Source organism: Cyclopterus lumpus, chromosome 3 (genome assembly GCF_009769545.1).
Source record: "Cyclopterus lumpus isolate fCycLum1 chromosome 3, fCycLum1.pri, whole genome shotgun sequence".
NCBI classification, from domain to species: domain Eukaryota; kingdom Metazoa; phylum Chordata; class Actinopteri; order Perciformes; family Cyclopteridae; genus Cyclopterus; species Cyclopterus lumpus.
Window position 1 is genome coordinate 19,158,303 of NC_046968.1, and position 121,896 is coordinate 19,280,198.

A 121,896-nucleotide genomic window follows, 5' to 3' on the forward strand; every position below is an offset into this window, starting at 1 on the left:
TAGAGCATCTGACAAAATACTGAAACCCCCTTTTTGCTGTCTGTTAGTATTCAACAATGTATGTTGAATAGCTACCACATCTGCCGTATCATGGGCAAGAAACAATTCTTGTAGGAATACAGGATCTTCAAATGGTGACTCTGGGTTGTGTCACATGTGTTAAGATGCAGAGTGCAACTTTAAAGACATAAGATACTATTGAATATGAAGGCTTTCCCAAACGTAGTTTATCAGGAACAAAAGCTTCGACATTAGTGCAAATTGTCAAGTACGACTGAACAGCAGCAAGATCAGATGTGTCGATACGTGTCAGTGGATATAAATAAGCAGGTGGTTTCGCTGTGTATAACTTTACATCTGAGAAAACAGGATCAATGATTGAATGCAGCCATCATTGCGGTCAGACAAGAGGATCATATGATCTGCCAAATGCAAAGAGGTCGCTGACAAAGTACATTTCCTTATTTGTAATTCTGGCTGACATTGAACCGTCACTGTGCACTCAGCAGGCCGACTGCTGACTATAGAGGCGCTTAATGTTGATCTTAATGAATGTCGAAACGCTTAAAAAGGATGAATTACTCTGCCTCTGATCTCGGATCACACGCAAGTAATAGCTATTTACAAACAAATGAATGTTACGTAACTTCGCGCCGCTGCGGCAAAGACTCTCATCACACGGCGGCTCCGCGCGGAACGCGCAACTCAACACAGTTACAGACCATAATTACACGAGTGTGTTCACATTGAAGTGCCCGAGCAGAGCGCGGTCGTTGCAGCGAAACCAGCGTTCGCATTATGGGCTGCTAACGGGGTTAGCTCACAAGCTAACGGGTTCGTCTTTTTTTTCCACTGACAGCTAGCTAACCAGGCTAACGGAGCCCGTTTTCAAAAAGGTGTGACTTCAATGTTCAGCAATAAAAACGAAATGTAAAAGCGAATGAATGCTCACGTTATTGTTTACCGGCGATAGCATGCACACACTATCAAGATGTGTAATGATGTTTAAGAGAATAAACTTACCAGATGACGACCGGTTTGTTCGGAGTAAAAAGCGAACGATCGATTGAAAGCTAAAGAATGCAACAAAAATTAACCAGGAACTACGCTCCCTGATGACGTCACACAACTTCCGCCGTAAAGTGTGACGGTTTCCGTGCTTACCCACGTTTTCACGTTTCTCATCGGAGATAGAACTACTCGCTGGTAAAAAGTAGCTTTTTAATATTCAGAATGAGGCCACTAACCGACGAAGAGACGAAAACTATGTTTGAGAAGCTTTCGAAATAGTAAGTGGACTCGGGGGACATTTGTGTTTGCCTATTACGACTTCAATCATAGACAAATATGGTAGCATCCTTGTTAGCCTGCGTGTGTGAGCCTTGTCTTTTCTCCCACAACAGTATCGGTGATAACATCAAACTACTCGTGGACCGACCCGATGGTTCTTACTGTTTCAGGCTGCACAACGACCGTGTGTACTACATGAGGTAATCCAGGATACAATGTGTTGTGGAAACTATAAGTCATGCTTCTCAATCATTCAGAAATTCATATCTCCTCGTTGTCTTTTCACAGTGAGAAAATTCTAAAGTTGGCCACACACATTTCCCGCGACAAGCTCGTGTCGGTGGGAACATGTTTTGGAAAGTTCACAAAGACCATTAAATTCCGCCTGCACATCACAGCTCTGGATTTCCTGGCGCCCTATGCAAAGGTGGGTATGGGTGCTGCATGTGTTGTGTATGGGTGCTGCATGTGTTGGGTATGGGTTGTGTATGGGTGCTGCATGTGTTGGGTATGTGTTGTGTATGGGTGCTGCATGTGTTGTGTATGGGTGCTGCATGTGTTGGGTATGGGTTGTGTATGGGTGCTGCATGTGTTGGGTATGGGTTGTGTATGGGTGCTGCATGTGTTGTGTATGGGTGCTGCATGTGTTGGGTATGGGTTGTGTATGGGTGCTGCATGTGTTGGGTATGGGTTGTGTATGGGTGTTGCATGTGTTGTGTATGGGTGCTGCATGTGTTGGGTATGGGTTGTGTATGGGTGCTGCATGTGTTGGGTATGGGTTGTGTATGGGTTCTGCATGTGTCTTTGCTGCCCTCATTTGCATCGCCTCACCGCCAACAAGGTGATGGATGAACATGTGTTGAAGTCCCGGGTCCTTTTCAGTCGAGCCTCATTTAGCATTGCTGTCAAATGAAGTCTGAAGAGTTTATAGACAGAGCAGTGTACTCTGGAGTGACATATTATAATTGACACAAGGAGGCCGCTTTTATGGCCATAATGAAGATTGTTTTGCTTCTAGGGTATTTAACTATCATAAGTTAACTTTCATTTTTGCTTTCTGTATGCTAGTCTTTGCTTTTATGTTGGCATCCCTGCATTGCAATACAAGTTGTAATTTTTTTTAAAAACATTCTACAGCCCTACTTCAGTTTGGTGTATCTTTGTCTGGAGGACCCACCTTTATAAAGATTTGTTAATTTACTGGGATATAGCTGATGTTTATGCATACAATGTGTCCCGTTCTACTCTTGCTGTATTATAATTTAAACATGTGATCTCATGCAACTAAGAGTACCTTTTCAGTTAAGCTTGCTGGTGTGTCTTTCAGTTCAAAGTGTGGGTGAAATCTGGAGCAGAGCAGTCGTTCCTCTACGGGAACCATGTGCTGAAAGCTGGGCTTGGGAGAATCACTGAGAACACGATGCAGTACCAGGGAGTTGTGGTCTACTCCATGACGGATGTGCCCCTGGTAAGTTTGGGGGAAATGGTCTTGTATTGGCATTCTGTCAAGTCATTTACTTTCTTTCTTTTCTTGTGTTAGAATGTAGTTCATTAAGATGAGCACACACGTAATCAAATTGCATATTTATTCATATTTGAAAATTGTTAGTTAGCTGCCTGGGGATTTTAAAGATCTGTCTTTAGGGTGGTTGTCCAATAAGGGTCAACTTTGAAGGCCCGGGGGCCACTCATGCTGACAATACACATGGGAACACTGCTCACACAAGAGCATATGCTGCACAACAATGCTTCTTTCAGAATACCATATTTGCTAGAATAGTCAATAGATCATATGACAAATGGATGATTAGCTTTTGTCAACCAGTCATGTGTTTCATTTCTCAGGGTTTTGGAGTGGCAGCCAAGTCTACCTTGGAGTGTCGGCAAGTGGACCCCATGTCCATCGTTGTGTTCCACCAGGCTGACGTAGGAGAGTTCATTAGGAATGAAGACACATTAACATAAAGATGCACCAACAGCTGGATTGTAAAATTCTCCTTTCTCAATTTCAAACTCTGCAACATTCACTAAAATTCTCAATCCGGAACAGCTGTTTTCTTATCAGAAGGGTTGGATCTGTCCTCGTAGCAGATGTTACAACAGTCCCATAATTTCAATGCTGGGGACAAACAAACCAACTCCTTGGGGATACCGCTAATCTGCCATCTACAGGATTCCTTAGTCAAGCCTCCGAATAAAAATTAAGTGGAGTGCCTTTTCTGTAGTTTTCTGTTGTAAATGTCATCTTTTAAAATAAATCCATAATATCTTTGTATTTATTTGTCTTGGCAAGCTTACTACTGGTATAAAGCTGCAGTGAAAATGCACAAAAGTTTTTTTATTTTTAATAAAGACTACTCGTGTTACAAATTAAGCACCTGACAACTTATTGAACTAGGTGTCATGAACTTAAATGTACAATACCTTGAAGCATGAACTGAAATGAACAACTCGCACCTGTAAGAATAATACATTCTCTTTTAGGTACCGAGAATAATGTTGTCCATCTGGCCACTTGAACTTATCCTGAACTACTCAAATTATGTTTAACTTCTTCATTGTTCTCCATCGGTCCTTAAGATTGACGTTTGTTCGGTCGTTGAAGGAGTAATATGACTTGATCTTTGTCCAGTTGCCCTCCCCAAATTTTTTGACCCCTTCTTTCAACTTCATTGTCTCACACTCACTCCACTTCTGCAACACAAAAGGAACATGCGGTTACTCAGCTTTGTTTGAGTTATTGCATGTTAATGCACCTAACCAAACTATTGTTTGTGGCATTTCATCAACTGCTGGAACAATCAAATCTTAAAGCTGCAGCACGGCAGAAAATCAATTCTGAATGCAAAATCAACCAAATCAAAGTTATACTTATACAATGTTTTCTGAATGATCGTCTAATCTTGTATATGTAGCCAGAACATATAAATGCACCACAACAAATATGTTGCTAATTTTTGACTTATGAACTTAAAAACAAGTTATGCTTACCCTCTTCCTGTGGCCTGAATTTGAAATGGTGCTTTCATTGGCCAATTCTTTGGGGATAAGAAAGATATTACCACATGAACAAGATTGTTCACAACTATAAAAAGAAAAGAAAAGAAGGTATAAGTAGAAAACAGAAATATTACCGTTATTCTTTCTGGAGCCGAAATTGGACTCCTCATCGCTCCATGTATCCTTACTCTCCTTTGCGGTATTGAACAACTCTTTCCTGTGAACAAGAGCAGAAACTATTTGCAGGCACTGAGTCATGATGCTAATTGATAAACAGCTGTAACAAACAAATAACTGCCATTGTGCTGCATCACACAATGACATCAACTACAGTTGACGAAATGAAATGTTAAATAAGATTTTTTGGAGGAAAATATCATTTATAATGAATTGACCGATGTGTAAAATAGATGGATTAATAGATACAAAATGGTCATGAGTGGCAGCCCTAGGCCAAAATGCATGCAGAATTATCTTTTGGTAAAGGTTTAAAATACTTAGTTTCATGTTGTGGTTGATCTGCTGGTTTAATGTTTACTAACCATTTGCTGTGGGAAGGACCTTCGTCTTGAGCAGCGTCCTTGTTGGGGGTGGAGCTTGTTTGAGGGACAGGCCGTTCAGGTGAGCTGTCCAATGAGGAATCTGTGATACAGACGGCTTCTGGAACCCTGCATAAATACACGTTTACCAAATGTTGTCATGATGTCATTGAATCATGAACCAACATGGTGACATAACATCAAAGTTGTATTTGGACTTGCTTGCTGGCCAGTTGTTTTCGATGTTTCCGCACTGGGGTTTTGCAGAGAGCCAGGGACTCCTGTGGCTCTTCCTCACTGTCTGATGCAGGCTGTGCTGACTTAGTGGAGTTACTGCATGATGACAGTTGAGACTCAGACAAGTATTTTCAAGGAAAGGAGATCTGTTTTGACCAAAATCATGCTTTTGTCTGTCAAATTCAATAACCATGTTTACAACTGTAAATATCATAGCACAATGTGTACTTTTAAAGACGCAAAGATCATTTAATTTCCTGCTGGATCCCAGAAATTGGAATTAAATGTGAATCACAAAAATAGTGTTGCTTTAAGGTTCCTAGTGCAAATTGACTATACAGTGAGTTTAAACAACCAATGTCTACTTGATAGCCTTAGATCCCAGTGTAAATTGTAGGCTGTCTTTAACCATAAACTTTGAGGTAGACAACCTCTCATCCAGTTCAGAGCCGTTCACTAACATAGCTCAAGATTACAACATAGTAATAACCCATAAATCAGCCCCATGTAAGGTGATATTGTGCATTTGGACTTACCTGCAGAGTAACCTGTTCTGGTGTTTTCCCACAGGAATGTCCCTGCCGGCCACAGAGCCGTGGTGGTCCTCCTCACTGTCTGTCGACGACTCTGCCAAACTTGTTGAGGCTCTGCATTACAAAACAAGCAGTTTTAGTGCCGTACACAAGCTGAGCAATACAGAACAACTAGAAGCTACAAAGCCAGGTGTAACACATATATGTGGAGATGCACTTTGTATCATCAGAACCTGCTTTACATTGGAATGTATTTTGTATCATCAGAACCTGCTTTACATTGGAATGTATTTTTTGGGAAAATACTGAAAATTAAATTTCATGTTACAGTCAGAGGTGACCCGATACTGATGACTTAATCCCTATTTTCAAACATTTGTGATAAGTCTCTGTATAGTTCAATGATTTTGCTTTTCCTTTAACAAACTGACCTCACTAAAGAATTAAATAAAAAATGAATTCCTTTAATGGAATGGTTATTTATTTCAGACCTAGTAGTATTTGAATGAGTGCTCTGTATAACATGGAGTTGTGCTGTTACACCCTGCATACTCGTCGCATGCCCAGACAGGCCTCCACCCTGAGGTGATAGTTACTCTACTGCCTGCCTGACAGCATCTTGAGAAACCACTAGGGTGAAAGCCATCATCTCCACTAATAGTGAGGCTGGACAGGAACCGGCCTGTGTGATGAAGATGGCACAGCCTTTGACCGTGAAAACCCGTGCGTAACTTATTAACGTGCCCGTTAAATTACCATTTATTAAAATGTGTGAAATTAAAGACCACCGACCAAATCACTTGACTCCGTGGCATTCTGTGACCACCTTGTAAAAAGTGACTTCTAAAAACAGCCCAAAAGTATGTTGCTTAAAAAAATATTTACCTGCTGCAAATTTTGATGGCTCGTCTGGGGATCTTCCGCACGGGTATGGAAATCTCGTTATCGGCTCCCAGGCTCTGCGAGTCTTTATCGAGTATAGCCGGTGACTGTGGGGGCTCTTCTGTTCCGACATCAGCCTCCTTTTCCTGTGAAGCTGCTGTGCACTGCGAGCTCCCCTGGCTGTCCGGCTCGACCACCAGTCGTGCCACAGTGTTCAGGTGCCGGTTACGCAGCCCTGAGGGTGTCTTTGAGAGCCAACCTGACTCTGTTTGAGGAACAGCATCCGTTTGTGGTGTTTGGTCTGCTGGGGAAGCCTCCATGGGGCTTCCTGAGTCTCTCTGAAATAGCCCATCCTGCTCCGAGTCCATGCTGCCCTTCCTGGGAGCAGGTGAGAGGCGCCGTGAAAGGTTTTCTTTTCTTGCCTGCTCCTCTTCCTCCACTTCTTCCTCCAGCTGAGCAAATGTTCTTTCACCTGCACCTGCACCTGCAGCCAAAGCCTTGTGGGCCATCTCCAGCCGGGACCTCTGGATTATTGTATGTTTACTGGCAGATAAGACAGACACAAGAGTGTTGAAAGGGGTACAAGAAGGTACAAAAACATGATGAGTCAGATGATGCATTGTTCATCTATTATGCCGTCCAATGACGAGAGCGGGAGTGTATCATATGATGTTAAGTGACTTCACAGAGATGTATTATAGAAGTTGGGGGGGCCTACCATGGTACGAACTGGATGGTGTGTATTTGTTGACGAGGGAGGGGGACAGATTCGTCTTGCTCATCAGGTCCAGAGGCATTGACGTCTTGCGCCGCAAGTCTTTTATCAATAAGCGATGTTGCAGCCTGTTACACAAACCAAAACGAGTATACAGACGTTTACCAACATCAGCAAATCAACAGTGTTGCATCGGTGGATTGGCTGGACAAATGTGAAGGTCATTACAAGTCAGGCTTTCTTATTGGACTTGTGAACATGTTTCCAAAGTCTGAGGAGCACTAATGATTGGTTAACGATTGAATATGCTTCTAAAATGTTTATTTAATTTGTGATGTTAACTTTGAAGGGTCTTTGAAGCTTTGATGGGCTATACAATCTCAAACTCAAGTTGTTTATATTCCATCAACATCTCAACTGAAGAAAGCTTCAATACAATGATCTTATATCTTGTCCCTAAAACATTGCAACATACCGTGTGGAGAAAGGGAACAGTGAACGGGCAGAGACTCTGGCAAAAGGCCAACATCTCTTCCTTGAACTGTTGAAAGTCGATTTGCTCGATGACTTTGTGCACATTACTCTTCTTCTTGATGAGACCCAAGAATATAGCTTTCTACAGAGAACAGACATCAAGTAATGTCACACACATTAATTAAACCTACACAAATTAGTCAAAAGCATGAATATTTCCTCAAAATGTAGACATGCAAGTCAAATTAAAAACAATTCAATGTAAATTAAAACATTTTAATGTGTGATAAAAAATGAAATCCAGAAAACTTCAAAAAACTTCTAATAATAATAATACTGTGCATCTCAAGATAAGCCTGGTTTTATTTTACATTTTAGTTGTTGATATATTATATTACTATAAAAGAATAACCAAAAACAAACAAGCTGTCAAGTGTTCTGTAGATGTTTGCATTTATTGATTGAGGATGCCATTTGAAAAAGAAAAGCTGTTACTTCTTCTGCTTTAGCAGATTATACTTCTATACGTGCAAGTCTCCACACTTTAATGCACAAACATTATCAGAGGGAAGATCAGGTAGTTGTTTCTACAGGCTGCTAAAGACTAAACTGAAGAAAAATATACAGTGTGATACTTGATTCTGTGGAGATGTGTAACATTAACTAATCAAGTACACAGTTATTTGACTGGGACATTTTACAAAATCTAACAAGCTGCATATGCTTTATTGTCTTTGTGTGATATTGATGAGGCTGACCCAGCATCTATATTCCCTCAATTTACTTTGCAAGATACAACTGAAGGAGAGGGCTGCTGGGAGAGGGATGACTACAGAAGGGAGATTGAGCCACAATCAGGTTTGAAGGAGACTTGAATGGAGACAGTGAGCAAAAGAGGTTTGACGAGGAGGCTGCTGGCCACTCATCCCCTAGCTGCTCTGATGTCTTCCCTCTTTAACTCCCCCTCATATGGTCAGTGTGTTACACACCGACCATCACGGCTAAGGAGGTGAGGAAAAAAGGAAAGCAGACTGTACACAGACCGCCCAGCCAGCCCTGCGACTCTCGGTTCTCAAGAGATTAACTACTCAGCTGAGTGTAGTCGTTCAGCAGGATCACAAGGTAAATAGAAGAAATATGCGCTTTGATTACAAAGTAATCTGTTTCCCTTATCATAATCCATTTTATTAGCCAGGTGTAAGTAGACACACCTGGAATTTTACTCCAGTTATTTTTGTTCTTGTTGTACTGACAACGATAAAAACTACGACAACAAAGCTGAACAAGAGTAAATGTGAACATTTTGCTAGCTATACATACATATATATATATATATATATATATATATATATATATATATACATATATATATATATATATATATATATATATATATATATATATATATATATATATCTGTTTAACTTATTTATTAATCATTTGATTTAATTAATTGTAATATTGTCACATGGATGACATGAACATGGCTTTTCAATAACAATGTACTTATAATGCAAATAACGACCATATGAATGCAGTAACCAAAAGAGATTTTACTCAATGAAAAAATTTAGTTAGCGTAAACATGCGTAAACTCACCTTGCCAACCATTGATTTGGGAAAGTGTTTTTTCAGCACCTCTTTTGCTTTGTCAAATAGATTGTTCTTAATGAACAACGCCACAATCTATGGACAGAAAAAATTAAATAATGTGTTATGCCAAATACGATGAAAATTGAAGTTTGTCAAGTTGATTCCTTTATGCCAGACGGGGGTATGATACACAAAACAAGCACATTTAAGCTGTATCTTTTGATCGAATAAGTATTATTTAAATTCACTTACCGTCTCTTTTAATGAAGTGCATACTTTCTCGAAATCCTGCTGTGGCATTGACATACTGCATTCCTGCATTATATTTTCCAGGACCATTAAGGCTGATTCCAAAGGAGTAAGTGACTCATCAGGCTCAAAGGATAGGTCTGCAGGCAAAGACAAAGCAATATTCACAATATGCTAGATTTGGATAAATAATGAACGACTGATTTCGGGAAAAGCATTGAATCTTTTAATAAGAGACTATTCAATAAAAGGTGGTGAATCAAGTGGCCAAACATTTAGCTTGAAATCTCAGAATCAGAATAATTTATTGGCCAAGTATGTTGCACATAAAAGGAAAAAAATATATTAAATTATATATGTATGTGTGTGTGTGTATATATATATATATATATATATATATATATATATATATATATACACACACACATACACACACACACACATATACATACACACATATACACACACATATAGTTAAATATGGTAAACAACAAACATAACAGTACTTTAAAACAAGTATTTATTATAAAATAAAAGTGGCAAAAGTATTTTAATAAGAAAAGAAAAAAAGCGAGGGGTCCCGGGCTTTGTTGATGAACCCGATTGCAGCTGGAAAGAAACTGTTCTTGTGGCAGAGGGAAGGGACTCGAACAGCTTGTGTCCAGGGTGAGAGCGGTCGGCTACAATCTCACTCGCCCACTTCAGGGTCTTGGAGGCAAACAAGTCGTGGAGGGAAGGCAGATTGCAGCCAATCACTCTCTCAGCAGAGCGAATGATGCAGTTTGCCCTTGTCCTCGGCAGTGGCTGCAGCGTACCAGACGCTGATGGAGGAGCAGAGGATGGACTCAATGATGGAGGTGTAGAAGTACAGCATCATTGTCTTTGGCAGGTTGAACTCCTTCAGCTGCCTCATGAAGAGCATCCTCTGCTGAGCCTTCTTGGTGATGTAGTTGATGTTCAGCTCTCAGTTGAGGTCAATGGGTTATGGTGGAGCCCAGCAAGCTAGCTAAGATAGGGGAAGCGTTCTTCTAGAAATCCACAACCATCTCCACGGTCTTTAGAGCGTTGAGCTCCAAGTTGTTTTGTCTGCACCAGGTCACCAGATGTTCAATTTCCCACCTATAGGTGGACTCACCCCCACCAGAGATGAGTCCAATGAGGGTGGTGTCATCGGCAAACTTCAGGAGCTTGACGGACTGGTGACTGGAGGTGTAGCTGTTGGTGTACAGGGAGAAGCAGAGGGGAGAGAAGGCAGCATTGGGGGGGGACCAGTGCTGATGGTCCGAGAGGCTGAGACATGTTTCCACAGCTTCACAAGATGCTTCCTGGCAGACAGAAAGTCTGTGATCCACTTGCAGGTGTAGGTTCCTGGTGAGTCCAGATGCTGAAGTGGAGGGCCATGTTGACTGCATCGTCTAAAGACCTGTTGGCTCTGGAGGCGAACTGTAGGGGGTCCAAGAGTGGGACGGTGAGGGGTTTGAGGTCGGACAGGACAAGGCACTTTAAAGACTTCATGACCACAGAGGTCAGGGCGACGGACCTTGAGTCATTAAGTCCTGTGCTCCTTTGTTTTTTGGGGAAGGGGATTATGGTGTAGGCCTTGAAGCAGGCTTGAACGTGGCATGTCTCCAGAGAGGTGTTGAAGATGTCCGGGAACACTGGAGACAGCTGGTTAGCACAATTGTTCAAGATGGAGCGAGAGAGAGAGAGAGAGAGAGAGAGAATGGGTCGGCTGCTTTGCGGGGGTTCTGACATTGTTCTGTGGAACAATGCAGTGCTGTTGAGTTGTTCAACACTGATATCTCCTATTTGTTGACACATGGTGTTTTTTTGTACTTTGTGTGAAATAACTCAAAATGGGTCAAGAATATCTCTACCGTTTTATTTTGAACTGGCAAAGTATCAGGCAGGGTCACACAGAAACCCAGATGAGATGCTACTAAAAAGGGAAAAAAACAAGCAATACACATTAATGCCAAAGTTAGTGAAGTGATGAATGCATTACTGTTGATCTCACCAAAATGTTCACCGTCATTTATCCGGGAGAGAAACTGCAATACTCTAATCTTTGTTTGCAAGACATCAGTGGACTCCAGAGGACGGACCAAGACACCTAGAGCAAGACCAGGAATTAGCTTGCCATTCCCCAAAAACATACATTCACATGTATTATCACAAAGTCTAATTAGTACAGGAAAAACACCCGTAGTAAGTATTTGTTGTTCTAGCTTGGCGACTTCTTCGCATCAGTGTGGTGCGCTAAGCGAAACTGCGCACATCACAAACAAACTGTAGGCTTTATCGGAAGTGTTTTCAAAACACGTATCGTGTGGGTTAACCGTCGACACAGATATAACGTTAACTCTTAGTGGCACGTTAACGCCTGACGTTATCCCAGGAGCTCGACTACGTCACGCAGTGGACGAGACGCTGATACTTCAGTTAGTAGAATACTGTCGGTGACGAGCGACACGGCTCAAACCTGGCTGGCAAAACATTTAATGACGCAGTAAATACAAAAACACGTCACGGTAACGACGAATACAATAAGTTAAGAGAGCTAAAGAAACTCCTTGTCTGGTAGGGAGCGAGCAAACGGTGAGAAGGCTCGTTACTTACTGTGAAGTAAATCTCTAACGTCACAGAATTCTGCGTATTTTTGGTTTTTAAACAATTCCAACGCCAGAAATGAATAGTAGTCAACTATCCATCGGTTGACAGAAGCTTCCACTTCTGCGTTGTAGCTGAATACGGCTTCCATTGCCGCCATATTTACACCAACAACGGAAGCTGGAGGGAGTCAACCGTAATGATTTATCGGCGAAGCCGCGCATTGGGGCTTCCGGGGGATTTATTCCCGGAGTATGTTCTTTCAGGCAGCGTTTCGTCTTGTGTGATATGGCGCCACAACAAGCGTCGGTAGGTTAATAGTTCTAATGCGTTTAATGTGAATATACTCGCATGACTTTGTTGTTAGTGTCCAAACTAAAATCAAGACTAGTTAGGATCTCACAATCCAACGGAATGAGACGAGACCCGATGAAGGTTTTGAAAAAGAGAGCTTCCTGAGAGTTGTTGTACAGGGAATACAACAAATGCATTGCTGACTTATTTCCTTTCTGAAATATTATACTGCCACCTACTGGACAGAAGAAACTGTCTCCAAAGTTTTGGCTGTGCATTTTCCATTTGCGATGACCTTAAAATAATTTGCTAGAATTTCACATATTTGGCAAGTTTTTAGTTTTAGTACTTAAAAAAAAGTTTATTTACCACTGCTAACTCTGCATGCCTTCATATTGTTGTAATAATCCCATTCACAAATTGATGTTTTCATTTCAATGTTTCAGTGTTACTTTTGTTTATGTAGCCAAGTACTGTGACATCAATTGATCTTAATTCAAGGAAAGGCCTAACTGAGGAACTCACCAAACTGCCACCCATCATAACTTTTTTTTGTACTTCTCCGACATGGTATGTCGGTTATCCGGAAACAAAACCCATGAGTAGAGAAAGGTAACTATGTGTGATGGATAATCAATCAGCATTCATACCTTTCATTTAATCAAGTTTATTATGCAAAAGAATGACACTAAGGATATAAGACATAAGATTATGACACATTATATTAAAAAAAACTAGAATAAAACATTCAATGTATATATTGTTAATGGTAACCTTTATACTTTGTTTATAAAGCTGAAATACTTTTGTTCTTGAGGACAAATTATCTCAGGAGAGAAGGAAACAAAAGATTTCTCAACTGTTCATAGCCATAGTAATGGTAATTATGTGATTAAACATCCATCCTGTTAAGAATCATTACTAAAACAAAATGTTTAACATTTTCTGTGCAAATCCCCTAGTATGAGAAAAAGAAAAACCCTTTTGACAGAAAAGTGTTGTCTCCGTTAACACAATGTTGCACAGTGTCAACCAATCCTCTCCCCATTTTGATTGTATTTTAAATGTCACACAGCAGAAGGTGGAGAAAATACAATTATCGGTAAAATCCTTTTGAAAATCATCATTCATTGATTCTATTGCTGAGCATGAACGTACAACGACATCCCCTGTGACAGAATCCCAATTTAAGACATTATGATTACGGCATCCGAGTTAGGTCATGAAACAGGACCATCCTATTGGGGAATACTTGTATACGTCAACCAAGCTTACCCAAATTAAACCAATCAACATCCAATATTTATACAAAGTCATCACAGAGATATTTGTCAATCCATAAATAGCGCTGGCATTCTGCTCTGTCCTACAAATACCACTAAACAGTGTCTTAGTCACTATTACTTCAAGTCCCATTTCAGACATTAGCGTTTTCTCTCAAGTATCTTTTTGTGTTTATTAAACTAGTCCTCATTGGCTAAGGATGTAATTTTGCCACCAATACCTGTAACTATATCTAATAATAGCCGTTGCTTGATTAGCAACATATTTTTACATCGGCAAGACTAAACGGAATGACTTTTTCTATTGCTTTCTGATAAGTCTTACTCAGTCTGTCTTCCATATGATTTCTATGGATATGCTGCGTGTTTGGCTGAGCTCTTCTCCCTTTCCTTTTGCACCTCATTAATCAAACAACAGTGTATTGAGCATGTTAGCATACGGGACTTGCTGAATGAACCATGCTGAATATAGAGAAAGTATGACATGAATAGGAAAGTGATAGTCTCCCAATCTGAAAAATGTTGCTGAGGTGATGCAGTCCTGCAGAATAAAAGGAGAAATGAGAGGCCAGCATTAATAAAAAAAACCTGATATTAGGTAGCTTTCAGTGCTGTGTCCCTCAGTCCCAAAACAGATACATTTTACATTCCAATGACAGCATGTTTCTTAAAACATTAAAGCCATAGAGCATCAGCTATCATCATATAGTGTAAACAGTGGAGTTCCTTCTCCTGACAACCACAGATGAGAACAAATAGCAGTATATTGTCTAACGCGCCATACAGATGAGAAGATAGTTTTGAAAATACCAGCCAATAATTGACTTTGAATCTTGAAGTCACATTTATCCAGTCCAAACAGTCACATTAATTATGCCGAGTAAAAGTAGGAGTGTCACAGAATAAAAACATAAATATGGCAATAATGACAACATCTTTCTAAATCAATTCACTTGACTGAAGGGATTTAGAGGCATGGATAAGTGTTGACCAACACTGGAAAAGTATCTGCTACCGTTCTGCCACTAGATGTTACAGGCCTGACATTTCTGAAGGGAAGTAGTAAAGGCCTCGCAAGCATCTGCTGTGCTCCCCGAGACTTTGTTCAGTATTAAAGCTTGTATAATGAGCCCGGCACCTCGGTCTCTCTCAGCAAAGGAGCCCCTTCTTGAATTCTACAGGCGGACTGCACAATGGAGCTCGGCTCTATAGAGCAGAGTGAGCTCCAAAGGAGCCAAAGGAGGTTGTGCATGCAAAGCTACCACGTCTGAAACTTGGCTGTGTCTAGCTTAAATGCTATGAAGTCTTTTGCAAGAGCCCTACCATACACACAAGTAGAGTTCAGTTTTCCATACAGAGAAAAACTGTGCATGAGTAAAACTAGTCAAACGTCATAACATTCTGTCTTTTTTTTAAGCCAAAGTTGTTCAACCTGAATCAGTTTTTAATGAAAACGCAGAGAGGCATATCAGTGGTCTAGGAAGGGTGTGTGTGTGTGTGTGTGAGAGGGGGGGGGGGGGGGGCAGTCAATGATCATTTGTAGAGAATGAGACACGGAGCAGCATGTAGGATGGTGGAATAGCAACGTTTTGGACACATATGTACAACTTACACAAAACTGTTTTTGTTTATCTGAATGAAGATTCTGTATAACAGTTGTCATCTCCAGTGAGACATTATGGTCAACTATTAAAGAATGTTCACTGCGATGAAAAGTAAAGAAGCTTCAGCAGTTATTTTTAAAAAGGACCATTTATTTCTACTGGCCTGAGTAAACTAAAGAATAAACAATTCCAGCCAAATGAAGGAAATCATGACAAACAGATAAGAAACACCACTCGGTCCTCTTGAATAAGAATGAGGCTTGTGTTCACAGTAGCCTGTTCATTCATTTGAAGATAATGAAAGCCTCATTTCCTGGATGAGATGCTGACTGATTGAGCTGTTATACATGCAAATCAAGGCAGAACTGTGCTGCATATCCAGGCGTTCTCTCAAGTGCCACGTAAGTAGTGTATGTCCTCGACTGTGGTTCCTTTGTTTGGGTCCAACGGAACAAGTTTCAAGCATTTCCCCCATTTATATCCTCTCGTCTGGTCCAGTGATGATAAAAGATATGTTGCTGATTGAAACACGATTCTTGCATCTTATGTGCACAGCGAAGAGAACAAACTGCTGGAGTTGTGTTCTTAGAGATTGAGTATAGTTCAAACAGCCCCTTGGATGTCTCACAAGGAATAAAAGACTCACTTGAGTTACATACTGCATGCTTCACCTAAAACCACACAAACAAATCAAAACACCTGCTCATGTTAGAAACAATATTCCAGTTGGTCAGAATACTTGTGTAGACCCAAGGACTTGGGTCTACATCAGCATGTGAGAATACAAACTGTCAGCGGTGGTTGACTGGGGTCCCACTGGAGCAGCCTGTCCCCCCGTCACCCACACTTGAAGCACAGCCTCAGCGAGCAGACGTCCAACCTTGCGCCGTCCGAGGAGGATACACAAGAAATCTTGTTTTAGAGATGGTCAAGTGTTGGTGAGCTGCAGCACTCCGCCCTGATCTCAGATAGAGAACTCTGACCCGCCACGCCGACCATGGGTCAACAGCAACAGGCGCCGCAGACGCAGGCCTGTGAATGGATTGCACCACAGCAGGGAGGGCGAACCCCCAAATACAGCTCTCATTCCATCCCATCTCATGCGTCGCTCCCATGTGGGCTTCTCATTTTTAAGACGTTCAATCTCCTGCAAGACATTGAAACCCCTCTGTAAATAAAAGATTCCTCATTAAGTTACTTTGGCTCATTAGCCAAAGTAACTTAATGCTAGAAACACAATTACATTAGAATTGGGACAAACTGGAGAAAAGACCATAGGGTATCATATTGCTACTTCCAGGAATTAAATAAAACTAATAACACATGATATGTACTTGAAGAGCCAAACACATTTAGAGGAATAAAGCTTCTGGGGGGAAGTGGATACTGACCGTCTCGTCATTGCAGATGGAGTGGATCTGCGTACCAAACATTACAGCTGTGAAAGTGAGGAAGAGGATGGCTTCGAGACAGAGGAAGATCAGCAGCAGTACAGACACTCCTGGAGAGAAGGCACTGCACTCTTGTCACAGATGGAGAGGAAGAAAGAGTTTTTACTATTTTGCACGGAACAAATTAAATAGACTAAATTACCAATGTATATATCAATATACGACTAGATGTGCACACAGGAAGTCGAATATATCCTCCCAAAACGGTTACCTGAATCAAACAAGCTGGAAAACAAAATCTATACCCCAAAAAAGTATCATATTGTAGTAGGCAGTAGAAGCTGTTGTACGAAGAATGAAATAATATCTTCATTTTCTGGGTCAATCCTGCAGAGGCCCACAAGGGAGCAGGACCAGATCAATGGCAGCTCTGCAATGATTGTGCTGCACAACTCCAATGACTTGTGCAGTGAGGATCAGCTGTTCTCTAACATGATAACTATATCTTTCCCTTTTCTGTCTCTCTTCACATCTCTAAGCGGTCTCTTGTAGAAATAGCTGTATTTCTGACTCATCTGACATTCTCCGTTTGTCTTTTTTTCATGGTTGACTCTCCAACAGAGAGGCCTTACCGTTCCACTGGACTTTAATACAGGTGAAGAAGTGCATCCCACTGAGGCCCAGGGCATGGGCAGAAATCAAAGATATGTACATCTGCAGAAAGGGGTGAGGAGAGAGATAATGAGAAAAGGTGACAGAGAAGTCAACCAGGAGAGGCTTTAAATCAGACACTGTTATTGTAGGCTAGTTTATTTCACATTTGTAATAAAACTCTAACATATTTTGACCTGCAAAAACAAAACGATGTGTTTGTTTGCTCTAGTTTTTATTCTTCTTTTACTACCAACCTCTATCTGTGGCCGTCTGTAAAGAGCACAAAATAAACATTTCATCTCACACGTGTCCGTGTACTTCTCAGCCATATATGTGACAGCTTTCTGTTTCTGTCATCAAAAACATTCCAGTCAGCAAGATAGAGCAATAAAACAGTGCTGATGTTGTACAAGTGTACATTTCATGTAGACGTCTGTCTGTTGTGCACAACATCACTGAGAACCTCATTAAGAAATACAATTTGCAACAAGGTGTAGGAATGTACCCTGTAGTCATGTTAATGTAAAAAGAAATATGTGGAGTCAAGACGAAAGCTATTTAGTATAATGAACATTAAGTAATTCAAAGTAATGACTGTAAATGGTGTATTTCCTATCCTTACCACAGTCCTTGTTCAAATTAAACATACTACACCCATGAGTACTTTTGTATACTTACAGTGAAAAGTACAAAGAATCTCTGATTCTTTTCTCCAACGCAGTTATTGACCCAAGGACAGTGGTGATCCATCTTCCGGATACATCTTTTACAAATACTGCAGCGAGGAAAAAGAAGACGTTGATCTCTGACTCTGTTAATGTCACCAACTCTACTGCTGCTGTTTACACAACATGTGCATATACAGATGTTTTCAAAAGCACAACTAGAATGCTATAAGGCGGGGTAAAGGAGCATGTCACAATCTAATTTGGTGATAAATTGGCTACGACAATTAGACTGACCTGCAGTGGTGTGCCCTCTCAGGCTTGATGCTGCAGCACTTTGGGCACTTGTAGATGACCTCACCAGGCTTCAGCTGTAAGCTCTCCATGTACTCCTTGGTTGCGTTACCCTTAGGAACCGCACCCTGGGAGGGGGGGGAGAGACAAGCAAGTCAGTGTCTGAATAAATGCATTATGCCATTTTATGTGAACATATGAAACATGCTTCATATAAAAACATATGATTAAGAGAATCTATGTAACTAAGTCAATTGAACTTGAGCAGGAGTTCAATTCAAATTTAAAAAGTACATATTGTGAAGTCCCCAAAACAAAAACTCCAAAAACATTCACAGTTGTTCAGATTTGTGAAATGTAAACATTAAGACCCTGACTTTTATTATCTCTGACAGGATTAAGCCTGGGGAGAGGTTATGAGTTTGGTCATGTGTATGACTGTGTCTGTCTGTACACCCGTGACTAAGTGAGTGTGCACCTCTTTGTCTGTCCACGGCAAAACTCTACGGCATCATATTTTGTTATGGCTGTATGCTCGAGAACCGCTCATGGTTGCGGTGACTGACAATGTCTCGAAACACCTTTTATTACGTCTGTTGCAGACACACACCTGGCGAAGATGTTGTAGTTCGCACTTTGTTTTGTAGATACACAAGCTTTTTCTTACTCACCGACTACGTTTTCTCTTCCTCTACTGCACTTTTAAACTCTGCTTTCCTCCTTTTACCCTTCCTCCTTTCCTACATTATGCATCCTCAACCTTACCCACTCTTATTTTACTTAACAGCCTTACCGGGTCAGTCGTCATGGTGCGCAGATGTGAGGCCAATGCAAGTACAGCCAGGGAGTTGAAGGTGGCCCCGTTCACCAGCGAGTACCAGAAGTTCTTGCTGGGCAGCAGCATGACAAAGTTCACCACAAATTCAGCATACAGCACCAGGAACCAGGTTATGCCTGCACACACCATCCCACAGCTGTCTTGAATGAACCACATGGTGCGGTTCCCCGCCGTGTGGCCAGCGTGGGGACTTCCAACCATCACCCCGGCTGCCAAGCTTCCCGTCTCGACATCTGCACCTGCCGACAGCAGCGGGTGGTGCTGCTCCATATCGCGCAGTCGGTGGTTTGAAGACTGCATCCTGCCCTAGGGATAGGGGAAACATTTGAAGCAAGATTAAAGGGATCCTGTCTCGGTCTTCTCATGATACAAAAAGGACAAGACATATACAGTATTTTATATAGTAGTTATTTCATAAATATATAACTTTTGTAATGCATGTAAAATACACAAATGAGAAGTAGCATTTTTGTTTGAAACATGAGGGGGATTGAGAGTGAGAGATGTGGTAGGAAAACCAAGGATACAAGGATGGACACTTATCACAATAGCTAATAAAAACGTTAAAAGAATACTATATAGGACTTTTTTTAAACATAACTACACTGATATACAAACTGCACAAGTAGGAAATAGCATGTATCGACTGAAGGGATTTTAAACCAATGATTCTCAAATTGGAGTCTGTGGCAATCTGTCAGGGGGTCCGAGAAAGAATTTGCTATTGATGATAAAATTGTGCTGTATCCTTGGGTAGTGCATATTTCTACAGATGGGGACAGCAATAGACAGGCCTACCGTGTACATTTCTCCCACCCACATTAGCTTTGGGCCAATAAAAACTTAGATTGATTATGGGACACAGCAATAACTTAATCTTAAAATTTGAAGCACTCAGCACTAAACATCTGGATTTATTAGGACTATGCCAGTATTGCTACTTTTCATTTTCTGAAAACTTTTAAGATTACTAACTTGAAAAGCATTCAATGATGTCAAGTTGAATCCAATTTTTATTTGACAGTATATAAAAGTGGTATTAACATGATTCAAATATAGATGTTTCTGTCACTATGAAACAGGTCTGAAGTATTTAGGTTTGTTTTTAACCCCTGTAAGGTAAGAAAAAAGTTTGAGAACCCCTGCTCTATACAGTGCGAAGAGCAGACTAAATCATGAAACATTACCAGTCATTCATTAAATAAACAATTCAAAGAGGCATTGGGAGTCTGTTGGAAAAATAAATAAAGACAAAGCTATGTCTTAGTAACTGAATCTGTGTAATCATTTCAATATATTTGTGACCTCGCAGACAATGCATCCCTTCAAGGGATAACCTGTATATTATTCAACTCTGCTCCTTCTTGCAAGAATAAATGACCTGATTATTGATTTCACACTCGGCGTCAAGTATAATTTCTCTAACAGAGTCCTTTCCGAGAAAGCCCACAGGCCAACTTTGGGGATATTTGGTTAGCACAAGAGAAATCACCAGGAAACATCATCTTTTTTTGCCATGTTTAATTTAAACTGGCCGGGAGCTGTACAGACCTCTTGCTCACCATCCTTAAACCACACCACAAGCAGGGCAAAGTAAATGTATGAGCAAGGGTGATTCAACCTTGGACTCAATCTTCAAACTCAGGGTCCTTTGAGCCATGCAGCCGTTATCACAACCGACCTGAGTCATTGGAGTTTCTTCCTCTGTATTTATGCCAAGGTCACAAGAGAACGTCCATGACTCACTCGTGAGACAATGTCCGCAGCTCTAAGATAAATCAATGGCTGACCTGATCCCTTTTAGGAAACTGATCCTGCAGCTGAGGAACATGTGATGAAAATAATCTATAGACTCAGAAACTCCTGCTGGCAGACTTCATTGTGACTCACTGACACTATGTATATCAATTAAACAAGGCAGTACAAAAAAATACTAAACATACTTCTCTGTGATTAGATTATTCTGGTGTAAAAAGAAAACTCACATTATAATTTACTTTCTGATTAGCCAGGTCAAACACATGCATCTCTCTCTGCCCAAACTATTGCAGAGAATACTGCACAAGTGAAATGGACAGTCAAATTCTGGTGGCTACTGATACCAATGTAGTAGATAAGAGTGTATTTAACTCTATACTATCAAATAATAAAATATAAATAGAGACTGTATTGATATAGCCATGAGATACCGCTCTCACTTTGAAGTCTGTCATTGTCTAATACAGGAAAGGCATTATGTGCTGCTGACTGTCAAAGGACAGTCAGCAGCACATGTAGAGTATCTCCATTCCTGAAATGTCAGTGACACAGTTTCAAAAACATTGCCGAAATATGTGATATGTAGCCACAGAATTGCTTGAAGGTGTTAGAGGCGCCTTTTGCATTAGTTGATGCATTGTTCTGGTGGACTCTGATGTAATGCTTTAAAGCAAACAACTGCTTCCTTTTGCTTAGCATTTTAATCAAATGAGACATTTCCAGCAAGATGGGTGGTGCAGATCTACGGCGTCCTTCCAATATCCACCCTGCTGTTTGTTCCTGCCTGCATCTAAATACTTTTCATATCAGTGGGTGTCATCTAAATTGCTTGTAAAATGGAAATGCCAACGGAGATGAGATGTGTTTGGCCTGCAGAGCTGTAACCCCAAACCCACAAAGATGTCCTCCTGACAGACAGAAAAACCGAGGTCCAGCTAGGAGTCCAGTTCAGGCCATACAGTTATTGAGAGAAAGAATAATTGGTGGGTCTGCTGCTCTTGACTATCAAAATGATACAGAGTAAGACGGGTAAGTTGTAAGAGGCTGGTTAAGCTTGTAATCCTAAAGCAGCACTTAAATTGGATTGTTGTCGTCACTGGTGACATAACAATTGAACTTCTCTATGAAAATAGAATTGATAGTGACTTTAAATCTGGGCTAGTGTACCGACTTTAAAATGGCTTACCCAAGGCTAAGCTACACAAACCTTTCATTCAAATTTCAAGATTTGACGATACATACAAATTAAATATTGTAACTCTGCACAGTTTCTAAAACTGTAAAAGAATGGTCTGTGGTATGTCCCATGTTAATTTTCATTTTATTTGTATATTAAAGCTTCTGGACACTCATAGTACACCCACATGTATATCACCGGTTAGGATGGTAAATGGACCTGTACTTGTAAAGCGCTTTTCTAGTCTTCCGACCACTTAAAGCGCTTTAACACTACATGACAGGGGCTAAGGTTCCACCTGCACATCAGCAGTAACTATAACATTCACACTCCGTAGGCACAGCTACAGGAGTCATTTTGGGGTTAGGTGTCTTGCCCAAGGATACATCGACATGGACTAGCGGAACTGGGAATCGAACCACCGATGCTCGAACCACAAATCCTCGGATTGAAAGACGACTCAACACTCACCACTGAGTGAGTCGCCCATAATGGGACAACTTACATTGTTACCACTCTTATTAGTAGAGTTTGGTGACACCACTTAAATCACAACATTACTCCATCTAATTTCCACCTGACTAGAGGTCTATAGTCAGAGTACCTGAAACCACCGTAAATCACAGCCCTCCTGAAAGAATGAACATAATGGATTAATAGCTCAGGACTATATAGACACATAATATGTTTTGATTCATTAATAACAGCAAAATTATAATAACTCAAAAATATTTGAACACTATGGTGTTTTTTTAATTTAAGTTTTCTGCTATGATGTTATTAATTAATTAAAACGCATTATGTGTGTAAATCTTCTAATAAACAGTAGCAGGTTCGTACTCCATTGTAAATAATGACAAGACCAAGGAAGTCTCATGCTGATTGTCATCAAGTAAACCGAATGTGAACCACAGAGTGAACTAAATAAACTGCAGACAAAGTGTCAATTATTGAATGCTGAATGATGCAAGCACAACTTAACTGACTTAAATTTCTTTTACATTTTTCCAAAAAGATCAAAGCTGGACAGGAAGCTGCTGTAAATCAGTCTCAGTTGATAGCGCTATTTCACAGAACAAAAATACCGAGGCTAACCTTAAGTGCGTCACCCAGTAAAAAAGACAAGCTGCATCAGGATCTGAGCGTCAGCCCAGAAAATGGTAGAGATCGATTCATCTGGCTCATATGTTTGCTTTGCAGGATTCAAAAAAAGTTAACATCTTCCTAAAGAAGGCAGAAAACACTCTTGACCAGTTTAAAGGCGTATAGATTTTTCTGTGGTCAAGGAAAGGGAGGATCCTATAAAAGCACAACAGCTGGTTGTCCATCTGTCGGCCCTTCCCACTGGTCATAGTCTCTCCCCGTCTCCTTAGCTCTCTTCTCTCTGACATACACAACCAACAGTAACCTCTGTGTCATCCTGCTGCAGAGGCATCACACACACTGAGTCATAGCAAGGGCTGGCATCGGCTGTCAAAGACAATTTAATGAAACAATAGCCAAAAATATTCCTCAAATTTTCGATTTGCTAAGTGAGTTTGTGTTTCACCGTCGCATTTCCAAATTGCCTTAAGAGCCAACCTGATATCAATGCTGCTGAAAACCGTGAAAACTTAAAAATACCTTTATACCACCTCTGGGTAAGAAAATGAATAAATCACAAAAAGTATTATAGCTAGTAATATTACATACACAACCAATAGTTGACCTGTTGTCTCAATGGCCTTCACTGTAAACAAACATCCAACCTACAATATCAACAACCAAATAAAAAGCATATCAAGTACCACATGGTCCAGCTGAAAACTCAATACAATACTGTCGCACTGTGATCTTTAAAGGTGATTGAGAGTACCTTGAGACTAAAATTCATATCATTATCATTTTAAATGTACAGTAATCTATTAGCATTCAGTGTTACGGGTTTGTGTTTTAACAACAAAAGTCAAAAGTTCAGTAAGGTTGCTAATGACTTATCAAGCAGTTCAGTCATTGTTTGCTACATACTAAGTAATAAAACTGAGTCAACCTACCTAATACGTTTTTTCCTCACAATAACATGCTGTGGTGTGTACCTCCTGGACCAGCATTCAGGATGAAGTACATGTGAAGGCTGCCACGGAGTCCGACACCTGAAAAGGACACACACATATCACATTCAAAACATATTAACAAACACACCACTGCCAGTTCATTAGTTCTTTATACACCGAGCTCAACCCTAATTGAGTCTACTAAAATTGAAGGTTATGTTTTGTTTTTGTTAAAAACAAGACTAAACATTAAAAACACCTTTCAATAAAATACTTTACAGTTCATCAGGACCGCAAAACTACAGCATCCATCATGACCATACAGTTGAATAAAAGTTTAAACAAAAAACATGATATTCTCGATGAAGGAAGGAGTTATCATAGGGCTGTTCAATGCTTGCTTCCTCCCCAACTAAATGAGTCTCTGTGGTGTTCAGGATTTTGCAAGTGTTCCCTTTTAACATCCAGGAAACATTCTCTTTTAACAGCCAGGAAACACACCCATCAGTAGGGCTATTCACAGCAATGTGGTGACGTTGCAATTATTTTCTGCTTGTAGTCTGTTGACTGATCATGAATCCAGTGTTGTGGCCACCTCAAAGTATAACTCCGACATGCAAACATTTTGTTTTTCTAACAACCACAATAGTTATTGTACTGAGATGTCAGTGACATTTTTACATAAATGTAATAGCGTGAGTGGATAACGTCTATGATTAGTTTAAAGACCTCGAGTCCCGGCCAGATAATACTTGATTTAATCAGACAAACCACCAACAGACCAACGTTAGTTAGAGAGGTGTGACTTTAGAGAGTCCTTCTTCAGATCTCTGCAGCAACGATAACTGAAAAGGTCGTGACTGAAACTCAACACACACGCACACGCATACACGATGGCGCGCGCGCACGCGCGCACACACACAAACACACGTATAGCGTGCTAGCTTCAGGACTGGATGGTAAATCTCGCTTGCTAACTAGCCACTAACAGAAGCTAACACAGCTAGCATGCTATATGCGAGCGACGAGGGCAAAAGCAGAGCCCCCCGCGTGACAGCTGAATGACATACCTTAATATTTCTAATTTCTTTTGTTGGGAGAGCCGTCTTAATACATGTTGAAGCCTTGTTTGGGCTAAACTCCAGTTATGTGCAGCCGTACCCTCAGCAGCAGTAACACATCGCTCTCACAACGAGCTGACAGTTACCAGTAACGACGGAGCTTCCGGGGTTCGCCTCGGGTTTCTCCGTTCCCGTTCGTGAATGTCCGGGATTATAGTTGTTAGTAAAATAGCGTCACCTCATGGATTGTGACAAAGTTGCAACTACAAAACTGAGTGTCAGTTCTCCTCTCGCTGGTGCAATTAGCTAAATACAATAACATTACAGACGCTCCTAGTATACTTGTATGACTTTTGACTGCAATAATTATACCTGCGTCTTGGTGTTCTCGTATTGTTTGGTGTATTTGTTTTTGTATGGCCTCACTCTCTGAAGAAATAAAGTTTAATATACTGCATTTTAAAGGTCTAGGTATCATGATTGTGATAACTTATACTTCGTAAAAGGTGCAGCTGTTATTTGCATGTATGCATGCCCCAAGTCTTCCCCTCTCCATGGGACGAGTTGGCCGGGTTTAGGAGTTCTTCAAAGTGCTCTTTCCACCGGCCATGTCCCCGGTCCGGGTCAGCAGCGCCCCACCCCCGCTGAGAACAGCCCGGGGTAGGCTCGTCGGGTGGTTTGCCAGAACCTCCTTGATGCCAACTGAAAGTCCTTCTCCATGGCCTCCTCGAACTCCTCCTGTCGAGTTTTAGCATCCGCGACCACTGCAGCTGCAGCCCTTCTGGTCTGCCGGTACCTGTCACCTGCTTCAGGAGACCCCTGAGACAACCAAGCCCAAAGGCTTCTGTAACATGTTCTTGTCCCAATCCCCAGGTTTCCCCCTCCCAGCACCAAGGAATGAGCACACTCAGGGTAACATTTAGCAATATTCTTTATTCTCTCTGGCTGTGTCTCTGCTCTCCGGTCCTTGCCTCCATCTCTATCGCACCTAATATAGGGGAGAGACACACAACCCCTGATCCCATGCAGCTGAGGCCAATTAGGCCTCTTCCCAGCACATGTTCCCTGAGCCACTCCCCCACTCCCCTCTGCAGCTGATCTTAACCACACCCCAACCACCAGCCTCCTTCTTCAGCTTGATGGCTTCCTTCACCCCCGGTGGTCCACCACTGGCTTGTCGGGTTTCCGGCCACATTAGGCACCGACGACCTTCCGACCACAGCTCCTAGCGGCCACGGCCACACTTGTTGTCAAATTCAGCAAATATATAGCATAAAGAGAAAAGCAGTGACTTGCAACTTGCATTAAGGTGCCGTAATTGTCTTTACATTTTTCAATGTGTTACTTAAGTACCTCAGTATATTTTGGCCCCACCATTCCAATAAGCCATTGATTCAAATAAATGTCCATGATCAAACGCTGACAAGTTTAATTGTGTGAACCTGCACAGTGAACTGAATTGCTGTCGCTGCTAAGGTTGCATGGATACTTTTCAAATGAATCAAATGATCAGGATGAGCAGGTATAGAAAATCGATGAATATTGTACAGTTCTTTTGATTGTCTGATCTGAACCCAGTCTCCCTAAAAAGACCGACCTCACTGAATCCTCTTGACATTTCTACAGTGACCACAACCATGAACTTCAGCAATACCTGTACATAAGTAATTCAGCAAAGCGGAAAACTGTATTTGTTCTGCTAAGGCTAAAACCAGGCATGTTACACTTCTCGTCCAGTCAGTGATGTCACAGCAGGTATTTTGTAATTGACAGCTGAGGGTCAGCTATAGGGAAAGGGACCCACTTGTATCAGCATGTCCCCAGCAGGGAGCAGCATGACTTCCCACCTATATAGTCTTTACTGTCACATGTCTTTCCCAAGAGTGGATTATAAAGCCAAGACAAAGCAGCTTGGCCCTTCTCTGCCCTGTGTGTGCAGCTGCACAGTGAAAGCTCAGGGCTTCTGCCCTCTCCTGTTCTGGTTCAGAGCCAATATCAGCTGTCTATTTTAGAGGGAGGGGGAGAAAAAAATACCCAGCAATCCTCTAAAGCAGCTTAAAGGCTGAATGAGGGGACTGAAGCCGTTTCCATTTCCAGAACTGCTTCTCTCACTCTCTCCATTATGGCTAGATGAGCATCTGACTGAGTGCTAAAAAGAGAAGTCACAACGACTGCATGTAAACTGTCTTCTGCATCCTCCTGAAGGCCCTCCCCACCTGATATACATTCCCTAAAACATCTCCTTCTTGGATGTACCAGAACATGCATTAGGGAGAACAGCATTTGAGACCAAGAGGGGTATTTTATTTTAACTCTTGATGTAATCAGAAGTCTTGTATCCAATTAAATAATGAATGCTAAGTGCTCATGTAACAAACTAAATCTCTCGCCGGGGGCCTTGGATTCCCACGTGCATTATTGTTTTTGGTGCAGTACCCCCTCACCCCACCCCTCTGTTGGCATGCTGGCTTTTGGAGTGAAATCAAGTGAAGCAAAGTGGAGTGGAGAGCAGAGTGGTTTGGAGCAAGTCTGACTGTAGCTGGTCCGTGGGTTAGGGTGTGTGTTGCTGCAGGAGTAAAGAGGGGAAAGAAGAAATTGGGCTTACATCAGAGGGGATGAGAGAGACAAATACATTTTTAAAAGGTGATTATAACAGAAATATGTCTGCCAGTGGTCTAGTAACAAAGCCACAGCTGACAGATTAATATGTTATGGGTGTTCAAAGAATCTGTTAGCACAGCCTCACATATGATTGCCTCAGCAAACCAATTCATGTTGATAGGATGTAGTATAATCTACTTTTGGCATCAGATTTATTTAGGATAGTCACAAAGAGACCCTAAATGAGTTTATTTGTACTTTATAAAAATGGTTCAACATTTATGTGTAGTGCAATGTTAAGGAGCAATACACACAGTGAAGAGACTGTAAAATGACGAACTGTAGAAAAGCAGTACTTCCAAATGTTAGCATATATCACTTCAAATTTGGTTATCTTTGTACAGAGCCAGTGTGCTGTTTCTGGTCTTCATGCTAAGGCTGAGCTTAACTACCCAGTTGATGGACGTCGCAGATTTGGAAGATTCATTGATCTTCTTGAACTCTCAGCAAGAAACCAAATAAGTGTATTTCTGAAAGTGTGACTAACGCTACACAATTGCACTTGCACATTTTCCCCTCCCAAATACCAATTGTGTTTCATGCTATAAGACAACGGTACCAGGACTGAGCTCCAATGAGACATGTCAGAGTGTGGAGGCCTGCTGGGATATACAATGTGAGGCAAATGTCTAGTTAAAAATAAAAAGAGAAAGCAGAAAAGTCTTCATAAATTCTGAAAAAAAAAGAAACACCTCAAGAGGAATTTCCTTGGTGCTTGTGAATTAAACACCGCTACCTAACATCATTTTATCTGTGGTAAAAAAGAGAGCAAGAGATGGGAGAAGAAGAGAAAAGGGCACAGCTTGAGTTGGATGCAATGTACAGTACGATCCTCTGTAATCTTCTTCTCTTTGTTTTTAAATGCATTACAGCATATAGTATCGACTAATTAATTCTGCTCATTCATATTCCACACAGCAGATTACGTTGGGGTGACGGCACACTGCCATCTGTCTATGCTGGAAATATCCCGCAAAAATGTATGCATGCAAAATCTCCTGTAGGAAGACAAACATGAACAGGAAGTGGCAGACGGACAGTAAATCAGAGCAGAAGTTTCAAAGTCTTGACTGACGTTGGGAGTGTTTTCCACAGTGACATGAGGAATGACAAAGACATGCAGTGATGGAATGGCCTCTAACCTGCACAGGCTTATCTCTGCTGCACCAACCTCGCCCCGCCCACACAAATCCGACCTAGAAGCCTTTTAGAGGGGATTTTCTGAGGCTTCTGGGGCAATCTGTTGGCTTTTCTAAACCCACAAGAGTGAAACGGACATGCCCAAGAACCTTTGCTCTCCAGGCCACCAGCTTTCCTTGTATGCTTGGTGCGCACACACAGTAGCAAAGTACAATGGTGTACAGTGAGCTTTACAAATGAGACACAAACAACAGCCCAAGCTGGTTAAAGGTCAATAATGTACCTTTATATTATCTATAGAAAGCTCTTACAATGTTTTTTGTCGGAGTTGAATGTTGTTTGAGAGTCTGGTGAGGACATCTTTTGAATCCGATGGTTGTTTTCTCTTTTCCCTGGACTGTCCTATTTTCTGCAGAAAGGGACTTGTGCATTAGATGACATGGAGGCTTTGGTGAGAGGACAAACAAGTACCTCCTTCACAGTCGCCAGAGGATGGCAAGCGGCCAACTGTATTTGTTGTGATACGTTTTTATTAGAGTGACAAGCAACAGAAAGTGGCTGAAGTGTTAAGAGGCTGATTCAAACCTGCATGCATGTTAGCCTGACATTATACAACAAACATATCACATTCGCCAAAGTTTACCTTGATGTGATAGGATTAGAGCTAAGCCTTGACTGAGCAGATGCTGTGCATCCTTTTGGCTCATCTCAGTTTAGCATGGAAAGTACTTTATGCTGGAGCACTTATAACGCTGGTCAAGGAAATAGGCTCAATTTAAAAACATGACGACTCATTGGCCGGCCCATGCTACCTCTCAAACAGAAGGAGAATGTATCATTTGAAGGAAAACTTTGACATTTCGGAAAATACACTTATTCGTTTTCTGGCGGAGAGTTTAATAAGAAGATTAATACCGCCCTCGTGTCATATACGATTTCTGTTATATTTTCTAGACAGATTGGTGGTATCAATGGTCTCATCGAATTCTTCCATAAAACCAGCCTGCTCCTTACACACACACACACACACACACAGACATACGCATGCATGCGCGTGCGCTCACACAGTGAGAGTGCTGCATCACATCATCACATTTGCCAAGATCAATACAAAGTTTATATGAGGGCTTTTAAGGTAACCGTAGCTTTTTGTGAGATATGAGATATGAGCCTTATTGTGTGTGTGTGTGTCACGGTTGAGTGGAGGTCCTCTCTGGACCTTTGTGGAGTTGAGGCGTGACTCACGGTTCACCCCGCTGCTGCATGCTGCGCCGTGTAAGAGACCACATAGTGGATGAGGTCCATCAATAATTCAACAAAGATAGACTTCCTCTTTCTCGGGTTCTCACTCGCCCCCTCTCTCCCACTCTCTCCCGTCGAAGCTCTGCCTCTGTTTTCTAACTGACTGCATCTTCCTCATACTTACACAAAAAAAGCTCAATTTCTGGGCTCCCTCATCCGCCTGGATCCCAAACCACTTAAAACAGGGAGCAACGTGCTTCCAAATCTAAACCTGAGGCTCAAGATATCATTTTAGCTTTTAAGGGATTTCTTTTCTTCGCCAGTAACAACACATCAAATTATCTTTGCATGATCAGATGCGTCAGATTAGGGCTACACAGAGTTCTAATCCTATTCCGGACACTTCATCTCAGATGTGGGCAGGGCTAAGTAATATGTCATAACTTGGAGGAGTCAAAAGCTCTTTCACAGGATTTTAGATGATATTTTGACCACACAGGAGCTCAGTGGTTAGTGGTTACTACTGCTTTACAGCAAGAAGGGGCAATACTTCACGGACTGAGTTCTCTGTGAGGAGTTTCTGGATCTTCCCTGAGTTCATGTGGGTTTACTTTGGGGGCTACAGTTTTTTCCTCCACACCACTAGACACATTTAGACAAATCAAATAAACCTTTTATGAAATACCAAAACGGATACAATCGTGTTCAAACATTTAGTAGAAGCAGGACATTTTGGTGACTGCGCTAGTCAAAGGTTAGTGTGGGTCTTCTATAGAAAGCCTACTTGAATGTTGGAGGAAAGGGAAGTCAGTGCAGGAGCTTTTTACTGGGATTATCAAGACAGCTGACATAGGTTATTCAAGAGTTTTCTAATGTGTTTGTTCGGAGCATTATTGGGGAAAACATCTTTATGTCTGTCCCCTTTTGACCATTATCTCACACAACGTGTAGTAAGTGCAAGCAGGCTCTATTTTTTGCCTAAACCATTGATTACATATGATGGAAATGCGATGAGAGACAGACGACAGCCTCCATTAAAAGATACATTTGAGGGCATTATACATGTAATCCCAGGACCTTTAGGAACCTGCTAATCTGGATTATAGCGTTTGTAGATCATTTTATAGCATCGTTTGAAAACCGCCCTATACAAAGTTGTTTTCTCTCCTTTGGTTTCGTTTTCATCTTAACCTCTTGAAACTGGGGGTGTTTTTGCTCACCTTTCATTTTAATTGAAGGCTTGACATGTCTCAGCCAAGTATGCCATATATTTTTCAGGAAAGTTCACTGTCATTTTTCATGTGAGAGGCATATATATGAAACTATGTGCTGCTCTGTGTCTGGGGCTCTTATGTAAACAAAAACACACGTTGTCCTGAAGTAAACACTACTTGGCAATGCAACACAAATCAAGGGTTTTAGCTCCCGCTATGAACACAAACACATTTAGCCCCCTTTTCAAATATTATAGCAGTGAAAGTCAAACATCAGTCATGAATGCTGCTTTGTCACCCAATGTGACCATGACAATAATTAATAAAACACATTTTTCAGCATTCATTTGTCTTTTCATGATTCAGTGTAAAGCATTCATCTGTGTAAAAACATTAACACCTGGAGCTCCTCACTATCCTGTTACTCCTCCGTGTAACAGAAAACCACAGAAAGCCTCTGCACAGGAAATCACATTGAGTTTTCCATGATGTGTTAATTCTGAGAGCAATCAGACCCCAGCACATGTGACTCATCCTAACACTTGAATCTAACAGGCCAGTTTATCAGCAATCTTATTATAGGTAAGCAGGCAGACAGACGCCACAGCCAATTTTACAACATAATCCTGCAATTCTTACTCGATGCTGGCTGTTCCAAGTAAAGGTGATCAATTGGACATGAAGAACAAATATAAATGTCCTTGTTTGTAGTTGTCAAAAGGCCACAGGTCATGTCTGTCTTTGGACTTTAAATGTGTTTCTGCATTTGTTAACTCAGAATTAGAATAATTTGCTGATGTTTTGTGAGCTGAGAGAATGAAATTCCAGGAGACTGTACGTTCTTTGTAAAATAATTTTAATGAGGAACTACTTATCATCCAAAGATCATCAGTGCATTTCTTTTTCTTGTTTAAACCCATCTTCACCACATTTTCACATTGTACAATTACTCCAACTGCTACTCATGAATCTTTATTTTGACAGCTAAATTGTAATTCTAAATGCAACATGAGAGACCTTGTGAAGGACTGTTGACAACTTGCAGCAATTGAATAGTTTGAGGAAAGGTTACTGGAGAAAGATTGCCAATTTTGAACCACGCTTACAAGAGGTGAGAGGTTGCCATGGAAACATATTCAAAGGAAAGAAGATCCATTAGCCAAGATCTTAACAAAACATGTTTTATTTGTCAGAAATAACAGAAAATGTATCAAACATTACAGTTCAGAGTAAAATAAATTGAGAGCCAAGGCACATATTGCAAGGTTGAAGAAATAGGGAGTTATAGATGGTCATGCATAAGTAATAATGCATTACATTTAAAGGAAAGGACGTGTCTTTTCAATGAGATATTCAAATAAAGTAGATGAATAAATCCAATGCCACGATAAAGCAAACAATTAGCCTCTCCCTCAGTTCCTTGGGCATCCCCTGTGCTTAAATCCATTAGCTTCACACAATCAATGCATCATTAGGCTTCATCCGCCTCAATAATGCAAAAAGAGCTTCACGGTCTTATCTGCCTCTCACCTCTCAACACAGCAGGAGCCAAGAAGGCAAACAACACATCATCCAACCAACACTGCATGTGCACAACAAGCCGCATCCTTCTGGCCCGACACTGTGCAGGTCTGTGTCTAATTGACTGTGAGGCATGCAGACCAGTAGAGAATAATGCTTATGGGTTGGCACTCATACACACACCTCACACAGTTACTACCCATTATCATTTATGTACATTTAATCTTGACTAAGCAACATATTTGCTCTTTCTGTAATGTTTTTAAATGCAAAGATAAATATTAAAAGGCTGAATATAGTGTCGGTATCCAGCCATTGTTTTTCTCTTGTCTCCGGAAATAAAGCTACACAACACACACATGGATCCTGATGACAACTGGCAGGTAGGTAGTGGCAGATAGGTTAGGACTTTGTGATTTGACATCCCAGCTGATAGACATCGAAGCTCTTCCCACGTTAAGGGCAGAACAGCCAATGAGGGGACGCATTTCAAAGAGATGTCTGTGCCATCAAACCAATGGGAGCGCAGCTGCTTTGTTTCCCTGCCTGCATGGTTCTGGTTCGTGCCCACATGTGATCTCAGAAGGCGCTTACTGGTATTTAAATCGTCATTTGGGTGCGGAAGCGGACAGCTCCCCACACAGATCAACAACCCGAAACACAATGTGTGGCACCCCGGTATGGACGCTTTGAAGCATTTCCCCTCCTTAACTCAGTGAAGGTCTCCATCTCCCCAGCCGCGCATTAACGGACTTTATGTTGAGCGGCTGACGAGACAGGCTACGTGTTCTCTCCACAAACAGCAGGAAAGCGGATGCTGGGACACCTGTAGCTGAATCTGGAGCTCAATCTCCTAAAAAGGGGAGGTTGGATTGTTTCACATCCATTCAGCATCCGCCCTGCCGGAGAGGCGCTCCGTCGCTGTCTGATCTCGAGAGGGGAAGCGCAAAGGTAGCCTAAAGCCATTTACGGACGCATACATATCTAAGCCGCTCTTTGTGCCTGCTTGCAGACAGGAAGGAGCATGGGTAGAGAGGAATTTGCTGCGACTAGTGCGTTGAGGGGATTTGTAGAGCTGGGGCTGTGCTCCTGTTGAAACTAAGGACCGTGGATGAAGCACCATCACTAACATCTCGCCTTTTTCTCATCAAGCTTCTTTTGTTTATTATCTCTCTTTTTTTTGGGGGGGGGGGGGGGGGGGGGGGGGGGGGGGGCGAGTTGATATAATATATATATATATATATTTATTTGTTTAGTCAGCCATGGGGAAAGATGAGTGCAAAACAATGCTGGACGCTTTGAACAAAGTGACTGCTTGCTACAGGCATTTGGTCATCGCTCTGGGAAGCACGTCGGATTCGCAGAACCTGCGAGAGGAGCTGAAGAGGACCCGCAAAAAGGCCCAGGAGCTGGCCGTGGCCAACAGGACTAAACTGACCTCTCTGCTCAAAGACAAAAGCATCAGCAAAGACGACCGAGCCGAGTACGAGCGCCTATGGGTGCTGTTCTCGAGCAGCATGGAGCTCCTGGAGGTGGACATGAAAAGGTCCCTGGAGATAGGGCAGGATTTCCCCCTCAAGGTGCCCACGAGACACCTCATCCAGACGGGGATGACCGGCAGCACCACCACCGTGGCGGCCCGGGCCATGAGCGTGCAGAACATGAAGTACGAGGCGGACAGCAACATCGACACGGCGGACCTCCGGGACCTGCAGTGCGAGATCTCCCAGGTGAGCCAGATGATGGAGGAGATGGAGATGAAGGTGCAGGTGGCGCCGTGGGCCGTCGAGGCGAAGCAGGAGGCAGGCGCGGAGCTCAAGTCCAACATGAGTGTGGGAAATTCCTCCGTGGGTGTCATCTCCATCTGCGAAGAGGAGCCCAAAGAGGAGGACGGAGGAGGCAACAGGGATGCTGGCTTTGCGTCGATCTGCGCTGTGCTTGTGTTCTTTGTCATCGTTACGGTCGCTGTGGTTCTCGGATATTTGGTCATCAATATGTCCTGAGCTGTCTCCCCAACAGCCCACCCTGATGGACACCCTGCGGGTCGGCCCACGAGCGCGTCACCGCGGTAATAAGAGCCAGCAGCTCCACAAGAGGGAGAAATAGCTTTTTATTTGAGGGGCTGAAAAGAAGAAAAAAATACGGACACGCGAAGTTATTCATCTTTCTCGCACTCGTGAATGTATTCGGTGGAGTCGAAGTGTTGCACTAGATATAATGTAGAACAATAGAATGGACGTCGGGCACAAATTGTGGTTAAGTATTTTGAGGGGCTAGGGGTCGTGTATTTTTGGAAGAGGAAAAAAATTAAGTCATGAAATTACGTGACAGTGTCTGGCCATCAGGATGATGCAAACAACACGTAATCCAAGTGGATTAGTGGAAAAGCTCAGGCGTAAATAAAGCCTACTATTAAGTACTCCTCTTGGATGTTCTGCTGCATTGGTGCTTTAAATTTCATGAATTCCATTCAGTAAAGTCAGACGTGTTGAGCAGGAGACCATGTAGTCATAGAAGTAAAGGGTCATGTCGTATGGGAAGTAATATAGAGCCAGAGTTCCCGTTGGAAGTGATCAAATCCGCACTGTTCCACACTCCTGTTTGTACAGTTTTAATACGTCATAACATCTATAGCCAGATTGTTGTCAGCCTGCATTTGACTTCATTGCATCAAATCACAATGTGCTTCATCAAAGAGCCTTGGGGACCTGAGAGAAGTCCACAGTCGTTTAATAATGCACTGTAAGCCTGTTTGTGTTCCTTTTCAGGGTTATCTGGCAAACAGTGTTGAATGTAAATTGCAACATGTGAATAGAGGGTTTGTTCATACAGACTGCTGTGTCAGATAATGTACATACATAAGTATATTTATTATAATAAAATGTTGAAACACACTCAAAAAATGTGCTTGCAGTTTGAAGAAATAGCTCCCAGCTGTTTCACAGCCAATGCCAATGCAGTTTTTGCACACTTGAATTGAATGTCCGATTAATGTTATGTGTTATAGGGCTTTGGGATGTATTGAGTTTAAACTGATGACTTTAGATTAGCCCAGTTTGTAATCACTGCAACGCTTGAGATACATAGATCAGACGTAGAACTACAAAGAGGTATTTTTTTAGCTATATATCTTAGACATAACTACCTTAGGTTTAAAATACTGTTGGGTTTAAAATGGATGGGAGATGAGCAGATGCTTTAACACCCTAATGGTTTTAGTTGTAAGAGTCTTTGAATGTATTCCTGGAATTGTGGGTGAACTAAAAGTGGATGGCTGTCAGAGCCAAAGCCTCAATGTGCTGTAGAGGGGTCAGATGTCGTGGGGTCAACTCAGAAATAGCTTCAAGTCAAAAGTCTTAATGCTATCGAAGAGCAATAATATAATATAGAAAAATAGTAACATGACTTTGACAACATCAGTGATTATTTTATGAAATAGGAAACAAGAAAATAACATTATACAAAGCTCTTGAATGCATGATGATGTGCTTCACTTACTGTATTATAGGGTTTTGGAAAGGTTGAACAAAAAAGAGGCCATTTCAATAGGCGGATACATTTTCTTTCACTCCTATCTTATCATCTATCATGCAAATTATGTCAACTTCTTTAATGCAGGTTGTGAATACATATATAAAAGAAATATCCAAAATATTTCTAAGTCAAGGTTCAACACTTAATGTCTTCCTCCAAACTGTATTTGAAACACATCTCTAGAACAGGTTCCAAAATAGATTAAATTAGTTTTGTCAAAACTAGAATAGAGAGGATGTATCCACAATTAATACATTAAACAAGTTTAGAGTAAATTCAAAAGTTTTTGGCACATTATTGTAAAGGAATTTACTGAAGAAAAAAACCCAATGTTTGCAAGGCAGGAGCTGTAATAAAATGTACAGAGATAGAGGAGATATTGTATCAGAATCTTTTTCACATCTTTAAAAATGTGAGATTTAAAGATAAAGGCAGTATGTAAAGGGTTAAGAACTATAAATAGAAGTAGCTTAGATGTAAATCCACAATATCCGTTAGCATTTGGGGTCTATCCTCTTTTTAACAAGTCATTAAAAAGCGTGACCTCAGGATAAATACATCCATGTATAGTCATCACTACGGTTGCTGAAAGATGAAACATCTTTCGTGACTTCATAACTTTAAAAATACATTTGAATTAATGCTGCATGTGAATTCTATAATGAAAAGTCTGTTGCAACTGCTCGCAGTTCAACAGATGCACATCAAATGAGCTCTACATTTACTTTAATGATCTCTTCCACCAATCCAGAGGGGTTTCCCCAATAACGTTGCATATAAAGAGCTCTGGCATTTAAAGACCACTTGGCCGTAGTTTCTGGATGTAGAAGTATGCAACAATCTCAAAGGATCAAATGTAATTAAAGTTATACCCACTTCTGGGGAGAAGCCTGACTCCTTGTGGGAGTAATAGAACCAAATTAAATGTTTCTCGTATTAAAAGAAGAACCTGGCATGTGTAAAATAATCAAGTTTCAGATTTGGACCACAATCATTTAGGACAAAACATGTTTATTCAGCAGACTAGTTAATGCCTGTCCTGTTTGATCTCTTATTCCATTCTCAAGGTCAGAGACCTGAAGAGCAACATGAATTGCACGTTGTTAAACAAAATACTTAAATGCCTGACATGTAAGAAAACTTGACTCTTAAAAGCACAGAGGGGAGAGTATTCTTTGGCAGGACTTTGATGCATGTAAATCAGTGGCGTGCTTTGCTCACATCAAATTCACAGAAGGCTTTCTGACATCTTGTTTTTCTCCTTGTTGTCATCTCAGACGCACTAAGCTCTGCTAACAGTGAGTCATGAACCTCTTTGATATTCACGACAGACTTACATTGTCATCTCCAGTTCCAAAAATATAAAAGTGATTAATTAAACATGGGGAAGAAAGGGAGGGGAGTCAAATAGCGGAGGAGATAAAGCCTTTCGGAACACTTTAAAAAGTAAACGACTAACGTTCACGATGAAGTCTACTTTGAGAAACTTGAGTTTCAGACATGCCGCAACAAAGTCGTTGCAATCTCCGTTACGCAATCTGCTTCTTAAAATAGAAACGGCATCAACGTTTTCAGATGTGCTTCATTCCTTTTAGTAAATGGACTTTCTCTCCCGTGGTTTGGCGCTGTATTATTCTAACTTGTGAATGAGGGACATTTACTAACCAGTCCGTCGCATGGAAACCAACCAACTAAGCAGACTGGTTCACAGAGAGGCAAGCAACCCACTTGGCAGAGACAGATCACTGCATCATCACCTCATCTGGACGAAGATGGTGGGTTTCCAAGGCTGTGTGTTGCCATAGAAACCCTCAACAGACTCTCCAGCGCTAACAGCACAGAAGGTTGAGCAATGTTATTTCAACTCACCCCCTTTCTGTCACCACCTTCCTCCACAGACACGGCACTCTGAAGCAGAGGAGGGCAGAGAGGAACAGGGGACAAAGACCTCAGCACCTCCCCCACGCTGACAGATGAAATGGGTCAAAAAAGATACAAATCTGATTGAGTCAGCACTTAAGAAGAAACTGTTTCAGATCGACTTAAGCAAACCTTTGCTGGAAATAAAACAGCAGCAACATTTTGACACACCAATTATTTTTTGATGAAGAGAATGAGAAAAATACAAAATCAATAGATTTAATCACTCTATATATGGATCTTTCCCTCTCTTACAGCCCACTGGTCCGTCACATCGAAAGTGCACTTAGTGTTTCTTTTCCAAAATGATTTATGGCCATAAACTGTGTTCCTTGTGTATATATATATATATATATATATATATATATATATATATATATATATATATATAAATAAAATGTATTGTGCTTACAAGAACATCACATTTCTGTCAACAAATTATTTTGATTTCTAACACTGGTTCAATAAATGACCTTGAGTGTTTTAAAACAAAAGTAAATGGAGGCCTAGATGCCAAAAAAGACAAGTCTGGTTATGAGCACTATTGAGCTACACATAATGGTTGGCTAGATATTGTGACTGTATCTACACAGTTACTTTATATTGCTTTTTAAGAGCAGCCATTGTGATAGTAGATATGGTCGAACACCCATTATTCTGCCTGTTTAATTCAGCTCCCTCACTGTGAGCTCACATGTGCACCATAAACCATCATAAGCACAACTCTCCAAACAGCCTCAGTAAACAGATCTAATGAATAATGAATACATTGATCCGTTTAATAATACATTAATTTATAAATGGCAGACACAGGGTACAATCCATTTGACAGATTATTTCTTGAGTTATCAATATGCCACGAAGGACACTGCTGTGAGCAGGGAAGACACCCAAAGGAGAAAGGGTTGAAGCCCTGCAGCGTCTCCATCAGACATATGCTCTCCTCCTGAGAGGTATCACCATAACTGATGACACACAGACACACACACACACGATTCTTAATATCTCACCACGAGTGGGCCAATGTAGGGCTATGCCATAATTCAATATGATAATGTATCATCTCTTAATGGAATCATAGTGATGAAACCCCATAATTGAGATATTGTAAAATATCTTGATTATCTAAATGGTAACAGGCAAATACTAAGCACAGACAAGTGTCTGATTATTTTACTACGTTTTTAATTTAGTAAGAACAATATTTTGTTGTAATCGGCACAATTTAAAAGGAAAGAGCTCCAGTGATCAAACAAAACTCAGCAGCTTACACTAAAACAAATATTAATGATCCTTAGTTATTAAGGAGCAGTTGGCTGCTGTGAAGCACCCAGGGAGCAACTGGGGGTTCAGTGTCTTGCTCAAGAACACTTCAATGTGGCCTGAACCACTCAAGGTCTGATGATCCTCCTGAAGTGGTCTCCTCAATTCATGTGAATTTACTATCAGAGTAAAACCTTTGCACAATAAGACCATTAGCAATCACATCTTATTTGGCAATTACAAATTTGCATTACTTAAAAAGAAAAACAAGTAAGGGAGCTAGTGGGGGGACAGATCTCTCTCGATCAGATGGCAATGAAGGTTGCTCTCCTGATGGTTTCTTCCCTTTTTTCCCCGTGAAAGTTTTTTGGGGGAGTTTTTCCTGATCCGATGTGAGGTCCTGGGACAGGGATGTCGTATGTGTAGAGATTGTAAAGCCCTCTGAGGCAAATTTGTAATTTGGGGCTATACAAAATAAACTGAATTGAATGACTGCAACAGTCACATGGAAGAAAAAATAAATGAGCATCATAATTAATCGTCATTAATGCAGTCCATTTAATACGTACTGAAAACGAGTCTAAGCTCATCATTGACTAGCACACAATAAACCTTTCCCACTGAAGATATTTTGACATGTCAGTAGTAAACACAACAGGTGTTAACATTAAAAAGTCTGAATTCCATTCAACCGTTTCAGGTTCAGGTTCCTGGTATTGGGCTGAAAGCCTGGACACACCAGGATTCAAAACAGTATAACTTTGTGACAAAATCAATTCCTATGGCATCGCTGAGATCAGAGGATCCTCGCGAGGAGGCAAAAATAGTCCACACAAACGGTCCGTGCTGACCTTTGAGAGAACTGAGAGACAGCTGCATCATTCACTTTAACTTGACATGCTCTATCTAAAAAGTCCTCCACAGAAGAGAAATGGAGTTATGGGACAGGAGTTGATGGTTATGTCTTCTGAATAAAATGAAGCAATTTCTTAGTAATGTTAGCAACTGAGCTGAGATAACAGGTTTGCCAACGGATCTTTAGCGAGCTTGTAAGAGAACAATATGCCAGGAGGAAGTCAATGAATAGAATTTTGTGTTATTGGTAACGGGCCCATCTGATGTTATGAAAAGCAGTACATGTGCACAGGGGAGTTGTGGGGCTCATACAACAGGGAGGGCAAGTCAAAGCCTACTTTTTGAGTCATATTGGGAGGTCGGCGCTAAAACTGGAAGCAGATGATTGTACTTGGGAGTGATGGTGATCTGTAGAGTTATCGTGTAAGGATCTACTGTCACAATGCGGTGCAGTGCAGAATCTTCCTCCTGAGGATTCTCCAGCTGAGAGTCTGTGCTCGTACCCACCCCAGCTTCTCCTGAAGTAGTCAACGGGTAGCATCCGTCACCTGCAAAGAAGGGAGGGCCCAAGAGAAAGAAAAGACAGACAGGTTTAAAAAATAAAAATCCCAAATGGTTAATCTATCATAAACATAGTAGCATCCAGTCACTAGTGCTAAACCTCAACCTGCTGTTTTCACAATGGCTCATTCTTTAAAAAAAAAGAAAAGATCCCATGATATATGAAAGACCAAAACAAACAATACATAAGTCAATTTCTCAAAACGTCCTCAACCTGCTAGTAAGCAAATTAGTTCCTATATAAATCTTAAGCATTATAGTTTTAGCAAACCTTACTTGACCAAAAAGTGCATTTGTTGTGGATTATTTCCAGCAGCTGATTTGGTGTGATAGTCAGAATGCATGGCATCAGGATGGAGTCTGTGAGATTGGCTGCATCTCCCCATGATTATCATGAAATAGCACGTCACCAGTATGGCTCACTGATGTGTTTTTAATAGTTTTTTGGACAGCAATGGAGCTCTATGCTGCAAATAAAAAGTATCAAGCTTTGAGTTTGTTGACAATAGGAAAACGTCACATTCCTTCATCATATTCAAAAGCAGAACTCGATATGTAATTGACTTAATGGAACAAAGAGTTGGCATGCTTCACTGCTGTTTGGATGTGGGTTAGGTGAGACGGACAATCAGCACCTGGCAGCAGTGCTGTGTAGTGTTCATCTTTTAAGGAAACAACAGGCAGCAACTGTTCGCAGCCCTCTGTGGCACGCTGCCTGGAGAAACTGTGGAGGTCATCCAGCCGAGGTACGTGGCACATGCGGCTGAGCTCATAAACCTGTGGAGGGGCGATCCACAGCTCCTGTGCCCGGTAGCTCTGGAGAACATCTGAGGGTGTGGACCACTGAAACACACACAGAGAGGTAGCAGTAGTAATATTGATATAGATCCCCATGATTCTCTTTTCATTGTGATATTTACATACTGAATGTTTTACAGTTGTAAATGCGCCTCGTCAGTGCTTTATATGTAGACAAACATGTCATGAAGACACTGATTTTAAATGACCTCAAATCTGGCTTAACACGTCTTTATTGCAATGTTATTGTTACTCACCGGCTGACACAGAAAATACTCACAATTGAGAAGCAGTAATTAATAGTTTAGAACCTTTGCTAAAAGAAAATGAATTAACTGATTGATCAATGATCGTATTAATTATCTGTTAATTGATTTATCAATTAATTGTTTCAGCTCCAATTGTTACATCATTTCTTTTAGCTTAAATAAACAAAAACCTGTACATTCCCCTGTAAAACTCGTTGGTCAACATTTGATGTAAATGTGTTGTGTTACATTTCTGAATCACCTCCAAGCACACGATTTCCTTTTCATCTTGAAGTGCGTGCGGGATCTCCTGCAGGCAGCAGATGAAGAAAGCGGTGTCAAACCTTTTCACACCGTATCGGCCTGCGGGAGTTAGCCAGTTGCTCCACTCATGTAAAGCCCAGATGTTGGGCAACACCTCCAACTCCCTGCACATCTTGATGAAGTTAGAGGGGTTCAGGTTGACCAGGTCCCTCCACCTGTTGAGTTCTCGACTGCACAGGTCGTTTGCTTTGTAGTGCAGTGGGCCTTCTCCATCAGTGGTGCACCTGCCATCTAAGCTTTGTAACAAGCGTTTCTCCTCCACTTTAGACACACACAGGAGCACGCCGGACTCTTCAAACGTCTCCCTCAAGGCGCAGATCCGGAAGGCGACCTCTCCCGGGATAGGGGAGCCCAGTTTCAGTCGGTCTGTGGCGAACAACGGAGGTCTAGTCTCCACCGGCTGGGTGACACTTCTCAAACCAAAATTAGGGGAATTGCTGAATGATTTGAAAATGTCCAGCCATTCACTCGAAAAGTCTGAAGAGTGCACCATGCCGCCGGGAAACACATACGCATTGGGCATGAATGCACTTGTACTGCTTCGCTTAAGCAGTAACACATCGTAGTCAAAGCAGGATTTGCGCGTCATGTGTGACCGTCCATTGCTGCCGTACAGCGGTGAACCTGGAGCAGCTGTCAGCGGTGTCCTTGCCGATAAACTGTCCGCACCGAGCTTGTGACTTGCGGCTAAAATAAGAGTGGCCGCCTCCTTCCAGTGCTTTAACGTGGTGTTCATCCTAAAACTAACAGCGCTTTCTTAGTTTTCACTAAACGCCTTTGAAAGTTGTTTCCGGTTACTCAGCAGGCTGTAAGATGGAGCCACTTCACTTTAAACCACGGTTACTTCCGTGTGACGGAAGCCTCGACGGCTGCGCATGCGTTTAAAGGAGGCCTGCTGCATTTCATGGCAAGACCCGCCCAGCGGAGCATCCAAGTGCTAGGATTGGCCAGGCGTCTACCTGACCCTGACCAATAGGCGTTTTTTACAGGTATTAGCAACTAATATTTCATTTATCAGACTAGTTATACAATATAGCCTATATTGTTTGTATAGACATGGTGATTTTTAATTGGCTTTATCATTTAACCACTTTACAATGTTTCTTATCTAATAATCTTGTATTAGTCCCTCAGCTGGGACATTTGCAGGAGTACAGCAGCATAGTGGATAGTGCAAACACACAAACAAGAGACATAGGTCGAAAAACATGTATAATAAATACTTAATCACACAGTAAAGGTATAATAAATAAATACAAAACAACAAAATCTGAAATATAATATAGTGATTCTGACTGAATCTGAGTTTTGTAATTTTGCAAAACAAGACCGTATAGGCTTCACATTTCAAAGATGGAAAATGATCTTTGTGCTTAAATTATCTGACCATATGTTTCATGTTGAGACCCAGTTTCACACCAAAGTGTGTATTGCACCTGCCAGATAGTTTGTTACAGAGAATTAATCTTCATGTGATATGTGAAATATGTGTGAATGCAGCTGCCAGACTAGGCCATGCAGCTGCTTTACAAATGATATGCTTTTTCTTTTTTACTTCAGTATGTACTGCAGATGCTCTGACAAAGTCCACACTGTTGCATGTTAACATTTAATTAGAAAATATTGTTGCATTCATAACATTTCACATTTAATTGAAAACGGATGCAGTAGGACATCCTGGTATTATGGCATATTGCATTTGACATACTTTTTATTAGGACATACTAAATCTTTTTCTGGCATATTCAATTTTATGGAAGTATAAGGGTAATGCTATTGCAACGTGCATACAGTCTAAGCTCTCTGCAAATCTCTGTAATGGAAATGAAAAAAAAGCTCAAAAAAAACTGAATTGTTGCAGATTCTTAGAACCAGGGAATGAGTCTGAAACTTTCTTTTGGTCATACATAATTGTTCTCAGGGTTACTGAGTTCATATGCCAATGTATTAGAAGATTACCATGTGCAGGCAAGGTTTCTGTCAGCAGCAGTTGTTAAAAAAAAAAGGCTTCATGAAAGAAATGTGCCTCAACGGCTGCAGCCACCATGTAGGTCAGTTATATAAATCAACAGCAGATTACTAAAACTCCAGATTGTTGTAACTTAACTATTTGTACACCTCCTTTATAAAATAAATTGAGAATGTCATATAAACACAGAAATTTAACCCTAAATCAGTAACCTTTGATCAAGTTAGACTTATGTTTTACTTTAACAGTATTATAAATAGTGTGAATAACGTATTTCTGTTTATCACTGAGACAATATCATACTCACACTGCATATTTATCATAGGCTGAATTATTTAAGTTATTTCTACCTTTGATTTAAAAATTAAGAAATTTAACATAAAGCGTGCCCCAAAAAAACATTCAAATATAGAAAACAATCCACAGAGCTGCACATTTTTGTGTACACCTTTCTTCTCTTTGTCCAACTAAATGGCCAAGTTCTTCTCATACTTAGCTCAAAACCTTTCTCATTTCAAAAGGCTGTAACACACACACAAGCCAATGAAGCAGGCGTTTCCAACTGAAGTGGAGACACATTCATAATACACTCTGATAATACACTGGAAAAATATCTGCTCTGGAAATAAACAGAAAGGAATATATTACAGCGTAAAATGCATGTTGTCTGAGAGAGGCTACGAGAGGCGAAGGAGAGGTAGAGTAGAAAGGGAGATGTAACACACACATACACAAATGTGCATGCACACACATGAGGCACACAAAGAGGCACACAAAGAGGCATTGTGAAGGAAGTCAGGCTAGGCAAGCTCAAAGAGGAGGACGTGTTTCTGTTGAAAATTGAAACCTGAAGTCCTTAAAGTTTCTACAGAGCAACCCAGCTGCCCTGTCTTTACCCACCTCCCTTTAGTCCGAGCTATCCAGGATGTCCAATAAAATCTGAGAACCTCCCACTGGAGGAGTCTGCTCAGCCACAGGGAGCCCCAGGTTTTCACTTGTGTCAGACATTCCTGCTCTTCATTTAACTTGGCCCAGTTCACCGTACCTGGGCTTAAACATTTGAGGTTCATGGAGCATCACTGAGGTGTTTTTCGTCAAATGTAAGTGTACAAAATGTGTTGACATATATCTATTGATTTGTTTATAATAATGTATCAAGAATGTTAACAAAGCCATTGTCAAATTTCACGGTTCTCATTACATTCAAAGATCAACTTCCTGTCTTCAACTATGTGTAGTGAACGTGTGAGGTATTTTAAACATTAACACAACCCTTTTAACTGTATGCTTTTTACCATCTCACCATGTTTGATGTCTCACTCGCAATTATATCTATACAAGGTGCATGATGAACCATCAGTGTGACCTCACCATACCCCACAATGTCACGTGATGCCACTACTGCTTCTCTGCAGCAGTTACTGCACGTAGACACAGAGGCAGGCCGGCTGCTACAGGATCTAGTTTAGTAGAAAAAATAAGCAACAGGTCTTTTTTTCCCCCATGCTCCTGAGTCAAAACTGATGTCATGTAACCGTCTCGTTGGTCAACGTACTGTGTGAACGGTGTGTCCAGCTTAGTCCAAGTGTTGGAGCTGTCAGTAATGCACTCTTCAGGTCATGAAAGCCTCAGTCGAGGAGTCAGTCCAGGCCAGTTTGTCCATGCGCAGAAAAATGTTTACCATGAATCATGGAAGAGAGGGGTGCCTCTCTTCCATGATTCACTGTCTACAGAATTACGTCATTCCTAAAAGCTCATCATCTGCTTCTTAGTTTGTGGTTTAGGCACAGCTTGAATTGCCTGTATTCTCTTGGAAGAGAGAGTTTTGCCCTCTGCTGTGATCACATGTCCCAAATATGAAGCTTTAGGGAGAGCGAATTGCAATTTAGATAGGCTCGCCTTGTGACCATTTGCAGACAAAAACTTAACTAGAACAACTGTATCTAACTTGCATGCTTCTTCTGTGGGGCTGCAAATCATAATGTCATCAACATATTGTAGCAAGGCAGGAACCATTTGGTAAATGAAAATTAGCCAAATTGTCTCTCAAGCACCGTGAAATACACAAGGATTCTCTGAATATCCCTGAGGACACCGGGTCCATGTGTAGCCTCTGCCTTTGAATGAAAAAAGCAAACCAAAATTGACTGTCCTTGTGCACAGGTACAGAACAAAATGCATTAGCTCAATCAACAAAAAATGTTGTTCATGGAGGAATGAGTGACAGAATCGTGTGTGAATTAGATACTTGAGGTGCTCGCGGGTACACCGAAGCATTTACTGCTTCCTGTCTTCAACTATGTGTAGTGAACGTGTGAGGTCTTTTAAACATTAACACAACCATTTTAAGTGAATCATTACCCGGTTAACTGTGTGCTTATTAAAACACCGATGCAATTTTGTGATATTCCAGCTTAGAGACTTGAGGTGCTCGCGGGTACACCGAAGCATTTACTGCTTGCAAATCTTGGACAAATCGCCACTCAGTTGGTTCCCTCTTATCTTGGTTTTTCTTCACCGGAAAGATTGGGGTGCGCACCGGTGAATCATCACAACTGACTATTACACCAGCCTTCAATAAAGACTCAAAAACAGGTGTAATACCATCGATGGCCTCCTGTTTAAGTGGATACTGCTTCATGCAGGGCCTACAATTAGATTTTGGGTGAACCACCAGAGGCACCGCCCCCTTCACCAGTCCTACGTCATATTTATGCGCAGACCATAGAGAGGAGGGCACCTTGGACAGCTCAGCCATGTCGACAGAAGTAACCTTTGAAACCATGGTGTGTATGTTTTGATCAAACACAAGTTGAGTAACTCTTTTTACTGATAACATTAATATACATTTTGTTTTGTATACATCGCCTCATGCACTGTACAGTTTACCAGGATCCTCTGTGGCACTAAAGTCAGAGAGCAGCGTCTGTTTGTGTAGCCACTCCGCCATTCCATTCCTGGGCCTCTTGCCAAGTAAACATGAGGAACCCCCCCCCCCCCCCCCCCCCCCCCCCCCTTGAACAACTCAGATTATGTGGGAGACAGAGAAACCGAGACAGCAGCAGTATTTTTGGTCCATTAAATGTCCATCATACATATCTCCTTTTTCATTCACTCCAAACCATACATTCTCAAACCCTTCATCCCTCCAACGTGATATGTGTGGGGCGGAATGTAGTGATTCAGCAGGCATGTGCCCCTCTGCACGTGGCAAATGTTTGAAGCAAAATCAGTCAGGTGTAATGCTTCTGTGTCTCTCTCAGAGGACACAGAAGCAAAGACCACTCATAAATGTACCACAGATCCGACGGATTCATATTTTATCATTCCGTTCGGTTTCTTGTCTGCTCACAATCAGGCCATCAGGGCCGATGTGAGAACAATTCCCAAAATGCACATCAAATCTTTGCCCAACAAATTTATAGGGCAGCAATCAGATAGCAGAAATGAGTGTTTGATTCTGATGTTGTCTAATGCACAAGACAACAGCGTTGCATGATTCATTAATTGATACCCCTACCGAGCCAAACCGTTCTGCAATATCTGCCACTTTTCTTAGGAGGGACAGGTAGGGCAGAAGTACGTAAAACTGATAGAGTGGCTCCTGAGTCAACCAAATATAGGACATCTTTACATCTTTATGTTTGCCACATTGGTGGCACACAGAGTCTCTTGTTCGCCTTGGGCCAAAGTCTCTTTGTTTTGTATTCCATCAGCTTCTTCTTCGGGCTCCATACCACCATACATGCGTCAGCTGGGCAGCTTCGATTTTTGCGCTGACGAGACTTAGTTTCTTTTTTTCTCGTGAACAGTTCTTTCGCGTGCTCAGCATATTGCAGTATGGTGTCGAGGTCTGCCTTCCTCCACTTCACACAACTTTCCCGCACGTTCGCTGCCACCTCACGGTTCATTTTACTCAGGAATGTTCTTTTCAGATGCACCTTGTACGGCGCAAGAGGAGTACTTCCGATTCTGCCTCTCTCTAGCCCACTGTGCTGGGTTAAAGACCATCGTGAGTCTCGCGAGGAAAGCAGCGCAATTCTCCTCCGAGTTCTGATCCATCGACGTGATATCACCATGCTCATAACCGGTGGGAAAAGCTGTTCTGCATTCCTCCAGGAGCCTGTTGACAGCGCACATGTATGGTTGGTTGCTCTTTCTCTCATTGTCATGATCAACCTTCCTTCCTTCCCTCCTCCCCTCCATCCTTCCTTCCTTCCCTCCCTCCCCCTCCTCCCCTCCATCCCTCCTTCCTTCCCTCCCTCCCCCTCCCCTCCCCTCCATCCCTCCTTCCCTTCCTCCTCCCCCTCCATCCTTCCTTCCCTCCTCCCCTCCCTCCTTCCTTCCTTCCCTCCCCCTCCTTCCTTCCCTTCCTTCCCTCCTTCCTTCCCTCCTCCCTTCCTTCCTTCCCTCCTTCCTTCCCTCCTCCCCTCCATCCTTCCTTCCCTCCTCCCCTCCTTCCTTCCTTCCCTCCCCCCTCCCTTCCTTCCCTTCCTTCCCTCCTTTCTTCCTTCCACCCTTCCTTCCCTCCCTCCCCCCTCCTCCCCTCCATCTCTCCTTCCTTCCCTCCTTCCTTCCTTCCTTCCCTCCTCCCCTCCATCCTTCCTTCCTTCCCTCCCCCCTCCCTCCCCCCGCAGGAGGAGTGTCGCCTCCAACCTCTCGGTCGTAAAACACCGATGCAATTTTGTGATATTCCAGCTGGAGCGTCTTGCTCATCATCCGACGAATCTCTGTCATGGTTGGCCTGTATTCTCCCACGAAAGGGTCTTTTCGAATTGATCCAGATTTTTCTTTGGGCTTATCACATGAGTCATTGCTTCTTCAATGTCTCTTTCTCCCCATGGGCGAAAAAACCAGCATGGGAACCTCATGTCCGGCTACCTCCACCATGGGAATTATCTCCACATGTGGTTTGGCTTGCGGTTCCTCCTGCAGAGTTTGGAGGAGGCCAGATCTGCTTCCAGCTTAGCTCTCCGTGTGAGGGGTGGGGCTTGTCTTTTCCCTTGGGTTTCGGGACTGCTTTACCACTTTCGGAGAGTATGGCGGCGGAAAGGAGTCCAGATCATGATCCACTCGACCATGTACCTCGGACAAAGAAGGATACCATTTAGCAGTGCATTAAGTTCCTTCATATTTCATCAGTGATGTTACCTTTTTGTCACACTCATTCTTCATTCTTTTCCCTTCTTTCTGCTTCCTCTCTCGACATACCATACGCTTTCCAGTCCGCTTTTAAACGGTTCACAGTTTTTCCTTTCTCTCTTGGACTTCCCCTTCCATTCTACTGCTTCGTCTTTTTCTCTCTGTTCCAAACACACTTTCGGTTGCCTCCAATTGTTGCAGGCTAAACTGCCCTTCTCAGGAAAACCCATTTTTACCCATTCCTCCAATTGGTCAACAATTTGTCTGTCCTTCTCCACCATCCATTGTATTATGGGAGATAAGAGTTTGTAAACAGGCTCCACAGACTTGGCCTTGCTCTGACTTTTACCCATCCCCCCAGCACTCTAATGTGCTCAATACACCGGTTTGACCTCCCCTCGGCTGCTTATTTCCAGAATTCCCAGAACAATCCAGTGAATTAAAATACACAATACTGAACCTATAAAACTTTAAGCATACCAGGGCACATCTGCCCTACACCCTACTGTGCGAGGACACTGGAGTCCAACTCCTCTCAGCTGCTTGCCTACAGAATTTTCAGAAAGATGCGGTGCATCAGATACACAAGATCAAACCTACAAAACTATAAGCAAGCATACCCGGACATGCCTGTCCGACACCCTAATGTGGGAGCCAGCAAGTTACAGCCCTTCGAAGTGTCTGTTTGCATCACAAAATGCTCTCTCACCGGGCGGGATTTCTTTTCCCCAAATACAGGATTGGAGCGGGCAATCTCGAACTCCGTCTGAGGACAGCCTCTCACCTTTCGGGAGGAATCAACTATTCTCTTTGCGCGTCTGTCGTCCAACGAAGTTCTTATCACACGTCCAATACCATCCTCGTCGCCAATTGTGATGGAAATGAACCTTTCCAATCTCCCTTAGAGAAAACAAGTGTAATGTCCAAACATTTAAATGTCTTTAAGTATTTATTAAACAGAAACTTGGAATAATTCAATTGAATGACCAGAGCTCCGTCCCACAAATGTTTTAGGAGGTCTGACCCAGAAAAGATAGTGCGGACATAGTCTTATACAGTGATGTTATTGATCAAGTGTCTGCCCCTCATCTCTCCTCCCTCTCTTGCTCCTTTCTCCTTCTCACAGCCTCCATGTGAACAGGTTCTGCCTGCTTTCCCAGATGGTGTTGTGGTGCCTTCCTGAGAGCAGAAAGATAGGGAGAAACACAAAATACAAGAGGACTATATTATAATATTATTCCCAGAGTTTAGTAACACAGTTATATGAAGGAAAAACACTAATGATCAATTTTCCACCACACGTGACATCTTGGAATTTATGATGGTTCTTTTACAACTTAAATGTAGCTGCTTGTGAATCCCTTTTATGAGCTGTTCCACAAACAATCAATGTCACAGTGACTTATTTATAATTACATTCATTTAGCTGCCGCTTTTATCCAAAGCAACTTACATAGTTACGGGGAGGAATTCGGGGTTAAGTGTCTTGGGATTGAACCACCGATCCTCTGATTGAAGGACGGACCTGCTAACCACTGACCCACAGTCACCCCTATAATCTAGAAACCAAAAGAAACACTGTGCAAAGCCACACTTCTTTTACAAATCAATAACATCACATAAATTTACAATCTAGATGAGAGGAAGTTTATACCCCTGGTAGGAAACCCAGTGTTCCCTTATCAAATATTGTAACGAGATAACCTGACTCTGCAACACACACTGATGCAACTTTTGCTGTAAAAGGTGTGCATGCATTTGTGTCTTCTCATGCGCCAGCAGACTGAAATGGACGAAAGCAGCATCAGGATGAGGAAGGAGTCGCAGAACGTCTCACGGGCCACAGCGTGGACTGTGAGACGAAAGACAAGAAGCCTGGGAAAGCCACTGTGCTTCAAAAAGATGTGAGTGTGTTAGCCTTTACGTGTGTGTGTGTGTGTTCCTGAGAACAAGTCTCATTAGATGTTCACACAGTGGGATCTCACCATCTGTACTTTTTTTCTTCTAACGGGGGCTGGGACTGAGTACCAGGGAGTACCACAACAACCATCTTTTCATATTAACTCCACAGTGATCGCATCAGTGGTGGTGTCCAGGCCCCCTAAGCTCCCTAAATTAAATAGAGGAGGACTGAAAGGATACATTTTACAGGGTAAATTAGGAGTATTATGATAAATCAATAATTAGCACCACCTAATTTCCCCTCACTCTAATTATGTTATGTAATTAAGAAGTATTTAAGTGGCTTATTTAGTTGACATTGTTGAGATGAGGAAAACTGGCCATCATAATAAAATACATGACTTGTGTGTGTGTGCATCCTGAAGGTCCAGTGGATGTGTATGCCAACATTATAGGAAGCCATTCTGAAGTTTATTAATTGCAACATTGTTCATATATCAAGTATGCACACTGCAACATGTCCAGCATTCGCTCCTCTTTTAGCTTTTTTAATTAAGTAGACGTGCCACAGTGGTCTTTACGTGGCTGACTTTGTGTGGGGAGATGCTTGGCTGGTAGTTTAGATTAGGTGTGCTTCCCTCCTTATATCGAACTAACTAACTTATTCTGTCCGCTAAACTATAGACGCAGTTAGATATCTCCTTAATGACATGTGTGCAGGACCAATGAGCTGGCAAGAGCACATGTGTGCTGTAAATAAACCATACTCAAGTAAGGACAACTTGGGTTTTCATTTTTTTTTATCCATCAAAGGAAGGATTGATCTGAACTTTTTTCTCATCATGAATAATAAACTTTATCCCACATCCCAGAATCTTTTAAACACTTTTGTCATTGCACGTAAAGAGGAACGTTTCCTTTTGACCGTTTTCTGGCTGAATTTCACTGAAGATACCATTCTAGAAATTCCACAGTGAGCGTTGAAGTAACACATCCACCATTGCTTCTGTGCTCAGATTGGCCCTGTTAAGTGCCATCTGTCTGATTGTGGGGACGATGATTGGCTCGGGCATCTTCATCTCTCCGAAGGCTGTTTCTGCTTTACTCTGGAGCGGTTGGACCCTGCCTTCTCATCTGGGCTGCCTGTGGTGTGTTAGCCACACTGGGTGAGAATGACATCCAAACCAATATCACTTTACAGTAATCAGCATAAAAGATGTCTGTCTTTGATTTCTGCCGTTGTATATAAACTGGCTCAGAGATTCACAGCAATTTATGTGATACCTTACACAGAAAACATGCTAACAAAAGGCCTTAAAATAAAATACACATTTATTTGTGTAATCTTTGAAGTCAGTGCTGTCAATTTGCCTCATTTACAGTATTTGGTTTCTAAAATCCATCATTATATTTCCTTTAATTCCTTTCTTTCGTATTCCATTAAAACTAATAACTACATGTGAAATTGGTTGGAGAATATTTCACATACATTATTATATGCACATATATCTATGTGGTGTTATAGACCACATCTTTCATTTGAGTTGCAATTATGATCCCTGGGGATTAAGTTGTTACCAAAGATATGGCTTTGAGGTTGTTAAATGTCTCTTGGTTAGAGAAAGTTCAGAATGTTCTACCAGAAGCAAATATAAAAGTCCCCTATGAGTGTGGTGTTACATCTCTACTCGTCTGTCCTCTGTTGATGTGTTATGTGTGTTGCTACACAGGAGCACTCTGCTATGCTGAGCTCGGCACCATGATCACCAAATCGGGGGGAGAGTATTCGTATCTAACTGAGGCTTTTGGCCCCCTCCTGGCCTACCTTTACTCCTGGACCACTGTCATGGTGCTGAAGCCCTCCTCCTTCGCCATCATCACTCTGAGCTTTGCAGAATACGCCGCCAACCCTTTCTACCCCGGCTGTACTCCTCCTCTTGTGGTTATCAAGTGTCTGGCAGCAGTAGCTATATGTAAGTCTTCCTTTAATCTAGTAAATTAAAAGCAGTATATTACACATAACTTATTGAATAATATTTAAAGCTTGTGTCATGGATGTTGATATATATATAGGTATTATAGGGGATTTGTACTGCCTCTGAGAAGCCACATAATGTCTAATGCAGGTCAATGAATGATATGCTGTAAGTTTAGTACAGTTTGCAATTCTCTTCTCTGGGAACTCGGGGAAATAAGAGCCAACATAGTTTACTGATGTATTAGACTAGATATGCAATAATAACTCATTCAGTACATTATTTCAACAAATTATTATTTAATTTATTTTACAAAATTGTTCAAATCTATGTCAAAGGGGAAGGGACATTTCTGAGGTAATAATGTATAGAAATAATATCTCTTCTACTGTATTTTCCTAAATTTCTGCTTCTCAGTTATGATCGTCACCGTCAACTGTTTTAGTGTCAAACTGGCGAACTACGTGCAAAACTTCTTCACTGTCGCCAAACTTTTCATCATCCTTGTCATAGTTGTAGCTGGCATGGTAATGCTGGCACGAGGTGGGCCTAATGTCTTTAATACACAACTTCTCTTTAAATATCTTTGGTGAAACGTCAAATAATAACAATTAATATGTATATCTGTATTGTTGTGTATTTGTGTACAGGAAACACTGAGAATCTGTCGAATGCATTTGATGGCACATCATCGTCTATTGGAGCAATTGGACTTGCGTTTTATAATGGGCTTTGGGCTTATGATGGATGGTAACAGTTATCAGTTATAGTTCACTGCACTTTACCCTTTCACAAAATAACTATATTTATTCTGCCGGTGTATATATATATATATATATATATATATATATATATATATATATATATATATATAAAATGTAACTGTAGATTAGTTTTTGTATTACCATTTTACTGTTTACATCACTTGCTTCTTGTATGCACTTTATCCCCTTGCTGTAATCCTGTAAATGTCCCTACTGCGGGACTGATAAAGGAGTATTTTATCTTATCTTATCTTATCTTATGAAGTATGGGACCACCCTCCTATCTAAAGCAGTACCTTGAAGTGTACTCCCTCAACCGATACGATAAGCCTTTTCCTACTGGCTCTATATAAGGAGCACTGCTGACCCGTCTCAACCTTTCAGCTCCTTTCGAGGCTCATGCCCTTTCTCCAAACGTGTGAATTCAAGCCTTGGAAACCTTATTATTATAGGAATAGGACATGTTCCACATAGTGCGTTTACAACAGTTAACCAAGCTAGGGATTGTCATCAACTAATAGAAAATCTGTCCAGCATTGTCAACAGCTATATATGCTCTATCCACTTGGCGATGAGATACCATGTTATTGGGTTGCAGGAACATGGCAGTGCAGTGGGGCCCAATGAGTGGCAGAAACTTCCCCAGCTGTTCCCTCAGGTCTTTTGCATATCAGGTTCAGTAGATGCAGGGGTGGTTTATACGCACCATTACTAAAACACCATTCCTTGAATCAGCCATCGGCCATGGTCTTCCCACCTTTGATTGTACTTAAAGGATGCACTGGTTGAACATATTTATAATAGTTTCTGTCTTTGCACAGTAAAAGAGGCCTGTGGTGGTGTAGAGATGTTAGAGTGCTTTACAGAGCTGCCGCAGGTTCATTTTGGTTAGATTCTCCTCTCGATATGTGAATTTCCTCTGCCTGTGTGTGCACTTTAACATTGGAGTTGCGCCATCCTTGTGTCTCCTGCTGTGACCACCTGGGAGAGTGTAGCTTCCGCCGGGCGCTGGAGTGTGTGACAGAGCATTATAGCCCGAGTGAGGTTCTTTTATAATGTCTAAGGTCCATTTGGGACACCTGCCTTCTCCATTTCAGTCACTTTTTCTGAGGGAACCTGGAAGAGTTGGCCTCATGTGACCAGTAGATATTAATTTGTATGCTGTCATGTTTGGATCACAGCAGGGGAGAAGGCTATCACCCATAGTACCAATAAGGCCAATTAGAGGGCAAGACCTGTGTCAAATACCACATAGAATACCAACATAACTTGTCACTGATGTTGAAGGGGTGACAGTGAACCCTTACTTCATGCTGCAGGGAAAAACTAGGTCTGTCTGGTTGGCTGAGCAGGTCCATCGCATTTTAGTGTGGTGCTTTGCAGAGGAGAGTGATCAAGCTTTTAGATTATTGAGAAGACAAATGCCTGCGATTAAACAACTATAGTTTTTTTAAATTGTATATTGTATGCCATTACACTAACTTTAAAGGTAACATTGTTTTCTTAGGAATCAACTGAATTTCATTACAGAAGAGCTAAAACAACCATCCAGGTAAGACAAACTAAAACTCATCTTTCATTTTTAAGAGGTACTTATACTACTCAGTAGTTTTTAAGAGGTGCCTATACAAGTGAAATCTGAACGTCTTTTTATTGCAATATGTAATGGTCATCATAAAAAGTAAACGCAGCATGTCTGACAAGGTAGGCTGCATTCCCTCATCTCAGGAACTTGCCACTGGCCATCCTCATTGGGATCCCTTTGGTATGTGTGTGCTACGTGTTGGTCAACGTCGCTTACTTCTCTGTTATGACCGCCACTGAACTGCTGTTGTCTCCAGCTGTTGCCTTGGTAAGAAGCAAAGAAGGTTGCCAGAAAGGTTCAGTCATGGAGTTTGAGAATTAATCAGTAATGACTTGTCAGTGTGGTGTTAAAAAAAATCTGCCTACGGTAGCCATGTTTTTTCTTCACATATATTTGCAGTATATGTATACATTTGGGTTATTCCATATGCTAAATTAAACCTCAGTAACGCCTCAGTATTCATTTCCACTGCTCCCTTGTATTTTCTGAACGATTTGTTTGTGCCTCCTTAGACTTTTGGAGACAGAGTCCTGTACCCACTGTCTTGGATTGTTCCTCTCTTTGTTGTATTGTCTACATTCGGCTCTGCCAATGGAAGCTGCTTCACAGCTGGCAGGTAAAAGAGACAACTGTCACAATAATTTGTGAAATACAGAAGTAAAAGAATACATTTTCCTCTGTCTGCATGTGTAAAATGTGGTGTGCATATTTGTATGCATGAAAAAGAAAGTAAACATAGTTTGAAAGTGGAAAAAGACAATGCTGATGTATGCCAGCGGTGGATAGACTGACATACAAGAGGAAAGAAATATTAATAGAAAGAAAAAACTCAAGAAAGTACAGTACAACCAGAACTTAACAGCACAATAAATATTTCTTTTTTTTCCACAGACTGGCTTATGTATCTGGCAGAGAGGGTCACATGGTTAAAATATTATCCTATATCAGCTTGAAGCGCTACACTCCATCCCCTGCTCTTATGTTCAATGTGAGTCCTGCATTCCTAATGATCCCATTGAATATTTTTTTTATTTGGTCTAAAATGATTATCTGATATGCATGATCGTTACCCTCATGTTTATAGTTTGTTACAATTTAAAGCTCCTCCAAAACTATTACAATATATCACTTAAATACAAAAAAATTATAAATGTACTGGTACGTGTGGTTTCCTTTCCAGTTAACAATACATTTCTCTGTCTGTTTTAGGGTATTTTGGCTATTATCTATATTATCCCAGCAGACATCAACACTCTCATTAACTACTTCAGCTTTGCTCAATGGGTGTTTTACGGCCTGACGGCACTGGCTCTCATCGTCATGCGTTTCACTAGGAAGGAGCTCCATCGACCAGTAAAGGTGAGGCTTGCTATCTCTTTGGACGAAGCTCCTGTTTTATAATGTTTTTACTCACCAGTTTTATGCGTTCTGGTGCCTTATTAACTTGGACTTGCAATCCTGTATCTTTATCTTGATTTAGATTTCCGAATAGAAACCCAAATATAGGCTTAATTCTTTTTAAAGTTTAAAATAGGCTTTTGCAAATACCTTATTTTGTCTCACCCTTATGCAGTTGCAATGATCTTATTGGTTGTTTAAAATACAAAAAGTAGATTTTTGACTCTCAATAGGATATTGCATTATTAGTTTTCAGTTGCAGAAATAGTGAAAGTGTCCATTTGAAGCTGTATTTTGTTTTGAGGGTTTTGTGTGATTATTCAAAGGTGCCGATTGTCATACCAGGCCTAATAGTCCTGGTGTCCTGCTACTTAGTCCTGGCTCCCATCATTGATAAGCCAGACATGGAGTACCTTTACTGCACTATCTTCATCTTCAGTGGACTTCTCCTCTACTACCCTTTCGTCCACCGGAAAGTCAACTGGGCGCGCAAACTGATGAGTGAGTTTACTCTCAAAAATTTAAGTTTATTTGTTTTGGACCATCAGTATATCATACAATTTGAAATAGTGTGCTCAAAAGGTAGAAAAGTAACACATTTAATACAGGGTTGTATTGTGCTGATGTTATAGAGACGTCATGACCTCCATTTCCTCATAGGGCCCATCACCATGCATCTCCAGCTGCTGATGGAAGTAGTTCCTCCTGAGAACTGAATGAGAGGGGATAGAACCGACAACCAGATCATATCACAGCCCAACATTCCAATTCACCTCTGTTGAATAGCTGCATGACAAAAGTCAAAGGGAATGCACAGTGTTCATAAACCTACGTACAAGTGTAATATGAAATCATTCGTCATGTACCCAGGGACAAAACACAGGATTCACATTACTTGAAAATACTCTATAGGATTACCTCTGCTGTTATTAAAATACACTTGGATACGCTATTTAAAATAAAGGCACAGAGGAGTCTGAGGGTTTGACCATAGCCTCATGATGTCTTTCTCCACGTGAAGAAATAAATCACTTACAATAACACAACTTTACTATGAAGATAATCAACACTTACAGGAATCATTCAAAAGCAAAATATGTTAAGCATTTCTTCATAAAGTGCAATAAAGGTTTTACTGGGCCAAAGAGCACTTGACGTAAAGCTATGACTTAATTATGCTTGAATTGGCACTTGAGCAAAGGGAAGGGAGGGAAAGGGGAAACATCTTAAATGCATTGTGAAGATAACATGAAGGATCAAGCAGATCATGCAACAAAATGTGGAAGCTTTTATTTATGTTGCTCCTGTGGTTGGGAACTGAAACATCAGAGTTTCTTTAAGGATGTTTGTGTATTATTTAATAATGATTTCACACTGAGATATACTGAAACAGTGCTGCATTGTGTAATCTATGGCGGTTATTAAATGTATCAATCTTTGACCATAAAGTGGACATTGGAAAAACGATTTGTGTTTCTAGCAAATATCCTGACTGTGTTCTCCTTACCTGACTTCTAGCTCAATATCCTTTGCAAAACTGACATTCTTTCTATTGTAAGGTATAAGCTCACTAACAATACAGTTACGTGTGGCTAGTGATGTGTGATTATGAAGTATTATGATGAGTATCGATGTGTACTTGAGCAAGACACTTAACCCTGCGTTGCTCCCTGTAGCTGTGTCTACGGTGTATGAAATGTAAAGTCTCTTTGAGTATCTTAAAAAGTGCTATATGGATTATTATAGTTATGATTAGAAGCAATACAATTAGTGATTGGACTGGACCAAGGTCCCAATTGTCCACCAGATGTCAGTACAGCATTGTTAAACAGAACTGCAAAATGCTGCGGTTGATAAAGTGCTCTCATTATCCTATTTATACAGGAGTAATAGTACAATAGTATATGTTGTAGTAATATATGGATATTTAATATTTCCAATAATATGTCAAATTACTCTTAATGTTAGTGGAAGCTGTAATCTTATCCAAAGGGCGAAGAAGGCAGTAGTCTTCATGGTTGTTGTCATTGCCATAATATATATTATGCAATATATTATGAATGAGGAGATCTAAGTGAATGAGGAGATCTAAGTAAAGACAATATGTATCTGGTTAGTACACATTGTAGGTTAAACACTATGCAGTTTCATAAAGAATACAGACGTTTGCAGAAACTGCCTTTGGTCTTTGTTGCCCTCTAGTGGCACACCGTCTCTTTATACATAAAGTAAACTAGGAGCTCTTATTTGCCATCCCTGGGTAAGGCATTTCTACAGTAGGTGACACTAAATCTGCATTGTGACAATAAATCTGCATTGTGCTGAATGTGAAAAAAAAAGCTGGTTGGAAACTGTTTAAAGAAGCAGCATGTTGTTTATGCGTTTGGCTCCATTTAAAAGTTGATGGTGTTTTGTCAAAGAATGCAGTTGTCCTGCAGAAGGTCCCACATGAGGTCCCACATGAAGGCTGAGTACGTGTTGAGACGATTGGCAATGGCCAGCTCAAAGATTGAGTTGTGATTCAGTGCACATACAGTGGCTGTAACATAAATACCCTGGCTTACTCTACTATGTTTCCACCTCTTATACTTTTGGGCTTTTTGAAATGTTGCACTGAACAGAGACGAGCTGTTGCATTGCGTTGCATCACTCTTTACTGGGCATTGGGTCCCAGGATGAAAGACTTTTCTTTTTTTCATTTGGGTCCTGGGAAGGAAAAAAGTCAAATCACTCTGAATTTGCAAAAAAAAAATAACGTAATGCTTGTGTGTATTTGTGGTGTTGGTGCTTTTGAGATGATGGAAGACAATTCTCAATTCAGTGTCAATGGAGTTGAGGGATTTGATGGTGTTAAAGAACACTTACAAAACAATCTATTTGCGGTTGTGAAATATAATTATTAATGTTCAGAAATACACACTAAACTCACTTAGAGCACATGGAAGTGAAATTGTGGCTCTGTTGGATATGTGTGAATTGTCACAAGTGACTCAGAGCTTGACACTGAGGAATCATTCATCCCACTGCTGCTGGTGTGGTGGGATGAAGCAGTTTACTGCTCAGCTCTGTATCTTGAATGCAGGCCTGCTACATTAATCATGTGCACACAAATTATGTTTTACTTTTTAATGTTCTATTATCAAATATTCAAATCCAGGTCTTGAGTAAGCCTATTTAGTAACTTTCTATCGCTGCTATGAATTCACTATGAATTCACATTAGGAAATGTAGTTTTAATGTTTACTATCCTAAAAACAATGTATAGACTGATGCAAACATATTACCTCTCAATTATCACGTATGACCCACTAGAAATGTGTGTCAGTGTTTGTATCTCCCGAGACTTCGCACTCTGCCTGTATTTTCTAATTTCTTCTTATGTTGCTGTGTTCTCGACTCTTCTGGACGTCAGCAAAGTGCATTTGGACCCTATGTGCGGGTGTAATCCAGACCCGATAAACTGGGTGTGCAGCCTGTTCTCATTCCCAGGTCAAACAATGCTGCTTTGTCACACCCCTCGGTGTACCGACACTCAAAGACCTCACAGGCCTGTCACAGACAGACAGCAGACAGGACACAGCAGGACGAAGTGTGCCTGGGCTGCATTCATTGAAGATCCGGCACCTTCCCACAGGTTTCAGGAGGTGTGGATGTGTTTATTTGAGCCGGAGAGGAGGGGCGAATTTTGAACGCTGACAGCTACTGACTTTAATACGTATCAACATTCATAAAAAAAAAAGAAGATAATCAGTATTTAACGCTGACCTGCACAACCCATTTTAAACATACATATAACATTCTTCAAAGTTTCTCCGGCTGTATAACTTTCCTAAAAGGAGATGAACCGGTCATGTAAGCTGGTTGTGATATAATCAAGTTCAGTTGCTTCCTCTCTGTTTTTTTCTTCAAACTATGGCTTGTCCTAATCAAACTTTGCATTAGTGCAGTGGTAGATTGATTGAACATTAATATGCTAAATATGAAAGTGAATGCGCACTTGAACATACACACACATACTTTCTGTACATAAGTATGCAGCCTTGCCTAAATGGACGGACACACACACGCACACACACACACACACACACACACACACACACACACACACACATAGAGTACATTCAAAAATCATCTCATTAATGGATAGACAGCTCTGATGAGGACTCATCTGCATATTATTATCATCACATTACTGCACTTTTCCAATCAGTTACTGAATTAGCATTTGGAACCCCGCAATCATTCAGCGACCTTTCCAAAAAACTCCATTATAATGTGTCAGTAATGAACATATGCTACAAATGAAGTCTGCACTTGTTCTGATTGTTCCTGGATTATCAAATAATACTTAAAGTAAAAGAATACAATTTGCAAAAGTTTAAGTTTGTAATTTCCTGGGCTACAGTAACTCAGAATGTATCTGACATCCTTCTGATATTTGACTTATTCACCGTTTGCTCCATTGAGTATTTTGTCTTATTTATTTAGACTTAATGGTTAGACGTGGCTGTAATTTCAGAGTTTAACTGTGAATGCACTTAGCTCCCTGACTTTGACATCTCACAGTGAGAAATAACATTTATAATAGAGCCCTAACACAGGTGGGGAAAAAGAACCAAGTAGGCCTAGCACTTAAACTTCCACCACAGGAATCTATTTGGTCAACATAACCTGTGTTCCTCCATTGGAGGGCACACTTGAATAAGCACTGGCAGTGAAGTGAGCCACAGCCGTTTCATGTACACTGTGATCCTTTTACATTAGAGGATCCACATCCACTTCTGCAAGACACATTACCCAGATGTGTGGCTCACCCCCACCTGGCACTACTCCCAGAAATGTCCTGGCATTGCCTTTAGTGTTAAAAACATTATGAAAAAATGCTCTTCAATAATTAATTATGAATAATTATGTGTCAAATGACTGTTCTCTCACAAATGTTTAATTAATAACTTTGACAGCCTTTCTCTCGCCACTGGGAATGCCTGTTTGTCGCTCTATCTTTCCAGCTAGATGGAAAGAAACTGCAGATTTATGTAAAAGGTGATTATGTAAACTCTGCTGAATATTGTCACTGGCATTTATGGAATAATGTTAATTGGTCAAATTTAGTATAGACAGTAGCACAAGTTGAAAATAATCTTAAAATAAGTTAGTGATGTCTGTTACACAGCAATATGTATTTAAAGTTAGCTAACGATAGCTAACATTAGCCACCATAAGCTATTGGTCAGACCAACCAAGTCAGGCTGTAGGGTTGAATTGAGCGCATGCACGTGTCTTTTATTGCTTCTGAAGAATGAATGAGTGTGTTCTTGCTTCTTGCTTTGTAGTCTTGCTTTAATTATCAAGCATTGTGTGGGAGAAGCCACATATTGATTTAATGTATTAATTAAACATTCATTTATAATGTTGGCACCTTGAGTTGCCTTTTGTCTCTCTCTTGCTCTCTCTCTCTCTCTCTCTCTCTCTCTCTCTCTCTCTCTGTCAAACACACAACACACAGTTGCCCACCAATCTTAAAATGTGGATTTGTTTGTTTGCCCTCATGTTTCCACAATTTCCAGGTGTGGAAGAGATACTGCAGCTGTTCTCCAGCTTACAGGGTTTTACAATAAAAATGACTTCTGCAATGACTGCCATCAGAGACAATTATTTACAACAGAAACCTGAATATCAGGGTTGCCATCTCTCTCTCTCTCTCTCTCTTTCTCCTGCCAAGATGTTCTCTGTTTTCCCTTTGATCTTCCTCCTCCTACCCTCTCCTCGCCCTGTTAGGGCTCTTCACTAACTTTAATTGATCAACTTAGAGATCAGTAGATGCCATCGTGAACAGTCACTCTCAGGTGAAACCTATAGTTCATCTTCCTCTCACATACGTGTGTGTGTGTGTATGTACAAATTGTGTCATACAAGTATTTGCATGTTTGTGTTAATATTTTCCAAATGTGTATGCACAAATATGCATGCCTGTATTTGTGTGTGAAAAATGGCGTTAGGGATTAAAAGAGGAAATTAAATAAATATTAAAAAGTGGCGTTTGCTAATTGTGTTGCTGTGCATGTTCCAGTCTTGCACCCGCTGTACTTTCTGGCTGTTTAGCGGCTCTTTGATCACCAGATAGTGAGATGCTAGAGAGGCTGGTTATGCAGGCTCCCCCGCCTGATGCATGGGATGCTTCACTACACATCCTGCACACAGTGGGAGGCTGGACGGTTGATGTGTGTGTGTGCGCGCGTGTGTTTGTGTGTGTGTGTGTGTGTGTAAAAGAGTGAACGAGAGACAGAAAAAGAAAGAGGAAGAGGTTAATAGGCTCAAATAGGTAACAAAAGAGATTGTACCTACTGCCACTGCTGCCTCACAGCTAAGTTATGATCTCTCAGCTCCTTGTCAACTATGTTCTCCTCATCTGTCAATGAAGGATTTGTGTAGCTGAAAATGTCTCATTGATTAAAAAGGCATTTGCACTTAGCATCATTGGACTGAGATCAATCAAAACGCAGAAAGTGCAATACATTACGCTGCATTGCCAAGTGTGTTGCAAAAATGTAGCGAGAGCAATGACAAGACAGACTGAATTTAAATAATGACTGATACAAGACTGATCAGCCGTCTTACACACCAGATTGTTTTTTTTTTTACAACTAATAGGATTGTTATGTCATTTTGTCATTATTGATTATCCCTAAAACTTGATCATGAGTAAATATCACTTAGATATACTGAAGAACCAATATCCAACCTTCCACATATTCAGCCCACTTATTCAAATCAATAATACTGTGTCCACAGTTATCTGACTAACCAAGGTAGTCCTGTTTTCTCATATACCCTATCGGAACAAATCTACAACCTCTGACACGTTGCTTGTCCTCCAGTCAATAACACACAGCATGCCTATCTCGGCATGGCATTAAAAGATAAGAAATACTTAAATTCATGGGCAAATGTATTCACATAGATTTCCCATTTGATTGATCTATAGCTTGTTGTAGAGAACTCGCCTCTCATATTAGCAGCCATGGATCAACTCTCTTTATCGACACGTGGAGTAATGCAAGTGTAGCTGGGTAATCAGCATGCACGGTTTAGGCTGCAATCAGTTACTTTACCCATAAATAAAGATATTATATTGGTTACACCTGGGGTTGGATGGAGCTGAAGTCACACCTTGAATAGATATTAGACCAACAACAAGTCCACCTCTTCACCTTTAACATAAACAGAATTATGTCATGTTTTTAAAGATTTTAAGAACATATTTGAAGAGGCTGCAATTGTGAGCAATACTCTCTTTAAAGAATGATGCCTTTAAGGAGCAGTTGCTGTATCAAGGACATTTTCTTTGCATGTTTACAGAGCTGTGTTGCTGTCGTTCAGTGTGAGGAGCAAAGCCTGCAACACATCCCTCTCTGCTCTGTATTCCTCAGGGAAGAGAGGGGTCAAGAGACTGCCAGTGTAAACTGTACTGATGGATCTGAAATGAATTACAGCCTTCCACGTACATTTCAAAGATACCCAGCACGGCAAGGGATACTCAACATGTGATTACACTACTCCTGGTATCTTCAGTGAGCTGAATTTACTAACCCGTGTTTGATCCAGTGTCTAATTAATTCCTTAAGTTCTTGTGTTTATAGCAGTGGATGGGAGAGAGGGTATACGGTATGAGGGGATCTGTCTTTGAAGAGGTGTTCTGAAAATCTCTAGAGGATAACCAGCCCGAGGCTGGACTGTGGGGAGAAAAGCAAAAAACACTTTTCCACTACGGGCCAAAAATGGGGCTAGCCATGGCTATGTTTTCTACACTGAATTGCCGTTATCTGTTTAATTAAAACAATATCTCATCCACAATACAAAGTATTAAAGCGGCAATAGGTCAACGTAGAAAACTTTGCTTCGAGTGAGACTGAGAAGAAAATAACAACTGCGCCTATGCTAGCATTGTTTGGCCCTGCACTGGAATATGGGCTCTCGGCAACACTGAAAGACGAGATTCTGCAACCCTCTGCGGTATACCCCTTCCTGTGCCTAACTAGCTAATGAACTATCAGCTATCTATCTTCATTCTACCCAGGGCCCACTTGTCCTTCCCTGCAGACAGAAGCTACTTCTTGGCAGGTTTTACTGAGGGGAATTCAAACCTCCTGTCTCTATAAAGTGTTGCATTCTTCTCAAAGTCCTTTTGAGGTGAAAAACAGGATTCATTGATGCTTCTTCTGTAGTCGCAGATATCACCATCAATATTTGTGTACATGAAACAACTCCATTCCCAAGCAGGAAAGCAGACAGCTGTAATCATCTGTGATGTCAGCAAAATACTAAATCTGGTAGCCATTACAAGTTGCAGACGTTTTATGGAGTAAATTATTTATCTAGCTTCAGCTCACATTTTAACAACCTATTGATTGGTGATTATTTAAGAATTACATGCCTATTGTCTCTCCAGTTTTGGCTGACCAAAAATATGTAGTATTGACATACAAGTCTTTGCCGAATTGAGGTTTCATATTTACTTTGTGTCAAATGAAACACATCCTGTCCTAAGATATCAATTTGTTAGCCACACCTACTGTTAGAGATGCACAAGACCAAAGTGTCCAGAGCCAACCTTATACGTGGGTGAAGTGTTGGGCAAACATGCATGCAACTGAAAATGAGTGAAAAATATAGACCAATTTCGAATTCACATTATTGTGGGGATTTTATTTGAGTGCTAATGTCAGCATACAGGTTAACACTACACCTGTAGATCGTAGCAGCTGGAACTAATACAAATAATAATGTCTAATGTCATATTCATTGAATGTGTTGTAATGCTGTTCATTCTGTACACATGATATCTATTGCTTCTTCCATCCGGGGAGAGGGATCCTCCTCTGTTGTTTTTTTTGGGGAGTTTTTCCTGATCCGATGTGAGGTCCTGGGACAGGGATGTCGTATGTGTACAGATTGTAAAGCCCTCTGAGGCAAATTTGTAATTTGTGATTTTGGACTATACAAAATACACTGAATTTTACTTTATTTAATTATATAAGTAAACCCTGTCAGTGAGGCAAGATTTAAACAATAGATATGTGTTGTATTAAAAGTTCCCAGTTCTTTTATTTGATCTTTCAGATCTTCATTAGGCATTGCCAAATCACCATGGCAAAGCACCACTCATGTATGGACCATTTCAACAGAATTGCATTGCTATAGGCAACAGCTACGGTCCATGTTTACTTCCTGTCAGCTGATGCTGATAAAAAAAACTAACTCTATTACAATCAAATTCTTGTAGAATACTACAGGCTTACACCCTTCCTTCTTTCATATATTCTTTGCACTGCCACAGGAAATAAACTGGGGCACATTTGGAATGTTTACTTTTACACCTGTGAAATAGGCACCAATGCATTCATCACCCAGAAGACAAAGACCAAAATCGACTACGTATACACTGCATACCTCAATTGGACATGAAGAACAAATATAAATGTCCTTGTTTGTAGTTGTCAAAAGGCCACAGGTCATGTCTGTCTTTGGACTTTAAATGTGTTTCTGCATTTGTTAACTCAGAATTAGAATAATTTGCTGATGTTTTGTGAGCTGAGAGAATGAAATTCCAGGAGACTGTACGTTCTTTGTAAAATAATTTTAATGAGGAACTACTTAACATCCAAAGATCATCAGTGCATTTCTTTTTCTTGTTTAAACCCATCTTCACCACATTTTCACATTGTACAATTACTCCAACTGCTACTCATGAATCTTTATTTTGACAGCTAAATTGTAATTCTAAATGCAACATGAGAGACCTTGTGAAGGACTGTTGACAACTTGCAGCAATTGAATAGTTTGAGGAAAGGTTACTGGAGAAAGATTGCCAATTTTGAACCACGCTTACAAGAGGTGAGAGGTTGCCATGGAAACATATTCAAAGGAAAGAAGATCCATTAGCCAAGATCTTAACAAAACATGTTTTATTTGTCAGAAATAACAGAAAATGTATCAAACATTACAGTTCAGAGTAAAATAAATTGAGAGCCAAGGCACATATTGCAAGGTTGAAGAAATAGGGAGTTATAGATGGTCATGCATACGTAATAATGCATTACATTTAAAGGAAAGGACGTGTCTTTTCAATGAGATATTCAAATAAAGTAGATGAATAAATCCAATGCCACGATAAAGCAAACAATTAGCCTCTCCCTCATTTCCTTGGGCATCCCCTGTGCTTAAATCCATTAGCTTCACACAATCAATGCATCATTAGGCTTCATCCGCCTCAATAATGCAAAAAGAGCTTCACGGTCTTATCTGCCTCTCACCTCTCAACACAGCAGGAGCCAAGAAGGCAAACAACACATCATCCAACCAACACTGCATGTGCACAACAAGCCGCATCCTTCTGGCCCGACACTGTGCAGGTCTGTGTCTAATTGACTGTGAGGCATGCAGACCAGTAGAGAATAATGCTTATGGGTTGGCACTCATACACACACCTCACACAGTTACTACCCATTATCATTTATGTACATTTAATCTTGACTAAGCAACATATTTGCTCTTTCTGTAATGTTTTTAAATGCAAAGATAAATATTAAAAGGCTGAATATCGTGTCGGTATCCAGCCATTGTTTTTCTCTTGTCTCCGGAAATAAAGCTACACAACACACACATGGATCCTGATGACAACTGGCAGGTAGGTAGTGGCAGATAGGTTAGGACTTTGTGATTTGACATCCCAGCTGATAGACATCGAAGCTCTTCCCACGTTAAGGGCAGAACAGCCAATGAGGGGACGCATTTCAAAGAGATGTCTGTGCCATCAAACCAATGGGAGCGCAGCTGCTTTGTTTCCCTGCCTGCATGGTTCTGGTTCGTGCCCACATGTGATCTCAGAAGGCGCTTACTGGTATTTAAATCGTCATTTGGGTGCGGAAGCGGACAGCTCCCCACACAGATCAACAACCCGAAACACAATGTGTGGCACCCCGGTATGGACGCTTTGAAGCATTTCCCCTCCTTAACTCAGTGAAGGTCTCCATCTCCCCAGCCGCGCATTAACGGACTTTATGTTGAGCGGCTGACGAGACAGGCTACGTGTTCTCTCCACAAACAGCAGGAAAGCGGATGCTGGGACACCTGTAGCTGAATCTGGAGCTCAATCTCCTAAAAAGGGGAGGTTGGATTGTTTCACATCCATTCAGCATCTGCCCTGCCGGAGAGGCGCTCCGTCGCTGTCTGATCTCGAGAGGGGAAGCGCAAAGGTAGCCTAAAGCCATTTACGGACGCATACATATCTAAGCCGCTCTTTGTGCCTGCTTGCAGACAGGAAGGAGCATGGGTAGAGAGGAATTTGCTGCGACTAGTGCGTTGAGGGGATTTGTAGAGCTGGGGCTGTGCTCCTGTTGAAACTAAGGACCGTGGATGAAGCACCATCACTAACATCTCGCCTTTTTCTCATCAAGCTTCTTTTGTTTATTATCTCTCTTTTTTTGTGGGGGAGGGGGGGGGCGAGTTGATATAATATATATATATATATATATTTATTTGTTTAGTCAGCCATGGGGAAAGATGAGTGCAAAACAATGCTGGACGCTTTGAACAAAGTGACTGCTTGCTACAGGCATTTGGTCATCGCTCTGGGAAGCACGTCGGATTCGCAGAACCTGCGAGAGGAGCTGAAGAGGACCCGCAAAAAGGCCCAGGAGCTGGCCGTGGCCAACAGGACTAAACTGACCTCTGCTCAAAGACAAAAGCATCAGCAAAGACGACCGAGCCGAGTACGAGCGCCTATGGGTGCTGTTCTCGAGCAGCATGGAGCTCCTGGAGGTGGACATGAAAAGGTCCCTGGAGATAGGGCAGGATTTCCCCCTCAAGGTGCCCACGAGACACCTCATCCAGACGGGGATGACCGGCAGCACCACCACCGTGGCGGCCCGGGCCATGAGCGTGCAGAACATGAAGTACGAGGCGGACAGCAACATCGACACGGCGGACCTCCGGGACCTGCAGTGCGAGATCTCCCAGGTGAGCCAGATGATGGAGGAGATGGAGATGAAGGTGCAGGTGGCGCCGTGGGCCGTCGAGGCGAAGCAGGAGGCAGGCGCGGAGCTCAAGTCCAACATGAGTGTGGGAAATTCCTCCGTGGGTGTCATCTCCATCTGCGAAGAGGACCCCAAAGAGGAGGACGGAGGAGGCAACAGGGATGCTGGCTTTGCGTCGATCTGCGCTGTGCTTGTGTTCTTTGTCATCGTTACGGTCGCTGTGGTTCTCGGATATTTGGTCATCAATATGTCCTGAGCTGTCTCCCCAACAGCCCACCCTGACGGACACCCTGCGGGTCGGCCCACGAGCGCGTCACCGCGGTAATAAGAGCCAGCAGCTCCACAAGAGGGAGAAAGAGCTTTTTATTTGAGGGGCTGAAAAGAAGAAAAAAATACGGACACGCGAAGTTATTCATCTTTCTCGCACTCGTGAATGTATTCGGTGGAGTCGAAGTGTTGCACTAGATATAATGTAGAACAATAGAATGGACGTCGGGCACAAATTGTGGTTAAGTATTTTGAGGGGCTAGGGGTCGTGTATTTTTGGAAGAGGAAAAAAATTAAGTCATGAAATTACGTGACAGTGTCTGGCCATCAGGATGATGCAAACAACACGTAATCCAAGTGGATTAGTGGAAAAGCTCAGGCGTAAATAAAGCCTACTGTTAAGTATTCCTCTTGGATGTTCTGCTGCATTGGTGCTTTAAATTTCATGAATTCCATTCAGTAAAGTCAGACGTGTTGAGCAGGAGACCATGTAGTCATAGAAGTAAAGGGTCATGTCGTATGGGAAGTAATATAGAGCCAGAGTTCCCGTTGGAAGTGATCAAATCCGCACTGTTCCACACTCCTGTTTGTACAGTTTTAATACATCATAACATCTATAGCCAGATTGTTGTCAGCCTGCATTTGACTTAATTGCATCAAATCACAATGTGCTTCATCAAAGAGCCTTGGGGACCTGAGAGAAGTCCACAGTCGTTTAATAATGCACTGTAAGCCTGTTTGTGTTCCTTTTCAGGGTTATCTGGCAAACAGTGTTGAATGTAAATTGCAACATGTGAATAGAGGGTTTGTTCATACAGACTGCTGTGTCAGATAATGTACATACATAAGTATATTTATTATAATAAAATGTTGAAACACACTCAAAAAATGTGCTTGCAGTTTGAAGAAATAGCTCCCAGCTGTTTCACAGCCAATGCCAATGCAGTTTTCTGCACACTTGAATTGAATGTCCGATTAATGTTATGTGTTATAGGGCTTTGGGATGTATTGAGTTTAAACTGATGACTTTAGATTAGCCCAGTTTGTAATCACTGCAACGCTTGAGATACATAGATCAGACGTAGAACTACAAAGAGGTATTTTTTTAGCTATATATCTTAGACATAACTACCTTAGGTTTAAAATACTGTTGGGTTTAAAATGGATGGGAGATGAGCAGATGCTTTAACACCCTAATGGTTTTAGTTGTAAGAGTCTTTGAATGTATTCCTGGAATTGTGGGTGAACTAAAAGTGGATGGCTGTCAGAGCAAAGCCTCAATGTGCTGTAGAGGGGTCAGATGTCGTGGGGTCAACTCAGAAATAGCTTCAAGTCAAAAGTCTTAATGCTATCGAAGAGCAATAATATAATATAGAAAAATAGTAACATGACTTTGACAACATCAGTGATTATTTTATGAAATAGGAAACAAGAAAATAACATTATACAAAGCTCTTGAATGCATGATGATGTGCTTCACTTACTGTATTATAGGGTTTTGGAAAGGTTGAACAAAAAAGAGGCCATTTCAATAGGCGGATACATTTTCTTTCACTCCTATCTTATCATCTATCATGCAAATTATGTCAACTTCTTTAATGCAGGTTGTGAATACATATATAAAAGAAATATCCAAAATATTTCTAAGTCAAGGTTCAACACTTAATGTCTTCCTCCAAACTGTATTTGAAACACATCTCTAGAACAGGTTCCAAAATAGATTAAATTAGTTTTGTCAAAACTAGAATAGAGAGGATGTATCCACAATTAATACATTAAACAAGTTTAGAGTAAATTCAAAAGTTTTTGGCACATTATTGTAAAGGAATTTACTGAAGAAAAAAACCAATGTTTGCAAGGCAGGAGCTGTAATAAAATGTACAGAGATAGAGGAGATATTGTATCAGAATCTTTTTCACATCTTTAAAAATGTGAGATTTAAAGATAAAGGCAGTATGTAAAGGGTTAAGAACTATAAATAGAAGTAGCTTAGATGTAAATCCACAATATCCGTTAGCATTTGGGGTCTATCCTCTTTTTAACAAGTCATTAAAAAGCGTGACCTCAGGATAAATACATCCATGTATAGTCATCACTACGGTTGCTGAAAGATGAAACATCTTTCGTGACTTCATAACTTTAAAAATACATTTGAATTAATGCTGCATGTGAATTCTATAATGAAAAGTCTGTTGCAACTGCTCGCAGTTCAACAGATGCACATCAAATGAGCTCTACATTTACTTTAATGATCTCTTCCACCAATCCAGAGGGGTTTCCCCAATAACGTTGCATATAAAGAGCTCTGGCATTTAAAGACCACTTGGCCGTCGTTTCTGGATGTAGAAGTATGCAACAATCTCAAAGGATCAAATGTAATTAAAGTTATACCCACTTCTGGGGAGAAGCCTGACTCCTTGTGGGAGTAATAGAACCAAATTAAATGTTTCTCGTATTAAAAGAAGAACCTGGCATGTGTAAAATAATCAAGTTTCAGATTTGGACCACAATCATTTAGGACAAAACATGTTTATTCAGCAGACTAGTTAATGCCTGTCCTGTTTGATCTCTTATTCCATTCTCAAGGTCAGAGACCTGAAGAGCAACATGAATCGCACGTTGTTAAACAAAATATTTAAATGCCTGACATGTAAGAAAACTTGACTCTTAAAAGCACAGAGGGGAGAGTATTCTTTGGCAGGACTTTGATGCATGTAAATCAGTGGCGTGCTTTGCTCACATCAAATTCACAGAAGGCTTTCTGACATCTTGTTTTTCTCCTTGTTGTCATCTCAGACGCACTAAGCTCTGCTAACAGTGAGTCATGAACCTCTTTGATATTCACGACAGACTTACATTGTCATCTCCAGTTCCAAAAATATAAAAGTGATTAATTAAACATGGGGAAGTGTGGAAAAAAATAAATACATTACACTGTTGGCAAATAACTTGAGACACATAGGCTTCCATCCATCCATTATCACCCGCTTATCCGCGGTCGGGTCGCGGTGGCAGCAGGTTCAGCAGGCCGACCCAGGCCTCCCTCTCACCCGCAACACTTTCCAGCTCATTCTGGGGGATCCCGAGGCGTTCCAAGGCCAGCCGGGAGATATAATCCCTCCAGCGTGTCCTCGGTCTTCCCCGGGGCCTCCTACCAGTTGGACGTGCCCGGAAAACCTCTAATGGGAGGCGTCCAGGCACACACACATAGGCTTGTATTACTTTATTGTTTTAACTTTTGACGCATGCGCAGTAAGGCCCCCTGAGGACAGTGACCCTAGAGTGGAAGCTCCACACAGCAGAAAGCTACAGAAAGGAACGGAGGGTGCTATAGAGCATTTTAATACAGCATTAAGGTAAAATCTGCACATCAGCTTGCTTCAGCCTAGATAACACATTCATAAAGCATCTTTATACAGCATTAAGGTAAATCTGCACACTAGCTCGCTTCAGTCTGAACAACAACACATACCCTAGCGTTAAGGTCACGTGAGTTCGCGCCGAGTTACGAGAGCCCAAGGCCGAACTCAGAAGGGAGCGTCCGTTCCCAGCACACAGACTGCCCTTATCCAAACTGGGGCAAAGGAGAAAACAGATAAACAGGAGAATCCCAGCCGGTAGTCAAGGGCAACCCCTCCTGTGAGACTGAATTATACCAGCTCCGATCATGCCCCCACCTTCACCCTCTGACAAACATGCTCACACACTGATAAGAAGAAGCCGGGACGTGAAGCCAGTGTGAGTGGACAGTACTCAGTGCTCCTACCGGACAGGCTTGGTATAAACCTTGCCCCGTCTGCATCAGTTTTGACTTTTAATCTAATGGGACCTGATAAGAGGAATCCTATATGCAGCTTCTGCGCACTCTGTTTAAGCGCCTTTTTCCTTGGACACTCAACCCTGTTGGACGTTCATCTTAGGACCGTGCACGTTTAACTGTGCGGGAGCATTAACTCTGCTTTTTATTACTGAATAAATATTGAGAACTAACTTTACTTCACCGGACTCCGTTTGCTCATTAATTGTTGGGTTGTACTCCACAACAGAAGAAAGGGAGGGGAGTCAAATAGCGGAGGAGATAAAGCCTTTCGGAACACTTTAAAAAGTAAACGACTAACGTTCACGATGAAGTCTACTTTGAGAAACTTGAGTTTCAGACATGCCGCAACAAAGTCGTTGCAATCTCCGTTACGCAATCTGCTTCTTAAAATAGAAACGGCATCAACGTTTTCAGATGTGCTTCATTCCTTTTAGTAAATGGACTTTCTCTCCCGTGGTTTGGCGCTGTATTATTCTAACTTGTGAATGAGGGACATTTACTAACCAGTCCGTCGCATGGAAACCAACCAACTAAGCAGACTGGTTCACAGAGAGGCAAGCAACCCACTTGGCAGAGACAGATCACTGCATCATCACCTCATCTGGACGAAGATGGTGGGTTTCCAAGGCTGTGTGTTGCCATAGAAACCCTCAACAGACTCTCCAGCGCTAACAGCACAGAAGGTTGAGCAATGTTATTTCAACTCGCCCCCTTTCTGTCACCACCTTCCTCCACAGACACGGCACTCTGAAGCAGAGGAGGGCAGAGAGGAACAGGGGACAAAGACCTCAGCACCTCCCCCACGCTGACAGATGAAATGGGTCAAAAAGATACAAATCTGATTGAGTCAGCACTTAAGAAGAAACTGTTTCAGATCGACTTAAGCAAACCTTTGCTGGAAATAAAACAGCAGCAACATTTTGACACACCAATTATTTTTTGATGAAGAGAATGAGAAAAATACAAAATCAATAGATTTAATCACTCTATATATGGATCTTTCCCTCTCTTACAGCCCACTGGTCCGTCACATCGAAAGTGCACTTAGTGTTTCTTTTCCAAAATGATTTATGGCCATAAACTGTGTTCCTTGTGTATATATATATATATATATATATATATATATATATATATATATATTATATATATAATAAAATGTATTGTGCTTACAAGAACATCACATTTCTGTCAACAAATTATTTTGATTTCTAACACTGGTTCAATAAATGACCTTGAGTGTTTTAAAACAAAAGTAAATGGAGGCCTAGATGCCAAAAAAGACAAGTCTGGTTATGAGCACTATTGAGCTACACATAATGGTTGGCTAGATATTGTGACTGTATCTACACAGTTACTTTATATTGCTTTTTAAGAGCAGCCATTGTGATAGTAGATATGGTCGAACACCCATTATTCTGCCTGTTTAATTCAGCTCCCTCACTATGAGCTCACATGTGCACCATAAACCATCATAAGCACAACTCTCCAAACAGCCTCAGTAAACAGATCTAATGAATAATGAATACATTGATCCGTTTAATAATACATTAATTTATAAATGGCAGACACAGGGTACAATCCATTTGACAGATTATTTCTTGAGTTATCAATATGCCACGAAGGACACTGCTGTGAGCAGGGAAGACACCCAAAGGAGAAAGGGTTGAAGCCCTGCAGCGTCTCCATCAGACATATGCTCTCCTCCTGAGAGGTATCACCATAACTGATGACACACAGACACACACACACACGATTCTTAATATCTCACCACGAGTGGGCCAATGTAGGGCTATGCCATAATTCAATATGATAATGTATCATCTCTTAATGGAATCATAGTGATGAAACCCCATAATTGAGATATTGTAAAATATCTTGATTATCTAAATGGTAACAGGCAAATACTAAGCACAGACAAGTGTCTGATTATTTTACTACGTTTTTAATTTAGTAAGAACAATATTTTGTTGTAATCGGCACAATTTAAAAGGAAAGAGCTCCAGTGATCAAACAAAACTCAGCAGCTTACACTAAAACAAATATTAATGATCCTTAGTTATTAAGGAGCAGTTGGCTGCTGTGAAGCACCCAGGGAGCAACTGGGGGTTCAGTGTCTTGCTCAAGAACACTTCAATGTGGCCTGAACCACTCAAGGTCTGATGATCCTCCTGAAGTGGTCTCCTCAATTCATGTGAATTTACTATCAGAGTAAAACCTTTGCACAATAAGACCATTAGCAATCACATCTTATTTGGCAATTACAAATTTGCATTACTTAAAAAGAAAAACAAGTAAGGGAGCTAGTGGGGGGACAGATCTCTCTCGATCAGATGGCAATGAAGGTTGCTCTCCTGATGGTTTCTTCCCTTTTTTCCCCGTGAAAGTTTTTTGGGGGAGTTTTTCCTGATCCGATGTGAGGTCCTGTGACAGGGATGTCGTATGTGTAGAGATTGTAAAGCCCTCTGAGGCAAATTTGTAATTTGGGGCTATACAAAATAAACTGAATTGAATGACTGCAACAGTCACATGGAAGAAAAAATAAATGAGCATCATAATTAATCGTCATTAATGCAGTCCATTTAATACGTACTGAAAACGAGTCTAAGCTCATCATTGACTAGCACACAATAAACCTTTCCCACTGAAGATATTTTGACATGTCAGTAGTAAACACAACAGGTGTTAACATTAAAAAGTCTGAATTCCATTCAACCGTTTCAGGTTCAGGTTCCTGGTATTGGGCTGAAAGCCTGGACACACCAGGATTCAAAACAGTATAACTTTGTGACAAAATCAATTCCTATGGCATCGCTGAGATCAGAGGATCCTCGCGAGGAGGCAAAAATAGTCCACACAAACGGTCCGTGCTGACCTTTGAGAGAACTGAGAGACAGCTGCATCATTCACTTTAACTTGACATGCTCTATCTAAAAAGTCCTCCACAGAAGAGAAATGGAGTTATGGGACAGGAGTTGATGGTTATGTCTTCTGAATAAAATGAAGCAATTTCTTAGTAATGTTAGCAACTGAGCTGAGATAACAGGTTTGCCAACGGATCTTTAGCGAGCTTGTAAGAGAACAATATGCCAGGAGGAAGTCAATGAATAGAATTTTGTGTTATTGGTAACGGGCCCATCTGATGTTATGAAAAGCAGTACATGTGCACAGGGGAGTTGTGGGGCTCATACAACAGGGAGGGCAAGTCAAAGCCTACTTTTTGAGTCATATTGGGAGGTCGGCGCTAAAACTGGAAGCAGATGATTGTACTTGGGAGTGATGGTGATCTGTAGAGTTATCGTGTAAGGATCTACTGTCACAATGCGGTGCAGTGCAGAATCTTCCTCCTGAGGATTCTCCAGCTGAGAGTCTGTGCTCGTACCCACCCCAGCTTCTCCTGAAGTAGCCAACGGGTAGCATCCGTCACCTGCAAAGAAGGGAGGGCCCAAGAGAAAAGAAAAGACAGACAGGTTTAAAAAATAAAATCCCAAATGGTTAATCTATCATAAACATAGTAGCATCCAGTCACTAGTGCTAAACCTCAACCTGCTGTTTTCACAATGGCTCATTCTTTAAAAAAAAGAAAAGATCCCATGATATATGAAAGACCAAAACAAACAATACATAAGTCAATTTCTCAAACGTCCTCAACCTGCTAGTAAGCAAATTAGTTCCTATATAAATCTTAAGCATTATAGTTTTAGCAAACCTTACTTGACCAAAAAGTGCATTTGTTGTGGATTATTTCCAGCAGCTGATTTGGTGTGATAGTCAGAATGCATGGCATCAGGATGGAGTCTGTGAGATTGGCTGCATCTCCCCATGATTATCATGAAATAGCACGTCACCAGTATGGCTCACTGATGTGTTTTTAATAGTTTTTTGGACAGCAATGGAGCTCTATGCTGCAAATAAAAAGTATCAAGCTTTGAGTTTGTTGACAATAGGAAAACGTCACATTCCTTCATCATATTCAAAAGCAGAACTCGATATGTAATTGACTTAATGGAACAAAGAGTTGGCATGCTTCACTGCTGTTTGGATGTGGGTTAGGTGAGACGGACAATCAGCACCTGGCAGCAGTGCTGTGTAGTGTTCATCTTTTAAGGAAACAACAGGCAGCAACTGTTCGCAGCCCTCTGTGGCACGCTGCCTGGAGAAACTGTGGAGGTCATCCAGCCGAGGTACGTGGCACATGCGGCTGAGCTCATAAACCTGTGGAGGGGCGATCCACAGCTCCTGTGCCCGGTAGCTCTGGAGAACATCTGAGGGTGTGGACCACTGAAACACACACAGAGAGGTAGCAGTAGTAATATTGATATAGATCCCCATGATTCTCTTTTCATTGTGATATTTACATACTGAATGTTTTACAGTTGTAAATGCGCCTCGTCAGTGCTTTATATGTAGACAAACATGTCATGAAGACACTGATTCTAAATGACCTCAAATCTGGCTTAACACGTCTTTATTGCAATGTTATTGTTACTCACCGGCTGACACAGAAAATACTCACAATTGAGAAGCAGTAATTAATAGTTTAGAACCTTTGCTAAAAGAAAATGAATTAACTGATTGATCAATGATCGTATTAATTATCTGTTAATTGATTTATCAATTAATTGTTTCAGCTCCAATTGTTACATCATTTCTTTTAGCTTAAATAAACAAAAACCTGTACATTCCCCTGTAAAACTCGTTGGTCAACATTTGATGTAAATGTGTTGTGTTACATTTCTGAATCACCTCCAAGCACACGATTTCCTTTTCATCTTGAAGTGCGTGCGGGATCTCCTGCAGGCAGCAGATGAAGAAAGCGGTGTCAAACCTTTTCACACCGTATCGGCCTGCGGGAGTTAGCCAGTTGCTCCACTCATGTAAAGCCCAGATGTTGGGCAACACCTCCAACTCCCTGCACATCTTGATGAAGTTAGAGGGGTTCAGGTTGACCAGGTCCCTCCACCTGTTGAGTTCTCGACTGCACAGGTCGTTTGCTTTGTAGTGCAGTGGGCCTTCTCCATCAGTGGTGCACCTGCCATCTAAGCTTTGTAACAAGCGTTTCTCCTCCACTTTAGACACACACAGGAGCACGCCGGACTCTTCAAACGTCTCCCTCAAGGCGCAGATCCGGAAGGCGACCTCTCCCGGGATAGGGGAGCCCAGTTTCAGTCGGTCTGTGGCGAACAACGGAGGTCTAGTCTCCACCGGCTGGGTGACACTTCTCAAACCAAAATTAGGGGAATTGCTGAATGATTTGAAAATGTCCAGCCATTCACTCGAAAAGTCTGAAGAGTGCACCATGCCGCCGGGAAACACATACGCATTGGGCATGAATGCACTTGTACTGCTTCGCTTAAGCAGTAACACATCGTAGTCAAAGCAGGATTTGCGCGTCATGTGTGACCGTCCATTGCTGCCGTACAGCGGTGAACCTGGAGCAGCTGTCAGCGGTGTCCTTGCCGATAAACTGTCCGCACCGAGCTTGTGACTTGCGGCTAAAATAAGAGTGGTGTTGTGGAGTACAACCCAACAATTAATGAGCAAACGGAGTCCGGTGAAGTAAAGTTAGTTCTCAATATTTATTCAGTAATAAAAAGCAGAGTTAATGCTCCCGCACAGTTAAACGTGCATGGTCCTAAGATGAACATCCAACAGGGTTGAGTGTCCAAGGAAAAAGGCGCTTAAACAGAGTGCGCAGAAGCTGCATATAGGATTCCTCTTATCAGGTCCCATTAGATTAAAAGTCAAAACTGATGCAGACGGGGCAAGGTTTATACCAAGCCTGTCCGGTAGGAGCACTGAGTACTGTCCACTCACACTGGCTTCACGTCCCGGCTTCTTCTTATCAGTGTGTGAGCATGTTTGTCAGAGGGTGAAGGTGGGGGCATGATCGGAGCTGGTATAATTCAGTCTCACAGGAGGGGTTGCCCTTGACTACCGGCTGGGATTCTCCTGTTTATCTGTTTTCTCCTTTGCCCCAGTTTGGATAAGGGCAGTCTGTGTGCTGGGAACGGACGCTCCCTTCTGAGTTCGGCCTTGGGCTCTCGTAACTCGGCGCGAACTCACGTGACCTTAACGCTAGGGTATGTGTTGTTGTTCAGACTGAAGCGAGCTAGTGTGCAGATTTACCTTAATGCTGTATAAAGATGCTCTATGAATGTGTTATCTAGGCTGAAGCAAGCTGATGTGCAGATTTTACCTTAATGCTGTATTAAAATGCTCTATAGCACCCTCCGTTCCTTTCTGTAGCTTTCTGCTGTGTGGAGCTTCCACTCTAGGGTCACTGTCCTCAGGGGGCCTTACTGCGCATGCGTCAAAAGTTAAAACAATAAAGTAATACAAGCCTATGTGTCTCAAGTTATTTGCCAACAGTGTAATGTATTTATTTTTTCCCACAGTGGCCGCCTCCTTCCAGTGCTTTAACGTGGTGTTCATCCTCAAACTAACAGCGCTTTCTTAGTTTTCACTAAACGCCTTTGAAAGTTGTTTCCGGTTACTCAGCAGGCTGTAAGATGGAGCCACTTTACTTTAAACCACGGTTACTTCCGTGTGACGGAAGCCTCGACGTCTGCGCATGCGTTTAAAGGAGGCCTGCTGCATTTCATGGCAAGACCCGCCCAGCGGAGCATCCAAGTGCTAGGATTGGCCAGGCGTCTACCTGACCCTGACCAATAGGCGTTTTTTACAGGTATTAGCAACAAATATTTCATTTATCAGACTAGTTATACAATATAGCCTATATTGTTTGTATGGACATGGTGATTTTTAATTGGCTTTGTCATTGAACCACTTTACAATGTTTCTTATCTAATAATCTTGTATTAGTCCCTCAGCTGGGACATTTGCAGGAGTACAGCAGCATAGTGGATAGTGCAAACGCACAAACAAGAGACATAGGTATAAAAACATGTATAATAAATACTTAATCACACAGTAAAGGTATAATAAATAAATACAAAACAACAAAATCTGAAAGATAATATAGTGATTCTGACTGAATCTGAGTTTTGTAATTTTGCAAAACAAGACCGTATAGGCTTCACATTTCAATGATGGAAAATGATCTTCGTGCTTAAATGATCTGACCATATGTTTCATGTTGAGACCCAGTATCACACCAAAGTGTGTATTGCACCTGCCAGATAGTTTGTTAGATAATTAATCTTCATGTGATATGTGAAATATGTGTGAATGCAGTTGCCAGACTAGGCCATACAGCTGCTTTACAAATGATATGCTTTTTCTTTTTTACTTCAGTATGTACTGCAGATGCCCTGACAAAGTCCACACTGTTGCATGTTAACATTTAATTAGAAAATATTGTTGCATTCATAACATTTCACATTTAATTGAAAACGGATGCAGTAGGACATCCTGGTATTATGGCATATTGCATTTGACATACTTTTTATTAGGACATACTAAATCTTTTTCTGGCATATTCAATTTTATGGAAGTATAAGGGTAATGCTATTGCAACGTGCATACAGTCTAAGCTCTCTGCAAATCTCTGTAATGGAAATGAAAAAAAAGCTCAAAAAAACTGAATTGTTGCAGATTCTTAGAACCAGGGAATGAGTCTGAAACTTTCTTTTGGTCATACATAATTGTTCTCAGGGTTACTGAGTTCATATGCCAATGTATTAGAAGATTACCATGTGCAGGCAAGGTTTCTGTCAGCAGCAGTTGTTAAAAAAAAAGGCTTCATGAAAGAAATGTGCCTCAACGGCTGCAGCCACCATGTAGGTCAGTTATATAAATCAACAGCAGATTACTAAAACTCCAGATTGTTGTAACTTAACTATTTGTACACCTCCTTTATAAAATAAATTGAGAATGTCATATAAACACAGAAATTTAACCCTAAATCAGTAACCTTTGATCAAGTTAGACTTATGTTTACTTTAACAGTATTATAAATAGTGTGAATAACGTATTTCTGTTTATCGCTGAGACAATATCATACTCACACTGCATATTTATCATAGGCTGAATTATTTAAGTTATTTCTACCTTTGATTTAAAAATTAAGAAATTTAACATAAAGCGTGCCCCAAAAAAACATTCAAATATAGAAAACAATCCACAGAGCTGCACATTTTTGTGTACACCTTTCTTCTCTTTGTCCAACTAAATGGCCAAGTTCTTCTCATACTTAGCTCAAACCTTTCTCATTTCAAAAGGCTGTAACACACACACAAGCCAATGAAGCAGGCGTTTCCAACTGAAGTGGAGACACATTCATAATACACTCTGATAATACACTGGAAAAATATCTGCTCTGGAAATAAACAGAAAGGAATATATTACAGCGTAAAATGCATGTTGTCTGAGAGAGGCTACGAGAGGCGAAGGAGAGGTAGAGTAGAAAGGGAATGTAACACACACATACACAAATGTGCATGCACACACATGAGGCACACAAAGAGGCACACAAAGAGGCATTGTGAAGGAAGTCAGGCTAGGCAAGCTCAAAGAGGAGGACGTGTTTCTGTTGAAAATTGAAACCTGAAGTCCTTAAAGTTTCTACAGAGCAACCCAGCTGCCCTGTCTTTACCCACCTCCCTTTAGTCCAGAGCTATCCAGGATGTCCAATACGATCTGAGAACCTCCCACTGGAGGAGTCTGCTCAGCCACAGGGAGCCCCAGGTTTTCACTTGTGTCAGACATTCCTGCTCTTCATTTAACTTGGCCCAGTTCACCGTACCTGGGCTTAAACATTTGAGGTTCATGGAGCATCACTGAGGTGTTTTTCGTCAAATGTAAGTGTACAAATGTGTTGACATATATCTATTGATTTGTTTATAATAATGTATCAAGAATGTTAACAAAGCCATTGTCAAATTTCACGGTTCTCATTACATTCAAAGATCAACTTCCTGTCTTCAACTATGTGTAGTGAACGTGTGAGGTATTTTAAACATTAACACAACCCTTTTAACTGTATGCTTTTTACCATCTCACCATGTTTGATGTCTCACTCGCAATTATATCTATACAAGGTGCATGATGAACCATCAGTGTGACCTCACCATACCCCACAATGTCACGTGATGCCACTACTGCCTTCTCTGCAGCAGTTACTGCACGTAGACACAGAGGCAGGCCGGCTGCTACAGGATCTAGTTTAGTAGAAAAATAAGCAACAGGTCTTTTTTTCCCCCATGCTCCTGAGTCAAAACTGATGTCATGTAACCGTCTCGTTGGTCAACGTACTGTGTGAACGGTGTGTCCAGCTTAGTCCAAGTGTTGGAGCTGTCAGTAATGCACTCTTCAGGTCAATGAAAGCCTCAGTCGAGGAGTCAGTCCAGGCCAGTTTGTCATGCGCAGAAAGATGTTTACCATGAATCATGGAAGAGAGGGGTGCCTCTCTTCCATGATTCACTGTCTACAGAATTACGTCATTCCTAAAAAGCTCATCATCTGCTTCTTAGTTTGTGGTTTAGGCACAGCTTGAATTGCCTGTATTCTCTTGGAAGAGAGAGTTTTGCAGCGCAATTCTCCTCCGAGTTCTGATCCATCGACGTGATATCCACCATGCTCATAACCGGTGGAAAAGCTGTTCTGCATTCCTCCAGGAGCCTGTTGACAGCGCACATGTATGGTTGGTTGCTCTTTCTCTCATTGTCATGATCAACCTTCCTTCCTTCCCTCCTCCCTCCTCCTCCATCCCTCCTTCCTTCCCTCCTCCCCTCCATCCTTCCTCCCCCCCCTCCTCCCTCCTCCCCCTTCCTTCCTCCCTCCATCCTTCCTTCCTCCTCCCCTCTCCTTCCTTCCTTCCCTCCCCCCTCCTTCCTTCCCTTCCTTCCCCGTCCTTCCTTCCCCATCCTTCCTTCCTTCCCCCCCCTCCTTCCTTCCTTCCTTCCCTCCTCCTTCCCTCCTCCTCCTTCCTTCCCTCCCTCCCCCTCCTCCCCTCCATCCCTCCTTCCTTCCCTCCTCCCCTCCATCCTTCCTTCCCTCCTCCCCTCCCTCCTTCCTTCCTTCCCTCCCCCTCCTTCCTTCCCTTCCTTCCCTCCTTCCTTCCTTCCCTCCTCCCTTCCTTTCCTTCCCTCCTTCCCTCCTTCCTCCTTCCACCTTCCTTCCTCCTCCCTCTCCCTCCTCTTCCTTCCTCCTCCTCCTCCTTCCTTCCTCCTCTCCTCCTTCTTCCTCCTCCTTCCCCCCCCCCCCCCTCCCCCCACTCCCCTCCCCTCCTTCCTCCTTCCCCCTCCCCTTCCTTCCTTCCCTCCCCCCTCCCTCCCCCCGCAGGAGGAGTGTCGCCTCCAACCTCTCGGTCGTAAAACACCGATGCAATTTTGTGATATTCCAGCTGGAGCGTCTTGCTCATCATCCGACGAATCTCTGTCATGGTTGGCCTGTATTCTCCCACGAAAGGGTCTTTTCGAATTGATCCAGATTTTTCTTTGGGCTTATCACATGAGTCATTGCTTCTTCAATGTCTCTTTCTCCCCATGGGCGAAAAAACCAGCATGGGAACCTCATGTCCGGCTACCTCCACCATGGGAATTATCTCCACATGTGGTTTGGCTTGCGGTTCCTCCTGCAGAGTTTGGAGGAGGCCAGATCTGCTTCCAGCTTAGCTCTCCGTGTGAGGGGTGGGGGCTTGTCTTTTCCCTTGGGTTCGGACTGCTTTACCACTTTCAGAGCGTATGGCGGCGGAACGGAGTCCAGATCATGATCCACTCGACCATGTACCTTGGACAAAGAAGGATACCATTTAGCAGTGCATTATTTTCCTTCATATTTCATCAGTGATGTTACCTTTTTGTCACACTCATTCTTCATTCTTTTCCCTTCTTTCTGCTTCCTCTCTCGACATACCATACGCTTTCCAGTCCGCTTTAAACGGTTCACAGTTTTTCCTTTCTCTCTTGGACTTCCCCTTCCATTCTACTGCTTCGTCTTTTTCTCTCTGTTCCAAACACACTTTCGGTTGCTCCAATTGTTGCAGGCTAAAACTGCCCTTCTCAGGAAAACCCATTTTTACCCATTCCTCCAATTGGTCAACAATTTGTCTGTCCTTCTCCACCATCCATTGTATTATGGGAGATAAGAGTTTGTAAACAGGCCTCTCAGGCTCCACAGACTTGGCCTTGCTCTGACTTTTACCCATCCCCCCAGCACTCTAATGTGCTCAATACACCGGTTTGACCTCCCCTCGGCTGCTTATTTCCAGAATTCCCAGAACAATCCAGTGAATTAAAATACACAATACTGAACCTATAAAACTTTAAGCATACCAGGGCACATCTGCCCTACACCCTACTGTGCGAGGACACTGGAGTCCAACTCCTCTCAGCTGCTTGCCTACAGAATTTTCAGAAAGATGCGGTGCATCAGATACACAAGATCAAACCTACAAAACTATAAGCAAGCATACCCGGACATGCCTGTCCGACACCCTAATGTGGGAGCCAGCAAGTTACAGCCCTTCGAAGTGTCTGTTTGCATCACAAAATGCTCTCTCACCGGGCGGGATTTCTTTTCCCCAAATACAGGATTGGAGCGGCAATCTCGAACTCCGTCTGAGGACAGCCTCTCACCTTTCGGGAGGAATCAACTATTCTCTTTGCGCGTCTGTCGTCCAACGAAGTTCTTATCACACGTCCAATACCATCCTCGTCGCCAATTGTGATGGAAATGAACCTTTCCAATCTCCCTTAGAGAAAACAAGTGTAATGTCCAAACATTTAAATGTCTTTAAGTATTTATTAAACAGAAACTTGGAATAATTCAATTGAATGACCAGAGCTCCGTCCCACAAATGTTTAGGAGGTCTGACCCAGAAAAGATAGTGCGACATAGTCTTATACAGTGATGTTATTGATCAAGTGTCTGCCCCTCATCTCTCCTCCCTCTCTTGCTCCTTTCTCCTTCTCACAGCCTCCATGTGAACAGGTTCTGCTGCTTTCCCAGATGGTGTTGTGGTGCCTTCCTGAGAGCAGAAAGATAGGGAGAAACACAAAATACAGAGGACTATATTATAATATTATTCCCAGAGTTTAGTAACACAGTTATATGAGGAAAAACACTAATGATCAATTTTCCACCACACGTGACATCTTGGAATTTATGATGGTTCTTTTACAACTTAAATGTAGCTGCTTGTGAAGTCATTTTTCCTGTCATCCCTTTTATGAGCTGTTCCACAAACAATCAATGTCACAGTGACTTATTTATAATTACATTTCATTTAGCTGCCGCTTTTATCCAAAGCAACTTACATAGTTACGGGGAGGAATTCGGGGTTAAGTGTCTTGGGATTGAACCACCGATCCTCTGATTGAAGGACGGACCTGCTAACCACTGACCCACAGTCACCCCTATAATCTAGAAACCAAAAGAAACACTGTGCAAAGCCACACTTCTTTTACAAATCAATAACATCACATAAATTTACAATCTAGATGAGAGGAAGTTTATACCCCTGGTAGGAAACCCAGTGTTCCCTTATCAAATATTGTAACGAGATAACCTGACTCTGCAACACACACTGATGCAACTTTTGCTGTAAAAGGTGTGCATGCATTTGTGTCTTCTCATGCGCCAGCAGACTGAAATGGACGAAAGCAGCATCAGGATGAGGAAGGAGTCGCAGAACGTCTCCACGGGCCACAGCGTGGACTGTGAGACGAAAGACAAGAAGCCTGGGAAAGCCACTGTGCTTCAAAAAGATGTGAGTGTGTTAGCCTTTACGTGTGTGTGTGTGTTCCTGAGAACAAGTCTCATTAGATGTTCACACAGTGGGATCTCACCATCTGTACTTTTTTTCTTCTAACGGGGGCTGGGACTGAGTACCAGGGAGTACCACAACAACCATCTTTTCATATTAACTCCACAGTGATCGCATCAGTGGTGGTGTCCAGGCCCCCTAAGCTCCCTAAATTAAATAGAGGAGGACTGAAAGGATACATTTTACAGGGTAAATTAGGAGTATTATGATAAATCAATAATTAGCACCACCTAATTTCCCCTCACTCTAATTATGTTATGTAATTAAGAAGTATTTAAGGTGGCTTATTTAGTTGACATTGTTGAGATGAGAAAACTGGCCATCATAATAAAATACATGACTTGTGTGTGTGTGCATCCTGAAGGTCCAGTGGATGTGTATGCCAACATTTATAGGAAGCCATTCTGAAGTTTATTAATTGCAACATTGTTCATATATCAAGTATGCACACTGCAACATGTCCAGCATTCGCTCCTCTTTTAGCTTTTTTAATTAAGTAGACGTGCCACAGTGGTCTTTACGTGGCTGACTTTGTGTGGGGAGATGCTTGGCTGGTAGTTTAGATTAGGTGTGCTTCCCTCCTTATATCGAACTAACTAACTTATTCTGTCCGCTAAACTATAGACGCAGTTAGATATCTCCTTAATGACATGTGTGCAGGACCAATGAGCTGGCAAGAGCACATGTGTGCTGTAAATAAACCATACTCAAGTAAGGACAACTTGGGTTTTCATTTTTTTATCCATCAAAGGAAGGATTGATCTGAACTTTTTCTCATCATGAATAATAAACTTTATCCCACATCCCAGAATCTTTTAAACACTTTTGTCATTGCACGTAAAGAGGAACGTTTCCTTTTGACCGTTTCTGGCTGAATTTCACTGAAGATACCATTCTAGAAATTCCACAGTGAGCGTTGAAGTAACACATCCACCATTGCTTCTGTGCTCAGATTGGCCTGTTAAGTGCCATCTGTCTGATTGTGGGGACGATGATTGGCTCGGGCATCTTCATCTCTCCGAAGGCTGTTCTGCTTTACTCTGGAGCGGTTGGACCCTGCCTTCTCATCTGGGCTGCCTGTGGTGTGTTAGCCACACTGGGTGAGAATGACATCCAAACCAATATCACTTTACAGTAATCAGCATAAAAGATGTCTGTCTTTGATTTCTGCCGTTGTATATAAACTGGCTCAGAGATTCACAGCAATTTATGTGATACCTTACACAGAAAACATGCTAACAAAAGGCCTTAAAATAAAATACACATTTATTTGTGTAATCTTTGAAGTCAGTGCTGTCAAATTTGCCTCATTTACAGTATTTGGTTTCTAAAATCCATCATTATATTTCCTTTTAATTCCTTTCTTTCGTATTCCATTAAAACTAATAACTACATGTGAAATTGGTTGGAGAATATTTCACATACATTATTATATGCACATATATATATGTGGTGTTATAGACCACTCTTTCATTTGAGTTGCATTATGATCCCTGGGGATTAAGTTGTTACCAAAGATATGGCTTTGAGGTTGTTTAAATGTCTCTTGGTTAGAGAAAGTTCAGAATGTTCTACCAGAAGCAAATATAAAAGTCCCCTATGAGTGTGTGTTACATCTCTACTCGTCTGTCTCTGTTGATGTGTTATGTGTGTTGCTACACAGGAGCACTCTGCTATGCTGAGCTCGGCACCATGATCACCAAATCGGGGGGAGAGTATTCGTATCTAACTGAGGCTTTTGGCCCCCTCCTGGCCTACCTTTACTCCTGGACCACTGTCATGGTGCTGAAGCCCTCCTCCTTCGCCATCATCACTCTGAGCTTTGCAGAATACGCCGCCAACCCTTTCTACCCCGGCTGTACTCCTCCTCTTGTGGTTATCAAGTGTCTGGCAGCAGTAGCTATATGTAAGTCTTCCTTTAATCTAGTAAATTAAAAGCAGTATATTACACATAACTTATTGAATAATATTTAAAGCTTGTGTCATGGATGTTGATATATATATAGGTATTATAGGGGATTTGTACTGCCTCTGAGAAGCCACATAATGTCTAATGCAGGTCAATGAATGATATGCTGTAAGTTTAGTACAGTTTGCAATTCTCTTCACTGGGAACTCGGGGAAATAAGAGCCAACATAGTTTACTGATGTATTAGACTAGATATGCAATAATAACTCATTCAGTACATTATTTCAACAAATTATTATTTAATTTATTTTACAAAATTGTTCAAATCTATGTCAAAGGGGAAGGGACATTTCTGAGGTAATAATGTATAGAAATAATATCTCTTCTACTGTATTTTCCTAAATTTCTGCTTCTCAGTTATGATCGTCACCGTCAACTGTTTTAGTGTCAAACTGGCGAACTACGTGCAAAACTTCTTCACTGTCGCCAAACTTTTCATCATCCTTGTCATAGTTGTAGCTGGCATGGTAATGCTGGCACGAGGTGGGCCTAATGTCTTTAATACACAACTTCTCTTTAAATATCTTTGGTGAAACGTCAAATAATAACAATTAATATGTATATCTGTATTGTTGTGTATTTGTGTACAGGAAACACTGAGAATCTGTCGAATGCATTTGATGGCACTTCATCGTCTATTGGAGCAATTGGACTTGCGTTTTATAATGGGCTTTGGGCTTATGATGGATGGTAACAGTTATAGTTCACTGCACTTTACCCTTTCACAAAATAACTATATTTATTCTGCCGGTGTATATATATATATATATATATATATATATATATATATATATATATATATGTATATATAAAATGTAACTGTAGATTAGTTTTTGTATTACCATTTTACTGTTTACATCACTTGCTTCTTGTATGCACTTTATCCCCTTGCTGTAATCCTGTAAATGTCCCTACTGCGGGACTGATAAAGGAGTATTTTATCTTATCTTATCTTATCTTATGAAGTATGGGACCACCCTCCTATCTAAAGCAGTACCTTGAAGTGTACTCCCTCAACCGATACGATAAGCCTTTTCCTACTGGCTCTATATAAGGAGCACTGCTGACCCGTCTCAACCTTTCAGCTCCTTTCGAGGCTCATGCCCTTTCTCCAAACGTGTGAATTCAAGCCTTGGAAACCTTATTATTATAGGAATAGGACATGTTCCACATAGTGCGTTTACAACAGTTAACCAAGCTAGGGATTGTCATCAACTAATAGAAAATCTGTCCAGCATTGTCAACAGCTATATATGCTCTATCCACTTGGCGATGAGATACCATGTTATTGGGTTGCAGGAACATGGCAGTGCAGTGGGGCCCAATGAGTGGCAGAAACTTCCCCAGCTGTTCCCTCAGGTCTTTTGCATATCAGGTTCAGTAGATGCAGGGGTGGTTTATGCGCACCATTACTAAAACACCATTCCTTGAATCAGCCATCGGCCATGGTCTTCCCACCTTTGATTGTACTTAAAGGATGCACTGGTTGAACATATTTATAATAGTTTCTGTCTTTGCACAGTAAAAGAGGCCTGTGGTGGTGTAGAGATGTTAGAGTGCTTTACAGAGCTGCCGCAGGTTCATTTTGGTTAGATTCTCCTCTCGATATGTGAATTTCCTCTGCCTGTGTGTGCACTTTAACATTGGAGTTGCGCCATCCTTGTGTCTCCTGCTGTGACCACCTGGGAGAGTGTAGCTTCCGCCGGGCGCTGGAGTGTGTGACAGAGCATTATAGCCCGAGTGAGGTTCTTTTATAATGTCTAAGGTCCATTTGGGACACCTGCCTTCTCCATTTCAGTCACTTTTTCTGAGGGAACCTGGAAGAGTTGGCCTCATGTGACCAGTAGATATTAATTTGTATGCTGTCATGTTTGGATCACAGCAGGGGAGAAGGCTATCACCCATAGTACCAATAAGGCCAATTAGAGGGCAAGACCTGTGTCAAATACCACATAGAATACCAACATAACTTGTCACTGATGTTGAAGGGGTGACAGTGAACCCTTACTTCATGCTGCAGGGAAAAACTAGGTCTGTCTGGTTGGCTGAGCAGGTCCATCGCATTTTAGTGTGGTGCTTTGCAGAGGAGAGTGATCAAGCTTTTAGATTATTGAGAAGACAAATGCCTGCGATTAAACAACTATAGTTTTTTTAAATTGTATATTGTATGCCATTACACTAACTTTAAAGGTAACATTGTTTTCTTAGGAATCAACTGAATTTCATTACAGAAGAGCTAAAACAACCATCCAGGTAAGACAAACTAAAACTCATCTTTCATTTTTAAGAGGTACTTATACTACTCAGTAGTTTTTAAGAGGTGCCTATACAAGTGAAATCTGAACGTTTTTTTATTGCAATATGTAATGGTCATCATAAAAAGTAAACGCAGCATGTCTGACAAGGTAGGCTGCATTCCCTCATCTCAGGAACTTGCCACTGGCCATCCTCATTGGGATCCCTTTGGTATGTGTGTGCTACATGTTGGTCAACGTCGCTTACTTCTCTGTTATGACCGCCACTGAACTGCTGTTGTCTCCAGCTGTTGCCTTGGTAAGAAGCAAAGAAGGTTGCCAGAAAGGTTCAGTCATGGAGTTTGAGAATTAATCAGTAATGACTTGTCAGTGTGGTGTTAAAAAAAATCTGCCTACGGTAGCCATGTTATTTCTTCACATATATTTGCAGTATATGTATACATTTGGGTTATTCCATATGCTAAATTAAACCTCAGTAACGCCTCAGTATTCATTTCCACTGCTCCCTTGTATTTTCTGAACGATTTGTTTGTGCCTCCTTAGACTTTTGGAGACAGAGTCCTGTACCCACTGTCTTGGATTGTTCCTCTCTTTGTTGCATTGTCTACATTCGGCTCTGCCAATGGAAGCTGCTTCACAGCTGGCAGGTAAAAGAGACAACTGTCACAATAATTTGTGAAATACAGAAGTAAAAGAATACATGTTCCTCTGTCTGCATGTGTAAAATGTGGTGTGCATATTTGTATGCATGAAAAAGAAAGTAAACATAGTTTGAAAGTGGAAAAAGACAATGCTGATGTATGCCAGCGGTGGATAGAATGACATACAAGAGGAAAGAAATAGAAATAGAAAGAAAAAACTCAAGAAAGTACAGTACAACCAGAACTTAACAGCACAATAAATATTTCTTTTTTTTTCCACAGACTGGCTTATGTATCTGGCAGAGAGGGTCACATGGTTAAAATATTATCCTATATCAGCTTGAAGCGCTACACTCCATCCCCTGCTCTTATGTTCAATGTGAGTCCTGCATTCCTAATGATCCCATTGAATATTTTTTTTATTTGGTCTAAAATGATTATCTGATATGCATGATCGTTACCCTCATGTTTATAGTTTGTTACAATTTAAAGCTCCTCCAAAACTATTACAATATATCACTTAAATACAAAAAAATTATAAATGTACTGGTACGTGTGGTTTCCTTTCCAGTTAACAATACATTTCTCTGTCTGTTTTAGGGTATTTTGGCTATTATCTATATTATCCCAGCAGACATCAACACCCTCATTAACTACTTCAGCTTTGCTCAATGGGTGTTTTACGGCTTGACGGCACTGGCTCTCATCGTCATGCGTTTCACTAGGAAGGAGCTCCATCGACCAGTAAAGGTGAGGCTTGCTATCTCTTTGGACGAAGCTCCTGTTTTATAATGTTTTTACTCACCAGTTTTATGCGTTCTGGTGCCTTATTAACTTGGACTTGCAATCCTGTATCTTTATCTTGATTTAGATTTCCGAATAGAAACCCAAATATAGGCTTAATTCTTTTTAAAGTTTTAAATAGGCTTTTGCAAATACCTTATTTTGTCTCACCCTTATGCAGTTGCAATGATCTTATTGGTTGTTTAAAATACAAAAAGTAGATTTTTGACTCTCAATAGGCTATTGCATTATTAGTTTTCAGTTGCAGAAATAGTGAAAGTGTCCATTTGAAGCTGTATTTTGTTTTGAGGGTTTTGTGTGATTATTCAAAGGTGCCGATTGTCATACCAGGCCTAATAGTCCTGGTGTCCTGCTACTTAGTCCTGGCTCCCATCATTGATAAGCCAGACATGGAGTACCTTTACTGCACTATCTTCATCTTCAGTGGACTTCTCCTCTACTACCCTTTCGTCCACCGGAAAGTCAACTGGGCGCGCAAACTGATGAGTGAGTTTACTCTAAAAAATTTAAGTTTATTTGTTTTGGACCATCAGTATATCATACAATTTGAAATAGTGTGCTCAAAAGGTAGAAAAGTAACACATTTAATACAGGGTTGTATTGTGCTGATGTTATAGAGACATCATGACCTCCATTTCCTCATAGGGCCCATCACCATGCATCTCCAGCTGCTGATGGAAGTAGTTCCTCCTGAGAACTGAATGAGAGGGGATAGAACCGACAACCAGATCATATCACAGCCCAAAAAATAAAAATAAAGGCACAGAGGAGTCTGAGGGTTTAACCATAGCCTCATGATGTCTTTCTCCACGTGAAGAAATAAATCACTTACAATAACACAACTTTACTATGAAGATAATCAACACTTACAGGAATCATTCAAAAGCAAAATATGTTAAGCATTTCTTCATAAAGTGCAATAAAGGTTTTACTGGGCCAAAGAGCACTTGACGTAAAGCTATGACTTAATTATGCTTGAATTGGCACTTGAGCAAAGGGAAGGGAGGGAAAGGGGAAACATCTTAAATGCATTGTGAAGATAACATGAAGGATCAAGCAGATCATGCAACGAAATGTGGAAGCTTTTATTTATGTTGCTCCTGTGGTTGGGAACTGAAACATCAGAGTTTCTTTAAGGATGTTTGTGTATTATTTAATAATGATTTCACACTGAGATATACTGAAACAGTGCTGCATTGTGTAATCCATGGCGGTTATTAAATGTATCAATCTTTGACCATAAAGTGGACATTGGAAAAACGATTTGTGTTTCTAGCAAATATCCTGACTGTGTTCTCCTTACCTGACTTCTAGCTCAATATCCTTTGCAAAACTGACATTCTTTCTATTGTAAGGTATAAGCTCACTAACAATACAGTTACGTGTGGCTAGTGATGTGTGATTATGAAGTATTATGATGAGTATCCATGTGTACTTGAGCAAGACACTTAACCCTGCGTTGCTCCCTGTAGCTGTGTCTACGGTGTATGAAATGTAAAGTCTCTTTGAGTATCTTAAAAAGTGCTATATGGATTATTATAGTTATGATTAGAAGCAATACAATTAGTGATTGGACTGGACCAAGGTCCCAATTGTCCACCAGATGTCAGTACAGCATTGTTAAACAGAACTGCAAAATGCTGCGGTTGATAAAGTGCTCTCATTATCCTATTTATACAGGAGTAATAGTACAATAGTATATGTTGTAGTAATATATGGATATTTAATATTTCCAATAATATGTCAAATTACTCTTAATGTTAGTGGAAGCAGTAATCTTATCCAAAGGGCGAAGAAGGCAGTAGTCTTCATGGTTGTTGTCATTGCCATAATATATATTATGCAATATATTATGAATGAGGAGATCTAAGTGAATGAGGAGATCTAAGTAAAGACAATATGTATCTGGTTAGTACACATTGTAGGTTAAACACTATGCAGTTTCATAAAGAATACAGACGTTTGCAGAAACTGCCTTTGGTCTTTGTTGCCCTCTAGTGGCACACCGTCTCTTTATACATAAAGTAAACTAGGAGCTCTTATTTGCCATCCCTGGGTGAGGCATTTCTACAGTAGGTGACACTAAATCTGCATTGTGACAATAAATCTGCATTGTGCTGAATGTGAAAAAAAAAAGCTGGTTGGAAACTGTTTAAAGAAGCAGCATGTTGTTTATGCGTTTGGCTCCATTTAAAAGTTGATGGTGTTTTGTCAAAGAATGCAGTTGTCCTGCAGAAGGTCCCACATGAGGTCCCACATGAAGGCTGAGTACGTGTTGAGACGATTGGCAATGGCCAGCTCAAAGATTGAGTTGTGATTCAGTGCACATACAGTGGCTGTAACATAAATACCCTGGCTTACTCTACTATGTTTCCACCTCTTATACTTTTGGGCTTTTTGAAATGTTGCACTGAACAGAGACGAGCTGTTGCATTGCGTTGCATCACTCTTTACTGGGCATTGGGTCCCAGGATGAAAGACTTTTCTTTTTTTCATTTGGGTCCTGGGAAGGAAAAAAGTCAAATCACTCTGAATTTGCAAAAAAAAAATAACGTAATGCTTGTGTGTATTTGTGGTGTTGGTGCTTTTGAGATGATGGAAGACAATTCTCAATTCAGTGTCAATGGAGTTGAGGGATTTGATGGTGTTAAAGAACACTTACAAAACAATCTATTTGCGGTTGTGAAATATAATTATTAATGTTCAGAAATACACACTAAACTCACTTAGAGCACATGGAAGTGAAATTGTGGCTCTGTTGGATATGTGTGAATTGTCACAAGTGACTCAGAGCTTGACACTGAGGAATCATTCATCCCACTGCTGCTGGTGTGGTGGGATGAAGCAGTTTACTGCTCAGCTCTGTATCTTGAATGCAGGCCTGCTACATTAATCATGTGCACACAAATTATGTTTTACTTTTTAATGTTCTATTATCAAATATTCAAATCCAGGTCTTGAGTAAGCCTATTTAGTAACTTTCTATCGCTGCTATGAATTCACTATGAATTCACATTAGGAAATGTAGTTTTAATGTTTACTATCCTAAAAACAATGTATAGACTGATGCAAACATATTACCTCTCAATTATCACGTATGACCCACTAGAAATGTGTGTCAGTGTTTGTATCTCCCGAGACTTCGCACTCTGCCTGTATTTTCTAATTTCTTCTTATGTTGCTGTGTTCTCGACTCTTCTGGACGTCAGCAAAGTGCATTTGGACCCTATGTGCGGGTGTAATCCAGACCCGATAAACTGGGTGTGCAGCCTGTTCTCATTCCCAGGTCAAACAATGCTGCTTTGTCACACCCCTCGGTGTACCGACACTCAAAGACCTCACAGGCCTGTCACAGACAGACAGCAGACAGGACACAGCAGGACGAAGTGTGCCTGGGCTGCATTCATTGAAGATCCGGCACCTTCCCACAGGTTTCAGGAGGTGTGGATGTGTTTATTTGAGCCGGAGAGGAGGGGCGAATTTTGAACGCTGACAGCTACTGACTTTAATACGTATCAACGTTCATAAAAAAAAGAGAAGATCATCAGTATTTAACGCTGACCTGCACAACCCATTTTAAACATACATATAACAATCTTCAAAGTTTCTCCGGCTGTATAACTTTCCTAAAAGGAGATGAACCGGTCATGTAAGCTGGTTGTGATATAATCAAGTTCAGTTGCTTCCTCTCTGTTTTTTTCTTCAAACTATGGCTTGTCCTAATCAAACTTTGCATTAGTGCAGTGGTAGATTGATTGAACATTAATATGCTAAATATGAAAGTGAATGCGCACTTGAACATACACACACATACTTTCTGTACATAAGCATGCAGCCTTGCCTAAATGGACGGACACACACACACACACATAGAGTACATTCAAAAATCATCTCATTAATGGATAGACAGCTCTGATGAGGACTCATCTGCATATTATTATCATCACATTACTGCACTTTTCCAATCAGTTACTGAATTAGCATTTGGAACCCCGCAATCATTCAGCGACCTTTCCAAAAAACTCCATTATAATGTGTCAGTAATGAACATATGCTACAAATGAAGTCTGCACTTGTTCTGATTGTTCCTGGATTATCAGAAATAATACTTAAAGTAAAAGAATACAATTTGCAAAAGTTTAAGTTTGTAATTTCCTGGGCTACAGTAACTCAGAATGTATCTGACATCCTTCTGATATTTGACTTATTCACCGTTTGCTCCATTGAGTATTTTGTCTTATTTATTTAGACTTAATGGTTAGACGTGGCTGTAATTTCAGAGTTTAACTGTGAATGCACTTAGCTCCCTGACTTTGACATCTCACAGTGAGAAATAACATTTATAATAGAGCCCTAACACAGGTGGGGAAAAAGAACCAAGTAGGCCTAGCACTTAAACTTCCACCACAGGAATCTATTTGGTCAACATAACCTGTGTTCCTCCATTGGAGGGCACACTTGAATAAGCACTGGCAGTGAAGTGAGCCACAGCCGTTTCATGTACACTGTGATCCTTTTACATTAGAGGATCCACATCCACTTCTGCAAGACACATTACCCAGATGTGTGGCTCACCCCCACCTGGCACTACTCCCAGAAATGTCCTGGCATTGCCTTTAGTGTTAAAAACATTATGAAAAAATGCTCTTCAATAATTAATTATAAATAATTATGTGTCAAATGACTGTTCTCTCACAAATGTTTAATTAATAACTTTGACAGCCTTTCTCTCGCCACTGGGAATGCCTGTTTGTCGCTCTATCTTTCCAGCTAGATGGAAAGAAACTGCAGATTTATGTAAAAGGTGATTATGTAAACTCTGCTGAATATTGTCACTGGCATTTATGGAATAATGTTAATTGGTCAAATTTAGTATAGACAGTAGCACAAGTTGAAAATAATCTTAAAATAAGTTAGTGATGTCTGTTACACAGCAATATGTATTTAAAGTTAGCTAACGATAGCTAACATTAGCCACCATAAGCTATTGGTCAGACCAACCAAGTCAGGCTGTAGGGTTGAATTGAGCGCATGCACGTGTCTTTTATTGCTTCTGAAGAATGAATGAGTGTGTTCTTGCTTCTTGCTTTGTAGTCTTGCTTTAATTATCAAGCATTGTGTGGGAGAAGCCACATATTGATTTAATGTATTAATTAAACATTCATTTATAATGTTGGCACCTTGAGTTGCCTTTTGTCTCTCTCTTGCTCTCTCTCTCTCTCTCTCTCTCTCTCTCTCTCTGTCAAACACACAACACACAGTTGCCCACCAATCTTAAAATGTGGATTTGTTTGTTTGCCCTCATGTTTCCACAATTTCCAGGTGTGGAAGAGATACTGCAGCTGTTCTCCAGCTTACAGGGTTTTACAATAAAAATGACTTCTGCAATGACTGCCATCAGAGACAATTATTTACAACAGAAACCTGAATATCAGGGTTGCCATCTCTCTCTCTCTCTCTCTCTTTCTCCTGCCAAGATGTTCTCTGTTTTCCCTTTGATCTTCCTCCTCCTACCCTCTCCTCGCCCTGTTAGGGCTCTTCACTAACTTTAATTGATCAACTTAGAGATCAGTAGATGCCATCGTGAACAGTCACTCTCAGGTGAAACCTATAGTTCATCTTCCTCTCACATACGTGTGTGTGTGTGTATGTACAAATTGTGTCATACAAGTATTTGCATGTTTGTGTTAATATTTTCCAAATGTGTATGCACAAATATGCATGCCTGTATTTGTGTGTGAAAAATGGCGTTAGGGATTAAAAGAGGAAATTAAATAAATATTAAAAAGTGGCGTTTGCTAATTGTGTTGCTGTGCATGTTCCAGTCTTGCACCCGCTGTACTTTCTGGCTGTTTAGCGGCTCTTTGATCACCAGATAGTGAGATGCTAGAGAGGCTGGTTATGCAGGCTCCCCCGCCTGATGCATGGGATGCTTCACTACACATCCTGCACACAGTGGGAGGCTGGACGGTTGATGTGTGTGTGTGCGCGCGTGTGTTTGTGTGTGTGTGTGTGTGTGTAAAAGAGTGAACGAGAGACAGAAAAAGAAAGAGGAAGAGGTTAATAGGCTCAAATAGGTAACAAAAGAGATTGTACCTACTGCCACTGCTGCCTCACAGCTAAGTTATGATCTCTCAGCTCCTTGTCAACTATGTTCTCCTCATCTGTCAATGAAGGATTTGTGTAGCTGAAAATGTCTCATTGATTAAAAAGGCATTTGCACTTAGCATCATTGGACTGAGATCAATCAAAACGCAGAAAGTGCAATACATTACGCTGCATTGCCAAGTGTGTTGCAAAAATGTAGCGAGAGCAATGACAAGACAGACTGAACTTAAATAATGACTGATACAAGACTGATCAGCCGTCTTACACACCAGATTGTTTTTTTTTTACAACTAATAGGATTGTTATGTCATTTTGTCATTATTGATTATCCCTAAAACTTGATCATGAGTAAATATCACTTAGATATACTGAAGAACCAATATCCAACCTTCCACATATTCAGCCCACTTATTCAAATCAATAATACTGTGTCCACAGTTATCTGACTAACCAAGGTAGTCCTGTTTTCTCATATACCCTATCGGAACAAATCTACAACCTCTGACACGTTGCTTGTCCTCCAGTCAATAACACACAGCATGCCTATCTCGGCATGGCATTAAAATATAAGAAATACTTAAATTCATGGGCAAATGTATTCACATAGATTTCCCATTTGATTGATCTATAGCTTGTTGTAGAGAACTCGCCTCTCATATTAGCAGCCATGAATCAACTCTCTTTATCGACACGTGGAGTAATGCAAGTGTAGCTGGGTAATCAGCATGCACGGTTTAGGCTGCAATCAGTTACTTTACCCATAAATAAAGATATTATATTGGTTACACCTGGGGTTGGATGGAGCTGAAGTCACACCTTGAATAGATATTAGACCAACAACAAGTCCACCTCTTCACCTTTAACATAAACAGAATTATGTCATGTTTTTACAGATTTTAAGAACATATTTGAAGAGGCTGCAATTGTGAGCAATACTCTCTTTAAAGAATGATGCCTTTAAGGAGCAGTTGCTGTATCAAGGACATTTTCTTTGCATGTTTACAGAGCTGTGTTGCTGTCGTTCAGTGTGAGGAGCAAAGCCTGCAACACATCCCTCTCTGCTCTGTATTCCTCAGGGAAGAGAGGGGTCAAGAGACTGCCAGTGTAAACTGTACTGATGGATCTGAAATGAATTACAGCCTTCCACGTACATTTCAAAGATACCCAGCACGGCAAGGGATACTCAACATGTGATTACACTACTCCTGGTATCTTCAGTGAGCTGAATTTACTAACCCGTGTTTGATCCAGTGTCTAATTAATTCCTTAAGTTCTTGTGTTTATAGCAGTGGATGGGAGAGAGGGTATACGGTATGAGGGGATCTGTCTTTGAAGAGGTGTTCTGAAAATCTCTAGAGGATAACCAGCCCGAGGCTGGACTGTGGGGAGAAAAGCAAAAAACACTTTTCCACTACGGGCCAAAAATGGGGCTAGCCATGGCTATGTTTTCTACACTGAATTGCCGTTATCTGTTTAATTAAAACAATATCTCATCCACAATACAAAGTATTAAAGCGGCAATAGGTCAACGTAGAAAACTTTGCTTCGAGTGAGACTGAGAAGAAAATAACAACTGCGCCTATGCTAGCATTGTTTGGCCCTGCACTGGAATATGGGCTCTCGGCAACACTGAAAGACGAGATTCTGCAACCCTCTGCGGTATACCCCTTCCTGTGCCTAACTAGCTAATGAACTATCAGCTATCTATCTTCATTCTACCCAGGGCCCACTTGTCCTTCCCTGCAGACAGAAGCTACTTCTTGGCAGGTTTTACTGAGGGGAATTCAAACCTCCTGTCTCTATAAAGTGTTGCATTCTTCTCAAAGTCCTTTTGAGGTGAAAAACAGGATTCATTGATGCTTCTTCTGTAGTCGCAGATATCACCATCAGTGTACATGAAACAACTCCATTCCCAAGCAGGAAAGCAGACAGCTGTAATCATCTGTGATGTCAGCAAAATACTAAATCTGGTAGCCATTACAAGTTGCAGACGTTTTATGGAGTAAATTATTTATCTAGCTTCAGCTCACATTTTAACAACCTATTGATTGGTGATTATTTAAGAATTACATGCCTATTGTCTCTCCAGTTTTGGCTGACCAAAAATATGTAGTATTGACATACAAGTCTTTGCCGAATTGAGGTTTCATATTTACTTTGTGTCAAATGAAACACATCCTGTCCTAAGATATCAATTCGTTAGCCACCCCTACTGTTAGAGATGCACAAGACCAAAGTGTCCAGAGCCAACCTTATACGTGGGTGAAGTGTTGGGCAAACATGCATGCAACTGAAAATGAGTGAAAAATATAGACCAATTTCGAATTCACATTATTGTGGGGATTTTATTTGAGTGCTAATGTCAGCATACAGGTTAACACTACACCTGTAGATCGTAGCAGCTGGAACTAATACAAATAATAATGTCTAATGTCATGTTCATTGAATGTGTTGTAATGCTGTTCATTCTGTACACATGATATCTATTGCTTCTTCCATCCGGGGAGAGGGATCCTCCTCTGTTGTTTTTTTTGGGGAGTTTTTCCTGATCCGATGTGAGGTCCTGGGACAGGGATGTCGTATGTGTACAGATTGTAAAGCCCTCTGAGGCAAATTTGTAATTTGTGATTTTGGACTATACAAAATACACTGAATTTTACTTTATTTAATTATATAAGTAAACCCTGTCAGTGAGGCAAGATTTAAACAATAGATATGTGTTGTATTAAAAGTTCCCAGTTCTTTTATTTGATCTTTCAGATCTTCATTAGGCATTGCCAAATCACCATGGCAAAGCACCACTCATGTATGGACCATTTCAACAGAATTGCATTGCTATAGGCAACAGCTACGGTCCATGTTTACTTCCTGTCAGCTGATGCTGATAAAAAAAACTAACTCTATTACAATCAAATTCTTGTAGAATACTACAGGCTTACACCCTTCCTTCTTTCATATATTCTTTGCACTGCCACAGGAAATAAACTGGGGCACATTTGGAATGTTTACTTTTACACCTGTGAAATAGGCACCAATGCATTCATCACCCAGAAGACAAAGACCAAAATCGACTACGTATACACTGCATACCTAATGAGTCAAAATGCGAGAGGCCTAATGTGGATGTTTAGCACAGTGGTTCTCAACCTTTTTTAAGTGATGTACCCCGTGTGAAAATGTTTTACAAAGCATTTTTTGGAAAAAAGAAGAAGAAGAGTTTACTGAGCGCTGGGCCATCATTGTCTGGTTTAATATAGAATGTATACAGTTTATGAATTTACACGTATATTTAGGATTTTTTAATGGATGCTAATTTTAAATATATATATTTTTAAATCTCACGTACCCCCATTTGAGAACCACTGGTTTAGTGTATGGCATGTTGATGTCTCGGCTGCTAGTAGGCCGACAGTATAGGCCCACAGCTAAGGTTGAGAGAAATTAGATCTTTAGATTTAGACGTAACTGTGGAAATTCTGACTAGTTGATTTTGGTGCTACATTAAGTTTCAGGGGTCACCATTAGCTACTTATTGGGATTCATACTTGTAGGACCATAACATCAGGTGAAAAGACAAATGTCAAGGCCATTCATCCACAAGCTGTTAAATGAATTTACTCTGTTTAAGAAAGTGCTGAACAAACAGACTAAAGGACATCCTGAATGACCGGAAGACATTGCCACTCTCAAGGCAACAAGGATAAAAACGGGTTAAGAAATCTTTCAGGGTTTGGGTAATGGCCATTTTAATTGGAAAGAATATAATAAAGTACTTGCAATAGTAGTAGCAATGATAACAATAACAATAATAATAATATTGATAATAATAACAATAATAGAATACTGTGATATTTGCAATAGTGGTAGCAATGATAATAATAATAATATTGATAATAACAATAATAGAATACAGTGATATTTGCAATAGCAGTAGCAATGATAATAATAATAATAATGTTGATAATAATAACAATAATAGAATACTGTGATATTTCCGAAGGCAGTTAATGTACCGGGTTCAGCACACATACCACTTTGCTTTGACACAGTGAAAAGCCGTCGTTGTACTGTGCAAGCCATAGGAAGTAATGTGTTTCAGATTGGCTGTTGTCAAGTTGTGCCTGAATGTGTAACTAAACTATAACACAGTGACAGTCAGCCAACGCGCACAATACTAGAATCCTGAAACCAATGCAGCTAAATGGAAACAGGTCGTTGTGAACTCTGTTATTTACATGTGCATTTCATATGACAAGTCAAAACTAAAACATGTTGTAAATAGATAGATAGATAGATAGATACTTTTTTCATCCCCAGGGGGGAATTTGTTTGAAGCAGCAGCAAGCATGTTTACAATATATACAATACAATAAAATAAAATAGCAGGGCAGGACATATTACATTTAAAAATTTAAATAATAAAGGAAATACAAATAAAGATACAAATAAAAATGAAATGAAAGTGTATACAGTGTATCAAAGAATACAGTTCAGTCCATTGCAGAGAAGTTATTTAGGTATAATGCAGGTATAATATTTCATGTTTTTAGGAAGCAGAAAAAATGCTTTTTCAAACCTTCATGTGTTTCAAAGCAACAGACACAGGCACAATGACAGATGGGGCATGTCATTACAACTAAAATGTGGGTCCAGTTCAACAATAGCAGATGTTTCTGAGGCAGGTAAAGGAAATATAGACTGAAATCTAAATATTTTCCGACATGAAATGTGGCTGAAACACCAGAGAATACTGTAACATGGTTCCGAGGGCTTTCTAGTTGTAGGAAGATAGTTTTGTACGGATCATACCATGTAAACTCAAGTACATTTTAAAGTGATACCTTTAAAATGGATCATTTACCCAGTTCAAGTAGTATTTTAGCATGAATACTAATCTAAATACTACAACCGTATTATTTTGTGTCACTTTCTGTCACATCCCCGTAACGATTGGCCGTCTCTTTACCGACTCACCACCCCTCCACGGAAGTGGTTTGCGCCTCACTCCAGCTGATCGGCCCAGGATTCCCCCGGTGGCTCTGCCCGTCGTCGGCTTTGACGGCTCCAGTTTTTCAACGCCGATTTAAGCAGTTATAATTCTACGGTGTCCGTGGCCGCTCGTGTCGGCAGACTGTTCCTCTTCCGGTGAAACGTTGAAGGACAATCTGGCCGGGGCATTGACTCTGTACTTGTCCCAGCGAGGGGATATCTGAACACAAATACGAGGCCCTCACTCCAACCCCGGATTCACCTGCTACGCGGAACAGCCTCACACGAAAGACCGACATGGGGGACACGGGGAGCGAGGGCAGCAATCCACCGAGTAACGTGAACGTCGTATCCCCGCGCTGCCCCTGTGGTTTCTGGGGGTAAGGCGAAATACCTCTCAAATGTCTCGATTGTCAGATGCTTTTTTTCTCGGAGCTAGCAGAGGTGCTAGCCATTAGCGTTAGCAGCTCACACAGGGATGAGCTGCCCTTCTTGTTTTTACCCCCTCCCCATTGTTTTGTAGCATGAGCCTCGAGCTAACCGCAGCTGGCCTCGGTAACCTTCTCCCGTACAGGTGGGCGCAGGGTACGGGGGGGGGGGGGGAGGGATAAGCCCTCCGGGTAATGTGACAGCGTGAAGAAACTAGCTGGTTTTATCTAGCTAAGTACTCGGTTCATGAACGAAGCAGCTAGCTAGTTAACCTAGTTAGAGATACCACACAGAACCTGGACCTGGGTGGAAAACTCGCCATTGGTGTTTTCCATCAGTTCAAATTAGCTGTAAAGCAGGATATGTGCTAATATAGTGACTCATAGTTGCACACATTGACACAGTGCGTTTGTTTTAGTTTCCCCGAAGCACATGCATCGTCATGATAATCTCTTATCAAGTCTCGTGTCTTGGGACACATGTTCACAAAGTCCCAAAGATATCCTGAGTTTTTTGTGACAATTATTGACGTTCAATTCACATCAATTCACAATTCACGTTTCAGTATATGAAAGTGTTCCTGCCACCAATTAAAGCAATTTTAGTGTGCTGAAATTTGAGCTTAATTGATGCATATACCATATATATTTGCAGTGGTAAACACTATTTAAAATATCACCTAAAAGTATCACACAGAGGATATATACACAATGGTACTTTACATTTAGATTAATTTGTATTTGTATTTGGTGACCCAACCTAAATGTTATCATGACCTAAGTTTGGTACAAAGGTCCCACTTTAAATATGGCTTGATGAACTATATATGTTTTGTAACATTACACATTAGGGGTCCAATGAGGGAATTAAGATAAGTAACTGTCATATTCTGTACTGCTGTCTGGTCCAGGGAGAGTTTTCCTGGTTAAATATATTCTACATAAAAACATTAAAAAAAGGAATTATATATGTTTTTACAGCTCAATTGTAAAGTGTAGAAGTAACCAGATCAATGAAGGGAAAAAAAGTTGTGGGCGTAAAGCAATACTATTGTTTGTTCTCAAAATGTATTCAAGAGCTACAGGAGCTAATTCTGTATTTGCATCACGGTTTGGATCTCAGTACCAACGATTGTATTGTTGGTGACCCACCTGATCATAGTTATTAACCTGAGTTCAACATATTTGTGTGCACCAAAATCATGGCATGTCTGCGTCTTGTTACAGTATCACAATTGGCACAAAAAGTTCCACGTTTGTTTACACGTTTGTTTACACGTTTGTTTACAAGCTTTTATAGTTTCTGCATTAAACGTCCTCCACATTTTCAACAGACCAACACTGTAAGTATTTCCTCTAATTTTGTAACTGTTTTGAACAAATCCACAAATAAGCGTTCCATTTTACAGAAGGTCACTGAGATATGTACCCTGATTATTACATTTTCTGTCACTACTGCTCTCACTGTAATATCAGTCTGTCTGTCCTTGGGATCTTTTTACCCAGTCACTAATGCAGAATTCATTCTATATGTAGTAGTGTCCAGTGTTGTTTTGATTACATTGTCAGTTGATAATGTGTGACGAACAATGTAGATGATATTCAGACATTATGATGTGAGAGATGACGTTTTTTACTTATCTGTAATTTTCAAAACCTCCCCCATTCCCTTTTTGTGGTAGAAGTCAATTGGAAGTGAACTTGGCAGTGGTAGTTTATTTCCTCTGTAGCAGCAAAACATGAGCTGATTAGCTGATTAATAAATGAATCGATCGCTAGAAAATGTATCATCAACAATTCTTCCGATTCATTGTTTAGGACATTTGCCAAAGTTAACTATTTCTCCTTTTAAAATGTAAATTTTCTGAATTTTTTATCCTTGCGTTTTGGAATGTTGGTTTGAGACTATTTTACATTTTAATATAGTAATAGTTTTTTTCTTTTAGCATGTTTCTTTTATAGATTAGACAATCAATAAATTGATTAATTTAAATAAATGATCTGAAGACTAACTGATTATTACAATGATTGTTGGTTGCTACTAAAGAGGATATGAAGGCCAAGCTGAGCCTGCGCTTGTTTTGATTACTAGATATGTTGTCCTGTAGTCTCTGTCAACACTTTAAAGTGGAATATTTTAAAGTTTATGATCACTAACACAGGAAACCTGGGCAAAGTATGAAGACACCAGATAGTCCAGTGCAAGTTGTGATGTTTCACTTAACTACCAGATGGACCTTATCAAAAAAGTGTACTCATGTTTAATATCTCCATACAGTTCAACTTCCATGTATCTGTAACCTCCCAGGGAACATGTTCATGCCTCTCTAAAGGTGATACTCTACCAGTAAATAATGAGGACCTGAACACATAAAACACATGTGGTGATATTATCTGACTACGAGTCGGACGCCATGTCTCATTACCCAATTGACAAGAGCACATGGGATTGTGGGATATTGAGGGTACACTGAGAAAAGTATACACTGATGCTGAATGTGTCAGTGGTATTAGGAGAGGCCTTTGAAATTAGGCCGGCCTTATTGTCTGGTTATGATGGATTTGGTGTAGAAATCCGTCCCTTGATCATCCTGCTTACATGCTTTGTAGTGAAAAGTGTGTCGGCCCTTGGATCTTCCAGAAGACAGGAGGACTGTTGCATTATGTTATTTAAAAACGGGAAGTGGTTGAAATCCCCTGTGAGTTGTTTTGTGTGCTCCAGACCTAATGTATGACAACATTTGGAACACAAGTTCTTTCAGGTTGTTTTATGGCATCAGGGCACTGGCGTATTATGTCTCTTTTTTATTTTTTGACTACCACACGTCTCTTTCTGCCTCAAACTTGTTTGAAGAGGCACATTCAGGTGCACCATGTATGGCTGTTATTGATGCTCTGTGGCTCATAAACCGTAAATACATCTGACATTTAGCAGCTTGTTCTTGCTTTTGTTGTTTCTTCTCGAGAGCAGAAGGCTTGATTGTCTCAAAGTGATCTTCGATGCAGGAGGCAAAGGAAGAAGGAAATGTTAATCACCCCTTCAGTTTACTTTTCACTATATGGTATCAGAGTTATCTGAGTCTTTTAATGATGATCCTGTTGCAGAGTGCTTTAGTTAATTTGAAATTAGGATTGTAGCACGCCAGATGGGATGAACCCGAAATACATCTGGGATTAGTATTCACAAATGTGTCAGATGTAAGCCTAGTTATTTACAATCTGCAAGTTTCATGTTATCAGTTATTAGTTGTAGATAGTTTGTGTGCATGTGTTTGTAGCTCCTTGTCAAGGTTGGCAAGTGCAGCTCTTGCATCACATAGGAAGTTGAACATAGTCCTGTGTCTTTGTCATGTCCCAAACACTCTTTTTTGTCAAATAATAAATGCAAAATATGGTTAAACACAGCTTATATTTGTTGCTGCTATGCTGCTAGGTTACTCTGATACAGGAATACATGAGAAATAAATAAATTCCTAAAGTCCATACTACTACAGTGCCAACCTGTTGTAGTGATTTCATATTTGTACACACTATTTATAACATTGATAAGTAATGAGATTGCTGTTACAAAGGTTATAGATAATTGATTTGTCAAGCAATTGCATTAGGAATTAGTTTATTAATTAGCCATGTATAGCTATTCATAACAAAAATGATTTAGAGTAACAAAAATATTGAATGCATGCATTTTTAATCCTTAATAGACATGTTGAACAGGCTTGTGCTGCCCTTCCAGTTTTTTTTTTAAGACCAGCAAAGCAAAACCTCTGGATATGGTCCAGGCTACAATGTAGAACTGTAAAGTATAATCTCTCCTCCCCCTGGAACATAAACCATAGCTGAGCCTTTCTCTGTCACTGTTTTATTCCCCATATATACACTTGACATTGTCTAACTAATTCCATCATGTACACAAGCAACACGATGTACTCTATTAACAGACTTCAATCTGTATTTCTGAATTTATTTTGTACTTTACTGCTATTGTTAGTAGTGTTCAATAGAACTTAATTCCTTCATAACATTTATCCCCCATCCAAGCCTTTGCGCCTTTGTGTCACTCAAACTGCATCACCACGGCAACCGAGCCCATCTTCCTGTCTGTTCCAATCAGATATTCTCATTAGTAACAGCAGTGGGCCAATTGTGTTGTCTGTTCAAATTCCACTCAGCATAACGAGCATGCAGCATTTTCTTTCCTGCATGTTTTTTTATCTCAGCCTTTCTCACCCCTTTTAGTTCCTTAATTAATCTGTGAGTTGATTACCTCTGATTTATAATGGTGACAACAGGATATGACTTGTTGTTCACCCAGTACCGGCTTCCTCCCTGCTCGTGTCTCATGATTAGTTTTCTCCTCTATTCTTACCTCCTCCTATCGGTTTTATACCCAATCCCACACACCAGCAGACTGACAGACTGCGGCTGACCCTACATTTAGAAATGAGGACAAAGGTGTGCAACGAAGCACCCAAAATAAATAGAATGTGACTGATAGCAGCGACCGTCACGCTCAATGCGCAGACAGTAAGGACGAGGACTGGGGAGGAAATGAGAGGAGCCCTCTCAGAGGGAAGCTAGAGCCATCTGTTGTGATAGAGTTGTGCCACTGGAATCAGCAATACTTCAGTAATCAACCCCATAACAGCTATTTCATATCTGTAGCCACGATTTGGAAGGGAAAAGTATGTTTAGAAGCGTTTGTAGCTGGTAAAAAGGGCAAGTTAATGAGGGTTGTAATGTCCTCCATTCAGGCCTCTTACTCACTTAATCGGACCAGTTGAGTGGTTGTCTAGCCAGTTGTGTGCATTGCCAACACAGACGAGAGGCCCCTATAATTTAACCGTACTATTATTACTTTGTGCAGAATCAATGTTTATGAGTCAGACACGACTGACCATTGAGCTAGACCATATAACTATTTGATTGTTACATATTCACTAATGCTGATAAGGTAAAGTCAAACTTCTGACTGATGTATGTTAAAGGTTACAATAATGAGAAAAGGGAGTGTAACTTTAAATCAAGGGCATTGTTTTAATTATATAATTAGGGGAATTTGATTCTGCTCGTTTTAAAGCTAGAAGAAGGGAAATTCCAAAACGGTCTCCAAAGCCCAGACACAATATTGCTTTATCAAGTTTCTGTGGTTACAATGTTAACAAACTCGGCTCACTAGGCCTTCCTATCAGCAGACACGGCACACAAACATCTAATTGGAGTGGTGGTTCTGGCCACCTGATGAATATATCATCACTCTGCCTGCCACGTAAAAAGGCACTCCATGGACAAGCCCCTATAAGCTAATAATAATACCTTCCACCACCGAGTGTCTCTTAGATGTACCGCCTGCCAAGCGTAAAAACGAAGATGACTGCTCTTTTGTGTCCTAGAACCCAGAGTTTAGAACAATTTACCAACTTGCATTAAATCTGTTGAGTCTGATAATTTTTGTTCATTCCCTGTTTAAGTTTCTTCTATACAGTGCACACGTTGATATGTGTAAGAACTGGTTGCTGTATGCTACATATGTTCTTAATTGGGTTGCTTTTGTATGTATTTTTCAATATAGTTAAAGAAAATTGAGAAATGATGTCTTATCAAGGGACTTGAGGATTGTGGAAACATGTTGGTACTCTTGCTGCGTGGATGCCCATCAGCTAAAGACATTTCTTTTGCATCCCACTCTACAATTTGTTATTTCTTATCCAAGCTATTTGATGAACACATTTGATTTATCTCTGCTCTTTTCCTCAGATCGAGCAAAACTATGAATCACTGTTCAAAATGTTTTGCAGGTAAGTCCTTGTTCTTCTGTGTGCTTGTTGGCAGATCCTGTGTGTGCTATGTTCACCCATACCTTCTTAATTCAATACTCTTTAGAAGCCTTCAAGTATGGGGCTTTTGCTCAATTCTTAAGGGAGTATTTTGTCCCCTTTCACTTAGTTCATCTTCTCACAAAATCAGTGCCAAAGATATGAGTGGAAAACTAAAAAAACATTTAAATATGATTTTAAACAGAACTATGTCAGAGTACCACAGTTTCTAAATTCAATTGAACATCATCCAAAGATGCACCTGTGTTTCCACTTTGCTATTGTTTGGCCGGCTGCCCAAGTTAAAATCTTTTGCAAACCCCAAAGCTGATAGATGTATTCAAACATGTTTCACTGATGCACACAAATGTCTCACCAGTTACCTTTTTTTCCATAGATATTCAGAAGAAACAGCCAGACGACGATTGTGCCCCAAAGGCCTCTTCAAGCTCCAGCAGCAACCAAGCAGACATCTTCTGTACTGAAACAAACGGCAGCATTAGTCAGTCGCTGATGTCGATGCCTAAAGCATCAGAGGACCCTTCGCAAGGAGAGACGGGAGCGCCATCTCTACCTGCTCAGGACGGTAGGACGGCAGTTAATCCTCTTTATTATTTCAGATGAGTGACTACATTCTTGCTCCCTTTGTCCATGAATCTATAGATCACTCCCACTCTGAAGTGTAGAACTCAAAGTCTATGTGAAGTGGTCTTTTTAATTTGTAATGTTTTCACTTGCTTACACATTGAAGTAATGTACGCCTCATGGACTGCAAACTTATGAATGTGTTTCAATGCACAATCTCTCATTTTAGTGGTCAAAACCAGAGTGTTGCAGCTCACAGCAGCTGCAGTGCCCCTGCCCCGGCTATATTCGTCCTCATGGCACAGATAGAGAGAATGATAGCAAAGGGTATCCATTTAGAAGTGGTGGTTTTAAGAGGACGCCTACAATTGCCAGTTCATCGGTCATTGCTATACATTGACAAGGTTATTTGTAGAGGCCGATCCAGGACACGACAATAAAATAGCTCCAGAATAGATGAACTTGTGAAATCATGTTCCCACACTAACGTGGTCCTCTGTTGCAGCAGTGCATGATTATAGCTGATAAAAAGAGAAGCCCCTCATGGTAACAGAGTGCTGCAGGGATGACATGTTCTTATTGACCAACCCCGGAAGCATCGCTCTTGTTCCCTCGACAAAAAGACGATGGGATTTCTGTATTGTGAATTATTACAGGAAATAAACTCTGCCAAAAAAAAAAAAAAAAGTTCATGATACTTACATGATTTATTCAGCAAGATAATCTTCACAAATCCCTTTTATGATCTTTGAATTGTAAATACAAACGGCAGAAGTAAACATATGATAGTGACATTATGAATGTATTTATATATATATATAGGCAGACTCGTATTGTATTTGAGCCTGATTTAGAAATTTTCTTTTAAGTAAAAGATTTACTGACGTATTATACATCGTAGAACAAAATGTCTTATGCATGTTACCTACAAATCTTTTTTTCAGGCATCTAACCAAAAACCCATTGACTTTGAGACAAGAGAAGCAGTTTCTGGGCTTTAGGACTCATTTCTGCAGCACTCTATTCACTCAAAAACGGACACACTCATTCATTCATGGTGACTTATCAACAAGTTAAAAGTTCCACTTCAGTCCCAACATATACGTTGAGTAAAGAACCCGATAGAATGAATGGCTGACTACACATAAGCTGTACTTTGACCCTGATGCTGAGATATTACTTGTTACTATAGCTGAAAACTGCAATTATTTAGATAATTCATTAGTTGTTTAAGTAATGGCAACAGGTCATTGGTTTTAGCTTTTTATTTGTCTTTTCTCTTTTCTATTATTGTAAACTGAAGCTCTGCACACAAGCACGCTGCGGCCCCCTTCCCCTCAGATATAAGAAGAAAAAAAAGCTCAAGGCATATTAAAGAATTTTAAAATCTCGCTACCTTGTAGAAAATTGTACCACAGTCTTCTCTGTTTTTAGAGGACTTATTGTGGAATTATTTATCGTTCTGTTCTAAATCAATATAGCCAGAAGACATTTGATTTTGTTTTACACTTGAATGAGGGAAATTACAACACAGTCATACAATAAAACTAGTGTCCTTATGTCCTCTCTTTTCTTCCATTTTCTTTTTCATCTTCTCCCCTTTTCCATCCCCTTTTCTCACTGCATCTCTTTCAGAAGTATCCAGCACAGACACAGTCTTCAGTTCACTCTCCACTCCCACAAAACGCTCCTTTGAGTCAGGTAGGCCTCAGCTCTGCCATTACAATGTCCATTATTGTGTTTCACTGTGTGCTTGTCATGTCCACTTAAGATATTGGAATGTGGGAACCATTGGCCTAAACGGATTGATCCTAAACAGCCAGGTTAATTGTACTTCCAGTGGAAACAGCAGAGTGTGTGGAAACAGCTGCGTGTGCGTGTGTGTGTGTGTGTGTGTGTGTGTGTGTGTGTGTGTGTGTGTGTGTGTGTGTGTGTGTGTGTGTGTGTGTGTGTGTGTGTGTGTGTGTGTGTGTGTGTGTGTGTGTGTGTGTGTGTGTGTGTGTGTGTGTGTGTGTGTGTGTGTGTGTGTGTGTGTGTGTGTGTGTGTGTGTGTGTGTGTGTGTGTGTGTGTGTGTGTGTGTGTGTGTGTGTACACTTATTTCATTGGAGGATGCATGGAGCTGGTGTACGATGGAGCATTATTACTTATTATAAAAGATTGAACAAGGCGGATGTCTAAACTCTGCAACTTCTAGTGCCAGTTTCGCTTAAATCGGCTTTCACCATTAGTTGACACTGCCTGCTGCTATGCTAACACATGTGAAAACTAGCACATGACTTAACTGCAGAGCAGGCAAGGCTTAGCAATGCTGTGTGAACATGTTGATCCCTTGTCTAATGCAGCGGGGTTATTCGAGCACACGCAGCATCATTTAAACCATGTGACGTTTCACTTTTTACTGTCTATCTAAATGTTTTTCGGTTTAAAGCCTGGATACACTTTAGTGCGAGCTATAACTCTTAAATCGGTTTATCGTTCAAATACCATTGCTTTTTATTTTTAACAAATCAATCAAAATTCCTGCCACTGTAAATTGGCCACAGATTATTTACCAGGATAAGGAAAGGCTGGCACAACATGCACTTGCACATGTACCGACACGCATGCTGTAGCACATTTGGGGATCGATGGGGCTAGCTAGGGAGATCTACTGCTCAGCTTGGCCTAGTTCTCAGATTTATTGAGCGCTGAGCAGCATTCGGCCGGGCCACAGAAAAAGTCTGCAGGATTGATGAGCAAAAGCTGAGTTGAAATTCCAGCTGACCAGAGAAAGTCGCGACATGCTCTCCCGGTCTCAGGTGCTGGGTGTGTCTAATGTCGTCTAATGCAGGAGAGTCATTCATCTCCAGAGCACCTTTTTATTTACCACAAAGAGGTGTTTTTGTTCCAGCTGTCCATCAACTGTTCTCTCCCAGTTTATATTAAATGAAAGTTGTGATGGAGTTTCATCATTGAATATTTTCTTTTGAAATTGTACTCAAAGCGGATGCTCTTGACACTCAGGAGACACATGGATTATTATGTGGTTGGTACTAATAAAAGATTTTACTTTAAGTATATCGTTAGATTGGTAGATTTGATTCAAAACCAGATTGCAGATTGATTAACCTTGACATGCGTTGTATCTGACAACAACAGAAAACTGATTAGAATACAATAAGTTAAGTTGCCATTATTACCGTTTGTTGATCAGTAGAGTATAAACGGTAGAAATGGAAAGAAAGATGTCTAATATCCACTGTTGAATAATCAAGGTTTTATTATTCATTCACAGTGTGTGTCCCAAACTACTAGATATCAACAGCATCAATAGTATACACATAAACTTCTGCTGTACTTACTGTTCTGACAAATACAAAATGTTAAATCTAAAAAATAATTAATGGCGTTGCAGTTAAGGACCTCGGCGATTGCTATTTTTTTTCTTTTCTTCCTCCAGCCTCGGAGTCGGAAAGTGATGTTTCACCCGAGAAGAGAGCAAGAGTGGGTGACGTGCCAGAGGGTGAAGAGTCTTCATCGTCATCTTTGTCTGCATCATCATCATCATCCTCGTCTCGCAGTGGCTCTAAACAGCGGAGCCGCAAACGTTGCCATCGCTGCCAAACTAAACTGGAGCTGGTTCAGCAAGAGCTGGGTTCCTGTCGCTGTGGTACGATGATACAAGTCTACACGCATGAACACGCATGGGCACACATATTTTAACGCATCACCAGATGCACGCTAATACCTAATACAGGCTCACTCACACACAAGAGGATACACATTAAGCAGTGGTAGCTATTATTAAAGACCTTTCATGTGCATTCTTTACAGTCGTTAATATTGGCTTCCTAAATGCATAATTACATGTTGGTTAAATTGGTCATAGTTCTGAGAATTGTACATCCAGTGCAGTGAAGTGCATCTCCTACCTTTCCATGTGTTTTTGTGTTGACGGAAATGTCAGTGCCTTTGCTAGCCTTGGGGGATCATTACAGAAAGCCTGAATGTTTCACATTGCACATAAAACATAAGCCAATTACCCCAAACACTAATGCAGTTTAAAGCAATACTTGGCTTGCTAATCAACTTGTTTGCATACAAATTAAAGTACTTAAGTCACAGCTCTTTGCTACTTAAAGACCCTCTGCTTAAATCTACGCAACAATTTCTAAATTGCAAATTGACTTGTCTTTGTTTTCCAGCCGGCGCTGCTTAATGCATGGGCCATCCATCCTTGATAGTCCAATGCTCACTATGAAAACATTCTTTTACAGACCGAAGGGGAAATGGTGGCAATTATGGTGATATCAGACTATTGCTTTAATTGCAGATTACTTTGCTAATGCTTCTGCAAAATGTTTCTCAGTGTAAGCCAAGAAGGTCTGATAATGAGTTGAAAGCACGGACGCTTTTCAGATAGTAAATGGGGGAAGGAAATAAATCTCTGGTGGAGTATCTGATCCAACTCAGTAGACTTCTGCTGTTATGCAGTGGCTATAATATTCATCTGACAAGGTCTGAGTATGAAACGGAGCTTAAAAAGCTTATTAGATCATGCATGTTCTCATCTGAGATCTAACCGAAGCAGGACCTTTTTCCTGACTGGTGCTGTCCCTTGTCTTTCACTTCCCAAGCAATGGTCCTAAAATGAGAGAAAAACCTTTTCCATAACCAGTAACCTTTGATAATGAGTCCAGTATGTGAAGATACATTGTGGTATTCTTAATTTACTATAATTTAAGTAAGAAAGTATCCAGTCATGAGCTACTCTCGTGAGTTAGCTTTTTTTTAAATTTCTAAATATTTAAGACAGCTTTGATTTTATGCAATAACAACTTTGAACACCTCCATTTCCTCCCAGCTCATTGATGTTTTAAAAACTCAATTCACAAAAACAGCTGCTGTGAGCTTGGTGGAATTTGTTTTGGGTTTCTGATGAAGGAATAACAAAATAAGTATGGATTCTTTTACTTAGAATATAGGGTAGTAAAAAGTCCGACATAGTTTGCTTATCATCCATCAGTTGGTGCAGTTTAAGCATTTTTCTGTCCTTTCATTGCAGTAAAGCAACCAGAAGTAGTTTTGATTTCCACCGTTGCCTCCAGACTCGAGCAGCCCATCCCTTTCAAAGGCCTCGACTGTTACACAACTTTCTCCCCTCCACTCCATTTAAGTGCGCTGTAATCACATAGGTTTTAATTGCATAGCAACCAGCTGTCAAACTGGATTTTTAATCACCACTCATTGAATGCCAGCAGTGTTATTATGTGTATTAATGAATGAATTTAAGACAACGAGAGCTAACGAGCTTCTCTGAGCTTAACGAGCCTCCTACAGTGCCTTTTGTCGAGAGTGCTGCAGTAGACACAGAGTCAAGGAGAGAGATGAGGCTGGTATGCCTTTGTTGAATGGAGTCAAAGGAGGAAGCTATTCACCAGAATGTCTTCTCTGGTAACCGGACCTTTTTACAAAGGCATGGTTGCGGCGCAGTAAATATTATCTGTTACCATTTAAAAAGACTTGTATAATACAGATGTTTTTTTTTTTTTTATACCCCTTTGTATAAATTGTATGGGTTTCAAACATGTTCACATAATTTGGCTGTTTAATGCACTATTTAAATATCGTAGAATATTCATTTCCTATTTTTCGAAGTTAAAATACAGCCGCAGTAATATTTGTGTATTTGCTGAACTTGGCCAGTTAACCACTCCCCCTCTTGTACACCCATACCCCTCACCCGCCCTCCAGGTTATGTCTTCTGTATGCTCCATCGGCTTCCAGAGCAACACGAGTGTCTGTTTGACCACCTGGGCCGTGGTCGCCAGGAGGCAGTCCTGAAGATGGTCAAGCTCGACCGCAAGGTGGGCCGCTCATGCCAGCGCATCGGAGAAGAGTGCTCCTGAGCGGCCGTTCCCTTCGAAGAATCTCAGTGTTCAGACGGTGTCTTAGCACCGACAGGGATTTGATTTTTACTTTGTTTTCTTATTTAGTTTTTCAAGATTCTTTTTTTTAATACAAACCTCCACCCTTTCTTTTAAATTATGCTCGCTCTTTTACCCATATCCCCGTTGTTTTCTGCTTCTGTTGGCTTGATCATATCCCTGCTGCTAAGATGCCTTTTGGAAAATCCCAACCCAGGAATGACAGAACAATAAAGAGCAACGGAAATATACAATTTCTTCACTTTGTTGCAAGCTGATGACTACACGAGTGAGCAGAGTAAGATGACGAGAAGAAATACAATGCTTTATACAAATGTTTGTCCCGGAAGCCAGTTTAAGACTATACTCTTTACCTCAAAAAAGAAAAGAAAGATTGACGACGACGAGAAAAGGATGGACACCCTTTGTGTAGACCTCTGCTTCGGCGCTGTTTATAGACTGTGCTCTTTACCTCAAAATCAGACAGAGCTGATTTGTACTCTGCGCCGAGCATGGACTTTGTGAAGCAAACCAAGCAAGCCAGCCTCAGTTAAAGTCAGTGTCTTACCCTCTGGCCGCCCACTACCGCAAAACATCAGTTAATCATCCACCTCAGGATATCACAGCCCAATCTTCACCTCTCCCCTCTCCAACTTGCATCATTCTCCTTTCCTCCACAGGACACCTTTTTACTCCTTTTGTTTGTTTTAAGATTCATACAAAAGGTGTTTCTGCTCTTTTGAGGAGGCCATTGTGGACAATTAAACTGGGGTGATATAAGTCCAAATTCAGAACGCTGGTGGAAGTGAGCTGCTTGTCCTTGGAGTGCACACCGATCTGTCATCAACGTTGGGATGTGATCGATGGAGACTTAATTTGCGGCAGATCTTCTCTGTCTTCCTCTTTTCGTCCCTATTCCCCACAGCCCCTCCCGCACGAAGACATGCCCTCTCCAAACAACATGTGGATTATGTGTGCTGGATGTGTACAAACTTCAGGAAGACAACATTAACAGGATGTATATTGAAATTTGCTTACGATTTAGGACTGGACCTGAAATGTCTGCGTTGTACACGTCCACACATCTCTATGCTTTTACAAATACGCACTCTTTGTTTTCTGTGCTCGACTGTTGTTCACATTGAGCACAAGCAGGCAAGATCAGACATTGCTGCTGAGTTTGGACCGAAGCTGAGATGGCAGAGCGCCACTCAGAACTGTTTAAGATGTGTGTTGGTTGTTATAGTTCAGGTTTCGCATAATGTCTTAGGCCTTCATTTCTATTATCCACATTTAAAGGTTATTTGATATGAACATACAGTACTTTAATTTCCCTCCTTCCTTTTAGGCCCCATGTTTTCATTTCCAGCGACCACGATGAGCTCACATGCATTCTCCTCCTCCTGCCTTTCACTTTTCATATCTCGTCTTTCACCTTATTGATTGCTCTACTTTTTCCATATGTCACCTCTCTGTCTCCCCCTCGCCCTTTCCTGCGGTAGAGGGGGAGGGGCGGCTGGGGTGTGCAGTGCGCTGAAAGTTAAAATAAAATAATTACTTTCCAAATGTTTTCCTTGTGGACTATGGAAGGAATAAACAGAACATGCATAATAAATGAATATTCTGTATCTTAAAGAAAATCTTATTTAACCCCTTTTTGCTTTTCACTTACACTTTAGTGTAGAACTGCTTTTCTTTTTGGTTGTAATGTGGTTATAAAATTGGAAGATGAACGTGGAAAATTCTATACTTTTGTTTCCATTGTTTTATTTTATGCTTCCACTTTCCAACTTTCTTTTACTGCAAAAGAATAAACTGGATTAGACATGTGAACATCTCAAGTGTGCTTATTGACATGATGGATGAAAAGATGAAGGATTGTTTGGAAGAAAGCAAGAGTTTGATCTTTTTGGGGCCACTCTAGTTGGAAGCTGCAGTCGCACTCGGCAAGAGGAAATTTAGGAGTGGGATGAGATTATATCCACACATTCTGCAGGATGAATGTGAGACGATGTTGGTAAAGAGTTGAAGCCTTCTTGCAACATGTTGCTGGCTCTCTTCCAATTCCCTTTAAAGTGATGTAAACAACTGTTTACTGCTCACAGGGTTTCCATAAACATACTCATTTACTGGACATATCTGCTTGCGTGTGAACACGTGTGCTCGCTCATGGAGAATTTTGACTAACGACGCTTCTGACGGCAGCAACGAGCCCTGTGGGCCGGCTGCACTAATTGATGTTGTGGGAAAAGAAAACGCACGTGGCCACGATCAAAAAACGTTTGAAGATGCTTTTTGATCGTGGCCTGAGTGTAATCTCTCACCCTCCTCCTCCTCGCCTAAACTATCCTAAAATTAAGCCAGTTGGCACCTAAATGAGAAGTTTCTCCTTTGTCAAGGTGGTTGAAAGGTGTGTCCTTATGTAATCCTTTCCTTCAATGTTTCTCAGCCTTGGTGTTGGGAGACAATATCCCAGGAGATCTCAAAGATTGATATTTGTTTGATACACTTTTTTACTTGAAATATATCATTTCTATATGATCAATTTGAAGCTCCCTCTGTGCTCTTATTTATACAAAAGTACGCCATATGTTGACATCCAGAACTTGTCTCATTGCCGATATTTCTTTCTGACCCAACTCCCCAATTATTTCTAATGAAGTAGATATGGACCTGCTTTTTATTGTTTTGAATGTGGCAGGAATACATTGGGGTTTTGTCTAATCTTAAACCCCCCTCTCGCTTTTTCGAGCCCTCTCTTTGATTTGGTTGTCAGTGTGCACTCTCTTGTGTTTTATGTTGTCTTGATTATAGCCTGACACACAGGATGAAGCACAGTGCCAGGATTGGGTTGGAACAAGAAGCATGCTTGCCGGAGGCTGCCTAGTTTTAGAGCGGGATTTGGGGGATAAGATGTTGTGGCCAGTGGTAAGTAATCTCCTTACAGCTCGACAAACAAGTACGCCTGCCATTCTCACCGCCTTTATTGGCTAACACTAGTTATATACACCATCCTTGTATTGGATGTGGCTTTTTTTTAAACGCTTGTCTATCTTGCTAACCACTGTTGAAGCCAGTATGTTGTGCTAAACAAGTGTGAGTGAACACCAGTGAGAAATGTACTGTTGCTTTTGTTCCTACTTCAAACCAGTTTGAATCAGACTTCAGTGAGAGAAGAATCTCAGACGTGCTGTCAACACAATGAAAGGTAACGTTGTCCAAAGTAATCACAGGATCAGTTTCATCGTCTCATGTGTCTTCTCCTAATTTCCAGGCAGCGCTGATCTTGTCAGTGTAATAGTGAAGTCACTTATTAGTCTTCATAAATTTGTTGCACACTGTCTGTTAATTGCATGTCTGTAATTACGTTGATTATATCCACTTTTACTCAGATGATCCTTCCTCATTTGTTATGCAAATAAGAAACACAAACAACAGAAATCGGATCTTCATAATGGAGCATATTGAGTAAAAGAGATTTAATAATGCTATGCTTCAAATGCATCATAATAGGAATCTAGCCATGCATATACCTGTATACCTTAGGAGTAAAAGGCTGTGTCTGGTTAGATTTCACTTAATCAAGTTACAGGTACAAAGCAGCCGCAGAGAAAGTGAATCCTGAAATTATAAGACAACATAAAGGTCTAAATTGCTGCTTAAAGGATACCAAAACAACAACAACTTGTTTCTTTCCTCACTCGCTGCTCTCATTGGCGTGTTCATGTGCAGCTGTTTTTAGGTCTGATGCTGTAAACCAACGGTCCACTAATTGCCCAGCAGACTCAGTTCAGAGATTCGCTGTTGAACCTCGTGGAGTATTTAGCAGCATAGGTGCAACTTTGCACACATTAAACTGTGGTAAGTGTCTTGTAAAAGAAAGATTATATATATATATCTAACTATCATGAAATAATCACTTTGAAATGCATTCATCGCCATGCATTCCTGCAGATGTTACCTTCGATGCCCACCTATTGTTGGCATGCATTAACAGTTTAGATGCATTCGTTAATATTCTTTGAGTGTGACTACTGTGATATATATACGGCATAATCCCTTCTCAAAACCATAGCTAATGACTCCAGCACCATTCATTACCATCCCAACCATCTTTAACCACCACACACTGACACTATGCTGCCGGAACCTCAAACAGGCATGCTGCTGACATTTGGTCGGGTTTAAGAGGAAATTAAAAGTGGCGGTAGAAGATCCAATCCTAGTGCAGACATTACTGTCAGTCTGACATTTTTTTCCATGTGACCTTTAAGAAGGACGCTGACTGTACACTTCTCTTCAATTTTAGAATGACTTTAACAGAGTGAGATAAACCAGTTGAAAGGGTGAGACTATAATGTGGAATTACTGAAGAACTGGGATGTCTGTTTTACAGTGTGATATGCCTATATGATGCAAGGAGAGACAGCTAGAGGTTTCCAATTGCAAATGGATGAGCTCGGTTTCACAAAGCTTTATTGATCTTAAGCGTTAAAGGCTGTGTGTATCATTTTCTGCTTTCATTTTGTGTCAATTTTGCAATTAAACTGTTTAGAGAGAGAGGAGAGGCGTGTGATATCATCAGCCTGTTGAATAAAGTAATATCTAATCTAATCTATTTACCTGATTAATTGACCTCCCTCACACCTTATCGTTTAAGTAAACTGAAGGCTAACCAATCCCCACAGTGAATAACATGCACAATAACTATGCTATAATCTAATTTAACCCTTACTAAAATGAAAACTCTGTACTGGTTGCAGATATCTTTAAGGCCTTTCGGTCCAACCGTTAATGTTTTCTGCTGTTCAATCTTGCACATAGTCATATTGATTTCACATTAGACCACTGAGCTAAAGCTATAGGATAAACAGCACACTGTCATGGTTTAATTACTTGCACAAAAAGAGAGAACCATCATCCACAGCAGCATTTTTTGCTTAGATGTGTTTGCATTGCATTTCATATATTTGCAGCACTCACTCTTTGTCTATTTCTCATTCCACAACAAGGCCCAAACCAACGATAGCGTCTCATTTCCCCCAAATAGCATTTTCCGTATTAGTGTGTAGTCATCGTTTGCTGTGTGCCAGTGTTAAGCCTTCATTATTTGACTGTCTGGGTAGCTGCCGCTATTGATTTCCTGTTTCTCAATTCTCTAAACAGAAGCCAAACTGTGCAGCTTCTATGGATCTCCCCTCTCTCTCTTTCTCTCTGCCTCTCTCTTCCCCTGACTTTCTCACCTCCCCTTCATCTTCCAAAGCTTTATCTCTCAACTGTCCTCTCTTAGCTTTCCGCTCTTTCTTACTCATTGGTGTAATGTTCTGCTCTACTTCTGTCGCTGGTACTGTATCCATGGTCGGTTCCCGAGACCCAGAGGTTAAAAAATTTGAATCCAGTTTGGACCGAAGAAGCAGCTTTGACAGCTGCAGCACAACAAGCAGCGAAACATACTGTCCGTGTTGTGCTTCAGTGGATTCAAACAACCACATTGGCTTTTTGGGGGCAAAATATCCCCTTTTGTCGAATTTTTCTGACATCTCATTAAAATCGGTCACTGTAATGAGTAGTAGTGTAGTAGTGCCACGTATTGTCCAGTAAATATGTGCTTCAGTATTTCCATGCAATGAAAATGACAAAATAACATGCAACATATTAACTCTGTTTGAATAACACTACTCGGTCTGATTATCAGATCCTATGATTTGACATGAAACCCTGCATTGCAGACTTGGGGTGTGGAGTTTAAAGGATATGCACATTTACCAGGCAGGGAGGGTCGAACAGAATATGCCATGAAGTTGCATTACAGTAATGTTAGGGGATGGTTTCAAAAAAATGTTGGAGCTTGACCCATGACTAAAAGTCAGGATGTCCTAGCCTCTGCTTTACCAATGTTGCAATATTACGAGATTGGGAGCACTTTATTGCCTTTACAGTAACCATGCCAACAACAGCAAAAGTGCAGGCAGAGCTAACAGTGTTTAACTGAAGGGGAACCAGAGGATGGTTGCTATGCTTTGAGACGGCATTATCAGCTGTAACCGCCATGTGAGAGCCGTGCAGAGCAACTCACGTGCACACACATGCTCCAAAAGCACAAGCAGCCGTCCCGTCTATGTCAACAAAGAACCGGGAAGCTCTGATAACAACAAACACAAACGGCGAGTGACTGGATTCTCTGCTCAGGAAGACATTACTCCACTATTTTTACTTTACATAGCAAATAGTTGTTTGCTGCTATATTAAAGACAGTGCTATATTGTGATAGACTGTCCCTGCAGCGCTTGCCATCATTTCGAGCATTAGCTTTGCAAAATCCAGTTTCCACTATGGGGGTTGAATGATTATATT

The 121,896-nt window shown here is 41.0% G+C and overlaps 11 protein-coding genes across 16 annotated transcripts in view; 6 read left to right on the forward strand and 5 right to left on the reverse strand.

Annotated features, from left to right (window-relative positions):
- Positions 1-1,154, reverse strand: part of cdc42se2 (CDC42 small effector 2) — a 5,069-nt gene extending 3,915 nt beyond the window's left edge. Inside the window, exon 1 of the mRNA XM_034557378.1 lies at positions 1,024-1,154. The gene's annotated coding sequence lies outside the window, so the exon portion shown is untranslated. The remainder of the gene's footprint in view (positions 1-1,023) is intronic.
- On the forward strand, positions 1,126-3,565 carry nip7 (NIP7 nucleolar pre-rRNA processing protein). The gene is made up of 5 exons (XM_034557366.1): positions 1,126-1,289; positions 1,404-1,490; positions 1,579-1,717; positions 2,618-2,758; positions 3,136-3,565. Exons 1-5 carry the CDS (start codon positions 1,234-1,236, stop codon positions 3,253-3,255), a joined length of 543 nt encoding a protein of 180 aa, XP_034413257.1. The 5' UTR covers positions 1,126-1,233; the 3' UTR covers positions 3,256-3,565.
- A 31-nt stretch (positions 3,566-3,596) lies between these two features.
- Positions 3,597-12,567, reverse strand: terfa (telomeric repeat binding factor a). The gene is made up of 13 exons (XM_034557354.1): positions 12,132-12,567; positions 11,530-11,625; positions 9,516-9,652; positions 9,270-9,356; positions 7,672-7,812; positions 7,200-7,324; positions 6,485-7,024; positions 5,603-5,713; positions 5,052-5,162; positions 4,833-4,958; positions 4,425-4,507; positions 4,282-4,328; positions 3,597-3,984 (listed from the first exon to the last, which is right to left on the reverse strand). The coding sequence occupies exons 1-13, from the start codon at positions 12,280-12,282 to the stop codon at positions 3,826-3,828; spliced, it is 1,914 nt and encodes a 637-aa protein (XP_034413245.1). The 5' UTR covers positions 12,283-12,567; the 3' UTR covers positions 3,597-3,825.
- Positions 12,568-15,114: 2,547 nt separating this feature from the next.
- zdhhc7 (zinc finger DHHC-type palmitoyltransferase 7) lies at positions 15,115-25,351 on the reverse strand. Its single transcript, XM_034526331.1, has 8 exons — positions 25,184-25,351; positions 24,114-24,212; positions 19,101-19,451; positions 18,311-18,435; positions 18,027-18,123; positions 17,327-17,408; positions 16,695-16,825; positions 15,115-16,450 (listed from the first exon to the last, which is right to left on the reverse strand). The coding sequence occupies exons 3-8, from the start codon at positions 19,443-19,445 to the stop codon at positions 16,268-16,270; spliced, it is 963 nt and encodes a 320-aa protein (XP_034382222.1). The 5' UTR covers positions 19,446-19,451; positions 24,114-24,212; positions 25,184-25,351; the 3' UTR covers positions 15,115-16,267.
- Positions 25,352-34,213: 8,862 nt separating this feature from the next.
- On the forward strand, positions 34,214-35,785 carry LOC117727181 (regulator of G-protein signaling 9-binding protein). Its single transcript, XM_034527289.1, has one exon. It carries the CDS (start codon positions 34,215-34,217, stop codon positions 34,953-34,955), a length of 741 nt encoding a protein of 246 aa, XP_034383180.1. The 5' UTR covers position 34,214; the 3' UTR covers positions 34,956-35,785.
- A 3,398-nt stretch (positions 35,786-39,183) lies between these two features.
- Positions 39,184-43,310, reverse strand: LOC117728710 (nucleoside diphosphate-linked moiety X motif 19-like). 3 transcript variants are annotated; one of them, XM_034529503.1, is made up of 3 exons: positions 42,394-43,310; positions 41,721-41,928; positions 39,184-41,072 (listed from the first exon to the last, which is right to left on the reverse strand). In XM_034529503.1, exons 1-3 carry the CDS (start codon positions 43,189-43,191, stop codon positions 40,852-40,854), a joined length of 1,227 nt encoding a protein of 408 aa, XP_034385394.1. In that variant the 5' UTR covers positions 43,192-43,310; the 3' UTR covers positions 39,184-40,851. The 3 variants fall into 3 exon arrangements, 2 of the variants coding, with proteins under 2 accessions (XP_034385394.1, XP_034385395.1); XR_004609246.1 differs by having other exon boundaries at positions 40,961-41,072; positions 41,362-41,928; XM_034529504.1 differs by having other exon boundaries at positions 40,967-41,552.
- A 3,835-nt stretch (positions 43,311-47,145) lies between these two features.
- On the forward strand, positions 47,146-92,964 carry LOC117749885 (b(0,+)-type amino acid transporter 1-like). Of its 2 annotated transcripts, none has more exons than XM_034560707.1 (13): positions 47,146-47,210; positions 85,861-85,983; positions 86,993-87,140; positions 87,704-87,946; positions 88,367-88,492; positions 88,600-88,699; positions 90,218-90,262; positions 90,439-90,562; positions 90,808-90,911; positions 91,188-91,284; positions 91,506-91,655; positions 92,021-92,195; positions 92,355-92,450. In XM_034560707.1, exons 1-13 carry the CDS (start codon positions 47,181-47,183, stop codon positions 92,408-92,410), a joined length of 1,521 nt encoding a protein of 506 aa, XP_034416598.1. In that variant the 5' UTR covers positions 47,146-47,180; the 3' UTR covers positions 92,411-92,450. The 2 variants fall into 2 exon arrangements, with proteins under 2 accessions (XP_034416598.1, XP_034416605.1); XM_034560714.1 differs by lacking the exon at positions 47,146-47,210 and adding an exon at positions 81,966-82,072 and having other exon boundaries at positions 85,858-85,983; positions 92,355-92,964.
- LOC117749927 (b(0,+)-type amino acid transporter 1-like) lies at positions 51,337-58,644 on the forward strand. The gene is given in 14 exon segments (XM_034560746.1): positions 51,337-51,394; positions 51,397-51,478; positions 52,485-52,563; positions 52,565-52,634; positions 53,199-53,441; positions 53,862-53,987; positions 54,095-54,194; positions 55,716-55,760; positions 55,937-56,060; positions 56,306-56,409; positions 56,685-56,781; positions 57,003-57,152; positions 57,518-57,692; positions 57,852-58,644. Coding segments are annotated over 14 exon segments (1,509 nt in total). The 3' UTR covers positions 57,908-58,644.
- Positions 68,715-69,496, forward strand: LOC117749916 (regulator of G-protein signaling 9-binding protein-like). The gene is given in 2 exon segments (XM_034560739.1): positions 68,715-68,919; positions 68,921-69,496. Coding segments are annotated over 2 exon segments (738 nt in total). The 5' UTR covers positions 68,715-68,743; the 3' UTR covers positions 69,483-69,496.
- On the reverse strand, positions 74,849-79,719 carry LOC117749902 (nucleoside diphosphate-linked moiety X motif 19-like). 2 transcript variants are annotated; one of them, XM_034560724.1, is made up of 3 exons: positions 78,057-79,719; positions 77,384-77,591; positions 74,849-76,737 (listed from the first exon to the last, which is right to left on the reverse strand). In XM_034560724.1, exons 1-3 carry the CDS (start codon positions 78,705-78,707, stop codon positions 76,517-76,519), a joined length of 1,080 nt encoding a protein of 359 aa, XP_034416615.1. In that variant the 5' UTR covers positions 78,708-79,719; the 3' UTR covers positions 74,849-76,516. The 2 variants fall into 2 exon arrangements, 1 of the variants encoding a protein (XP_034416615.1); XR_004611747.1 differs by having other exon boundaries at positions 76,626-76,737; positions 77,025-77,591; positions 78,057-78,814.
- Positions 92,965-102,806: 9,842 nt separating the features above from the next.
- LOC117748895 (AN1-type zinc finger protein 3 homolog) lies at positions 102,807-117,375 on the forward strand. 2 transcript variants are annotated; one of them, XM_034559031.1, is made up of 6 exons: positions 102,807-103,186; positions 108,992-109,032; positions 109,448-109,636; positions 111,274-111,336; positions 113,076-113,285; positions 115,370-117,375. In XM_034559031.1, the coding sequence occupies exons 1-6, from the start codon at positions 103,104-103,106 to the stop codon at positions 115,522-115,524; spliced, it is 741 nt and encodes a 246-aa protein (XP_034414922.1). In that variant the 5' UTR covers positions 102,807-103,103; the 3' UTR covers positions 115,525-117,375. The 2 variants fall into 2 exon arrangements, with proteins under 2 accessions (XP_034414922.1, XP_034414915.1); XM_034559024.1 differs by having other exon boundaries at positions 102,808-103,186; positions 111,271-111,336.
- The last annotated feature ends 4,521 nt before the right edge of the window (positions 117,376-121,896 follow it).

Coding starts and splice junctions, on each gene's coding strand:
- nip7 (XM_034557366.1), top strand. CDS start 1,234: ATGAGGCCACTAACCGACGAAGAGACGAAAACTATGTTTGAGAAGCTT. Junction 1,491..1,578: donor GACCGTGTGTACTACATGAG/GTAATCCAGGAT, acceptor GTCTTTTCACAG/TGAGAAAATTCTAAAGTTGG. Junction 1,718..2,617: donor TCCTGGCGCCCTATGCAAAG/GTGGGTATGGGT, acceptor TGTGTCTTTCAG/TTCAAAGTGTGGGTGAAATC.
- terfa (XM_034557354.1), bottom strand. CDS start 12,282: ATGGCGGCAATGGAAGCCGTATTCAGCTACAACGCAGAAGTGGAAGCT. Junction 9,357..9,515: donor GCACTTCATTAAAAGAGACG/GTAAGTGAATTT, acceptor TTCTGTCCATAG/ATTGTGGCGTTGTTCATTAA. Junction 4,959..5,051: donor CGAAAACAACTGGCCAGCAA/GCAAGTCCAAAT, acceptor GTATTTATGCAG/GGTTCCAGAAGCCGTCTGTA.
- zdhhc7 (XM_034526331.1), bottom strand. CDS start 19,445: ATGCAGTCTTCAAACCACCGACTGCGCGATATGGAGCAGCACCACCCG. Junction 17,409..18,026: donor GATTCTTTGTACTTTTCACT/GTAAGTATACAA, acceptor CCCTTTCTGCAG/ATGTACATATCTTTGATTTC. Junction 16,451..16,694: donor CCATCTGCAATGACGAGACG/GTCAGTATCCAC, acceptor AATGTCTTGCAG/GAGATTGAACGTCTTAAAAA.
- LOC117727181 (XM_034527289.1), top strand. CDS start 34,215: ATGGGGAAAGATGAGTGCAAAACAATGCTGGACGCTTTGAACAAAGTG.
- LOC117728710 (XM_034529503.1), bottom strand. CDS start 43,191: ATGAACACCACGTTAAAGCACTGGAAGGAGGCGGCCACTCTTATTTTA. Junction 41,929..42,393: donor AGGAAATCGTGTGCTTGGAG/GTGATTCAGAAA, acceptor TGTGTGTTTCAG/TGGTCCACACCCTCAGATGT. Junction 41,073..41,720: donor CTACACAGCACTGCTGCCAG/GTGCTGATTGTC, acceptor CCTTCTTTGCAG/GTGACGGATGCTACCCGTTG.
- LOC117749885 (XM_034560707.1), top strand. CDS start 47,181: ATGTCGACAGAAGTAACCTTTGAAACCATG. Junction 90,263..90,438: donor GAGCTAAAACAACCATCCAG/GTAAGACAAACT, acceptor CCCTCATCTCAG/GAACTTGCCACTGGCCATCC. Junction 90,563..90,807: donor TGTCTCCAGCTGTTGCCTTG/GTAAGAAGCAAA, acceptor GTGCCTCCTTAG/ACTTTTGGAGACAGAGTCCT.
- LOC117749902 (XM_034560724.1), bottom strand. CDS start 78,707: ATGACGCGCAAATCCTGCTTTGACTACGATGTGTTACTGCTTAAGCGA. Junction 77,592..78,056: donor AGGAAATCGTGTGCTTGGAG/GTGATTCAGAAA, acceptor TGTGTGTTTCAG/TGGTCCACACCCTCAGATGT. Junction 76,738..77,383: donor CTACACAGCACTGCTGCCAG/GTGCTGATTGTC, acceptor CCTTCTTTGCAG/GTGACGGATGCTACCCGTTG.
- LOC117748895 (XM_034559024.1), top strand. CDS start 103,104: ATGGGGGACACGGGGAGCGAGGGCAGCAATCCACCGAGTAACGTGAAC. Junction 109,637..111,270: donor ATCTCTACCTGCTCAGGACG/GTAGGACGGCAG, acceptor CATCTCTTTCAG/AAGTATCCAGCACAGACACA. Junction 111,337..113,075: donor AAAACGCTCCTTTGAGTCAG/GTAGGCCTCAGC, acceptor TTCTTCCTCCAG/CCTCGGAGTCGGAAAGTGAT.